General features: G+C 40.6%; 3 protein-coding genes and 3 long non-coding RNA genes across 10 annotated transcripts; 5 read left to right on the top strand and 1 right to left on the bottom strand.

Annotated features, from left to right (window-relative positions):
* Positions 1-24,318: 24,318 nt before the first annotated feature.
* On the top strand, positions 24,319-28,339 carry LOC149753148 (uncharacterized). Its single transcript, XR_016395925.1, has 3 exons — positions 24,319-24,620; positions 25,922-25,972; positions 27,297-28,339. It is a non-coding gene; the product is annotated as an uncharacterized LOC149753148 (long non-coding RNA).
* Positions 28,340-29,374: 1,035 nt separating this feature from the next.
* On the top strand, positions 29,375-33,613 carry LOC148702917 (uncharacterized). The gene is made up of 3 exons (XR_015967308.2): positions 29,375-30,753; positions 32,069-32,119; positions 33,443-33,613. It is a non-coding gene; the product is annotated as an uncharacterized LOC148702917 (long non-coding RNA).
* A 6,831-nt stretch (positions 33,614-40,444) lies between these two features.
* On the top strand, positions 40,445-79,707 carry LOC103696526 (uncharacterized). Of its 4 annotated transcripts, XR_015967310.2 has the most exons (22): positions 40,445-42,022; positions 46,041-46,126; positions 46,228-46,611; positions 46,727-46,810; positions 46,884-47,354; positions 52,378-52,444; positions 67,469-67,673; positions 67,823-67,911; positions 68,039-68,257; positions 68,500-68,753; positions 68,841-69,065; positions 69,143-69,364; positions 69,464-69,517; positions 69,741-69,806; positions 69,910-70,047; positions 70,312-70,365; positions 76,090-76,149; positions 77,700-78,089; positions 78,168-78,711; positions 78,829-79,029; positions 79,136-79,192; positions 79,256-79,707. XR_015967310.2 is itself a non-coding variant. In XM_088701226.2 (19 exons), exons 1-19 carry the CDS (start codon positions 40,777-40,779, stop codon positions 78,333-78,335), a joined length of 4,482 nt encoding a protein of 1,493 aa, XP_088557352.2. In that variant the 5' UTR covers positions 40,445-40,776; the 3' UTR covers positions 78,336-78,792. The 4 variants fall into 4 exon arrangements, 2 of the variants coding, with proteins under 2 accessions (XP_088557352.2, XP_088557353.2); XR_015967312.2 differs by lacking the exons at positions 78,829-79,029; positions 79,136-79,192; positions 79,256-79,707 and having other exon boundaries at positions 69,915-70,047; positions 78,168-78,792; XM_088701226.2 differs by lacking the exons at positions 78,829-79,029; positions 79,136-79,192; positions 79,256-79,707 and having other exon boundaries at positions 78,168-78,792.
* A 4,532-nt stretch (positions 79,708-84,239) lies between these two features.
* LOC148702916 (uncharacterized) lies at positions 84,240-84,630 on the bottom strand. The gene is made up of 2 exons (XR_015967313.2): positions 84,506-84,630; positions 84,240-84,424 (listed from the first exon to the last, which is right to left on the bottom strand). It is a non-coding gene; the product is annotated as an uncharacterized LOC148702916 (long non-coding RNA).
* Positions 84,631-88,929: 4,299 nt separating this feature from the next.
* LOC103697906 (beta-1,3-galactosyltransferase 7-like) lies at positions 88,930-131,738 on the top strand. 2 transcript variants are annotated; one of them, XM_039127375.3, is made up of 11 exons: positions 88,930-89,467; positions 89,614-89,713; positions 89,806-89,864; positions 89,967-90,169; positions 109,163-109,226; positions 130,109-130,181; positions 130,287-130,407; positions 130,496-130,583; positions 130,671-130,796; positions 130,878-130,987; positions 131,068-131,738. In XM_039127375.3, exons 1-11 carry the CDS (start codon positions 89,367-89,369, stop codon positions 131,214-131,216), a joined length of 1,194 nt encoding a protein of 397 aa, XP_038983303.2. In that variant the 5' UTR covers positions 88,930-89,366; the 3' UTR covers positions 131,217-131,738. The 2 variants fall into 2 exon arrangements, with proteins under 2 accessions (XP_038983303.2, XP_038983304.2); XM_039127376.3 differs by having other exon boundaries at positions 89,001-89,467; positions 89,809-89,864.
* Positions 98,616-100,930, top strand: LOC149753147 (uncharacterized). Its single transcript, XM_089924293.1, has 2 exons — positions 98,616-99,837; positions 100,547-100,930. The coding sequence occupies exons 1-2, from the start codon at positions 98,761-98,763 to the stop codon at positions 100,778-100,780; spliced, it is 1,311 nt and encodes a 436-aa protein (XP_089780419.1). The 5' UTR covers positions 98,616-98,760; the 3' UTR covers positions 100,781-100,930.
* Positions 131,739-144,179: the final 12,441 nt, after the last annotated feature.

The following is a 144,179-nucleotide window of genomic DNA, read 5'->3' as shown; positions in this document are numbered from 1 at the left end:
AAATTAAAATTTGAAAAGAACAAAATATGTGAAGCATGTCAATTTGGCAAACAATCTAGGAACTCATTTAAATCCATAAAATGTGTCTCTACTTCTAGACCTCTAGAATTATTACACATGGATCTATTCGGTCCAACTAGAACAACAAGCCTAGGTGGAAATAAATATGGTCTAGTCATTGTAGATGATTATTCTAGGTACACATGGGTCATGTTCCTAGCACATAAGGATCAAGCATTTTCTGTCTTTAAGAAATTCCATAAAGAAGTAACCAATGCTAGAGATAACTCAGTAATAGCTATTAGAAGTGATCATGGTACCGAATTCGAAAATCAGTCATTTGAGGAGTTTTGTAGTAAAAAGGGGATAACCCATTATTTTTCAGCACCTAGGACACCACAACAAAATGGAGTTGTGGAAAGGAAAAATAGAACACTAGAAGAAATGGCTAGAACTATGTTATGTGAAAGTAACCTCCCTAAGTACTTTTGGGGAGAAGCCATTAATACTTCTTGCCATATATTAAATACAGTTTTGTTAAGACCCATTATAAAGAAAACACCTTATGAACTTTGGAAAAACAGAAAACCAAAAGTTAATTACTTTCATGTTTTTGGATGTAGGTGTTTTGTTCATAATAATGGGAAAGATAATCTAGGTAAATTTGACTCTAAATCGGATGAAGGAATATTCTTAGGTTATTCTACAACTAGTAAAGCCTATAGAGTATTTAATAAAAGAACCTTAGTCATAGAAGAATCTATACATGTAGTATTTGATGACTCTAGTGACATCTCCTCTAGTAAGAAAGTTAATTTTGATGATGATGTTGAAATACTTGAGGAAAAGATAGATGAGATGGGATTACAAGATGATAATCAAAAGTTGATTGAAGGAGAATCATCAAGCCAAGAGGCTATTGTGGATCATGGGCTAACAAAAGCTTGGAGGTATGCTCACGGGCATCCTAAGGAACTCATTCTAGATGATCCATCTCAACCGGTTAGGACTAGAGCTTCACTTAGAAATCTAAATAACCATCTAGCTTTTGTTTCACACTTTGAGCCCAAACATATAGAAGAAGCCGAAAATGATGTAAATTGGATAAATGCAATGCAAGAAGAACTAAACCAATTTACTAGAAACAAAGTGTGGGATCTAGTAGAGAGACCTTCTAAATATCCAATTATAGGTACAAAATGGATATATAAAAATAAGCTAGATGAAAATGGAATTGTTATAAGGAATAAGGCTAGACTAGTGGCAAAGGGTTATAATCAAGAAGAAGGCACAGATTTTGATGAAACCTTTGCTCCCGTAGCTAGACTTGAGGCTATTAGACTATTATTAGCATATGCATGCTCTAAGGATTTCAAACTATTTTAAATGGATGTAAAAAGTGCATTTTTAAATGGGTATATTAATGAGGAAGTGTATGTAGAACAACCTCCTGGTTTTGAAAATCATCAATACCCTAATCATGTGTATAAACTGAACAAAGCACTTTATGGATTAAAACAAGCACCTAGAGCATGGTATGAGAGACTTAGTAAATTCCTATTAGAACATGAATTCTCTAGGGGAAATGTAGACACAACATTATTTCTGAAAAGGCAAAATAAGGAGATGCTATTAGTACAGATTTATGTTGATGATATCATTTTCGGTGCTACTAACAATCGCCTCTGCGAAGAGTTTGCTGATTTGATGCAGAGTGAGTTTGAGATGAGCATGATGGGAGAGCTGAACTACTTCCTCGGGCTTCAAATCAAACAATCTGAAGGAGGCATCTTTATCAATCAAGCAAAATATGTCAAGGAGATGCTCAAGAAGTTTGATATGGAAGGAAACAAATCAATCAGCACCCCCATGAGCTCATCATGCAAATTAGATCAAGATGAATCAGGTAAATCTGTAGATCAAAAACTTTATAGAGGTATGATAGGATCTTTACTATATCTTACTGCAAGTAGACCTGATATTATGTTTAGTGTTTGCATGTGTGCTAGATATCAGGCTAATCCTAAAGAATCACACCTAGCTGCAGTTAAGAGAATTTTTAAATACTTAATAGGAACTAAGAACATAGGGCTATGGTACTCTAAAGAATCTAGCCTAAACTTAATAGGGTACACAGATTCAGACTTCGCTGGATGTAAGCTTGATAGAAAAAGTACCAGCGGGTCGTGTCAGTTTCTAGGAGAAAACCTAATCTCATGGTTTAGCAAGAAACAAAACTCGGTTGCATTATCCACTACAGAAGCTGAATATGTGGCAGCCGGGAGTTGTTGTGCTCAAATCTTGTGGATTAAACAACAATTAGAAGATTATGGCATTAAACAAGATAAAATTTCCATTAATTGTGATAATACAAGTGCCATAAATCTAACTAAAAATCCAATTCAACATTCAAGAACTAAACACATTGAGATAAGACATCACTTCATAAGAGATCATGTATTGAATGGTGATGTGTCACTCCAATTTGTTTGCACTGATAATCAATTAGCAGATATTTTTACAAAACCCCTAAGTGAAGAGAGGTTTAGCGTGCTTAGGAGGGGATTAGGAGTGATTGATCCATCCTAGTGGGAGTTTCCACTAGATTAATTGATTTTGATGATTAGAATACGGTTAAAATAGAGTTTACATTCAATGATCATCAAATCAGATCCCAATTAGGTGATTTTCCCTCATTTGGCACGGTTATAGCATGACTTTTAGGTGCGTGCCAAGGTTAGAGACGACTCGAGTAAGTTTCAGAGCCGGCTCCTAAGGGGGAGTCGACTCGCGCATTTGCAGGAGTCGACTCGCAAAGATGGCAGCTGAGGGGGAGTCGACTCGCACATTGTCGGGAGTCGACTCGAAGTCTACAGGCGCATAAGGAGAGTCGACTCGCGCATATTCTGGAGTCGACTCGAGGTCGAGTCGACTCGCGACTCAGGGGAGTCGACTCGCAGTCGGGATCCGACTTTTTAACCCTAGATTTGTCGTTTCGAAAACACTTTTCTCTCAAGCCGCCACTGTTCAAAAAGCCCTAGAGCCGACTCCTAGGTCGTCCCCGATCGTCTCCAACCCTTTTTCCGTCGATTTTTCACCGGTTCTTAGGGTTTTCGTCCGTTCCTAGGTCGTCTCCGGTCCGTCCCAAGCTTCCTCCGTCGACCCTTCACCGTCCTCTAGGTATTTTTCTTCCCGTTTAGGTCAAGATGCTTCGTAAGACCGTCGTTAGGAAGAGGTCCCGTCCCGAGGCCGGTCCCGAGCGGCGCTCCAAGGCGCGGCACGATCCCGCGAGGCAACCACCTCCGGATCGTTCCCCGCCTAGGGTGGTTCTCGTTAGGCCGTTGGCCGGGAAGGCCGTCACCTCCGGGAGGTTTGTCGATTTCGACTATCTCTCCCGGGAGGGGTTCACCATAGGCGATAGGCTTAGAGCCCAGGGCCTAGAGTACTTCCTCACCTTGGACCTTCCCACCTATCCTGGCCTAGTTCAAGAGTTTTACAGTACCGTCCATCGGGGAGATGGAGGTATCGAGGGCACGGTAGTAGGTGTCCCGTTGCGTGTCACAGAGGACCTCATTGCCCATATCCTTCACCTTCCATTAGTAGGGGTGGCTTCCGCACACCCTGAGGATAGAGTTGCGGCCCTTACGGTCGTCTTAGGGCATCCACCTCAGTCCCCCCTAGATGAGGTATCTGCTAGCTCACTTCCTATTGAAGTGAGAATCCTTTTGAGCATTCTGTCCAGGTCCATCTTCCCTAAGACAGGGAGATTTGATTTTGTGAATGAGAGGGACTTAGCTATTATGTCTTATATCCTTCAGGACACCCCGATCAACTTCCCAAAGCTCATTTATAGGTATATGTGTGAGCCCCTAGATAGACCTAGGCTCTCACTCCCATACGGAATGTTATTCACTCTTCTTTTTAGGCAGTACGAGATTCCCATTCCTGAGAGGGAACCCTCTCGTGTCTTGCGATGGACTGATCGCTTATGTACGGAGACTATGCACAGGATGGGGTTTCGGAAGAGAGAAGGGATCTGGGTTAGGAAGTCCACTCTCACTGCTCAGACCACCAGACCATCACCCAGTCCTGAGCCAGATTAAGACTACCCAGACCTTCCAGACCATCCAGACCTCCCATCCACTCCTCCTGCTCCTACCACCTCTGCCGGACCTTCCTCCTCAGTTCCACCATCTATGGAGGTCCGTATTGATACAGAGCAGCTCCGGGAGCTGCGGCAGGAGATCGTCCGAGATCTGAAGGACGAGCTGCTTCGGGAGATCCGCGGCTCGGTGCCTGCTCCCTCTTCTGCGCCCACTTCCTCTGCCCTGGTCCCTTCCTTGACAGCCGTGACTGACATGACGGCTCATGTACGGGAAGAGATCTACAATATCCGGAGTTTGGTCCAGGCCCAGTTCCATAGCATGAGTGAGGTCACGAGCTCCACTCGACAGATGCGAGAGGAGATAGGTCGTGACATGCACACCACCACCGAGGGGGCCGAGCGCTTGTCGAATGTACTCATCGACAAGCTGGACGCACTACAGACATCGGTGACTGGACTTCAGGCGTCGGTGATAGAGCTCTCCACTACACATAGCAGAGCCACCACGTCTATTATCACGCAGCTCGGACATGTGACAGATGCAGTCACCCTCCTCATGGAGCAGAGCCGATTGAGAGGAGGAGCACCATCCTCCAGAGGAGGTGCCACATCCTCGAGAGGAGGAGCCACACCCTCCAGAGGAGGAGATGCATCCTCGAGAGGGGGAGCTTCATCCTCGAGGAGGACATAGATGTGTTTGAGTTGTGTTTTGTCTTGCTTTGCTTTACTTATTGTATTCTCACATGTATTCACATTCATATCAATACAATGAGTAGACATTTTATCTTCAATTATGTGCCATTTGATGATTGGTTGTGCCATTGATTGTGTGTGATTACCTCCTTTTTGGTATGATGACAAAAAGGGGGAGAAATATGTATAAAATATGTAAAAAGGGGAGAAATATGAAAAAATATGTAAAAGAAATCAATGAAAATAAATAAATAGATAAACTCTTAATAACACACACAAATTTGTTCTAAGTGGATTCGGTACCTCGAGGCTCATTATCTCTCTTTTGGGGCTCCTAATGGAGTAATCTCCAGAATCTATTCAAGGGATATTCGGAGATTAGCTGAATCCTACTCAAGAACAAATTGACAGATTTTCCCTCTAAAAAGATAAAATTCAGTTCAAAAACTTCAAAGCATTAAAAGAAAATTCAGAGAATCAAAACATAGTTGAATGCATATGTTGAGGGGGAGAATCTGAATTTTAATCAAGCTAAATCATTAATGACATATAAGCCGAACAATTGATTGCATAATATGAAGGCTTATATAATTCCAAATGAAAGGGGGAGCTTTAACTCCGAAATTTAATGTTTCACTCCTTTCAAACTTGGATAAATTAAATTATCAGACATTTGAATTCATTTATGGATTTTACTTCATTGTTTTATGAGCAATTCACTTTACATATACTCAAAGTTTTGTCATCATCAAAAAGGGGGAGATTGTGGAGTGATTGATTAAAACCCCATTTGATTTTGATGAGCTCAAAGCATTTAAGTATATCTTGTGATTACTAATGAATTCAATTGAGTGTTTCAGTGAAAATCCTGTCCAAGTGTTTCTAGACTTGGTTCATAGTATTTTGGATAAGTTAAGAAGTCTGCATGAACCAATGTCTGAGACTCGAGTCGACTTCCGAGTATCACGAGTCGACTCCAAGCGTATCAAGTTCACTGGCACGAGCTCGAGTCGACTCCAGATCAGTACGAGTCGACTCCGACTGAGAACAGACAGAAGGATAGAAAGCTTCAACTCAGAAACTGTCAACGAGTCGACTCCCGAAGTGCGCGAGTCGACTCCAATGTTCAACGAGTCGACTCCAGGGTAGTAAGAGTCGACTCCAAGAGAAACACAAAGAAAAAGTCAGAGAACGATCTTCGGACTCTGAGATTCGAGTCGACTCCCGCAGTACGCGAGTCGACTCCGAGACTGAGCGACCATCAACAGACAGAAGACCATGTTACTGCCTCTGAGATTCGAGTCGACTCACAGACAGCTCGAGTCGACTCCGAGACAAGCTTCACGTCAAAAGGCAGAAGACCAACTTTCGGAAACTGAGAGCCGAGTCGACTCCAAGGAAGTTCGAGTCGACTCCAAGACTGGATGAGCCAAAAGACAGAGAATCGGGAGTTCGGGCTCTGAGATTCGAGTCGACTCCCAGGACAGTCGAGTCGACTCGAGTGGACAAAATTCAAATTTGGATCCACGGACTTCAGTGGATGAGCCGACTCCAAAATTGCCACGTCAGCTCCAGAAGTTGGCGAGTCGACTCCAGGTCAAGACGAGTCGACCCCCAGTCAAGACTGCAACTTTAATTCAAATTTGGAACAGTTGCCGAGTCGACTCCGGAAAAGCGTGAGTCGACTCCTGCTACAGCCGAGTCGACTCCTGATCGCGCGAGTCGACTCCAACCCACCAACGGTCATATTGTCAGGCTGCGCAGAGTGTGCAGAACGGCCAGAAAAAGCAGAGTAACGGCTAGTTTCCGTGGGGGTTGGCTTAAATAGCCACAGAGGACTGTAGCAAGGTAGAGAACAGATATTCCACTCCAAGCATTCAAGTTTTCAAGCTCTCCAAGTGCTCTTAAACGAAAAAGGGAAGATCTGCATTTACTGCTCCAACAACTTCTTCCCAACAATCAAAGCTTCCTCCTCCTGCATTCAAGTCGACCACTCTTTCAAGAGGAGACCGGAGTTCCAGAAGCCATACCTCTTCACCAGCTTAAAAGCGTTTGAGGGCTTCTAACTCCTTTACGATTATATTGTTTTAAATCTGCTTTTTGAGAAGCTATTTTCTATTTTCTTCTATCTCTTGTATTTACTTGATTCAATCGGGGGATTGAATCAAGGGGTTTAAGGTTGGTTGGTGAGCCAAGTTAAAAACCAACGTGTGTAAGGGTTTGATTGTGAGCCCGGGAAAACAATCGGGGTTGGTTCTAGTCGGTGAGCCTGGGAAAACCGACCGAGTTCGTTGTGAGCTCGTAAAACAACAAGTTTGGTTGTGAGCTTGCAAAACAACCGGCTGTAATCCAAGGGGGTTATAGTGAATTCCCAAGAGAGACTTGGGGAGTGGACGTAGGAGCAAGGGGTAGCTCCAAACCACTATAAAACTCTGTGTTTGCATTGGATTGTCTCTTCTCTTCTTCCTCTCACATCACTCACAGCACTTAGCATTAATTAAATAACTTGCAATAGTTTTTAATTAATCATCCATAACGTTTTAATTATCCAAATTAATTTAAAACCCAATTCACCCCCCCTCTTGGGTTGTCTATCTGGGCAACAAGCCTGGGAGGAGAAAACAGAGCTTTCTTACTCCCGGCTTCGTCTCCACATCGTGCCACCGTCTGGCCTCCGGCCGCTCTGCCGTCTGGACCGGAATGTCTGGTTTTGAACCAGCTACATTCCGGTTAAATTTGATTTTTGAAATCCGGCTGTTATCGGATGGATTTACTATTTTTTCCCCACGTTTGTTTCTGAAACGAATGTTATGAATTCATAACGTATGGATTCGTAAAGACAGTCATTACTCCTCTTAAATCCTCTCTGCGTTGGCCTACAGATAGACCAACGTTTTCCTCTTGAATACAGAACGAATCAGAGAAAAAAAGAAGTGAATCTGTCTGTGAAATTTTGGAAGAAACTTCACAGACAGAGGTAGCTTCAGTGGGATTTTTTCTAAAGGAGAAGAGGAAGAGAGAAGAAGTGGTCCTTCTCTCTCAATCTTCTCCCAGTGGCAAGCATTCAAATCCGGCTTTCTAGTCTCCTCTCTTCTTCTCTGCGATCAGTCCAAAATTGAAGCTCTCGGGTTGGAAACGGGAGAGAAGGAAGAAGAAAAAGGAGAAGAAAAGAAAAGTATTTCTTCTAGGGTCCTTTTTGCAAAAAGTGGTTTTGCAAAATACAGATATCGTCCAACCTTCCTACGAAGCTCGACGTGCGTGCGAAGTAGAGGGCTTGCAGATCCAGGCCTCGCAGAGCTACCTTCAGGGATCCAGATCCAGATCCAGATCCAGATTACCTCGACCAACTTCCGCTGCGGGCTTGAGGTAATTTTACATAAAAGTTAAATTAAATATTTATAATTGTTATTGTGGAGTGATTGATCATAACCCTATTTGATTTTGATGAGCTCAAAGCATCTGAGTATATCTCTTGTTTACTAATGAATTCAATTGAGTGTTTCAGTGAAAATCTTGTCTAAAGTGTTTCTAGACTTGGTTCATAATATTTTGGATAAGTTAAGAAGTCAGTTTGAACCAAAGTCTGAGACTCGAGTCGACTCCAGAGTATTACGAGTCGACTCCAAGCGTATCAGAATCACTGGCACGGGCTCGAGTCGACTCCGGATCATTACGAGTCGACTCCAACTGAGAACAGACAGACGAGCAGAAAGCATCAACTCAAAACCTGTCAGCGAGTCGACTCCTGATGTGCGCGAGTCGACTCCGATGTTTACCGAGTCGACTCCGGAGTAGTATGAGTCGACTCCAAGGAGTTACAGACAGAAAAGTCAGAGAGCAAATTTCGACCCTGAGATTCGAGTCGACTCCTGTGGAACGCGAGTCGACTCCGATGGTTGGCAGGTCGACTCCAAAGAAAGCGAGAGTCGACTCTCAGTGGTACACAAGGCAAAAAGTCAGAGAGGAGTTTTCGGACTCTGAGATTCGAGTCGACTCCCGCAATACGCGAGTCGACTCCGAGACAGCGCGACCCCAAAAAGACAGAAGACCGATTTACTGTCTCTGAGAGCCGAGTCGACTCCCAGACAGCTCGAGTCGACTCCAAGGCAGCGCTACACCAAAAAGGCAGAAGCCTATGTTTCGGAAACTGAGAGCCGAGTCGACTCCGGGGAAGTTCGAGTCGACTCCAAGACTGGACGAGCCAAAAGACAGAAGATCGGGAGTTCGGGCTCTGAGCGCCGAGTCGACTCGAGTGGGCCAAGTTGAAAATTAGCTCCATGGATTTCATGAGATGAGCCGACTCCGAAAATGCCAAGTCAGCTCCAGAAGTTGGCGAGTCGACTCCGGATCAAGACGAGTCGACTCCCAGTCGAAGAGGCCATTTTAATTCAAATCCGGAACAGTTGCCGAGTCGACTCCAGAAAAGCATGAGTCGACTCCCGCTACAGCCGAGTCGACTCCTGATCGCGCGAGTCGACTCCGACCCCCAACGGACATATTGTCAGGTTGTGCAGAGTGTGCAGAACGGGCAGAAAAAGGTGTCTAACGGCTAGTTTCCGTGGGGGATGGCTTAAATAGCCACAGAGGACTGTAGCAAGGAAGAGAAGCACCATTCCATTCAAAGTAATCAAGCATTCATTCTCTGCAAGTGGTTTTTCAATGAAAAGAGGGAAGAGCGCCATAACTCCATCCAACTACCTCTTCCCAAACATTGAAAAAGATCTCCTCCTGCATTCAAGTCGACCAGACATTCAAGAGGAGACCCGAAGTTCAAGAAGCCCTACTCTACTCCAACTCAAACGTGTTTGAGGGCTCTTGACTTCTCTCTAGTTTATATTGTTATTTATCTGCTTTTGAGAAGCTCTGTTTTTCTGTTTGTTGTCATTATTTCCATCTTGTCTTTGCTTGGTTCAATCGGGAGATTGAATCAAGGGTGTAGAGGTTGGTTGGTGAGCCGAGTGTAAAACCAACGTGTAAGGGTTCGATTGTGATCCCGTAAAAACAATCGGGGTGGTTCTAGTCGGTGAGCCAGGAAAAACCGACCGAGTTCGTTGTGAGCTCGTAAAACAACAAGTTTGGTTGTGAGCTTGTAAAACAACCGGCTGTAATCCAAGGGGTTATAGTGAATTCCCAAGTGAGACTTGGGAAGTGGACGTAGGAGCAAGGGTTAGCTCCTAACCACTATAAAAGCCTTGTGTTTGTGATTGTTTGTCTCTTTCTTTTACTCTCATTTCATTCACAGCACATAGCAATTAATTAATCATCTTGGTAAAGCATTAATTAGTCATCCACAACGTTTTAATTGCAAAATTATTTTAAAACCCAATTCACCCCCCTCTTGGGTTGTCTATCTGGGCAACAAGTGGTATCAGAGCCTAAACTCTTCTATCCTAAGAGTAAAAGATCAAAATGACAACCCCATTTGGATCTTCCCACATTGAGGGTCAGTCCACCCAAAGACCCCCATTCTTTAATGGATCCGACTACTCATATTGGAAGGCTAGGATGAGAATATTCATCCAAGCCCAAGACTATGAGATGTGGACCATTGTAGTAAATGGACCATACATCCCATCCATCTATGTAGAGGGTGTCACTGTACCTAAACTAGAAAAGGATTGGGATGAACATGAGATGAGAAAGGCACAACTCAATTCTAAAGCAATGAATGTGCTTTACTGTGCATTAGATAGGAATGAACTCAATAGAGTCTTTACTTGCAATTCTGCAAAAGAGATTTAGGACAGACTTGAAGTGACCCATGAGGGCACGAATCAAGTCAAAGAATCCAAAATAAATATATTAGTTCATAAGTATGAACTATTTAAGATGGATTCTAATGAGACAATCACTAGCATGTTCACTAGGTTTACTGACATTGTCAATGGCCTAAAAAGCCTTGGCAAAAACTATACTAACAGTGATCTTGTCAGAAAAATTCTTCGCTGTCTACCAAGGTCATGGGAAGCCAAGGTGACGGCAATCCAAGAAGCTAAGGACTTGAACAAGCTTCCACTTGAAGAGCTCCTTGGATCCCTAATGACTCACGAGCTAACAATGAAGCAGCACAGCGAAGAAGAGTCCTCCCATAAGAAAAAGGTAATAGCTCTCAAATCTACATCATCTAACAAAGATTTGTCTTGCAGTAGCAGCAGTGAAGAAGAAGATCATGAGGGAGATGATGATGAGGTTCTTCTTGTGCGCAAGTTCAGAAAATTCATCAACCACAAGAAGTCCTATCATCAAAGGAGAGGCCCCTCAAATTCCTATCGCAAGGATAAAGGTAAGGAAAGGAAAAATGAGGGGATTGGGTGTTATGAGTGCAAGAAGCCGGGGCACATCAGAGCTGAGTGTCCCTTACTAAAGAAGGGCAGCAAGTACAAGAAGAAGAAAGCCCTTGTCACCACCTTATCGGACTCCGACGCATCATCTTCATCATCGGATGAGGAACAAGAAGAAAAGGCCAATTTCTGTTTCATGGCCAATGAAAATGAGGTAACATCCAACACGCATCTCGATTTTACCTTTGATGAATTGTATGATGCATTTAATGAATTAATGATTGAATATAAGGCCATAAATCTTAAGAATAAAGAACTAAAAATAGCTAATCAATCTTACCTACATAAATACGATAAGTTAGTTAAGGATAAGGATTGTATCACCAAAGAAAATGCAGAACTTAAAACAAGCAACCAAATCTTGATACAAAAGAATAATACCTTAACTAAAGAAAATGAAAGGCTGAACAAAGAAACATTAGAACCCAAAAACTATAAACATATAAATGAGAGTATCACAAAAGAACTAAATGATCTAAAAGCAGAAAAACAGACACTAACTAAAGAACTTGAGAAATATAAACCCTTGGTTGAAAAATTTACATATAGTTCTGAAAAATTAAATATGATACTTAATAGTCAACGAGCTGTATTCAATAGAGCAGGTCTAGGATACAAACCTAAAAACAAGCAAAAACTTCTTAGTAACTTCTTTGTTAAAGCAGGAGAAAGTAAAATTAAGAAAATAACCTGTTTTTGTTGTGGAACTGTAGGACATAAAGCAAATGTATGTGACTATAGGAAAGAAAAAACTAAAAGAAAAATCAAAAGGGTATGGGTTCCAAAAGGAACCAACATGACTAACCATGAAGGACCCAAGAAAACTTGGGTACCTAAAATTATATGATCTGCTTGTGTAGGAGTGTCTTGCAGCCGAGGTCAACAAAAATTGCTGGTACTTGGATAGTGGCTGTTCAAGACACATGACGGGTGACAAGGATTAATTCTTCACCCTTGAAGCTAAGAAGGGAGGTGCTGTGACTTTTGGAGACAACAACCAAGGTCACATCATTGGTATAGGTAAAGTACAAATTATCCCTTCTACTTTTATTGATAATGTTAGATATGTTGACGGTCTTAAGCATAATTTATTAAGCATTAGTCAATTATGTGATAAAGGTTATGATGTTATGTTTAAACCATCACTATGCATCGTAACAAACCCAAATGACAATAGTTTAGTTTTTAAAGGAATAAGACGTGGAAATGTGTATGTTGTAGACCTTGAGGATCTTGCCAAACACAACCCATGCTTAGTTGTTAATGAAACTAAGGACAATGATGCTAGTTGGTTATGGCACCGTAAGTTAGGTCATGCAAGCATGGACACAATATCTAAACTAGTTAAAAGAGACTCGGTGATAGGTTTGCCAAAATTAAAGTTTGAAAAGAATAAAATATGTGAAGCATGTCAATTTGGCAAACAATCAAAGAACTCCTTTAAATCTATAAATTGTGTCTCAACCTCTAGACCTCTAGAACTACTACACATGGACCTATTCGGACCAACTAGAACCACAAGCCTAGGTGGAAATAAATATGGTCTAGTTATTGTAGATGATTATTCTAGATACACTTGGGTCATGTTCTTAGCTCATAAGGATCAAGCTTTTTCAGTTTTCAAGAAATTTCATAAAGAAGTAACCAATGCTAGAGATACTTCAGTCATAGCTATTAGAAGTGACCATGGTACCGAATTCGAAAATCATTTATTTGATGAGTTTTGTAGTAAAAAGGGGATAACACATAATTTTTCTGCACCGAGGACACCACGACAAAATGGAGTTGTGGAGAGGAAAAACAGAACTCTAGAGGAAATGGCTAGAACTATGTTATGTGAAAGTAACCTCCCTAAGTACTTTTGGGGAGAAGCCATTAATACTTCTTGTCATATATTAAATAGAGTTTTATTAAGACCTATTATAAAGAAAACACCTTATGAACTTTGGAAAAACAGAAAACCAAAGGTAAACTATTTTCATATCTTTGGATGTAGGTGTTTTGTTCATAATAATGGGAAAGATAATCTAGGAAAATTTGATTCTAAATCTGATGAGGGCATATTCTTAGGGTACTCTACAACTAGTAAAGCATATAGAGTCTTTAATAAAAGAACCCTAGTTATAGAAGAATCCATACATGTTGTCTTCGATGATTCTAGCGATATCTCTTCTAGTAAGAGAGTTAATTTTGATGATGATACGGAAATTCTTGAAGAAAAGATTGACGAGATGACATTACAAGATAACAGTCAAAAATTAATTGAAGATGCATCATCAAGCCAAGAGACTATAGTAGATCATGGGCTAACTAAAGCTTGGAGGTATGCTCACGGGCATCCTAAGGAATTAATTCTAGATGATCCGTCTCAACCTATTAGGACTAGAGCATCCCTTAGGAACTTAAACAATCATCTAGCTTTCGTTTCACATTTTGAGCCTAAACGCATAGAAGAAGCTGAAAAAGATGTAAATTGGATAAATGCAATGCAAGAAGAATTAAACCAATTTACTAGAAACAAAGTATGGAATCTAGTTGAAAGACCTTCTGAATATCCAATTATAGGTACCAAATGGATTTATAAAAATAAACTTGATGAAAATGGAATTGTCATAAGGAATAAGGCTAGACTAGTAGCAAAGGGCTATAATCAAGAAGAAGGTATAGATTTTGATGAAACCTTTGCTCCTGTAGCTAGACTTGAGGCTATTAGATTATTATTAGCATATGCATGCTCTAAGGACTTCAAACTATTTCAAATGGATGTAAAAAGTGCATTTTTAAATGGGTATATTAATGAGGACGTATATGTAGAACAACCCCCTGGTTTTGAAAATCATCAATACCCTAATCATGTTTATAAATTGAACAAAGCACTTTATGGTTTGAAACAAGCACCTAGAGCATGGTATGAAAGACTTAGCAAATTCCTATTAGAACATGAGTTCTCTAGGGGTAATGTAGATACAACACTATTTCTGAAAAAGCAAAACAAAGATATGTTATTAGTGCAGATTTACGTTGATGATATTATTTTCGGTGCTACTAACAATCGCCTCTGCGAAGAATTTGTTGATTTGATGCAGAGTGAATTTGAGATGAGCATGATGGGAGAGCTGAACTACTTCCTCGGGCTTCAAATCAAACAGTCTGAAGGAGGCATCTTCATCAATCAAGCCAAATATATCAAGGAGATGCTTAAAAAGTTTGATATGGAGGGGAACAAGTCAATCAGCACCCCCATGAGCTCATCATGCAAATTAGACCAAGATGAATCAGGTAAATCTGTAGATCAGAAACTATATAGAGGTATGATAGGATCTTTATTGTATCTTACTGTAAGTAGACCTGATATCATGTTTAGTGTTTGCATGTGTGGTAGATATCAGTCTAATCCTAAGGAATCACATCTAATTGCAGTTAAGAGAATCTTTAAATACCTAATAGGAACTAAGAATATAGGTTTATGGTATTCTAAAGAATCTAGCCTAAAATTAATAGGATACACAGATTCAGACTTTGCTGGATGTAAACCTGATAGAAAAAGTACCAGCGGGTCTTGTCAATTTCTAGGAGAAAACTTAATCTCATGGTTTAGCAAGAAACAAAACTCGGTTGCATTATCTACTGCTGAAGCTGAATATGTTGCAGCCGGGAGTTGTTGTGCTCAAATCTTATGGATCAAACAACAATTAGAAGATTATGGCATTAAACAAGATAAAATACCCATTAATTGTGATAATACAAGTACCATTAATCTAACTAAGAATCCAATTCAGCATTCAAGAACTAAACATATTGAGATAAGACATCACTTCATAAGAGATCATGTACTGAATGGTGATGTGACACTACAATTTGTTTGTACTGATGATCAATTAGCTGACATTTTTACAAAACCCCTAAGTGAAGAGAGATTTAGTGTGCTTAGGAGGGGATTAGGAGTGATTGATCCATCCTAGTGGTATTTTCCACTAGATTCATTTGATTTTGATGATTAGATTGTGATTAATATAGAGTTTCGTTTCAATGATCATCAAATCAGATCATAATTTAGTGATTTTCCCTCATTCGGCACGAACATAGCATGATTTTTAGGTGCGTGCCAGAGTTCGAGACGACTCGAGCAAGTTTCAGAGTCGGCTCGTAAGGGGGAGTCGACTCGCGCATCTGCGGGAGTCGACTCGAGATCGATGGCAGCAGAGGGGGAGTCGACTCGCATACAGACGGGAGTCGACTCGAGGTTAACAGGCACATAAGGAGAGTCGACTCGCGCCTATTTTGGAGTCGACTCGAGGTCGAGTCGACTCGCGACTCAGAGGAGTCGACTCGCAGTCGGGATCCGACTTTTTAACCCTAACTCCATCGTTTAGAAAACACTTATTTTCACCGCCGCCACTGTTCAAAACCCTAGAGCCGACTCCTAGATCGTCTCCGGCCGTCCCTAAGCTTTTTCCCGTCGACCTTTCACCATCCATTAGCGCTTTACTCCATTCTAGGTCGACCATGCCTCGTAAAACCGTTGTCCCAAGCCGAAAGAGGCCCCAATCCGCAACCGGCACCGAGCGACGTTCCAAGGCTCAGAACGATCCCACGAGGCCACAACCTCCGGCTCGTTCCCCGCCGAGGGCGGTTCCCTCGAGGCCGTGCGCCGGGAAGGCGGTCTCCACCGGGAGATACGTCGATTTCGACTATCTCTTCCGGAAGGGCTTTACGATAGGAGAGAGACTTAGGGCCCAAGGCTTAGAGTATTTCCTCACCTTAGATCTCCCCACATACCCTGGACTAGTTAGGGAGTTCTACGGTACCGTCCACAGGGGCGATGGGGGTATAGAGGGCACGGTAGCCGGTGTCCCATTATTCATTTCGGAGGATATCATTGCTCAGGTCCTCCATCTTCCCCAAGTTGGGGTGGCACCCGCACACCCTGAGGATAGGACTGAGGCCCTTACGGCCATTCTAGGGCATCCACCCCAGTCCCCCTTGGATGAGGTATCCGCTAGCTCACTTCCAGTTGAGGTGCGGATCCTCCTGAGCATCCTGTCTAGGTCCCTCTTCCCGAAGACTGGGCGCTTCGACTTTGTTTCTGAGAGGGACCTCGCCCTTATGTTCTATATTCTCCAGGACACCCCAGTCAACTTCCCAAAACTTATTTATAGATATCTATGTGAGCCACTAGATAGACCTAGGCTCACCCTCCCCTACGGCATGATGTTCACCCTTTTGTTTAGGGAGGCCGAGATTCCCATTCCTGAGGGGGAACCCTCTCGCGCATTGCGATGGACAGATCGCATGCGTCCGGGGACCCTACACAGGATGGGGTTTCGGAAGGTAGAGGGGACCTGGGTTAGGAAGTCTTCCACCTCCACACATACCACCAGACATTCTCCTAGTCCTAAGCCAGACTCAGATTATCCTGACTTTCCCTCCACTTCTGCTCCTACCACCTCAGCCGGACCCTCCTCCTCAGCTCCTCAGGTCATGGAGGTCCGGATCGCTCCTGAGCAGCTCCGGGAGTTGCTGCAGGAGATTGTCCGAGATCTGCAAGATGATCTACTTCGGGAGCTCCGGGGTTCAGTGCCTGCTCCCACTCCTGCACCTTCGTCAGCGTTGGTCCCTTCCTTGACAGCTGTGACTGAGATGACGGCCCATGTGCGGGAAGAGATTTACAACGTCCGGAGCCTGATCCAGGCTCAATTCTCCAGTATGAGTGAGGTCACGGGCATCACTCGGAAGATGCGCGATGACATCCGGAAGGACATGAGCACCACTACTCAGGGGACCGAGCGCTTGTCGAACGTGCTCATCGACAAGCTGGACGCACTTCAGAAGTCGGTGACCGAGCTCTCCACTACACATAGCAGGGCCACTTCGTCCATTATCTCTCAGCTCGGGCATGTTACAGATGCGGTCACCCTCCTCATGGAGCAGAACAGATTGAGAGGAGGAGCCACATCCTCGAGAGGAGGAGCCGCATCCTCCTCGAGGAAGCCTTAGATCATTTTGTGTTATTTTGACATGTACTTTTTTGCTTTACTTATTGTATTCTAAAATGTATTTACATACACATCAATACAATGAGTAGACATATTCTCTTCAATTATGTGCAATTTGATCTCTAAGTGATTGTTTGTTCTGCTTACCTCCTTTTTGATATGATGACAAAAAGGGGGAGAAATACTTAATAGATATGTAAATGGAATCAACATAAAAGGAATAATGAGAATTCAAACATAATTTGTTCTTAGTGGATTTGGTACCTCGAGGCTCATTATCTCTCTGTTGGGGCTCCTAATGGAGTAATCTCCAGAATCTATTCAAGGGATATTCGGAGATTAGTTGAATCCAACTCAAGAACAAATTGTCAGATTTTTCCTCTAAAAACCAAAAAATTTCAGTTCAAAAACTTCAATGCATTAAAAGGAAATTCAGAGAATCAAAACAAAGTTGAATGCATATGTTGAGGGGGAGAATCTGAATTTTTAAGAAAGCTAAATCATTAAATATATATAAGCCAAACAATTGATTGCATGATATGAAGGCTTATATAATTCCAAATGAAAGGGGGAGCTTTAATTCCAAAATTTATTGTTTCACACCTTTCAAGATTGGATAAATCAAATAACCAGACACTTGAATTCATTTATGGATTTTATTTCCTTGTTTATTGAGCAATTCACTTTACATATACTCAATGTTTTGTCATCATCAAAAAGGGGGAGATTGTGGAGTGATTGATCATAACCCTATTTGATTTTGATGAGCTCAAAGCATCTGAGTATATCTCTTGTTTACTAATGAATTCAATTGAGTGTTTCAGTGAAAATCTTGTCTAAAGTGTTTCTAGACTTGGTTCATAATATTTTGGATAAGTTAAGAAGTCAGTTTGAACCAAAGTCTGAGACTCGAGTCGACTCCAGAGTATTACGAGTCGACTCCAAGCGTATCAGAATCACTGGCACGGGCTCGAGTCGACTCCGGATCATTACGAGTCGACTTCGACTGAGAACAGACAGACGAGCAGAAAGCATCAACTCAAAACCTGTCAGCGAGTCGACTCCTGAAGTGCGCGAGTCGACTCCGATGTTTACCGAGTCGACTCCGGAGTAGTATGAGTCGACTCCAAGGAGTTACAGACAGAAAAGTCAGAGAGCGAATTTCGACCCTGAGATTCGAGTCGACTCCTGTGGAACGCGAGTCGACTCCGATGGTTGGCAGGTCGACTCCAAAGAAAGCGAGAGTGGACTCTCAGTGGTACACAAGGCAAAAAGTCAGAGAGGAGTTTTCGGACTCTGAGATTCGAATCGACTCCCGCAATACGCAAGTCGACTCCGAGACAGCGCGACCCCAAAAAGACAGAAGACCGATTTACTGTCTCTGAGAGCCGAGTCGACTCCCAGACAGCTCGAGTCGACTCCAAGGCAGCGCTACACCAAAAAGGCAGAAGCCTATGTTTCAGAAACTGAGAGCCGAGTCGACTCCGGGGAAGTTCGAGTCGACTCCAAGACTGGACGAGCCAAAAGACAGAAGATCGGGAGTTCGGGCTCTGAGCGCCGAGTCAACTCCCAGGATTGTTGAGTCGACTCGAGTGGGCCAAGTTGAAAATTAGCTCCATGGATTTCATGAGATGAGCCGACTCCGAAAATGCCAAGTCAGCTCCAGAAGTTGGCGAGTCGACTTCGGGTCAAGACGAGTCGACTTCGGGTCAAGAGGCCATTTTAATTCAAATCCGGAACAGTTGCCGAGTCGACTCCAGAAAAGCATGAGTCGACTCCCGCTACAGCCGAGTCGACTCCTGATCGCGCGAGTCGACTCCGACCCCCAACGGACATATTGTCAGGTTGTGCAGAGTGTGCAGAACGGGCAGAAAAAGGTGTCTAACGGCTAGTTTCCGTGGGGGATGGCTTAAATAGCCACAGAGGACTGTAGCAAGGAAGAGAAGCACCATTCCATTCAAAGTAATCAAGCATTCATTCTCTGCAAGTGGTTTTTCAACGAAAAGAGGGAAGAGCGCCATAACTCCATCCAACTACCTCTTCCCAAACATTGAAAGAGATTTCCTCCTGCATTCAAGTCGACCAGACATTCAAGAGGAGACCTGAAGTTCAAGAAGCCCTACTCTACTCCAACTCAAACATGTTTGAGGGCTCTTGACTTCTCTCTAGTTTATATTGTTATTTATCTGCTTTTGAGAAGCTCTGTTTTTCTGTTTGTTGTCATTATTTCCATCTTGTCTTTGCTTGGTTCAATCGGGGGATTGAATCAAGGGTGTAGAGGTTGGTTGGTGAGCCGAGTGTAAAACCAACGTGTAAGGGTTCGATTGTGATCCCGGGAAAACAATCGGGGTGGTTCTAGTCGGTGAGCCAGGAAAAACCGACCGAGTTCGTTGTGAGCTCGTAAAACAATAAGTTTGGTTGTGAGCTTGTAAAACAACCGGCTGTAATCCAAGGGGTTATAGTGAATTCCCAAGTGAGACTTGGGGAGTGGACGTAGGAGCAAGGGTTAGCTCCGAACCACTATAAAAGCCTTATGTTTGTGATTGTTTGTCTTTTTCTTTTACTCTCATTTCATTCACAGCACATAGCAATTAATTAATCATCTTGGTAAAGCATTAATTAGTCATCCACAACGTTTTAATTGCAAAATTATTTTAAAACCCAATTCATCCCTCCCTCTTGGGTTGTCTATCTGGGCAACAGTTATAAATAAAAAAAAAATTAAAACTGATTTTTATGCCTGGCATTCGATTTTATCGGACAACTCGGGAGATATTCCCTTCACTAGCAGCATGTAGTGGCTACCCAGCAGAATGGAATGATGAACCTCTAGGTGTAGTTATCGTATGATACAGTCTTTCTACCGTGGATCTCTACAGGACGGAGGTCATGGATAACTCGTCAAACCCCATCGTCTGTCATATATCAAGATTTATTCGACTTAAGTTCAAGAATGGAAAACTCTTTCTCCACAGTACATACTACCCCGGCCGAGGTCTTACGAACTCAGTCTTATAAATCATATAGGATCTCTCCTTATTTACCAAGGTCGATAAATTTCTTGTAAGTGCATACCCTACTCCTCCAGTGAACCTACTGCAGCCAATCTACACTACAAGGACCCATATGACTAAAGACCATGTATACGTGCAATCAAACTACAGTAACCTCACTGTGAGCAGCCGAAGTACCGTAGATCAAAGGACTAGTCACACTACTGCAACATCAAGCAAGTCACTGACGAGTGGATAGACATCAAATGATTTCTTATCTTGATCACGCTCAGTACCATTGTTCTCTAACAAGCACTTGCACTATCACTTCAGTGTCGCCACACCATGGACTCAAGACTCGTCCATCCATGAGGAAAGCAATCTGCGCACTGATCTCATCGGATCGATCACCGTCCTCGTGATGATCCATGAATAAGGAGCATTTAAGAATTAATCACCAATGACACATAGCTCAAAATCTCAATACTTGAAAATATGCATCATCATCTTTTTAATTCCTTGGACGATTCATAGACACATACATAATATGAATGAAAAAGACGCCCATCTTTATTTAATAATAATAAAGTCAAGTACAAAATTATGTCCCAGAATTAATAATGTGTCAACTAGATTGGCTTCTAGGGCATACATCTAACATATCCTGGGTCGACACTTCAAGATATTGAGACGGCTCTTGCTGTGATAACTTCAAAGGGTCGACTCATCTTCTTCAGGAGTCGCCCCTTTAAACACAAGGGTCAACTCATGCACTAATTTTTCTGGCTGACGTTGAGACTGAACTGGGGTCGACTCTTCAATTTCGGGGGTCGACTCATTTGGAATAAGGGTTGACTCTTCAAACTTTGTCTTAGGCGGTAAAGGCTTTCTGTTAAGTTTTAACTACACAAGGGTCGATTCATATAATGCGAGGGTCGACTCGTTGACTGTGCCACTCGAAGAAAACATGTCAGAGTCAACTCAAACTTGTCCTTTTTGCTTAGGGGTTGACTCAAGTTTTTCAAACAGAAAACTTTAGACTTCATCTTTGATCTCCATGGATTGGATTAAGATCATTTTCCTTTAAGAACACATCAAATGAATTATTTGCGAAGAACTTATAATTTTGCAGTGCTTCATTTTTTCTAATTTTTCTTGACTTAGAAAACTTCACAATTAAGCCAACATCGTTAGTACACAACATCATCTCAAGTATTTTGTAATCATCAAAATTCATCCTTTAGGGTTAGCATCATTTAATTGAGTTACAATTCTAGATCTAGGTTTTCATATCACTTAATTCTTAATTAAGTGTAAGCTTATGAAAGTTTAGATCTTTGTATAATCCTTTTAATTACACCTTAATTATAAACTTTCAGTTCTTAAAACTTTTTTCAGATCTGAGTTTGATAATTAATCATGTGTAATTCACCTTTTAATTCATGTTTAAATCATTATGATTTATGTTCACACATCATATACATAAACTATCATGAATTAATTGAAACATCAAACAACTTTTGCATTTATTTTCAGATATGATAATTCTTTTAAAATCAGTGATTAAATGAATCATATATTTTATTTAAATCTAATCTAAACAATTTTATAATTTCAAATTTATTCATGTTACATATATTAACATAAACATTGTATCACATGCATTCAAATTTCAGATCTAGTTAATCATGCATCATCAGCAATTAAATTAATTATAAAAATACTTTGGATCTAATCTAAACATATTAATGATTCCAGATTTAATTGCAATAATTAAAACATAAAAGATTAAACAAAGAACCTGGCTCTGATACCACTGAAAGCAATCCTATGATGCTAGTAGTGATAGCATGCTGAAATTAAAACTTTTTCAAAATCAATGGCTGTACCTGTTCGGGTTGCCTACATACCCCTTCACAAGGGGGATCAAGCCATACGTAGTTCTTTTAATTTTAAAATTCACAGCGAAAAAATCGAATTAAACATTTTAATTCTAACATGCATAAGAAATCAAATTTCAATATGATCAATATGCCGGAATCGTTTAAACGATTATGCTAAAATCATTGCACGATTAATTTCAGATCTAAAATGAGATTATTAATTAAGTTCTAAACTCAATTAATTTAACACCCAACTAATCTTCGAATGCCCATCGAATAGGCTATGAAGATTACTCTGTGAAGAGCCCCAAAAGAGGTTTAACCCTTGGAGATTGGAACCTATAAGAAATATCTTTTGATCTAGATTCATACCTTTATAAAATCTGAAAGTAATGGATCTGATGCTCGAGCTTCGTAGCCACACACTCATTTGGCCTCTACGAGTAATCCACGCGAAGCTCTTGGAGTAATCCAATCCCGTGGAAGTGCTAGCTTGCGCGGGATCTTCTTTTGCTGAATTTTGATCTTTCCGACGCTATCAACTTTTGATTCGCCTTCTTGGAAGAACTTGGAGGAATGGTTTGTAGGGATTAAAGAGGACTTAGATCTGTTCTAAAGGCTCTTATTAGGGATCCCTATCAGCTATGGTGAGATGGACTTAGAGGAGAATGAAGTCGGCTAGATGGAAGGCTGATTTTCATTTTTTGCAACACAAGGAATTAATCCCTTTTTAAAGCACGCCATCTGATCATTTGAATTCGAAATTCAAATGGAAATCTGGTATCTTGTTGGCGCATGAAGGGGATGGTTGTAACAAGATAGATCCTATCTTGTTTGAATTAAAAATTCAAACAATAGATAGTTCATGCGGGTGAGATCATTTGAAATGGATGGTGTTGATTTGATTTCATTCAAATTTAATTCGAAATTCCATTGATAATCATCTAGCCAATCTTCCACATCTCCCACGATCTAAATCTCATCACTTTTCATTGAAAAACCACATCCGGATCGAATCCCTCAAGTTCAGCCCGTCTGTGAGTTCCAGAATTTTCAGAAGGAGTCGACCTTTCCGATCTCGAGTCGACTCCAAGTCGCCTCGAGTCAACTCCAAAGTCGACCCGAGTCGACCCTAGAGCTTCGCAGGTCGACCGTAGCTGAGACAACAGAGAGCTTCTTCCCCTGATACACCCAGCTAGTCGACCCCTTCAGAGCTTGAGTCGACCCCAACTTGCTCGAGTCGACCCCAAAAAAACTCGAGTCGACCCCACCTAGGAAAACAGAAGAGGTCATCCTCTAGGTTCTCTGAGAGAGTCGACCCCAGCCAAGCTTGAGTCGATCCCATCTTGAGTCGACCCCTCTTTACTTTGAGTCGACCCGAATCAGGTCAAAACCCTGATTGAACCCAAAATTGAATCCAATTCAATTTGGCTCATCCTTAGTCCATTTACTCAATCAAATTGAGTTTATTAGTAATCTAATTACTAATTAATCCTCCAATAATTATTTTAATTATTTTATAGGATAATTTGCCAATCGAATTGATCAAATTATCCCTGAATGATTCTCAATCATCCATCAGCCATCTTGATCAATCAGGAAACTTCTATGTGTGTGACCTCATAGGTTCGAACTTAAGTCGGTAGTACAGAAATGACTTTCTGCACTAATCGATGTGACCATCTAGCAATGGTACCCGACGTCCGAATATGCCGAATATATGCGAAGCAAATATTCTAAAATCCTGGACTATGGTTACTATATAATTCATCTCTTTGACTCCTAATGTTAGGATGACTTCAGAGTTCTGTTAACTCTCTAATCAGTACATTCACTATGTGATCAATTTTAGATATTCTGTAACTCATCACAACGATTACCCTGGCCAAGGTTTTGCTAAATTGAACATAAAGCATTATCTCCTATTTCTAGGAGGGGTCAATTCCATCTTGACTCACACACCGATTTTGCAAGTACTTGACTACACCCAGTAACCTTCCATTCCAGAATTAGAAATTCTGCTAGTTCGGTACCAAATACAGTGAGTTGCTTGCTAATCATTGTAGTGATCTCAGGTCTGAGGGATACTTATATCCATATCCACTCGGAACATCTCTTGACAGTATAGCGTTCCGAAATTAGTCACGTTTAGTGAAATATACTTCTACACTTCACCTGTGTGACATATCAGTGTCTCAACACTCCTTGGTTATGTAATGTCCGGGCCCACAACCTACTAGGCCCAATAAGGAATAGGCCCAGTTAAGGTTTGGGCCCAAATTTTACTGTGGCAGTATAATTATATGATTAGGAAAAAAAAAAAAAAAAACGAGGGGATAAGACCGACAGGGAAGGGTGACCCGCACCCCCTGCTGGCAGCCGATGCCGGCGCGCCGGAGACAAGGGGGGGCGGCGGCCAGTCCCGAGGTATGGAGGAAAGGAGAGGATGGGACCTCTCAGAGGGGGGTTTCATCCTCTAAATAATCATTTAAGCCTCTGCCGGCAACCCCAAGTGAGAGACCCCCTAGAGCACTGAACGAGAGAGAGAGGGTTTGCCAAACCTACTTCCGTCGCCGGAGAAGATGCTCGTGGCTTCTTCCAAAAGCTAGGTAAGCCCTCTACCTTCTCTCCTCCTGATTTATTTAGGATAACAAAGAAAGAATGAAAGCAAAGAAGATGAAGGGGGAGGGGGTTACCGTGCGCGGCCAGGGACGTCGCCAACAGCGTGAACGCTGCCGGCCTCGGCTCGGCCGCAGGTACAGGCCGCGGACCGGCTGCGAGCACGGACGAGCCCATTGGCCGCTGGAATCAGCCGCGGGCGCCGCCGGCCGTGGCGTGACCCCAAGCTCGGCCTCTCCCGAGCCCCCTCATCTTCTTCCTTGTGATGGGAAGGGGAGGAGATTAGAGTAGAAAAAGGGTTCGGGAGAGCCTTCGGGAGAGAGAAGAAAGGGAGGAGAAGAGAGAAGAAGAAAGAATGAGAGGGTTGAGAAGGAAGGTTGAAGAAGAAAAAAAAAAAGAAGAGAGGAAGAGGGGACTCATCCTCGTCGTCGTGTGCGGCGGCCGCTGGCTTCGGCCGCGAGCACCGTCGCCGCAGGCGCGCGATGCAGGCTCGGCCGGGGACGCCGCCGGTCGTGGCCCGGCCCCCTTCCGCTCGCCGCCCCCCTTCCACTCGACGTCCTCCCTTCGTCGGAGAAGAGAAGAGGAGACCGTCGCCCTCTCTTCGCCGGAGAGTAGAGGAGAAGAGGAAGGGGAGATCGGGATGAAAGAAGAAGGGAGGAGAGGAAGCTTCGGGAAGGAGAAGAAAAGAAAAAGGAGAAGAGAAGAAAAGGAAAGAAAAAGGAAAAGAAAAAGAAAAAGAAAAAGAAAGAAAAAGAGAAACAAAAAAAAAAGAAAAGAAAAAGAAAAGAAAAGAAAGAAAATGAGAAGAGAAAAGAAAAGAGTGGGTTAACGGGCCGGAATCGGGTTCGGATCCGAAACACGGTAAGCCCAATAATAAGAAATTGGTTTAGCCAATTGAACCTGAACCCGAGCCCAATAAGATTGGGCTAAGTCTGGACGAGCCCAAACTGCAAATTGGGTCCGAATCCAATTAAGCTGAGTTGGTCTCAGCATACCTAATTGATTGTAAATCAGGCCCAATTCAAGCCCAATTTAACTGACAGAAGGTCGAATTGACCTTGGGCTAATCCTGACTCAGACCCAAATGAGCCACGTTGACCAAATCAGAGGACCCAATTGGCTAGAAAAGGTTGGACCCAATCTGGTTTTAAATCGAACCCCAAAGGCTTCAAATTGGACTTGGGCTAAATCCTTGGATAGGATCCAAGCAAGTAAGTTCATAGTATGATGAACTAAGAAATTTTATAATAAATGAATGGGGAATAATGTAATCCCTATGATGTTGTTTTAGGTGATTGAGGATTAGTCACCTGGACTTGAGCAATTTGGAAAGCGAATTGAAGTAAGTAATCTATCTTAATCTTATCGTAGATCCTGTATTATGTTTTATAAGATGAACCAGTGCTTTTCATACAACTTAAATTGTATACATGATTGGTGAGAAAAGTAAGTAATCTGCCTTAATCTTTATGGATCATACATGAAATTTAACATGTTATGCATGTACTGTAGGCTAAGAACGATATGTGTATCTGACATGCTCTAGTTACACAAGATATGATGATATATGCTTTATATTCCGTTATGCCTACAAAATACTGGGATTACGTTACATGCTAAGATATGAGTTATGAAATATGAACATGAGTGGTACATGTCAGTCACATAATTCATAGTTGTGCACATATTATGTTTTCATAGCTCTTGTGATACATGCAAAATGAATGGAGTTCCATGTTATGATTTTTCTTAGCATGAGTGTAAAGAATGATAATGATTTGCCCTAGCTGCATATTGCTTGTAAGGGGGTACCTAAGAACTACTAATGCTACGGGCCGAATGCAACTGAGCCGGCCTTGCCAGTGGCCGATAATGACTGAGCCAGCCCTGCCAGTGGCCGACTAATAACTGAGCAGGCCCCGCCAGTGACCATTAATGAATTCGCCGTAGCATCTATGAGGTACTACCTATACTGAGCATTATTTATGAACTCTTAAGAGCTACTGACCCAATGTAACTGAGCCGGCCTTGCCAGTGGCCGAGAATGACTGAGCCAGCCCCGCCAGTGGCCGCCTAATAACTGAGCCGGTCCCGCCAGTGGCCAAGAATGACTTCGCAGTAGCATTTAAGAGCATGACCACGGTATGCCGGGGGCACGGTTTCATATGCATATTTATGAAAATGATATTTGAAGCATGGTCATGAGGCTCGTTTCAGAGATTGGGTATATGAGGCGGGTGCTTCCAAATCCTGCAGATGTGTTTTTGGGGAGAAGCAAAATCGGTGAGGGGTGAAGGACGCTTGCGTGAAGCCCCGGAACCGGCCAACATCTGGCAGGGGAGCCCCGTGTTTCCTCCTCATGTGGGCCCGATAGTCACGTGCCCTGCGCAGGCGGGCCGTGACATTTATGAACGTGCCTGACCAAAGCATACATTGTTTTACAACGGGTTTTGAATATATCGTTATGAAATGTTGTATTTTGCTATAACCGATATCTCCTTTAAATTGCATACATATTATGCCGTGAAGATGATTAGATAAATATGCATGTCAGCTTCTCAAACCCTGCATAAACATGGTTACCGTTATGTTCGATCCGGTAAGATTATGTATGATTACTTACTGAGCCGTGTAGCTCATATCCGTTCATTTACTTTTTCTTTCAGATCCTCACCACTGATAGCTGCCAGAGACACGTTAATTTGGTATCAGGGCTTCTGGGTAAATCAAGTATACTTTTGTGTACATAAACTATGTAGAAGCTCTGTATTTGGGTACTGACCAGCATGTTGTACTAAGAATGCTTTCATATGAAAAGATTCGGTTGGTTTGACTACCCTATTACCCAGGTATGAGGCTGCGTGCTATTGCGGGTAGTAGTCGGCAATAGCACGGCCGTGTCACGGATCCGGATCCGGGGCGTGACATTCTAGTGGTATCAGAGCAATAGGTTAATCATGAGTAAAAAAAAATTCCAAATTTTAATAAGGGCAGGGGTAGTTAAATCTCATTTAGTGAAATTCCGTATAATTGGAAAGAAAGAAAAGATTTTATTGGTTGCATCATCGGTCAGTCACGAAAATTGCTTGACACAAATATTTTGATAGGTGATAATGAGCAACAAAAAGAAAGAAGCTAGGGCTAATACAAAGCCATTCTAGGGGCATGATTGTGACAGGTATGGTATTAGAGCTTAAGATTTAAGACTACTAAGGATTTTGGTGTTTTGAATCAGAATGCTAACGAGCCATGCCAAAATAAGAAAAAGCTATTTTGGAGATTTCTCGACGGAGTAAATTGTATTTTGGATTATGATTAAATTAGATTTTGACTGATGTTAAGTGGAATACTAGCCATGGAATATTAAAGTACATTGTGATTATTTATGTATCAGTATATAGGTGATATTGGAAGTTTAACTTGGTACTGGGTACTGTGGATGATACTTCTAGTTTGAAGTTAATTATTTTGATGGCAGGATAGGGTTTATTCATAAGTTGTTTCAGGCTTGGACAAGGAAAGATATTTTTAATATTCTTCGAGGATAAAATCTGTATGACAAATTATGCAGGCAACTATTATATAGAAAGAAAGTATATTTGAGAAATGAGATCTAAGAGTTTCCCCTTTGTTTACTTGGAATGTGAAATATTAGATCTTTGCAAATTATAATGCAAGATTAATATTTCGATTGGAAGTCATTTAGTAAATTCTGAGAATAATTTTTAATGTTGAAGAATATTTTAGGCTCAAATGTTCTACATTGGATAAAGTGCAGTAGTTTGTGATCCTGTGATAAATCAATTAAACAAATATTAGTTGATGTTTTGATAAAAAAAAAAGAGAGAGAATGATGATGACATGGGGTCATTAGGAAATGCGAGTGGAATCAGCAATAGAATTGATACGGGAACATGCCCAATAGCACATGATGTTGCAGGAGTTTGTATTAGTGATCATGCTTGTAAGATTTGAAATAAATTATTTTATCTCTAATAGAGGGGCAATTATTAAATGCTTTCATTTATCACTAAGAAGCAAGTCTAAATTATTTTATGAGGAAGGTGAAAAAAAAAAAAAAATTATGAATGATAATTCCACATATCATCGTCTAGTGGAAAGAGTACAATAGAAGAAGATTTTTAAATAGAGATCTTACAACAAAAGTATACATCCTTTTCTTTTAACGGGGATGTGAGATCCAGAACCACCTTCTAGCAATGCTAAAGTAGGGCAGATTATTGTTCATGCAATTTAAAGATACCTAATATAAGATTGGGATATTGAGAAATAATTTTCAGAAGTTTACACAATTTCGAGCTTAAAATGTCCTAAGATGACTTGAGAGCTTATCTCGTATTAGGAAAGAAGGCTTATTTTCAATGAATGAAGTTGTTGAAAATGTAAAATTCTTTTTAAAGCGTTGTCGCTTATTTAAGAGGATCTTATGTTGGGATACCCTTTCTTTGCTCGCTCATGGAAAAGTAAAAAAGAAGTTTTGGCTAAGTAACATACGATCTAGATGGAGGAAAGATTTGAAGTGCAAATACAGATGAGGAATTAAATAGTTCTGTTTGTAGGCAAATAGTATGTTGATCAAAAGTTATTTGTGAATTCAAAGGAATTTGATCAGAATGCGCAGCGAAAACATAGTGATTGGAATTATTTATCTAAGTTGGCCAGAAGTATTATTCTTTTGATTCGGAAAGTTTTGATCTATTTTCTTGTATAGTAAGATTTTTTTTTTTGGATAAATAAAAGGAGAATGTTCTGATTTCTGGATAGCACTGTGCTATCCTAGATTCTCCAGTTTTATGTCATGCTAAGAAACTTCTTAGCATCTTTTGACATGAATTAATAGATCATCGATTTTGATCTTGGATCTAGAATATGTTGGTATGAACCTTCTCCCTCCTAAATTTGAAGCTTGAATTTTTTTAATTAATATCCATCCTTTATTCGATTGAAAGAAATTAAGGTTGTCAATTGACTTTGATGAATAACTATCAAGGGTGGATTGAAGTTGTTTATGATCTAATCTTGTGATAGATCGGGTAATCGAGAGCAGTTGATACTTTGACAAAGAAACTTGATCTTCTTATTCAGAATTAAGATGTTGATTTTATGAATAATCTGGAGAGAGAGCTGTATAATCTTCACCCGTGAGTTTTTCTATTATTGGTAACTCCCGGGAGAATCTTGGCATCTTAAATTTAGTATTAACGGATTGATGGTGCCTTGGTTGGGCTTAGACCTGAAATGTTCCCTACTCCTAGCTATGACATCTTCGATCTACCTATCTAAAAGGGGTTTGAAGTTTTGCTAGGATAAAAGTTGATCATAAAATTGTAGGCAAGGTTAAGAGAAGAAAGAAGATTATAGATTATGAAAAGTATTTGATGCTAATGCTCTCACCTATTTTTGTTAAGCCGATTACGATCTTTGTGTGGACTTAATCAAAAGCAATTAATTTCTCGGGCCAAGGATTATAGCATCTAAGGTGGGAAGATTAGTCTTCTTTTGGAAGAGATCAAAAGAACTCCTATATCATAAATAGAAGGGATCAAGTTTTGAGGTGCCATGATTTTGCCAAAATCTTATCAGCAAGCATTTTAAGAGGGAGACTAACCGAGAACTAGAGGGTGACTCGATGGTTGAATACTTTTAAAGCCTGAACCTTAAGGTATGACTAATTTCGAGGACGAAATTATTTTAAGGGGGGTAGGATGTAATGTCCGGGCCCACAACCTACTAGGCCCAATAAGGAATAGGCCCAGTTAAGGTTTGGGCCCAAATTTTACTGTGGCAGTATAATTACGTGATTAGGAAAAAAAAAAAAAAAACGAGGGGATAAGACCGACAGGGAAGGGTGACCCGCACCCCCTGCTGGCAGCCGATGCCGGCGCGCCGGAGACAAGGGGGGGCGGCGGCCAGTCCCGAGGTATGGAGGAAAGGAGAGGATGGGACCTCTCAGAGGGGGGTTTCATCCTCTAAATAATCATTTAAGCCTCTGCCGGCAACCCCAAGTGAGAGACCCCCTAGAGCACTGAACGAGAGAGAGAGGGTTTGCCAAACCTACTTCCGTCGCCGGAGAAGATGCTCGTGGCTTCTTCCAAAAGCTAGGTAAGCCCTCTACCTTCTCTCCTCCTGATTTATTTAGGATAACAAAGAAAGAATGAAAGCAAAGAAGATGAAGGGGGAGGGGGTTACCGTGCGCGGCCAGGGACATCGCCAACAGCGTGAACGCTGCCGGCCTCGGCTCGGCCGCAGGTACAGGCCGCGGACCGGCTGCGAGCACGGACGAGCCCATTGGCCGCTGGAATCAGCCGCGGGCGCCGCCGGCCGTGGCGTGACCCCAAGCTCGGCCTCTCCCGAGCCTCCTCATCTTCTTCCTTGTGATGGGAAGGGGAGGAGATTAGAGTAGAAAAAGGGTTCGGGAGAGCCTTCGGGAGAGAGAAGAAAGGGAGGAGAAGAGAGAAGAAGAAAGAATGAGAGGGTTGAGAAGGAAGGTTGAAGAAGAAAAAAAAAAAAAAAAAGAAAGAAGAGAGGAAGAGGGGACTCATCCTCGTCGTCGTGTGCGGCGGCCGCTGGCTTCGGCCGCGAGCACCGTCGCCGGCGCGCGATGCAGGCTCGGCCGGGGACGCCGCCGGTCATGGCCCGGCCCCTTTCCGCTCGCCGCCCCCCTTCCACTCGACGTCCTCCCTTCGTCGGAGAAGAGAAGAGGAGACCGTCGCCCTCTCTTCGCCGGAGAGTAGAGGAGAAGAGGAAGGGGAGATCGGGATGAAAGAAGAAGGGAGGAGAGGAAGCTTCGGGAAGGAGAAGAAAAGAAAAAGGAGAAGAGAAGAAAAGGAAAGAAAAAGGAAAAGAAAAAGAAAAAGAAAAAGAAAGAAAAAGAGAAACAAAAAAAAAAAAGAAAAGAAAAGAAAAAGAAAAGAAAAGAAAGAAAATGAGAAGAGAAAAGAAAAGAGTGGGTTAACGGGTCGGAATCGGGTTCGGATCCGAAACACGGTAAGCCCAATAATAAGAAATTGGTTTAGCCAATTGAACCTGAACCCGAGCCCAATAAGATTGGGCTAAGTCTGGACGAGCCCAAACTGCAAATTGGGTCCGAATCCAATTAAGCTGAGTTGGTCTCAGCATACCTAATTGATTGTAAATCAGGCCCAATTCAAGCCCAATTTAACTGACAGAAGGTCGAATTGACCTTGGGCTAATCCTGACTCAGACCCAAATGAGCCACATTGACCAAATCAGAGGACCCAATTGGCTAGAAAAGGTTGGACCCAATCTGGTTTTAAATCGAACCCCAAAGGCTTCAAATTGGACTTGGGCTAAATCCTTGGATAGGATCCAAGCAAGTAAGTTCATAGTATGATGAACTAAGAAATTTTATAATAAATGAATGGGGAATAATGTAATCCCTATGATGTTGTTTTAGGTGATTGAGGATTAGTCACCTGGACTTGAGCAATTTGGAAAGCGAATTGAAGTAAGTAATCTATCTTAATCTTATCGTAGATCCTGTATTATGTTTTATAAGATGAACCAGTGCTTTTCATACAACTTGAATTGTATACATGATTGGTGAGAAAAGTAAGTAATCTGCCCTAATCTTTATGGATCATACATGAAATTTAACATGTTATGCATGTACTGTAGGCTAAGAACGATATGTGTATCTGACATGCTCTAGTTACACAAGATATGATGATATATGCTTTATATTCCGTTATGCCTACAAAATACTGGGATTACGTTACATGCTAAGATATGAGTTATGAAATATGAACATGAGTGGTACATGTCAGTCACATAATTCATAGTTGTGCACATATTATGTTTTCATAGCTCTTGTGATACATGCAAAATGAATGGAGTTCCATGTTATGATTTTTCTTAGCATGAGTGTAAAGAATGATAATGATTTGCCCTAGCTGCATATTGCTTGTAAGGGGGTACCTAAGAACTACTAATGCTACGGGCCGAATGCAACTGAGCCGGCCTTGCCAGTGGCCGATAATGACTGAGCCAGCCCCGCCAGTGGCCGACTAATAACTGAGCAGGCCCCGCCAGTGACCATTAATGAATTCGCCGTAGCATCTATGAGGTACTACCTATACTGAGCATTATTTATGAACTCTTAAGAGCTACTGACCCAATGTAACTGAGCCGGCCTTGCCAGTGGCCGAGAATGACTGAGCCAGCCCCGCCAGTGGCCGCCTAATAACTGAGCCGATCCCGCCAGTGGCCAAGAATGACTTCGCAGTAGCATTTAAGAGCATGACCACGGTATGCCGGGGCACGGTTTCATATGCATATTTATGAAAATGATATTTGAAGCATGGTCATGAGGCTCGTTTCAGAGATTGGGTATATGAGGCGGGTGCTTCCAAATCCTGCATATGTGTTTTTGGGGAGAAGCAAAATCGGTGAGGGGTGAAGGACGCTTGCGTGAAGCCCCGGAACCGGCCAACATCTGGCAGGGGAGCCCCGTGTTTCCTCCTCATGTGGGCCCGATAGTCACGTGCCCTGCGCAGGCGGGCCGTGACATTTATGAACGTGCCTGACCAAAGCATACATTGTTTTACAACGGGTTTTGAATATATCGTTATGAAATGTTGTATTTTGCTATAACCGATATCTCCTTTAAATTGCATACATATTATGCCATGAAGATGATTAGATAAATATGCATGTCAGCTTCTCAAACCCTGCATAAACATGGTTACCGTTATGTTCGATCCGGTAAGATTATGTATGATTACTTACTGAGCCGTGTAGCTCATATCCGTTCATTTACTTTTTCTTTCAGATCCTCACCACTGATAGCTGCCAGAGACACGTTAATTTGGTATCAGGGCTTCTGGGGTAAAGCAAGTATACTTTTGTGTACATAAACTATGTAGAAGCTCTGTATTTGGGTACTGACCAGCATGTTGTACTAAGAATGCTTTCATATGAAAAGATTCGGTTGGTTTGACTACCCTATTACCCAGGTATGAGGCTGCGTGCTATTGCGGGTAGTAGTCGGCAATAGCACGGCCGTGTCACGGATCCGGATCCGGGGCGTGACAGGTTAAGAGGACAACCAACGTATATGTCACACAACGACCTAATCTCGATAATGCTGTCGTTCTAGTAACAGCATATCATTTGATCGCGAATAGATTTAAGGACTTAAAGATAAATCCTCCTTTATCATAAAATAAGTCCTAAGAACTTCATCATATAAGAGTTCATTTGAAGATGTACAATGAAATGATGAATAATGCCAAATAATACTTTATTAATTTGTCAATTTATTTACAAAATTTAATCATCAACATACTGACGATTGAAACTTAGGATACAATTTCCAACACTCGCATCTGTATGGGGTCGACTCGTGATCTTCTCGAGTCGGCTCGGTCTCAGTCGGACAAATACCATTCTTCTGTCTTTTTTGTCGGAATCGACTTGTTCATAGCTGGAGTCGATTCGATATCAGTTAGCTTAAAAATGAGGCTTCTGTCTTTTTGCAGGAGTCGACTCGTCCACAGTTGGAGTCAACTCGATATTAGTTGGAGACGACTCAATATCAGTTGGAGACGTCTCGTATCAGTTGGCTTGAAAACTGGTCTTTCGTCTTTTCACAAGAGTCGACTCATCCACAGTTGAAGTCGACTCGATATTAGTTGGAGATGACTCGATATCAGTTGGAGACGACTCGATATCAGTTGACTTAAAAACTGATCTTCTATCTTTTCTCAGGAGTCGACTCGCCTACAGTTGGAGTCGACTCAGGCACTGTACCTTAAAAAATACTTCTCTGTCTTTGCTCTTAGAGTCGGCTCGGTCTAAGTCGGAGTCGACTCGCGCTCTACACTTAGAAATCATGCTTTCTGTCAAACCATCATGAGTCGACTTGCCCGAACTGGGAGTCGGCTCGAGTGTGTGTCATTTAACAGCCTTTGTGCCAGAGTCGATTCGAGAATCTTCGGAATCGGCTCGAGTGCAGGGTGAAAATTGAGATTGGTTCCAAACATAGTAAAGGTGGAATTTAAAAAGTCCTTGAACCAATTTTTAAGTCATTTTAGCACATTCAACAATATTTCCCTGAAACACTCATTTGAATTCATTAGTATAATATGAAATATACTCAAGTATTTTAGGCTCATCAAAATCAAATAGGAGAACAACAATCACTCAATAGTTGAATTTGGTTCGCTGGAAGTCGCACAAGTGTCAGGCCTCTACAGGTATCTACACGAGGTAGATCGTTCCACGCTCCTTGATCTCATTGGGGTGCTAGCTCCCTTGCAGAGATCGCTTTGATGGCTGATTTTCTCTCCCTTTAATCAACTCCTTGATTACTTTGAGAGGAAGAAGAAGGAGGACGAAGAAGGACAAGGAGGAGGAAGAAGAAGAACTTTTTCTTTTGCTCACGCCAAGGAGGAAGAAGGAGGAAGGGTGGGCCGGCTGCAAGAGGACTTTTTTTTTATGCTCTATGCCCCACGCCTGGTCCCATTTTATAGGCATCTCATGCCCCATACAAATCAGGAATAATCTCAATGATGAATCACTTCTTGATTCATCCCTCCAAATTCTACCACATCCCTTACTTAATTTTATCAGACCCCTTACTTAAAAGAGATTGGAGAGAATCCAAGGGACAAGCTTGCACCATGTGGCAATCCCCGTGAACGAGGAGGAGGAGGAGGGGCATCCACCCCTCCTCTTGGCGTGTGGAGCAAAAAGGAAAGGAGGGGCGGACGCCCCTCCTTCCTTTAGGAGTGTGAGAAGGAGGAGGGGCATCACAAGCTTGCACCGTGTGGCAATCACCGTGAACGATGAGGAGGAGGAGGGGCATCTACCCCTCCTCTTGGCGTGTGGACCAAAAAGGAAAGGAGGGGCGGATGCCCCTCCTTCCTTTAGGCATGTGAGAAGGAGGAGGGGCGGACACCCCTCCCTCTTTCTTTCTTTGCCTCACACGCATGAAGAAAGGGATCTTTTCCTTCCTTTCATGCATGGGTCTCCTAATCCAATTAGAAATTACATGGTCCCACTCAATCAATTGAATTCTAATCCAATTAGAACCCAATGTATCCTCCAAATTGATTTATGTAAATCCTAATCCAATTAGGATTCAAATTGGATAACCCACTAAGAGTTAGTGAGTTAAAGAAGAAGAATTTGCAATTGGATTGCAATTTAATTGATTCAATTGGATCTAATTAAATTAGACTTAATCTTATTGGATAAGGATGGGAATGTCTAATTAATTAGAACTGCTTATTAGATAAGAAACTTAATTATCAATCAAGATTAATTACGATTCTAAATCGCAATCCAACCATTGGAACGATCAAAACATCTAATGTGTGTAACCCTGTAAGTTTTATTCTATCTAGTAGTAAGATATATTATGATCTCTATCATAATATTGTTAAAACTCCTTTCAATGGGTTGAAATAATTTTAACTCTTCTCTTAGGGTTCACTGATCATCAAGTGAATGCTTTCGAGTCTCACAATCCACTAGTGATACCTAGCAGCATATAGTGGCAACCCAGCAGAACGGAATATCTGAATCTCTAGGTGCAGTTAACGTATGATACAGTACTTCTATCGTGGATCCCGACAAGACGGAGGTTATGGATAACTCGTCAAATCTCATCGTCTGTTTTATATCAAATTTATTTGACTCAAGTTCGAGATTGGAAATTTTTTTTTCATAACTGCCCTGGTCAAGGTTTTTCGAACTTAGTCTCATAAATTATGTAGAATCACTCCTAATCTATCAAGATCGATAGATTCCATCTAGATGCAATCCTAATCCGATAATAAACTTACTGCAGCCAATCTGCACCACAAGGACCCTTAGGGCCCATGTTTATGTGTCGTCAAACTACAGCAACCTCACCATGATTAGCTGAGGCATCGCAGATCTAAGTACTAGTCATACAACTACAGCATCAAGTAAGTCACTGACAAGTGGATAGACATCCAAGTGATTTCTTGCTTTGGTCACGCTCAGTACTCTTGTTCTCTAACAAGCACTTACACAATCACTCCAGTGTCCCCACACTGTAGACTTAAGACTCGTCCATCAAGAAAAGTGATCTGTGCACTAATCTCGTCGGATCGATCACCGTCCTTCGTGATGATCCATCGATTAGGAGCAATTCAGAAATTAACTATCTAATGACACATGTCTTAAATTCTCAACTCTTGAGAATATGTGTTATTATCTTATTAATTCTTAGGATGATTTATGGACACATAATAACATGAATGAACAAAATGCCTACTTTTATTAATTATTAAAAATGTCAAGTACAAATTTCATGTCCCAGAACAATTACAATGCGTTTGCCAAATTGGCTTATAGGGCATACTTCTAACATGTTATTGGGGCTGATGGTATACATGTGGATGAAGAAAAGGTGAGAGCAATACGGGAGTGGCCAACTCCCACAAATGTCAGTCAAGTCCGCAGCTTTCATGGGTTAGCAACATTTTATTGGCGCTTCATTCGAAATTTCGGCACCATTGTGTCTCCTATCACTGAGTGTATGAAGAAAGGTTAGTATCAGTGGGGAGAGCAGCAACAAGCAAGCTTTAAATTGACAAAAGAAAAGTTGTCTTCGACCCCAGTACTAGCCTTACCAAGCTTTGAGAAGCTATTTGAGGTAGAGTGTGATGCTTCAAAGGTTGGCATAGGGGCTGTTCTGACTCAAGAGGGGTAGCCCGTGGAGTACTACAGTGAGAAGCTCAGTGAAGCACGGCAGAAGTAGACCACATATGAACTTGAGTTTTATGCCATCATCCAGGCATTGAAGCATTGGGAGCACTATTTGGTTCAGAGAGAGTTTGTTCTATACAGTGATCACCAGGCCTTGAAGTATATCAATAGCCAGAGTCACCTAAACCGCATGCATATCAGATGGGGGAGCTATTTGCAAAAAAAAAATTTTGTGTTGAAACACCGATCTGGGCAGTAGAACCAGGTGGCGGATGCACTGAGTCAATGCAGCACCTTGTTAGTAACCTTGCACATGGAGGTTGTAGGATTTGAATGCATGAAGGAGTTGTATGCTGAAGATGATGACTTCAAGGATGTGTGGGCAAAGTGTTCCAGCAATCATGCAATAGAAGATTTTCATATCCTGGAAGGTTATTTGTTCCGAGGTAATTCATTGTGCATTCCCAGGTTGTCGCTGCGTGAGAAGCTAATTAGAGACCTTCATAGTGGTAGTCTTAGTGGGCATCCAGGCCGGGATAAAACTATTGCTAGTTTGATGGAGAGGTATTATTGGCCACAGTTGTAAAGAGATATTGGGAAGTTCATCCGGAGGTGTTATACTTGCCAAACAGCGAAGGGACAGCCTCAACATACCGGTCTTTACATGCCTCTATCTGTGCCAAATGATATTTGGGAGGATTTGTCGATAGACTTTGTGTTGGGTCTTCCCCGAACGTAGCAAGGTGTGTATTTAGTTTTTATGGTGGTAGATAGATTTTTCAAGATGGCACATTTCATCCCGTGCAGAAAGACATCAAATGTATCTTATATTGCAAGATTGTTCTTCAGGGAGATTATTCATTTGCATGGAGTCCTGCAATCCATCACATCTGATCGGGATTCCAAATTTTTGAGTTACTTCTAACTTACTCTATAAAGGATGTTTGACACTTCATTAAAATTCAGCAGCACTGCGCATCCCCAGATGATGGACAGACTAAAGTGATGATGATTCGTTGTATTTGTGGTAGCAGCCCAAAACATTGGGATCATGCATTGCCCCAAGCCGAATTTGCTTATAATAGTGCAGTTTATAGGAGCACCAGAAGATCACCCTTTTCCATCATTTATTCAAAGGCTCCAAAGCAAGTTGTGGATTTAGCTCGCCTACCAAAGTTTCTTGGAAAAAGTGTGACAACAGAAAATTTAGCAGAGGAGGTTAAAACTACTTAGTTGGATGTGAAGAAGCGCCTCGAGGATATGAATGCTCGGTACAAGGCCAAAGCGGATGAACATAGGAGACATAAGGAGTTCAGAGAAGGAATTGTGGTAATGGTTTACTTGCGGAAGGAGAGATTTCCAGTGGAAACATACGATAAGTGGAAGCCATGGAAGTATGGGCTATTCAAGGTCTTAAGGAAGATAAATAGTAATGCATATGTGATTGATCTGCTGGAAGACATGGGGATCTCAAAAACTTTCAATGTTGTTGATCTTTATGAGTACCATAATCCAGGAGAGAAGTTGTATCCAGAGAGGAACTCAAGGTCGAGCTCTTTTCAAGTAGAGGGGACTGATGTAGGACATGCTGCTGAACCTGTTGCTGTTCACGAAATTGCTGATGTGTCTGTTGAACCAAAGAAACCAGCTGTTGAAATTCTACTGGTGCGGGAGTGAAACAACCTGGATGCGGCGAGCCAAAGCAAAGGGGATGCAGCTATGGGGAACATAGGATTGATCTCATGTTGCTAGAGATAAATTCCACGATTTACAAGTTTCTGAATGTTGGTTTAATCGAGTCCCAGTCTGTTTATAATTTATGAATTGAGTCTGTTTGGGAGTCTAAACTTGTTCTGAAATTCAGGTCTGAGTTAAGTCAGATTAGGGGTCCATTTTGATTGGAGTTTAGTTGATTATTGAGTCCTTTTGTTAGGGATTTAGAGTGAGTTTGTGGCTCTATAAAAGGTGGGATGTACAGGGCCGCCGTCTTCTTTCTTTTGGCTTGGTTTTACCGTGATTGAAAAATCTGATGAAGCTCTGTTTTTTGGAGCCCAAAATTCCCTTGTTTTCCTCTGTTGTGTGCTTCTGATTTTTGCAGCGGAACAATAGGAGAAACTTTCCTACGTCTCCCTCATCAATAAATGAAGTAAAAAAAATCTTATTTGCATCCATAACCAAGCGATGATGCTTTGTACTTTTTAATAAGTTAAAAAGAACAAAATCAATATTCACCATAGTTGTCCAATGGACAACGAAATTGATCGGTCCAATACATAAATAGAAAGCTTTAGATTATTTATTGTATAATTTATTTATTTTTTTTATATCTAGAGGTATCTTGAAAGCCGGTGATAAGTAGTAAATAATTTGCTGGACCACTCAAGATGAAAGCTTTTATTCCATCCTTATGGTTTATTATAAAGTGATGGCTAAGGTCATTGCAAAAGTATAATACAAATAGGTGGCAGTTGGTATAAGTAAAAAAAAATAAAATCTTTTGCATATAAGGATTTTGCACATGAAAGTGTTTATAATGGATTTTTGTTGAACTGAATGCAATTTAAGAGTGAACTTAGTAAGCTAATTCAAATATAATATTCAAAAAGAGTAATGGGCAACTACACATTTTGAACGATAATAAATTTTATAAGCACTCGCAGCGGAGAAAACTCCCTTGGCAAAGTAGGCCGCCACAGTCCTGCCCTCGACTAGGAACATGGCACGCCCGAGGTGATCCCGTCTTCTCTTGGTCCCTCTCTTCCCGCGCGCCACGTTATCTTGCCTCGATCAGGATGCCCACATCAACAATTACACGATATCTCGCCACAACACCCCGCTCTCCTTATTTTATCTTACCAAATAAATAGCAATAATAAAAGTAATGTAATATAAAGAAACGAAAGTACTTCGGAGCCCAACAATGTGACCAAAAGCATTTATTACCACCTTGCTTATGAAGATTGGCGCTAGAAATGCGTGAACCAATCATATCGTGCCAGCATGAGCTGGAATGAGCTGTGAGCTTGCTTGCATAGCTTGTTACCATAGTTGGGTCGACGAAAATTGCTCGTGACATCTCTTTTTCCGCCTTGCCTACTAATTAATAATGCGAGCACGAACCCCGATTGAACTCTCGTACGAAACCAACACAAGTCGATAGAGTGAGAGAGGAAAAAAAGAAAAACGAAAAAAAGGAACCCGATCGCTGCTCTCTTCTCTTTGGATCCGAAACGGAAGCGAGAAAATAGAAAGAAAAATCAAAAAAAAGGAAAGAAAGAAAGGGGCGACCGAAACCCTAACCCTACCGTCCCCACCGCCGTCGTCGCACGCGAAGGAATCCTCCGCCCAGGGGGCTAGGGTTAGGGTTACCGCTAGGGCTAGGGTATCTGCGGTGGTAATGGGCTGCTGTCGCGGGTCGCGTCCATGAGCGGCGGCCGATGCCAGGGGCGGAAGATGACGGGCAGGGGCGCCGCTGGGGTTTGCCGCCCCGAGGAGAAGCCCTGCCCGGTCTCCCGGCCGTCGCCGTCGGGGGAGGCGGCGGCCGGGATGGATCTTTTTGCCCAGGCCCGTAAGGCCCTCTCCGACCGCTCCCCGTTCGACACCGAGGAGGCTGGCCCTAGGGTTCCGATGCTTCCCTCCGGGTTAGCCGCCTTTCTCTCGAAGCCGACGGACGGCCGCTGGAAGCACAAGAAGTCTCATGGGGAGTCCGGGGACAAGCCCTCAGGGCACGGGCAACCTCCTGCGGCCGCCGACGTGTGGGACCAGACTGAGGAGTACTTCCGGCCGGTCACTCTGGCGGACATCGACGCGTTGGTTCCTAAGCTCTCGTTTGGCTCTGTTACACTTGATTCTTGCCTCACCATTCCCGTCTCTGGAAATGTCGCCGAAGCAGTGAAGAAAGATGATGTCTTGGACGCAGCCACGGTTGAAGCGAGTCCGAGCTTCCGGATTGAGAAGAAAGAGGTAGTGGTGGAGAAACAGATGGCCGAGCAGGTGGCAGAGGAGCAAGCATTGGAAGTTGACGAAGTTGGAGCAGGCGGTGATCCATCTCTGGAGAAAGAAGAAGATGACCGTGCATCTTTGAATTGGCTTTTGAGTTCAAAGGAGAGGTTTGTTCTCACATCTGAGCGGCCTAACAAGAAACGAAAGCTCTTGGGTGGAGATGCTGGCTTGGAACGACTGTTGATACTTCCTCATTCGCAGGCAGAAGGTGCTTCTGTCTGTGATTTCTGCTGTTCAGTAGACAGTAGCGTGAAGTCAAATAAGCTGCTTTGTTGTGATTCTTGCAAGGTTTCGGTGCACCCGAAATGTTATGGTGTGCATAAGGTTCCGGAGGGAGTGTGGTTGTGCTCTTGGTGTAAGCATTTGGAGGCAGTGGAAAAGGTATCGAAGAAAGATGGTGACACCCCCTGTTCGAGGCCTTGTTTGCTTTGCCCAAAAGAAGGTGGAGCTCTGAAACCTGAAGGAAGGGATTCTAGTAGGAGCGCAAGCGGCAGTGGGTTGAAGTTTGCACATTTGTTTTGCAGTCTATGGATACCTGAGGTGTATGTGGAGGACATTGGGGCAATGGAACCGGTTATGAATATTGAAGGAATACAAGAGACACGGAAGAAGTTGGTCTGTAACGTGTGTAAGGTCAAGCATGGGGCATGCATCCGATGTAGCCATGGTATGCTTCCTACCTTGCAGTTTATATGTTTGTATGCCATTTGAAGATATCTGATTTTGTTTTAGCATTTTTAGTGTCTTTATTTGTACTATTTATATTATTCATGGCATGAATCAAATAGAATCTAAGTTAAACACTATTACCATGGCGCTTACTTTATCTCAAGTTTATGTAAAAAACTAGCCTCACCCTGCATGAGTCCTTGAATATTGTTTACTCTATATTCAGTTTCTAATGTCTATTCCAGAGGCCATTGATTCCTTTTTCTTCTTTCATTTTCTCTTACATGAAGCCTGTAAGCGTACATTCTCTTTGAGCAGCGCTATCTGTTATTGACAATGAAAATACAACTAACGACTGAACAGTTGAGGTGGTAGCTTTACATATGACTACTAGAGATTCAAGACAGAGGTGTGGTAGTTTTTAACTCATAGTTGTGAAACACCTTAGGCAACTCCAAGCAATGAACCCAGCCTATTGCCCAAGAGATTAGCTACTCACTTTTAGCGATTTCTTATGTTGCTGACTTAATTCAAAATCAATCACTTTCTATGGAGCTTCTTAATTTATAATACTGTTTTGATACTTTAGTACTTCCTCTCCCTTGCTGTTGACGACTTAATTTCTTAAAATGCCTTGAAGCCTTAAAATTATGTGCCGAATGTAAGCAACTAGGAACACTTTCAAGAAAGATATATATATATATATATATATATATATATATATATTTAATTCTAAAGTTTATACTAAATTCATAACTTAAAATAGTATTAGAAATGGTTAGGTAAACCTTGTTTCCTTAGCTTTGGTCATAGCAATTTGCCAAGTTTTCTGAATTGTTCATATTGCTGGAGGTTGGAGCGTTGTTCTAGGATTATGAATTTGAGCCTTTTTGTGGGTACTTGTCTAGCCCTTAACCTATTCCCTTTATGACAGTTCTTTGGATCCAATTTGATGTATTTTGTGTTTTGTTTAAGCATCCAAATGTCATTTGCAGAAGGAAATTGCAAAAGAATTATTTAAGTACAAATAACAAAATTATATCTACATATGCATACACACATATGTGTATGCATTCGTCCATAAATACCTATATTTGTTTATGTCTATAGGTGATGGTCCATGTGAGGATCACCTAGATATCTCAAGGCATGCCAAATGCTCAGAAGATTGCCTAGGCCACTAGGCGACCACCTGTAACAACAATGGCTTAACTGTAATGGTAGTATCTTGCTTCTTAATTGTCAAAATAACCCGTGAAAAGAGGAAGTACCTTGTTTTTGTTGTGGAAAAAGCTTCTGATAAATAATATGGATGTGACCCTTGGATGGCTTGATGCTGGGTTTGACAGTTAATTGGAAAAACTTTGCTCCATTCTTTTGTGGATATTTCTTGTGTTGAATGCTTCTCTCTATAGTCAAGTTCTACTTGATAGTACATGGTTTGGAGAAAGCTTATGGTAGAATAATGATGGACCTCATTTTGACAGGCAAGGAGGAGGAAGGTTATTGAACTTGTGTACTAAGGCAATATATTGATGCAATTACATTCATGCATTAAGCTTGTGGATAGATTAGGAAGTTCATCTTCAGAAGGTTTTCACTAGCAACCAACTTGAGGCCCCATCCACTTTACATTCTTTAAAGATGCATTAGTTGCTTATCCCCAAAAAGAGGCATTGTGGTGGCTGCTACTGACATGTGAAATAGTTTTAGTTGTTGAAAGGCAGTAGAAGTTGAGCAGTCAGAAGTACAAAGGTTTACAAATTACTTGGACAAAATTGAGTGCCGGCTTTGAAATCTTCATGGCATTTTGTAGAAGATTGAGGTATTAGTGAGACAGAAGATTTCCAAATAAGTCACTTTTGCTAACTTCGCTTTGCAGTTCTATACTATGAAAAAATTGAAAGATGAAAGGATGATGCTTATAAGAGTATTTTGATTATTTTTAAAGTAGTATGTTTGTGCTTTAAGAATTAACTATTCGACTCTGTAGGTGAGTTATGTTCTTTGTTGTTCTTGTGGTGCTGAAAACCATCAGCATGCCAATGGATTTATTTCTTTTCTCCATGCCTAAGCTGAAGTTGTTAATGAAAAGTACACACAGCATAAAATGAGATTACCAGCATTGTAGTAAGCAACATCTGCATTCTCAAAGTTCTTAAAATTATACATTCAGATAGAATTACTAACAGTAAAGCGGATTAAATGAAACTGATATGTTCCTTTGGTGGTTGAGACACGACAGGAACTGAAAAAGTTCAGCTTCTTTTTCATGCATATATTAGTGAAGAAAGTTCTGGAGAAGGAAGAAAGTTGGATAAAGTTGAAAGAGCCCTTGTCATATTATGTAGTGCTATCACAATTTCACTGACTAATGACTAACTTTACTGAATTAGAATGTTAGTCAAGAAGGCTCATTGGCATAATATTGCTATTGCAAAGTTAATGATGCCCAGGTGTTTAGTGAAAATAGGGCAAGTATGCACATGGTTGTCACGACACTTACAAAATTGAGATGAAGGGATTATTGATTGAGTCATCGTGCGTATGTGTATTCTAACCTAGACATTAATTGATGAGGGTGTCTTGCATACATGCTAAAAGGCTAGAAAGAGGAGATAGAGACCAAATAAGTTGAGAATTATAGTGAATCCGCATGAGGAAGTCTTATAGAAGGACTTGACAGTAATCCATCGTGAGGTATGTAAACTTCAAATTGATTGGATAACTGTTTATGTTTCTATAATCTCAGAGCTGTTGGCAGCCTTCTTCGCTGTTTTCGAAAAGTGTCCATGCTACCTTCAGTCACCAATAGGGAAAGTTTGTCAAACGGTTTTATCTCAATATGAACTTGTCACAATATTTAATTCAAGTACAAACAATTTCAACTTCGAGGTTTGGTATATTTCTATCTTAAATAGCTCTTTGACGAAGAATTCTATGCTGAAGAACCGTTGTACATGGAATCATTTATTTATGCACTGTGCTGAACAATCCTCCTTTTTCATCGTATTATGTCTGTGGTGTTATGTCGGATGTTTATGTGCATTATCCTCTTTAGAGTTTCATTTTGAGATCATACTTTGTTTGGAAGTCATGTCGGATGCCTGTTCTATCTTGTTATACCTTTATTTTCCATCGTTAGAATTTCAGGAGGTCTAGTTTCACCTGTTTGCATAATGTAATTTCCATAACCACTTTCTATCTTGTTGAGTATCGTCCAATAGTTTAGGATGATGCTAGGTAAAAAACACTGATCTTTATGGCTTCCATCTTCTGTGCTTGGGAGCTTTGCGATAACTCTGTTAAAATGGCTCTGTGCATTAGAGGTTAAAGGTGCTCAATGCATTAAGGCTTTATACGAAATTATCTCTGATGAGCTTCCATCTTTTATTTCTTAATTTGTGGAAGAACTGACTGCTTTCCTTTATAAAAATGTGTCTTGATTTCAAGAATTAAGTAGTGCAGACAGCTAATTATGGGCTACTTAATCCATCTGATTACAGCAATGAATTGTCTCTGGATTTGAAACATTTATTGGGCAGCATTACTTGTCATTTTAGAGGTCTCATGATGCTTCAAATATTATTATATAGCTGCGGCCTCCATATTTTTTTCATTAACCTATGAGACAGAGGAGCTTGAGTGACAAGCCACCTCTGAATTGAATTCGATAAAATACATTATCTCATATTACAAAGTAATTATCTTAAAGGAACTTCATTGTGGTTTATATTGATTAATTTTAAACCTTTATTGATTATAGGCTGATTATCATGTGATTTTTATCTGTCAGTTGCCTCATATCAGATACATAATGCCACCTTTAGCTGACTATTTTTATTCTGCTTTTAAACTAGTATCATGCTATTGCTGCTGCTATTGTGAAAGCTACTTGGTCTTGGCAAAGCCTTAGCTGGTTGAGTGATAAGGGCCTTATTTCCTAAAGAGGGGACTCAGTCTATTTTTTTTTCCTGGCTCGGCTGATGTTTAATCTGGTTGTTATGATGTTTCAGGAACATGCAGAACATCTTTTCATCCTCGATGTGCAAGGGACTCCAAGCATCAAATGGAGATCTGGGGAAAGTTTGGATGTGATAATGTGATGCTTTTTATTTTTCCATCCGTCATCTTAAATCTGTTATTTTTTATCTTATTCTGTGGTAAGACAAGCTGATGTTGTTGCCTTCAATACATACGTAGGTCGAGTTGCGAGCTTTTTGCTCAAAGCACACCACTTCTCAAGGTATGAGCAGTGCCCAACATGCAAAAAACCTTGCAGTGCTCGTCAATGATGACTCTTCATTAACCAAGGCTCCGCCTGCAATCCCACCCGCAAAATGGATACCAAAGTTAAGACTTACTCGCAAGAATAGAGCTAAAAGCTTGATGCAAGATGAAATAAAAAACTCTACTTCTAATCAAATGGTTAAAATGGAACCTAGCATGGAGCTAGATGCCTTGACTGGTAGATTAAAATATGAAGATGATCAGTCAGAGCCAGATAATGACATGGATACTGATGGAATTATTGAGAGTGGAAACATCACTAGAAATTCCCCTAATATTGCTGTAATTCTTAAGAAGGTACTACCTGTGGAACTTATCTTTTAACTCGGAAGTTTTTATTTTGAATGCACTTGTTTCACATCAATATGACCATGGCTCCAGATCTAAGCTTTTCTTTGTAATCTTGTTACAGTTAATTGATCGAGGGAAAATTAATATCGGTGATCTTGCATCGGAGATGGGCATTTCAATAAATTCCTTACAAGCAGCTCTTGTGGTACAAATTGGAAGTATTTTGTTTCTTCATATTTGGAAGTTTATGAATTTTGACAATCTAGTTTTCTTGGCAGGGTGAGACCACATCCTTCTCCCCTGGATTGAGGTTGAAAATAATCAAATGGCTTCAAACTTCTGTACATATGCCTGCTGTGCAACCATTGAAAGCTAAAAGTGGCTCTGCGATACTATCAGATAATAAACTTGCAAGGAACAATGATCCAAATGCTGCTAAACCAGCAGGTTCTTATGTTCAAGGTGAGCACAAAGTTGCTAGCCTTGAATTGCCAGATGCTGCTTTTGTTAAATCCTTACCACCACGGAGAAGAATGAAAAGCAACATCAGAATCTTGAAAGATAACAAAATGTTATACTCATCTGGGGAGTTACCTTTTATGCCACAAAATGTTAATGCAAAAACAGTTGATATGATGGGTGAAATTCTGGTTGCTCTCGCTGAAGATATGAAAGGAGATATTAATGGCAAGAATTCTTCTATTCTTGATCAGAATTGCTGCTTGAAGGAGCAAGAGATTTCAGACATGGTAATAACATTACCTTATATGGTCTTAACTTTTTTTCTTAATGGATTGATTTGTCATTGATTGGTGAATGTTGTCTACTATCATGTCAAATGTTCCGATCTTCCTCCATGCATAAGGTATTTGAATCCGCTCATGGTCCCACATATACACCGTTCTGTTTTTTTCGATTAGCATTTGTGAAATTTAGATCTGGTGCTAGCTGTATTGCTGCAACTTTTGTCATCGAGGGTTTCAACCAACCTGATAAGTGAGCATCCTTTGAATGATTTTAGTGCTTGAAGGAAATAGCGATGGATAATTATGCATATGCTTATAGTATTAATGTACCATGCCACATCCTTTGGAACTTAATACATCCATCCTTTGCATTTTTAAAATCCATTTTATTTTTGAAATGAGGATATTTTTTCCAAGCTATAATCCGAAACTTTGTCGCTAAATATGATTAAAAGAAAAGGCATTTTCCCTGTTCATGGACCATGTCATATGATTTTGTTCCACCAATGGAGCCATCATTTCTTTCCTCCCTTTCATCATTTGGGTTCTAAAATTATCTTCTTCCTGCAATGGCAATAGATTGATGTGCATTGAATCTCTTGCATCCTACAAGGATCCAAATTAGAGTCAAATAGGCACTTGAATTGTTTGATTTTGGATATTAACCTGACAAGAACATTTTGATTCAGATCGTTATTTGAAAGTAATGATTTGATAATTTAAACCAGCTTGTGCTCTATTATTCTAGTATGAAATGAATGTGCTTCTTTTTCTATGTTAATCCTACAGACTTAAAAGCATGATACACCGTATCGGCCCGAATAGAGCGGTAGGGGGCATACCGTACCATAACAGTTCGGTATATCCCGACACTCGGTACGCCAAAAAATTTTCATACTATACCAACACTATGCTAGTGTGGCACCGAGATGGTGAATCTTGTTTAAAAATGTTCCTTTTTGTAGTATATTATGTAGACTGCATCATGCATGGGTTAACCAGCTTCAGAGCCAAAAAGATTTAAAAAATTATTTGACAAGAATTATTGGCTATGTATTTTCTGGTTTTGAAATTAAAAAGTTACTCAATTTTAATATTTAAAGGAGTTTAAAGTGAAGATAAATTATTGGCCTTCTAAGGCTTTTTGACAAGGTTTCAATTACCAGTGGGACATCCCTCGGGATGCTTGGATGAGGTATCATCCGAAGACCATCCTGCCATCATCCTAGCATCCTGATTGACTAGTCATGGGGCATCCCCCATCCCAAGTGTTGGGACGGGGAGGGACAGCGGCATTTCCTATTTCACAGAAAAATCGGGATGGTCCCATTCTATGGGATTTAAAATCTTGCTTTTTGAAATATGAAATTGCATGGTATTGGTGGTGCTTAATTGAAAGGTTATTTCAGGTTCAAATTCTGGTAGGCATAATCATCAAAAACCAGTACTTTGCTATCTCATTAAGAAATTAGGCCTTTTAAGAGGTGAACTTAAAAAATTGTTTTTATAAGAGATGACATTGCAATGGTATGTTATTGGCTCTTCATGAGAAGCTCTAAGTGTAATTTACTTAATTTTTGGAAGTTAGTCATTAGCCAAACAAATCACTGTTGTTTGAAAGAGTGGTTCACTTAGGTTCTTGGTTTTATTGAGTTGTGGATTGCTAATACAAGTTTAAGTCATTTCTACTATTATATAGTTCAGCGCTTTTACATATGCGTGTAAAATTTTGTAAAGAGAAAATTGCGAGATATAGCATGCTTCTTGGAGAAGTTTTGCATGGTTGAAGTCTGATATACGATGATCAAATATTCTTCTCTTCATTTTGAAGAAAGTGTTGGTGAGAAGTCTTCAGCCCATGGTGCACTATGTGCATGCTTTTGACTTGAAATCATGGAATGCAGAACTGTCCCGAATCGGATGGTTCCGCTTGTTTCGAGCCATACCGATGGCTCACCGATACGGTTTCGGCTTTAAAAACGGTTTATTGCCGGAGTCGGAGAAGAAGAAGAGCGAGAAAGAGCGAGCGGGGGAGGGAGGGAGAAGGAGCGGCGACGGATGCTTGCAGAGGGCCGCGGGGGGCCGACAGTGGTCGGGGAGGGAGGGGCGGTGGAGGCCGAGGTTGCGGCCGCATCTCTTGTTTCTTTTTTTCGAAACAGAAGAACGGGCTGTAGCTAAAAAAATTGAAAATTTTTAAGTAAAGTTGGTAAATCGATTATGGACTTCAATTAAAAATTTTGAAATTTTTAAGTGAAGTTGGCAAGCAGTTTGCCGATTTTACCTAAAAATTTTCAAATTTTTTAGCTGCGGCCTCGGCCTCGACCTTCGCTGGCCCTCAACCAGCGTCTGTCACCGCTTCCCTCCCTCCCTCCCTCCCTCCCTTGCTCTCTTCTCCTTTTCCGGCTCCGGCATGTTTCCTCTCTCGGTACGGGCTCGGCACGGTCCGTACCGACTTGTTCCGCCGGAAAATCGGTACGGTGTCTGGTACCGGTTCCTCCGACCCTGCTTGAAACTAAATGAGACTAGTTTAGCTTAATCAAGGAGTTTAGGGTTAAATTGGGATAAGGCCCCCTTACTCCACCTAGTCAACTTAAACCCTCCAAATGCTCGATGAGTAGGTTATTTTTTCTAAAAGCAGAGCAGGTATTCTTGAAAGTATGTTGAGTGACTTTTTCCACTTTAACCGAGAATAATAGGCACCATGTAGGGTGGAATATTTTATTTTGGAGTCAAATGGGTTAGGAGTAAGTTAACAGATTTGTTTGCATAGTTTCTTTTGCAGTCAAATGGGCTAGGAGCAAGTTAACCCATTCGCTTCAGGGGAACATGTTCCACAACCAAATGCACCCTAAAGGGTTAAAAAGTAATGAGTAGCGAATGGGGCAAAGGATTTGAACCATTGTCGGCAGAGCCCTCCCGAACCGTCCGGTGTGGGTCGAAGCGAGCCATACTGACGGCAAACCAGGACGGTTCTGGCTTTCAAATCAAGAAATTGGCAAAGGAGGGGGACAAAGAGAAGGAAAGAGAGGAAAGAGAGAGAGAGAGAGAGGGGGAGAGAGGGAGGGAGAGGGAGAGTGGATGGTTGATAGAGGGCCGAGGAGGGATGCGGAGGGGCGGAGGAGAGGCTCCCCCATCCTCTTCTCCTCTCTCCCATTCTCCCTCTGCCCCACCCTCTCGTTGTGTCGGGTAGCGCTCCGCCGGCCTTCTCCCTCTCTCTCCCTCCCTTCCTCCGTCTCCATCCTCCTCCCTTCCCCCCTCTCTGTTTTCCTCTCTCCCATTTTCCCTCTCTCCTGCCCTCTCTGCTGTATTGGTACAAGCTCGGCATGGAATGACACGAGGGCGTATCGAACAATGCTGTCGGGCAACCGGTATGGACCTCGGTACCAGCATAGCAATCCTTGATTTGAACAACTGTGCAAGCATCATTTGTGCATGCATATTGCTCCAGTCTTCTTGTCTATCGAAGAAGATGAATCCAATCGATCACTGATGTTCTACTTATCATGTTTCCTTTTGCAGGAGTAAAAAAGGAAAAAAATTCTATAATGTTTCTATTGCTTATTTTTATATTTATTATCTGCAATTTAGCAATGCCAAAGTTTTTGATATGATCAAGATAAAAAAAATATATATTTTAAATTTTATTTGAGTCTCATACCATTCCTTTTATAAGAGGGTGGGCCTTGGTACAAAGGTATTGTAGCTCCATTGTGATTTAGGTGTCACAGGTTGGATGGACGGAAACAGCCTATCCGCATGTGAGTGTAAGGATGCATACATCTAACTTCCTTGGTCTTTGTAGTGGCGGGAGCCTCTTGCATTGGGGCGCTTTTTTTTTCTAGTTTCTTTCATAGCATTGACATCAGATACTTTTAGTGTGAAGAATAATGGTTTCTGATGCTGAAATTTGCCCAAAGTCCCAAATGGAGATCAAATTGGAAATGACCTTTGCCTATACTACTATCTCAGTAAATACAATTCTTATGAAAAAGCAGCAACAGTTTGCTCATGTGGAGCTAGAAATGCCATGCTATTGTTACTTAATGGTTAATATCCTATTCAATATGGCAAAGGCACAATATATTTGTCAAATTTAACTCCTCATTGGCTCAAGAAAACCCTGCATCATTGGCACAAGAAAACCCTGTCAGAATTAACACGTCGAATATGCTTATTCTGTTCATCTTGTATGCTCATTGAGTGTCTAAAATTGCATTGATATAAGATGGATTTAGAGCGTGCTTCTGTAATCCTATCTTCTTCGCATTTTGTTGATTTTCTTGTGGTCAATTTTTTTGGTCTGAGACCCAAAGTAAGCAAGGAAATTTACTGCAGAACAGCAAAGGTATTTCCTTTTTCATAAATTCATCATCCTATCTTAGTTCCTTCTCAGGTTTATATCTTTTTTTTTTTTTTACAAGAACATCCACAGAGTCTATGATTTTTTTGACTAGTGCCTGCTCTGATTTGTTGGAAATGCTCATAGTGTTGGTTTATCCTTTTTGTGGTGCAACTCCAAAGCTTTTCTTCTCTATCTATTTTTAAAATTTTCTTTTCTAGTTATGGTGTCACTTCATCTTTACCATGCCTTAATGCAGTTAAGTTCAGACTTTGTAACAATTTGTGTCAATTGACATTTTGACAAATAAGATGCTTATTATGATTATGAACCTGTCTGCTGAATGGAGAGTATAGAATGCCTACAGATATCATGCTAGTGCAATCTTATTTTGTCAAAGCATTTTTGGGTGCTGGAAATGTGAATGAGTAAAAGTAGCTGCTGACTATAGCACAGGAACTTCAGCGAGGTAAGAATGGTGGCAAATGATTGGAAAATGGTGTACCGTCTCCTTTGGTTTATTGCTTTGGTGTTAGAAATTATATCCCCAACTTCATGATTATCTTATTGGTGTATTTGGACAGCGATCTGATAAGTTTTGCTATAACCTAGTAATTCGGCATTATCGAACTTGATGTTATTCAGCATTAACAAAACAGTCATTTATAAGATGACTTCTTCTGACAGATGGTTGAAGATACTCTTAAGCCTGCAGATTCTTGCCCTCCCTTGGACCTACTTCGTGGACATGAAGGTAAGCTCTACTAACACAGGATTGGTGCTAAAATTTATGAGTAATGCTATGAGGCTCCTGTTATGTGCACACAAACAATCCACTTGCCATGTGCAATTCATGATGATAGTTTCTAAACAAGGGCGGTTGATTAGTTATAGAGTTGCCAAATCAGCAGTGATGGCTCGATGAACATTTCTTGTGCCCATAACAGATACCTTGAAGGATTTTCCAATATTTATTTCTTTTAAGAATTTCAGTATGTCTTACATCAGATTTGTTACTTATTTGAATCATTAGTGGAATGACATGATGCTTTATGTATGTTATGTATAGTCTGGTTTTAGAAATTGTAGTCATGGGGTTGTTGAAACTGCATGACTTTGTTAAAGGAATAGAAGGGTATGGAAGAAATTAAATTATGTATTTTCCAAGTCTCTTTAGTTATGATTGGATGCAGAAGAGGATACGGGTGGAGGAGCAAGAAAGTAATTTCTTTAAAAAATGATTATTTGGTAAGTTAGTTCACTAAATTATTAACGAATTTTACTCATGTGTACGGTGAAAAATGTAATGAATGGAACTAAGCTTAATCTCGGAATTTACTAATTGCAATATTAGGTTTTTGATTAAGATTGTTTTGGAGTATTTTGATGTGAGAATGTGATGCAGTCTGGGTAGGGGACTGAGCTTGTAGAATTAAAAGGGATGTTTTGTGGGTCGCGTAGGTCTTAATTTTAGACCACATTTGATGTTTTTTGAGTTACGTGAGTAGCTGATGTTACTTTCTACCAAGGTCTGCTGAACCTGCCCATACCAGCCGGTTCAGTCCGTGTTGTACCAGTACCGCCCGTGACCGATATGGTACAGCCTTTGAAGATGGTTCGCACCGGTAGGAAAGAAGAAGAGGAAGAGGAAAGAAGAGGAATAAAGAGGAAGAAAGAAGAGGAAGAAGAAGAGGAAGAAGAGAAATAGGAGAAGAAGAAGAGAAGAGTACCAGTTCACAGTTCGCACCTAGCCTCGGGCCGACCACCTCCCGAGCACCCCGAAGACGGCGACGGGGATCACTCCCCTCCTGGTCAGTTCCTTCCTTCCTTGTTCACGGGAGAAGGGGGAAAAGAGAGGATAAGAGAGGAGAGCGGAGAAGAAAGGCGAGAAGGAGAGAAGGTTCGGGAAGGAGGAAGGAAAGGAAGAGAAAAAGAGAAAAAGAAAAGAAAAAAAAGTCCGCGCGCAGTACCCCGCGCTCGCCCGCGGTTCCCTGTGCTGGGAATTGCGTTCGCGCGAGGCAGCGCACACGGTTGCCTGCGCGGTTCCCCGCGCGGGGCAGCATGCCCACGCGGGGGGCATTAAATGCTACAGAGTGGCATTTAACGCGGACCTCCGCGCGTGCGTCTGCGCGTTGGTTTTTTTTCCCTCGGCTGCACGTTCGCTTCATGGAGTTTTCTTGGCCGGTTCGGCACCGGTACCGAATCGGTACCGAGCTGGTATCGGTGCCCACCGATATGTGGGTAAGGTCGATATGACAGACCTTGCTTTCTACTATTCTCAATGTCGGCGGAACCGGTATCGGGCACCGTATCGGTTTTTCGGTAGGACGAGTCGGTACGGGCCCGCGTCGTGCCGTGTCAGGCCCATACTGACGTAGTAGAAGAGACGGAAGAGGAAGAATGAGAGAGAAAAAGAGAGCAGGGGAGGGAGGGAGAGGAAGAGGAAGGAAGAGAGGCCGGCCGAGGAGTCTATGTGCAAAGGATGCGGAGGCCGGGGAGACGTAGAGGTAGGGCTCCGCCTTCAGTCCCTTGTTTTGTGCGAAAAAGGGGCCCGAAGGGGGCTCTTTTATTTTTGCATTTTTTAAGTTGAAGTCGCTCCCTGGCCTTCGCCTTCTCCGTGCGGAGGCTCCTCGGCTTTAGCCAACCGGCCCCGGCTGGCCTCTCTTCCTTCCTCTCCCTTTTCTTTCCTCCCCCCCCCCGCTCTTTTTTCTTCTTGTCTCCCTCCGGCGACGACGTCTTGTTTTCAATGCCGGAACTGCCTCGGTCTGCTGCCGGTACGGCTCGGAACTCCCCAAACTGGGCAGTTTGGGATTGTTCCGCAGACCTTGACTATTCTCCTTTTTTTTATGGTGGGGATGGGGACCTTGATAGAGTCCAATCAGCAAGTGATATAGTAGACTACTTAAATTTGTTTCCTTTAAGGTGGTCAAAAAGTAAGAATGGAAGAAAACAAGTGAGGAAACTTAGGAAAAAAAGGAAGGAAAAATATAAAAATAAAGAAGAGAAGAAAAGAAAGAAGGAAAGAACAGAAAGGTAGGAAAGAAGAGAAGGAATTAGGAGCTGCCAGTCCCACAGTCCATCTGTTTCTTTCTTATCCTATTAAAGGTTATTTTTTTAATTTCCTTTATTTTCAGTGTAGGATTTATGATTAGTCCAATTGTCCGAAAAATTAATTTAGGGCTTTTTTATGATATGGAGAAGAGATGTATGTGGAGGAGAGGAGTGAAGAGAAAAAGAGCAAATGACCCTCTCTCTCACTCTCTATCATCTTGTTAGTATTTACATGAAGAGAAGAAAAAAAGGAAAAAGACTATTTTGGCAAAAGAGGAAATTGAGAAACATGCATGTATGGTATGTCCTCTCCGAATCTCCCCATTTTTGAATAGATATAAAAGTTGCTTGCAGTGAAACCTTTTCTCTCCATATCTCTTCTACTCTCTATGATTTTATCATCCAAACAAGATATTTCAGCTCTTTACTCTCTTTCTCTTGTCTTTGAATTTCTCAATCCAAAGATAGGGTTAAAAGGAGGAATAAGGCTGGATGTATGTAGTATTACAATGAATTGAATAAAATTTCTAGATTTTCTTGTTTTTCTTCCTTCTAAATTTATTCTCTTCTGTGACTTTCATCTGGTTATTGATTGTTTGAGACTTAAAGGCTTCTCTGGAGCACTACACATTCTCTTTCTTGCATCTAGATTTCTGCATGTCATGCTGAAATTTCAGATGAATTTGTTCTCAAATTCAAATCTTTCAAATATTATAGATTGGCCATTGATGGATTGTTCTATACCAGAGTAGCGGCAAAATTTTGGATCAGGTGTATGGTCCTGAGTAGAAGATTTCAAGGTTGTGTTATCTTAGTTTGATCAATGGGCCTTGCTTTTATGGTTGGTCTTGGATGAGTAATTGGGCTCTCCAGTTAATTCAAGGATGGAGAGGATTGGATTCCCTAAAATTAGAGTGTTGTATAATCAACAAAAAGTATCTATCCTCGACACAGCTTTGGAGTTATTTGTTAAGGATTCTTTTTTGCTAGTTATGTTTCTTTGTTAATTGTACCAGGTGCTAAACAATATCAGCCTAAAATGTCTAGAGAATCCAAAAAAATGTTGCATCTTTTTTTTATTCAGGAAAGTATAGGGCTTGAATTTTAGCTTTTGATTAGTCTCTATAAAGTTCTGCCAAGTAGTTGACTTCAATTTGTAGTCAACTTAATTTTACACATTTATATTTTGTTGTGATATCTTTTTGAGGCGGTGTTTGGCAATTTTGTATTATTGGATATTTGTGGTGTATGTCCACACGAACATCGAGAACTTTTTCTTTTCAGTTGGGCTGCACTTGCATTTGTTTTTCCTTCTTAATAGCTACATAATGGATAGGAGCCCATATTCTAAAACACTAAATACACCCCTCCCTAATCAAAGGTGACATGGGATTTAGGTTAATTTGACATGGATAAGTAGCTGAGAAACTTCTCAACCTATCCCATTCCTCCAACTATAAGCAAACAAATTCCTTAAGAACATGATATTAAATGGCAGTGATAAGCCTAATTATCATTCAAAAAATAATAATTGAATCTTGAATCATGTGAAGTTTTGCTCGATTTCTAGAAGTAATCAACATTTTCATTTTCTGGACTTAAAAAGATTCACATCTCTTAAAATGAAGATTTTGATTCAGGAAAGTTTTTTCTTCATCAAGTGCTTAATAGGAAAAGGAAAAATAGAAGGAATAGAACCAATAAAATAGAAGGCCATGGAAAGAGTTGCAAGAGTGTGAAGAAATTTAGGCAAATGTGCTGGACAATGGCTTACTCTTTATGAATATGTAGGACTTGACCTTGGTTTTATGAAACTATAGCAATTGTAATAGATTGCATCTACATGACAGATCTATACATATACTATAAGAAACCATAACAATTATCCTAAACCACCTGCGTCAACTTAGCAAAAGATGTTGTGCACAAGACCTGAAATTAAAGTCTTTTTATGGGATGATGTGAACAATTTCATGCTTCCTAGATCATAATTGATTTGGATAAATTAAACTTTGTCAATGGATAATAACCATAAGATGTTTATTTTTCCCACTCTCATAAGACTTTTGACCAAGATATACTGAATCGGTACCGTGCCCTGTAGTGGTTAGTTACCGGATCGGTACCGTACTGACACATGGTATGGTGTGGTGTGTTGGTTCCAAACCGGTGCTCCATTTTTTTATTTGTTATTTTTTTGAATTTTTAGCATTTAATGAAGAACAATGAAAATTAAGTCTAATTTGATGTTTTTAACAATTATTTTGTTTTTTGAATGATTTAAGTCTAATTTGATGTTTCTTGATGTTTCTTAATGTTTTTATTAGGTTTAAAATCCTAATTTGATGTTTTTATGAGGGTTAAAATTCTAATGTGATGTTTTAGGCAAGTCTAGCTTCGCACGTTAGGAGAAGCAATATGAAATATCCTAAAATCAATTAGTAAACTAAAAAATATATAATAATTTAATTAGTTATCTATATTTAAAGTACAACATGCATACCATCTAAAATCTCGTTGAGTGGCTATGTATCTCATAGATGTTGGAGTGGCCTCTCGCTCCTATAAGCTTGTAGGGCTGCCATAAGGTATGTAATCCAAATAGTCCATGTACATGTTGTGGGTGATGGTTACTCTGGGAGGAGTCATTTGCCTGATACTACGGCTATGGAGCGATCCATCTGAATATGGCAACAACAAATTCCAACCCATAAGGTGCTTTACGTTGTGTAGGATAGTAGCTACTAGAGGGTGACGTGTCTGAAGCACCATATCCATAAGGAAAGTAGCCGACATCATATCCATAGGATCCCCTATAGGATTTTGAACCTGATACATTAAGGGATCCTACCCCACATGCTGTCATCTGCAGTAGCTTTGTATCTACCACGACCTCAAGGATCTCGTCTTCTATATGCGATTGTATTTTTGCGATTTCTTGGTCGTGCATCGTGGTCCCTATCCTGCATGGTGCAAGTGAAATGTGACTCTTCGGTGAATCAAATCCCACCCTAGGGTTATGACGGTCTGACCTCCTTTTTGGCTACCGGTTGCATCATCACTACTACTCCTATGTGATCGTGAGCATGAGGGCTCCCTGGTATGTGAATTTGACAACTCCACTCTCTCCAATGGGGTCTTGCCTTTGCCTTTGCCTTTTTCTTAGTTGCTTTTTTCTTGTCCCATCCCGCTCTGGTTGGCTCCGTTGCGATCGTCGACCATACCTTCTTGTCTGGCTAGATCGGGTAGCGTGGCTGCTTCGTCCGAGTATCTCTTGATCAAATCGTTGGGAGGATGTCTCGGACATGGAATCATATGACGATTTGATCCTCACTGACCCCTTGCTTGATCTGCTGGATGTGAGAGCAGGATGTTACATTCTGCCCATTGCTTTGAATTCATCTTAGCATCGTTGCTTACAATGCAAGCTGGTCATGGAGGCGGTCTTGGCTTATCGAGCTCTGGAAGCCCTCTCTTTTGCTTCTTTGAAATCAATGAAGTGTTTCTTCATCAGCTGCTGTCATCAGCTGCTGGACCTCTTGGGGTATTTTTGGTACATCGACACATCAGGGTAAGCGCTAGCAAGAGGCTGCTTTAGCCTGGTTACCCCGCCCTCTTTGAACTTTGGGTGGATCAACTCAGAATGTATGGCTACTTCTAGCTCGTGGTGAGCCAACTTCGAGGGGATTATGAAGCCAAAGAAGAAATGATGGTTCACTATTTAGACAACGTGTGGTAGCTCATCTCCGTCTTGAACCATTTCGAGATCCATCATATACTAAGGTTCGAGAACAGCAAGGCAGACTCGTTGTCAAAGTTAGCCAGCTCGACAATGAGTCGAGCTGAAGCATTGAAGAAGGGAATAAATCCATGATGCAGATGGACAATGAGTCGAGTTAGATGGATCCCCTGATTAGCTACCTTTAGGACGAAAGCCTTCTTCGAACAAAAGAGAAACCAGAAGGATCAAACTTTAAACTGCTTGGGACACCCTCAATGGGAGCCTCAACAAGAGATCCGTACTTTACCATAATCGAGGTATCTCAAGTCAAATGAAGCAGACTACGTCTTGCGAGGGATACATGTAAGAATTTGTGGCAATCATGTGGGAGACGGAGCACTAGTTTACAAAGTGATAAGGCACAATTATTTTTGGCCCATCTTAAGGAAAGTTGCTGTTGAGTTCACCAAAAAATGTGACAGATGTCAAAGATTCTCAAGTATCCCATATTGGCCTGCCACCGAGTTGACCCCTATCAGCATCCCATGGCCTTGTGCTCAATAGGGCATGGACATCCTGGGTCCTTTTTTGGCCGCTAGACTTCTAATTCTTGATTGTGGCGATCGACTACTTTACTAAGTGGATTGAAGTGGAGCCCTTGGCTTGGATCACAGAGAAGAATGCAGGGGACTTTGTCTGAAGGTCCATCACCTGCAAATTTGGCATTCTGCAAATGTTGGTGTCCAGTAATGGGAAACAGTTTGACAACACCCACTTCAGAGACTTGCAAGAAACTTGATATCGAGCATAGGTTTACCTCGATCGCCTACCCACAGACCAACAACCAAGCCGAGGTGACGAACAGAACAATTTTGTAGAGCTTGAAGATTCAGCTTGATGAGGCTAAGGGGCTTTAGGTGAATAAGCACTCAAGCATTCTGTGGGCGTATTGCACTACTAGCCGAACTCCAACTAGAGAACACCCTTTAACCTTGCATTCGAGGTAGAAGTTGTGGTACCGATAGAAATCGGGTTGCTGACTCATATGGTGGAGCATTATGATGAATAGCAAAACCAGGAAGAACTAAGAGCTAAACTGGACCTCGTCGAAGAAGTCTAAGAATGTGCTTGGATCTACATGGTTGCGTACTAGCTGAGGGTGGCTAGATACTACAACTCCAGGGTGAAGGAGCGACGCTTCTGACTTAGGCATCTCGTGTTGAGAAAACACAACAAGGGAAGGATCAGGAAAGCTTACACCGAACTGGAAAGATCTTATAGAGTTGCAAAGGAAGTGTATCTTGGAATGTACCGGTTGGAGCATCTCGATGGAATACCGCTACCTCAAATGTTGAACTCTAGAAATCTAAGGATTTACTATGACTAAAAACTTGTTGCTCATTTCATAGTTGTAAATTCTCCACTTCATCTCATTAATGAAAGAAAAAGAACAATTCTTTTCATTTCTCGTAGTTTGAAAATTTTGTGAAGTGGAGAAGATTGGGCAAACTTTGCCACTCTAAGGAGCATGGGGAATGAGGAATGTCTGACTCTCGCAACCACTGATCGCCAAGGCAGCACGATTGCCCCGAAGAACAAAGCTCTAGTTGGGCCAACTTTGCCGCTTGAGGGTTTGGGGTCCAAAGAGATTTGTTTCAATCTCAGCATAAACTAGAGTGGTGATCCAGCTACGCATGGCCGAAAACTATGGTTGAGCCAACTTTGCCACTATTAAGAGTTTGTAGTTTGAGGAGATATGTCTCTTTCGCAACCGTCAACTATAGTGGTACTCTGGTTGGGCCAACTTGCCCACTCTCAGGGCTTGGGGTTCGAGGAGATCCATCTCCATTGTAGCCATCAACGACGAGCTATGCCTTCTAAGGCAAAAAACTATGGTTAAACCAACTTCATCGCCCAAGGATTTGAGGTCCAAGGAGATTCATCTCTATTGTAGCCATCAACCAAAGTGGTAGCCCATCTAACCACGGATGAAAATTTTGGTCGGGCCAACTTTACCATTTGACAAGGTTTGGGGTTTGAGGATGTACGTCTCCATCGTAGCCATCGACCATAGTGGCACTCTTGTTTGGTCAACTTTGCCCCCTCAGGATTTGGTGTTTGAGGAGATCCATCTCCAACGTAGCCATCAACCATAGTGCAGCAAGACTACCTATCTCGGCCCTTCTTGGCCTGATTACCTAGCGAGCAAAACCAAAGACCTACCTAAAGGCATAAGGCGGCATAATGACCATCATGGTGGTAATAAAAGTGCAACGATCAAAGCAAGTCTCAAACCATGACCAAGCTTAAAGCTTCATCAAGGACGATGAGTTAAAAAACTTAGTTAGTGCAAGCTCGTGCTAAGGAACTAACCCGAACAAAGATGTGCCTAAATATAAGTATTCTTGCTTGGTTACATAGACCTGCTACTCAGCAATTATTTTCAATTGTTCATCAACAAAAGAAAAAAAACGAAGCACATGCATGCATAAAAAAATGCTAACTCCATTAATAATTAAAAAGATCTCTATTGCAAAAAGCAGGAGGTTGGTCCAAGGGCTAGAGATTACATCAACAAAAAATAAGTGAAAGTGCAGGAGGCAAATGGCTTGTCTTCGATGGCTCCATCGCCAGGGACTTCCACCACTTTAGTAGCTGGCATTGATGCTGGCTCCTTAGTCACCACTAGTGTAGTGGACTCCTTGAGTAGCTGACTCCCCAACGACCGGTCCTTTAGTAGTTGGGTCCTCGGCAATAGGCTTCTCGGTGGCAAACTCCACCACAGCCTGCCCTTCCGTGGTGGCAGTCGGCTCCTCCAGAGGCCACTCCTTGGGTGTGTGTGGGCTGCTAGAGCCCTTGCCTTAGCGCCTCAAGATCGTGACAGGGGTCCAAGAGGTTGAGAGCCGACCCTTGGGGGAAAGACTTTAACCTACTCGCGGCAGAACATGAAACCCACCATGTAGGAGTCACTCCTAGTCCGTGTTAGTTTGTCTTCAAACTCTCCCAAGCCCTTATACTTGAGGACTGCCTACTTAGCCTTGTTCGCCCATCTTGGCCTCAAGGGCCTTCATTTTCTCTTTGGCAGCCTTTAGGCTTCTCTTCAGGCAAAAGGCCACTCTCTCAAGGCGTCCAATGTGCTGGTTCTCCATCACCTGCTTCGCCTCTTCGATGCGGGTTTGATGCTGCTTCCCCTCATTCCTTTGTCTCTTGTACTACTGTAGTGGCCTCGGCCTTCTTCATGGAATCTTTGGCCCTCCATTGGCCTCCTTGGCCTCTTTCTTCACCGTCTTCGTCTTGACGTAGGCCTCATTGCTGAGGGCTCACACTCTATAGGCGATCTTGGAGAGCCTTGATGTTGTCAGATTATTCCGACCTCAGTCACTCAGGCAATAGAAAAACAAAGGGGATCAGCACTTACCACCATAGACGCATGAGTTGTGAAGATCCTTGGCTGAGGTATCTTCATCTCCCATAGCTTGGCTTGGTCCCAGACACAAAGCTGATCTGACAGATGGTGCCAACCATCTTAGCATCAGATAAGATAGACCCTTCGGCCGCCAAGTTGATCCACTTGGCCTTCAAGGCCCTCGAGCTTGGCTTTGGCACCTTGGAGCTTAGACCTCGGACCTTGGCTAGACTCTTGAGATCCCGAGGCCCTTTTGTAGCAAGCCTCTTCACGGCGAGCCTTGGACCTAGAAGCCTCACCTGCCGACACCCCCAGACTTTGAGCTCGGGGGTCAACCCTTAGTCGGTATACAAGGTTGGCATCAAAAGAATTTGACATGCTCTCCTTGCGGGCGGTGGACCACCTGAACTTGGACATCTTGTAGTTGAGCATGATGTGGTTCAGGTCGTCGCTCCTCTTGAGGTGCAGGAGGAAGCAGCTGTAGTCCTTAAAAGAAGGCTTGGCCAAGGTGCCTTCCGCCGCTCTCTTCCTGGCCTCATGGGCAACCTTCATCAAAGTCTCCCTTTGTGGGGTCATCTTGATCTTTGCAACAAAATTCAGCTTGGTAAGATATCACAATCCGAGGTAAGAAGCTAAATAAAGTGAAAAATTAGACTGATGGTGGTTTACCTGAAGACCAAGGTTAGCGAAGCCAGCTTTGTTGAAAAGAGTTGCTCGGGCCTTAACACCCTCAGTTGGTCCACAGTCTTGATAGTTTTCTCCTCCCAGCACTCCAATACGCACATCTTGTCGGGCTTGCCGATCATGGATCTTTAACTAGTTGAAACAGACCATAGGCTAAAAGGAGAAATGGCCATAAAAAATCGGTCCTCCCATCCATGGATGGATGAAGGATTATCAGGTAAAAATTTGACACCTTTCCTTCAAGTCTGGTACCATCACCCAGCCTCAGCGGGGTGCTTTTTCAAACTAAAAAGAGATCTAAAAATATCTACACTAAGCCTACAACTATGGAAAGAAAAGGAACAATTGAAACCCACAATCGTCCCCCAACAGTTAGGGACGAGCTATGTGGGGGCTAGACCTTAAGAACCTAGCAACTCCACAATAAATGGCCGTATAGGGATTCTAAACCCTTCCTTAAGGGTGTCCTCATACGGCAGCAGATGGTATGCCCTCTGCTCGAAGACCCCCTTGTCAAGGGAAGGCAATCTAAGTCTCACTAAGGTAGGGATGTTGTAAGTCCTCCAAATCTTGTTGAGGTCGGCCTTGGAGAGACTAACTCTCCCCAACTCATCCTCCCTACTTCTTATGGGTGCAGGCTGTAGAGGGGATGACCTAACGAAAAGGGAAGACAAAGAAGACAATATTCTTAGCTATAAATAGATCCAAAGACCCTCCATGAAATGGTTTTAGCTGAGTTGGAATGCGGTCTCTAAGGATCTCGTATCCCTTAGCTATAAATAGATCCAGAGACTCTCTATGAAAGGTAATCGGCTAAAACCCTAGCTGAACGATATTCTGTCTCTCTGATTTCTCCTTTGTTCCCACTCCAAAACACTCATCCTCACTTAAGCATTGGAGAGCCCAGCGGGAGAAAAGCTCCAACGAGTTCTTTGACCTTTTCGTTCTCTTGCAGATCGATGGGCACCACCCACATTAGCGATTCGGAGATCGTTAGCGACAATACTTGGCCATCACTTGAAGATCTCCCTCCATTAGCATCAACCTTGTGCTTCTATGCCTCAAACAAGCAACATAATACATTTAAGGAAAAAAGTAGAAAATACTTTGATTAACAACTAAATAAGAATTGAAATAACTAATATTTGTAGTGAAGGATCAAAAAATCTCTCAAATATTCGTCTGATCATCTGAATACCTCTTTGATCACCAAGTGCTGGGTCAAAGCTAGAGAAGCACCCACGAGGAGGATGGGAGATGCAAGACTTAGGAGTTCGAGGAGAGAGTGCGAAGTTGAGGGGGATGCAATGATCTCACTCAATAATTATGAGTATTTTTGAGTCTCATTGTTTTGGTGTTTCAAGCATGATGGAGAGGGGATCTGGTTCTGCTTGCCTGTGGCTTTGTGGGACACACATGGTCAATAAAATATAAGAGGGAATATATAAAAGTTCCTTGGAGGCATCACAATGAACAAAGAAGTTCAAAAGTTGCAAACTATTGAGATACAATTATCAGAATTAAATGCATTTGAAAGTTTGATGTGCAAAAGTTAAATGTAAAAAAGGATAAGAGGTGCGAGAGTGCATCCATGTAGCTAGAAAATTTTTTGTTGTTTTTATTTAATGTTGCAGTCTAGTGGTTAATGTTGTATGCAAGAGTGCTCTTTCTCCCTCCCTCCCCTGCTCGCTCTCTCTTTTTCTTCTCCTTCTCCGGCTCTGGTTGGTTTTCTATCTCGGTACGGGCCCGACACGGCCCATACCGACTCGTGCCGCCGGCTAACCGGTACAGTGCCCGGTACCGGCACAGTAGACCTTGATCTATATAGATATATGCATGTGTGTGCGTATGTTTATATTATAAACATCGTATTTTTATTAGCATTGATATCTATTTACAATAAATTAAGTATTTGTAATGGTATAATGAATATGAATAAATGGCAGAAAGAGTTAGTGCATCAATTGCTTTTATTATTTATGCTAGTTAAGTGTGTCTATTTGCAAGGGAGGAGTGGGCATTTCAGACATTACACCATAGATGACCAAACAGTTCCACTACTTGCTTTTAGGAGTACTATGTATTTGGTTTGGCACTTATGCCAAATTTTTGGGTAACTTGTGACCATGTAGGTTTGAAAGTAGTAGCTAGAAACTTTAACCTTGATTAGGATTATCTGGAAACATGGAATAACTGCCAAGTGTCTTTAAGTGTCCTCAGGTGTTGGACATGACATCCTCCAAAAATCTAGGCATGGGGGCCACAGCATGCATATGCATACACATGCACACTTGTGTATTTTGATGCTTATTTAAAGATAGAGAAACTTCAATGGGGAAGGAGATTTAAAGATGCTACTAACAAACAAATTAATGGAATAACCATGAGTTTGCAAGTTGTTTAATTTATTCATTAGGTTCATTTGAAGTTACTTAAGATGTATCACGATGCTCAGTTGATAATTAATTATGATACATTCACATTTAGAACACAATGTCATCTCACTTAAAATGTTCTTAAAATTGGGATAATTTCATTCTAAAAGCATAATAACCCTTTGCTTAAAATTTCCATAAAATCTTGATAACTTTATCTAAAAACATTTTGCTTAAAATGTCCATATAATCTTGATAAATTTATTTAAAAACATAAGGACACTTCACTTAAAGTCTCCCGCAATTAGAACTAAAAGTTCCTTACATGACACCTCAAAAAGAGTGCCGAATGTTGGACATGCTTTGTTGACTTAGCAGGACGCCCCAAAGCAGGGTCTATGGTGACATGTCCAAGGGACCAAAAGGGTCAACACATATAGAGATATTAAAAATAGCATGTCAAATCCATGAGTTACTCACATGCTTTAGAAACTCCTAAGAAATTCAAATTTTCACTTTCTTGCTTAGGGCTTTATTACATCAGATATTTCTACAAAAATTGCTTCACACCTGCACCTGCTTCAAATTCTGATTTTGTTAACTAAGTCTTGTCGATGCAACTTTGTTTTTTATTTAATCAATGGGGCAATGATAGAAACTTCAGTGTAGACCATTTCTGATAGGTGGACATGCATTATGCAAGGATAAAAAAATTCCAAGTGTGCACTAGTTTGATTTTATAATGGTTTTGATCATAGTCAGAATTGATAGAAAGAATAGTAAATTGATATTGCATTGCTAGTACAATTGGTTTATTGTTGGTACAGCAATGTTATATGATTTTGTCATATGAATGACCATTTGCTTTGGTGGTCATGCATTTGAGTTTACATCCATTTCACTTAGTCTCCTGCATATTTTTTTCATCCATTTATTTGCATACTGCATAATTGACAGAAAGAACAGTAAATTGATACTGCATTGGCAGTGAAGTTGATGTGTTTTTGGTACGGCAACAGTACATGATTTTGTTATATGAATGACCATATGCATTTAGCATTTGAGTTTGGATCCCATTTAGCTTAGCCTCCTGCTTCATCTATTTATACATATACTATGTTAGAAAGCCATTTATATATCTCTTAATAAAAAAATAAAGTAGCTGGCATTTAGTTAGTACAATTTCTGGTTCCTTGGGCCCTTTTTGGTGTGGAGTGAGTTAGCCTGGAGTAAATGGCTTAACTTACTTCCGAGCTACCATAGTCAGAAGTAAGCAAATCCATCCTATAAGGTGAAATAGTTTACTCCAAGTTAAATGGAAAAAGTAGCTCTGCTTGCTTTTTAAACTGCCCATTTGTCTTTAAGATAAAAGGAGTTGCTAAGAGGTGGTCTGAAGTGGAATACACGGGTTAAAGGGGCCTTATTCACACTTTAACACCGAAGAGCATGCAGCTTTGAAGATGTATAATTTGTATTATAAGGTGTAGTTTCGTAGAGCAAATAAAATTCTATCATAATACAATATGGTCCAGAATCTTTAGATCATGCATTGTATACATGCCAAAATCTGTTAGCTTATATTTATGGCATGGCATTAAACTGGTAGCTTTTTAAGTAAGGTTTCATGGTGTCTGCTTCTGGTATATGACACTTAGTACTGCTTCCTTTACAATAGAGCAAGCCTTGGTGTAACAGTTGTTCCATTATGACCTGAGTTTCATGGTTTCAAAACACTTACATAGCTTCTCCACACACAGGGTAAGGCTGCCTAAATTTGACCCTCCTCAGATCCTATAGTGGCAGGACCCTCGTGCATTAGGCCCTCCTTTTTTAATACTTCCTTTCCAAATCAACATTGGTTTAAGCAGCTTTCTGTAGGGAAGATTGGAACATAATGTTGCCTAGAGATGGATTATGCATTAATGAATCTTGTAATTGGGAGCTTATATGTAAGGATGTGCTGTACATGGCTAGCCATGTCTACAGAGGTTACAGTGGTCATTATATAAATGACTTTAGATAAATCATGGCATAAATGATTTATAGCATCATCTGGCTAAACGGTTTCCAAGTGTGTAAATATTGAACTTTAGTAAACAATTACCTCGTTCCTCTTGGTCTGGACTATATTTCCAATTCTAGTTTAGTCTTTGATGGTGCTCCCCTCTTTGCATGAGCTTAAAATGTATAAGCAGTGAGGTTTGTTTCACTTTCTGCTACTTGTCTTCAAGGTTTCTATGGCTCAGCTCTCTTTTGCCCAAGGTTTACTTAAGAACAAATCACCAATTCAAATGAGTTCTTGATAGGTTGAAAGCTACTGTTTTAAATCCTTAACTTCAATTGGTTTTTGTAAAGCTGACCCTATGTAGGGTGAAGCTACTCTATGTAGGGTAAAGTTTGCATTTAAAATTAGATGCTGTTTTCTTAAGTTCAATTTTATGTTGGGTGAATCATCTAGGCTTATACCTTTTGTGTGGTTTCAATCAAGCATTTGTCAATTCTATTTGGGGACTTTTGATTCTAACAGTATGCTATGGACAGGAAATCCAGTCAAAATGGAAAGCAATTGCCTGTCTGAGGCACCGCATGAGAATCAGACTACAGTGGATGGGGTGTCCTCTTTTCATTCTGGTATCCATCAAGTTGACGAGGCTAATGATGTTTTGCCCAATGCATTGGAGAAAAGTTGCTGGGAGCATCCTGACTGTAATGTTGATGTGATGGATTTTGCTAAACCTGATAACAAGTGAGATTTGCAAATAACTGTTGGAATGCTTTTCTGCTATGGTGCTAGTGATGCTTGTGATATATTTACAATTTTACGTGGTTGGCATTTAAGCACTAAGATATTTGATATTTTATTTTTAAAATCTGTATATTCTTGTTGTGATGCAGATTTGATGAATCATGTTCCACGTCCCATGTTCATCCATTCATCAAAAAGTTGTTACAAGCGCAGAACCATGTTATTCAAAAAGTTCCTGGTAAATCCTCATTACTATGAAGGACATGATTGTTATTTTACTATCTTCTTTAATGCCTCATTATTCTAAGCATCATTGTTGTTTAGCAGACCATAATGAGAAACAAAAAATTTCTGTATTTCTACAGAAGCAAATATCGTTGCTCATCCTTGCTGTAATCAGCAACCTTTATCTTCATCCCTCACTAATACGAGTCATACATCGGATGTGGCAAAAATGGATCAGCTTTCAAAAGCCAAAATGATGGGGATCTTAGAACTGACCCCTGAAGATGAAGTGGAGGGCGAACTGTTATACTTACAGGCTAGGCTACTTGATAGTGCTGTTGCGGTCAAGCATAGATTTGGTCAAGCTCCTTGCTTTTATCTTTTTATAGAAATTTCTCTCATCTAAGCATGTATCAAGCAGTGTAGATGGCACTAGAGTGAAAGAAAATTCATTAACTCAAAAGAGGAAGTCTGGCTTTTAGATATTGGTTGTTTCGAAGTATATATTGATAGTAATATTGTATCTTTTCTCTGCACTGAATTTTATCTTTATATGTTATAAGCCCTCATGATGAATATTGGTTAATATTTCATGTTACAGATGATCTAATTTTTAAGGTAGTCCAAAATCTGCCTCAAGAGCTGGATGCTGTGTATAGACGTAAATGGAACCTAATTCTTGTCAACCAGTTCCTTCGCGAAGTTAGGGAAGCAAAGAAACGTGGAAGGAAAGAGAGAAGGCATAAAGAAGCTCAGGCTGTACTGGAGGCTGCTGCTGCTGCGGTTGCAGCTTCTTCAAGGAATTCATCACTAAGGAAAGATGCAAATGAGGGGATCATCTCTACTAATCAAGAGGTTCAAGCTTTCATTGTCTTGTTGGTTGGTGCCGTGTAAGTACATCTAAGATAATACATTAGCAATTGTTAATTTCCTTGTCAACAGAGTCCTCTAAGAGTCAGTGGTGTCTCTGGGAGAGCTGGACTACACTTACCATTGGTGCCACGGACAAAGGAATCCTCGAGATCAGCTGTTGCGAAAGTGTCACCAGATAAGCATTCTGGGATTTTCCAGATGCCAGATTTTGCTAAAGAAAATGCACTTTCCTGTGACATCTGCATGAGAACTGAGACAGTGTTGAACAGGATTTTTGTCTGTTCCAGCTGCAAGGTATTGGCCATGATTGTGCATGCCTCTTTCTTGTTCTTATTTTGCTCATCTAGTTTTAATTCTGATGTGCGTGGCAGGTTGCTGTTCATTTGGATTGTTATCATAGGCTTAAAAATCCGATTGGCTCCTGGAAATGTGAGCTTTGTGAGGAGATGTCCTTGCATCCTAGGAGCCCTAGAAATCAAACAGATGGTTGGGATAGATTCTGCATTATCACTTGTTGTGGTCTGTGTGGTGGTGCCACTGGTGCTTTCAGAAAATCATCAGATGGGCAATGGGTTCATGCCTTTTGTGCTGAGGTAAATTATTTTTTCTTTCACGCCCATTCTCATTACACCGTATCTTCCTGTGTCCTTTAGTCCAATAAATTCCTTTTCTTATAATCTTTGTTGTTATAGTGGCTGTTGGAGTCACGGTTCAGACGGGCTCAAGATAATCTGGTAGAAGGAATGGTAATATATGTCTGTCACTGTCTATTCATTTTTTAAATATTCCCTGTTTACTTTGAAGAGCTTTGTTTGTCTATGTTAAGAATTTTACAATGAAACCCTTGAGTTATCATGATGGTTTTTACATCTTTACTGCTTTGTATTAGATTTTTTGTATCTTTACTGCTTTGTATTAGATTTTGAATATCTTCATGTGGCAGTAATTACCATATGCATTGTATGTCAGGATACCATTTCAAAAGGAGCTGACTCATGCTGTATCTGCCATCAGAATGTTGGTGCATGCTTAAAGGTTTATTGCTATTTTTCTCTATTTCTGCTATTCTGATGGAGGGTGCAAGTAAACTGCTTAGAAACTTTTAGGCTGAATTAACCGTTCCTTTTGTTCCATGCAGTGCAGCTATGGACACTGCCAAACCACTTTTCACCCTTCCTGTGCCCGGGATGCTGGTTTTTACATGAATGTGAGCACAATTGGTGGCAGGTCACAGCACAAAGCTTATTGTGAGAAGCACAGCATGGAGCAAAAGGAGGTTAGTTCTTAACTTCTCATGTTAGATTTAACCATCGGCTATTATGTAACCTAATGGAGATGGGTTTTTTTCATCACCTTGCCAATTAAAGTTTGCACATTTATCTTGAAGAGAAAAATTCCTTTCATGTTATAATTTAAAGTTCTTGGATCTTGATCATTTTACTACTTTTCCCATCAATGAAAAATATTTCCACATCTTAATTATATATTAACAGTATTTTTCATGAAATCTCTTTTTTTCTTTTTTTGACGATATCTACAGGAGGATATCCAGCAATATGGTGCAGAGGAGCTTAAGAACATAAAACAAATACGGGTTAGTTACAGCATACTATATTTTAATCTGTTACTAGTGTAGGTTCATCAGCCTCTCTTGTTCGAAAAATTAGTCTTTTTCCCTTTTTATGCATGTATCAATATCCAAATGGGTTTCTGATGTTTGGCTATTGTGATTAATTAAAAAAAAAATCTTTTCTTCTGTTTTACGTTTCAATGTACCTTTCTTAAATTTATTCACCTCTAGAAGAAGCATTATCTTTGCTATATTATTAGTTTACGAGGAAAGTTCTTGTTAGATATCTGATCTAATACCATAAAGTTGATAAGTGAATTTGAAAGAAAATTGATTTGTGGATAGTTACCTTTGGAATACGTGTATGTTCTGTCCCATTTCAACTAATTGCTGCTGAGTTTTAGCAAAAAATCTAACTGGTACTGTCAAAAAAGGGAAGACGCTACAGGAATGACACTGATGAAATTTGCTGGGCTGAAACCTCAAGGTTATGAACTTGTTTCATGTAACTAAATAGATTATTAAGGAAAGCAGCATGAAACTGGGAAAATGTGCTAATTATGGTTGTGGTTTTGGATGGTGATACTGGTGGTCTCTGTGTTTGGGCGATGAAAATCACAATAGATGAGGTGTTCTCTGGCTGGTGGTGGTAGATTGGCAGTGGTAATGATAGGGCTGAGCGACAATGGTGGTGTTGCTGATTTGTGGTGGATTAATATTTGTGGTGGCAGCAGCTTAAGCAGTGCTAGCTTTGCAAACAGAAAACATAAAATACTAGGAAACGAAAATTTTCTATTATTGAAATTTTGCAAATGTTTTAACAAGTTTGCAGAATGTTGCCTCGTGACCTGATATTTCTAAAAATAGAAAATGTCAAGTAAAGGTATTGTTGAACAAGCTCTTATTTTTTTTAATATTTTAGCTATGGTTCCCGGATCTCTTCCCTTTCTTATTTTAATTTATCATTTCTGTGTCTAAGCTGTGTTTTACACACCTACTAATCAACATAAGGAGTACCTATATTTTGCCCTTTCTAGCTGTTTCCTTTCATTGTTTACTAGTCCTTGGTCGCATGCAATGCACATGATAGGTCTAGTATTTGTGGGGACTTGGAGAATCTCAAGTCTCTCTCTCTCTCATATAGTGCAGATTCTGTCAGTGACTTTGCTTATTAAAAAAAATCGATGCTATGCTGGGGAAGCATAATTATGAGGCGGAGGCTTGGCCTTTGGGGTTTCTGGCTTTGTCTATTCCACTTTTTGAGTTTTCTTTATATATGGTAGATATGGTTGATGTTGTAAAACTGAAAAATAAAAGCATTTATATTAACATTGATCAAGATGACAGTACTGCTGATATTGCATCAAGTAAAATGCTTGGAGAAATAAAACCTATTCACGATATGATCTTTTCTCTCTTAATGCGAAATGCTTTCCTTTTTTAGTTTCACAAAGTAAGCTGAGGGAGCATTTGATGTTGCTTGAGAATAAGTCTTTTATAGATAGTAGACTTTTAAACAAGGTTTGCAGTACCAGTTTTGTTACCCATACCAGCAACTAATTAGAGATGTGTTGACATGATCTGATTCTTGGTGTCGAAACTTGGAACTCTAGTTCATGGAGTATCATTTCACTATCTGCATGGGTCAGTACACCCGATACAAGCTACTACGTTCTGGTAATGCAAACTATGCTTTTAAAATAGCAAAAGGTAATAGGTCGTTGGTAACAGCATTCAGGAAGTTCTTCTACAAGAATCATTTGTCAAAAAGTGGGTTTTAGAAGAAGCTAGAAAAAACTAGCCTTTGGATTCTGCTCTTGTAAGCTTGCTCCTTGCCTTTCAAATATGGCAAGTTTGCATGCACAAGTTATATAATTTATGACTACCAAATCCCAAATATATAAAAATGCCTTCCATCTTCATCATAATGTTTTCCCTAAAGAAACTATACCATAAAAGAAGATGGTCTGATCAAGGTCCATAATCATGATTTCGGGTATTATACTAGTATGTTACCAATTCGGTATAGGTCGGTATGGTATAGTATGCACCCTATACTGAAACAGATCCCAAACTATTTTTCTCACTTTTTGTCTTAGTACGTTCTGGTACAAGTCGGTATGCCATGATATGGGTTGGTACGTAGCTCGGTATGCCTCAGTACGGGGCTTGTACCAAACCAAATATGAGTTTTTTTACTGATTCTGACTTAGTATGATACGGTATGTGATTCGAGGCAGTACGACAGTCGATGGGTCTGAGTCCCTATGCGCTGAATGTTTTCACCTTACAGTCATCTCTTATAAGATATATCATCATTGGTGTTCCCATCCATGATTTGTTGTGATCATCCATTAATATTTATCAGACTTTTGCTTGGTGAGTACAACTACCAGATATAACAACATTAAAAAACTGTCATGATTGCATGCGATTTATGTCTAGTCCAATATGATAATGACAGTATTATGTTCCTCGGAAAAGATAATGGCAATTTTACTGGGACATAGGACATTGTGTCTAGTGTCCATGTGCCCTCAAAGTATCCAACATGAAAAATCGCCCAAAAACCTTGTATATATATATGTTTATATGTATGTATATACATATACGTATATGTACGCATACATATACATATATGTACACATACATATACATAGATACATACATATATATATAGATACATGCATATATATGTATTGTAATTTGTATGTGTGTGTGTGTGTATATATATATATATGCTTGTACACACACACACACATAATATATATGCTTGTATATATATACATACAGACATTCATATTAGCTAGGAAGCCACGGATGTGGGTCCACTATTTTATTCAGTTCGATAGATAAGCTTGTGAGATTAGTAGTAGAGATTTCACCAGGCTTGCCCCACCCTAGTCTCAGCTCCTTTTCATCCTGATCCTAATTCAAGGCTTACACACATACATAAACATACATACATACAACATACATACGTATGTACGTACATACATACACATGTACATACATACACATACATACATACATACATACATACATACATACACATACATACATACATACATATACATATACATATACATACATACATACATACATATACATACATACATACATACATATACATACACATATACATACATACATATACATACATATACATACACACACACACACACATATATACACACACATATATATGTGTATCTATATACATATGTATCTATTTACTAACTTTTAGAGAAATAAGATTAGAGATGTGCACAAGAAGTGGAGCGTGGAGAGTTAAATGAATTTGAAATTTTGTACTATGTACAGATTTGGTAAGTTGTGAGGGCAAATTTGACATTTGGGTAAAATTGGAGAAAACCGGCCATAATAATAATATGCCAGCTCAGTCCCATGCTGGGTAGAAGAAAGCTAGCCATAATACCAACTCTATGTACTATAAAATAGTAATTTACAAAAAAATTAGGATTTCTGTTGGAGTGAGGTTTGGCTCAGCATAATATCTCATTTAAGATGGGATTTGGTCAAGTCTCTAGGGTTTAGGCCCTTTTCTGACCAGAAGCACTCAATGCCTCAAACTAGGCCCTGCCACTCCTTATGTTCAGATTAACACTGTTGGGATGCAATGGAGAGAAGTGAGAAGAAGAGAATAAGGAGGAGAGATAATAAAACAATTTGACACTCTCTAGTTCCAATGCACGAGAGAGAAGAAAATTTATTTGGACTGCTCGGTCTTGGGGCAAGAAAAACTCAACTCAACTAAGCCTTGATCCCAAACTAGTTGGGGTTGGCTACATGAGTCCTTTTCCACCATTCTGCTCGGTTTTGGGGCAAGTTTTCTTTTCTCTCCAAATCTGTCCACTTTTGGAGAGAAAAATTGTGGATTTGCAGAGAACTGATTTCTCTATGTTCCTTTTTTCCAAAACAAATGAGAGCAATTCGATTTCTCTCCTTTCTCTTTGCCCATTTGTTTTAACTGAAACAGGGTGCCAGGAAAAAAGAAACAAAAAATTTGAGAGAGTGATGGTAGAAATGAACAGCAAGTTATCCTTTTTCTTACCACTTCTCTCTCATTTCTTGGATTTAGCTTTTTCCCCCTTTCTTCCTTCCATCTTCATTGGCTAAAAAATTTAGGCTAGGAATTATTTTTTTTCTGTTTACGTTTTCTCTTTCCTTTGTGGGCAATGCTTGAGATATGAGCTTTCCTTTTTTGGGGGCAAGATGTTTGATCTGCTAGGCCAGCCATGTCGATGGCTTGTCATAGGCATTCGAGCTGTGATGTCATATCCCCATGGGACATGACTAAAAACCTTGTTTTGCTGTGTCTGGTTAATATTGGTAATGGTTTTAAACATGAGATTATATGCTTAATGTTTCAGATTCTATCGATAATAATCATGACAGTCAATTTATTTATTAGTTATAAGTCCGCATCGCTTTATTGGTTTGATGACCTCATTTTCCTGGATCAGTGCTTTTTTATGAGATTGTACCAAGTTTCTTGCTTAAACCAACTGATTTAGGCAGCCTATCTAACAATTTCGAAGTATTACCAATTTTCTCATCGACTTATACAGATTAGGAAGCTTTAAGGAATGTTGGTGTCTTGGGTTTGGATGGTAGCAACGCTGTTAATTGGGCCCAAATGGAAAATTCTGCATGTGCTCAACTAGTGTAGTACTTATTATTTGAGAAGAAATGAGTTCAGACATATTTGAGCTGCAATAATTGAAAATTCTTTTTTTATGCCTTGAGTACCAAAGTGTTGTAAAGAGAGCATCATATTGAGAAACCTAAAATCAAATTTTTCAAGTAGCAGTGGTGGCGATTAGTATGTCTATTTTGTATATATTGGTTTATTGTTGTGGTTGAAATGCAAAATTGAAAGTTGAAAACAAAAGAATGACTTAATTGGAGGTTAACATGGAGAATAAGGTATTACTAAACATAGACATGCATGTTGAAACACACAAATAGAGACAGAAACACAAGGAATCATACACACAGAGAGAGAGAGAGAGAGAGAGAGAGAGAGAGCGAGCAAACAGTTCTATCAATGGGATTTGAGCTTAAATCATATTCATACTAATGGAGGTGGGCCATCTGAATTTGGAATTTGTAACTGTAATCAATAATCTAGTTAATCTAAAAATAGTCAATTATTGGGAGATTCTTTGCATGCATCTAGTTGTTATATAATGGATCGATATTGATGTCGGGATATGTTTTATGGTTTATAAGAACCAGACTTACTGTACTGTTGGTGCATTTATTTAGGATATGTTAATTATGGTCCCCATTTGAATTTTTGACTTATATGTTGTGTCCTGCCACCTTAAATTTACTTAATACTGCTCATTTTGTATCCAATAGTGTTTTACTTGTCAGGATTTTGAGCTTAACTCCAATTTTGTTTGACGACTTATTAGATCATTTGAGTTAACCATTCTAGTCTACATTTCATTTGTTTATTTCTAGTCCCCATGGTTTACCTTTTACTTGTCATCCAAGCCCTTGCTAATTATGTAAATAAAAACCAGCAGGTGTCATTGCATCTGAACTTGTTCAATTATTGAGGTCCCCTTAGAAACAACAAAGTAGTGATTGAGACTGAAATAATATATGTTCTGAAGTTTTATCTGATATAATGTTTACTGTTTTTTATTGAGAGCCTTTCATGCTTGCTGATAACAAAAGCGCAATTGATTCCACTAATCAAGGTCCTTACGGCAGGTTGAATTAGAGAAACTGCGTCTTCTTTGTGAGCGAATTATCAAAAGGGAAAAGCTAAAGGTAATTAATTCCTTTAGTGATATTCATGTATATTATTGAACAATACTGTATATTGATTCCTTTGATTATTAATGAATATCAAATATTCATGTCATTTTTTGGGCTGCTTGAGTTCTATTTGAAATGTATGCAGTTTAATGTAACATCTGCACAACACACGTTGCCTTCTACTTTCTCATAAGCTTTGCACAAACTGCAGCTTTAAACCACTGTAATGTAATATCTGTATGATGATATACATGTCTCGTTATCTTTTGTTAGAATGATGTCTTGAATGTTCATCAATTGCACATCTATTTTTATTTCATAATCTAAACTTATGGTTATTGCTGAACAGTTAGATCCACTTGAAATTTAAATTCAAACTCTATAAAATGTTTGAGTTGAGATTCAATTTTGGATATGTTAACATATCCAGTTTCAGTTTGGGTCCTAGTTTTCTTTTTGAATTTGTTCTCTACTTTCAGATATTTAGTCCAGATCCAATTAGTAATTCATGCTGCATATCTGTAAGACCATGCCTATTTTCTTTTAAAATGTTCATCCCTAAATTTTTGAATTTCTAGCACAAACATTGCTCTCAGTATCTTGTTGGAACTATCAAGTTTTTAGTGGAACAGTTTACACTATTAGTTGCTGATTCCTGTTGTTTTTTATAGAATTTCAGATACTATAGAATTAAGTACCCAACAAAATCAGATAATAAGTTGTTGTAAAGATACCATTTGAAGCAATTTTTCAGCATAGAAGATTATCAAACAAAAATATTACATTTTTCTGTTAAAATCTGGATATGCGGCAGGCATATTACATGATTCTCCAAGATTGATAGACAACCAACCGTTTCATGCATGCTATACTCTCAGGCGAGTCAGATAAATGCATCATACTAGGCAGATCTAGGCAGACATGTCCAATGATTTGGTCATGTTGGTTGAGCATTAACTCCAAAGTAGACTTCCATTTGCAATGAGTTGGCAAATTCAGATATTGGTGCATGCTAGATCGGAAACGGGCTTCTATGTCTGGTCTAGCTGCTTACTGGCCTTAGACTGAATTTGCCAACGAGTCAACATGGAACCACTATATAGGAATGATGGACAAGGATCTGATCCTTTTTGGCCAAACTGTAAAGAAATTGACCTATCGACTTGAACTTCTCGCAAATAGGAAATAGTGGCTCCCTTTCTCCACTCTCTTTTGGCCAACCCCTCTTTGTTTTTACCCTCAGACTTGTTTATGCCAGTTCCTAACATTGTTAGGTGGCATTCGAGATATGGTGCTGTATTTTAACTCTGTGACCCATGTTTTGATATATGATATTAATTTGTAAATACATATTTGAGTTCATTTTACTAAAACTATTTGTATGATCCGAACTAATATTCATCATGATGGATTTTCATTTCTAACATTACTGTTCGAAAAGTGGAAAGCATACGTCAGCATGATGTTTTATTCTCTCTTCCATATATACCAGCTATTTCATGGACATAAACCTATAGCAGTTTGTGATGCATATTCCTTGTTAACTTTTAAAATATGGGCAGAGAGACTTGGTTCTTTGTTCGCATGACATACTTGCTTCAAGAAGGGATTATGTTGCTTTCTCGGTCCTTGTACGGAGTTCTTTCTTCCCTCCTGGGGCCAGTTCAGAATCTGCCACCACTTCTATAAATAATAAATCTTACAGTGGAACAATCCAAAGGTCTGATGATGTCACAGTGGATAGTACTGTTTCTGGCAAGCGTTCAATTAGGCGCTCCTTGCATAGTAGGGCTACTGATCGAAGCACTGAAGACAGCTCCACTTCTCAACCATCAACAAAGCGGAAATTAGCTGATAGGGCATCTTATGCTGGCAAGAAACTACCAAATAGGTCTGTATCCATTGCCTTCTGCAATTCAGAAGATGGAGAAAAAAACTCTAAGACTAGAAAGGTATTTGAATCTCTTCAAGGATGCAAATTATACATCTTGAGTGTGATGCTGACTCATGTGGCCATACTTCTTTTGCAGCACAAGGAAACCTTCCAGAAGGAGATTATGATGACTTCTGACCAAGCATCAATGCAAAATCAACGGCTTCCTAAAGGTTTTGCTTATGTTCCCGTCGGTTGTCTTTCCAAAGAGAAGCCGCTTGCCCATGATTCGGAGTCTCGTGAACCACGAGAACCTGGTGGGTAGGACCTAAGAAGAGCCTGTTGGTGTTTGTTCTAACTGTTAAGGCCATCACTATCCCTGATGTATAATTACAAAAGGGAATTGACCCTTGGTTGACGATGTACTGCTGCCAGTGGAAAAGAGATAGTAGTCAGTCAAAGGGATAGAGGCTGGCCAATGTACCTATACAAGAGATGGTGCCGTGATTCGGAAAGTTCTGATTACCAACTTTGTATATCAATCTGAGAGCAACTGTACAAAGGGTTAGAGTGAGTTTCCATTAATGTATCATGTGGCTTCCATCACTTGACTGGTTGCCATCCTTTGGCTGCACAGTTGAAGGGATGGAAGATTGGCTCTTTCCTTGCAGCTGTATATGAGGAATATAGGAATCAATCAGGTTGCAGATTTTGTAAAAATATTTTGTATATTCTTACCATGGCATCTATCCATACTTAGGTCTGAGCTAATTTTAGGACAACTAGGCTGATTTTTTTTGACATGGTTTCTGTTACAGTATCTCAGATATTGCAATGAAATGATTGGAATTCAGATATTGCACAGTTGATATCAAATTCAGCAATTGTTAATGGTCATGGCCGCCAAAGTTCACAATCCTCGGCTGTTGCCACAAAAGTTTGTTGTTTGTGTTGCACAATATTTCTTAACTAAGGGGTTACTAGGTTGTGATACTTGGTTCCCTCAACACTACTGAAAGGTAAATTCTTGGTTTTATTTTTTAAATTCTCATATGCTTTTGTTATGATGCTTCCTGGAAAACTGTTCTGATTGTGTCATTTGCATGTGGGTTGGCTTTCTGGCAGGTAGCTGTCTAGGGCTTGGCTCAAGAGTATATTTGTGATGAATTGCTTCAGATCTATGTATGTTCTTGATCAAGTACTGGTGCACATTTGCAGTTGATAATACCTTTGCTGTAATTGCAGGAATGGTCTAGCCGGATACTAATTGAAGAGATTAGGTCATGGGAAATTTAAACAAGCAAAGGTGTGGACAGCTTACAATTCTATCCTACTTTGCTTTCACAGTGCATCTCTTCTTGAAAATCTCGTCTTCAGATGATTTAAAATTCAGTGGGCTTTCTTAGCTATAAAAGGCGATGTGATGGGAAAATGCATCAACCCTGATTGAACTAGTCTTGCAGCGGTTCATGGTATCTGCTTTGTAAATTGAACGGCTATGATTGGCATTAGTCTATTATTTAGTCCTGCTTAGTTCCTCGCATTGTAATATTTGTCATCTTTGTTAACGTACAGTGTTAAATGTGGGCTGGCTTAGCTGGCAGCATGGGAATGGTAACGCTCTGATATTTGGGAGGTTTTAGCAGAATACTCTTTCACCCCTCCCACCATTGAGTTTAATGGAATTTTATGAGTCATTTGAAGGTTTTGTAGTTATAGCTTTGTTCCGTTATTTCTTGATGGCATCTTTAACATTCTTTATAGAGGAACTACATGATGTTTGATGCGTAGTGTTTCCTACTACATATCTTCTTTTCTTCTGCTGTAATCTTGTGCTGACCTTCTGTCAACAAATATCTTGCATAGTATATTTTTGTTTGCAGAGGTGATGCTCACCTCTTTCAGGATTATTGCTGATATGTATGGCTTAGATTTTTGCATTAGGAGGAAAGTCTTTTCCTGAAAATATAAAATTTTGATTATTTGAAGCTAGGATGGCACCAAAATGAAGTGCTGGTTGGCATCTGAAAATATTATATTTTCTAGTTTTACACCAAAATTTTGTTTTCCACAGGCTTAGAATTACTTAGTTGATTTTTTTAAGCTATCAACGAAAATCTGCACCGATTGTTTTACTCGAACTCACAATCGATTCAGTTGATTTTTCCGAAAATTAATCAAAATCTACACAATCTAATTCAAATTTTGGATGGATTTTTTTTTTCAAGTATCAATTTTTGAAACTTGTTACAATAAAGTATAAAAAGAATAAGCTGTAAGCACACTAAAGAACAGCTCCTGAATAATGAATACAAAACAATAAATGGATCATTTAGTTTTCAAGGCACTTCATCAACTCTTAGTTTTCATCAACTCTCAGAAGATGTGATCGTTTAGTTCACCTTAAATACCCTTGAATGATTTTTTTTCTTGAAGCTCTCATTTCTTGTTTGCACTTGATATTTATTTTGCTCTCTTCTAGTGCTTCTTTATGCTCTTGGTGTTTTCATGTATTTATACCCTTTGAAAAAGGTTGGAACACAATTATAGCTATTAGATAGTTTAACAGAGCTGTTGAGAGATGAAAACAACCATTATGATTCCCAAAAAAATAGTTGTTATTGTTGTTAGACGCAGAGGGGTCGACTCAACATTTTCAAAAGTCGACTCGAGATTTTTAGGAGTTGATTGTGATCTTTAGAAGTCGTCTCGAACATGCAGCTGCTTTGGCTGTGCTTTGTCTTTCATTTGTGATACTTGTGGAGTCGACTCTTAATTCAGTGGGCAACTTGTTTGATGATAGGGGTCAACTCATTATTTTCAAGGGTCGACTCTAAAAAACTAAGTTTTACTGCTTTCTGCTTTTTTATTGTGGCTATTTAGGGGTTGACTCGTTTGTCTTTGGGGTCGACTTTTGTTTGAATAGAGCGGCTTATGTTTTCCATAGGTTGACTTGATGTTGTGATGAATTTTTCAGCTCTCTATTTTTCTATATGGCCATTTAGGGATCGGTCCATTTTTCTCTAGGGTCGACTATCATTAGACTAGAGTCGACTTGAGCTCTTCATGTGTCGACTCGTCAAAGCCATGAATTCCATGATTTTCTATTTGTCTTCTAAGACTGCTTTGGGGTTGACTCGTGATTTGCTGAGTCAGCTTGTGAAGACGTATCAGATAGTAACATTGTGTCGAGGTCGACTTGTTGCAAACTTGGAATCAACTTTTAAGGTAGCTTAGAATGAAATTCTTTATCTGAGCTTCCAAGGAATGTTTTCATGGCCTTTTTGGACTAGTTCTTGTTGACATGGAGCTTCAAATAGATGATTTTCATTTGAGAGTAACTGAATGCTTTCTTTTTTGCTTTTTGAAATCACTCAATTAAACTTAAGGCAATAGATTAGTTATCTTTTTGCTCAATTAGTTTGTATCATCAAAATAAATTCTTTAGGGTTAATAGTCCTCATCGATCGTGGAGTCCACCATGATAGTTTGAGAGGTTCTTATCTATCAATACCCCTCTAATGTAGATCTTGATGGAGATCAAAAACTGGGGCTACGTGAAATTGTCTTGGAAGATGAAGAAAGTTACCAGAAAGGATAAAAACAAATTCTACAAATCCCATTGAGACTTCGACCATGACACCGAAGACTGCCAATAACTCAAGAACGAGATCAAGGTCCTTATCCAGTAAAGGTATCTTGAGTGTTTCATCAACCACCCATAAAATTAGAAAAACACTAGGCAACGGCTACTTGCTCCCGAGCAACAAATCAACAATCGGCCTACTATGGGCATCATCAACACTATCTCAGGCAGTCCAGCGACTGGTGGAATGAGCTCGTCTGCACGAATGAACTTAATGCGCTTTGCCTAAGCAGGAAGCTCTAATCTGAAGTCAGAGACCGGGTGAGATGATTTCATTCTCGGAGGCTGATATAGAGTGCGTACAGACTTTGAATGATGATGCCATTGTAGTTTCCTTAATCGATACTAATCATGATGTAAAATGTATTTTGGTATATAATGGAAGCTCAGCGGATGAGTTATTTTATGAGATTTTTTGCAAGATGAATATGCTTATTGACCTATTAAAGAGGATAAACTCTTCTTTGATTGAATTCTCATGAAACCCCATCTCTGTAAAAGAGGTTGTCTTCATCCCAATTATACTAGTCGGGCCTCAAAGAAAGAAACTATAATGCTCGATTTCCTGGCCGTAGAATTCTCCTTGGCGTACAATGCCATCCTAGCCAATCTAGGTTGAACACCCTTCGCATTGAAGCATCTACCTACTACCTACTTATGAGGTTCCCAACTAGACATGGCATAAGAGAAGTCTGCGATGACCAAACACTGGTTCGGTAGTACTATGTGGCAACTCTCCAAGGAAAGAAGCCTATGGAAGCACTCCAAAGAGAAGGCTTCAATGGTCATGATGAGCAAAAGCAGAAAAGGAGGGAACTATCTAAGGAACTCCTTCAAGTTCCTCTCAGTGAAGTGAACCTAAGCTAGACAGTACAAATTGAAGTCAATTCTGATGAGGCTACTAAAGCATAGGTGATGGATTTCCTCCGGACCAATGCCAAAATTTCGCTTAGCCTCTGATATGCAAGGTAAAAGCTCTAATGTGGTCATTCTAGTTGAGCATGGGCCTGGCATTTAGACTAGTTTGCAAAAGAAAAGGAGCTTTGCCCTTGAGGGGCAACATGCCATTGACAAGGAGGTGGACAAGCTCCTTGCAGCCAGAATCATCTGAGAAATCTCCAACCTCGACTGGTTAGCAAACATCGTCCTCATGAATAAGGCCACTGGGAAGTGACGGGAGTGCATTGATTTCACCGACCTCAACGAAGCTTGTCCCAAGAATAGCTTCCCAACTTCAAGGATCGACTAGCTCATCAATGAGATGTTGGGGCATCGAATGCTGTGCTTTATGGATGTGTTATCGAGCTACAATCAAATGATGATGAAACCCAAGGATGAAGAAAAAACCTCTGTCATCATTGATAAAGGGCTATACTACGGCTATACTACTACAAGGTCATGTCGTTTGGACTAAATAACACTAAAGCTACTTACTAGCGCTTGTTCAACAAGATCTTCAAGGACCAGATTGGTCGTAATATGGAGATCTATTTTGATGACATATTGGTAAAGAGCAAAGAGACCAAGCAGTACACGATCGACCTATAGGAAGTATTCACTGCATTAAGAAAGTACAATATGAAGTTTAATCCAAGCAAGTGCATCTTTGGAGGCACTATAGGAATTTTTTTGGATTCATAGTCACTTGGCATGGGATTGAAGCCAATCAGAAAAGATCCATGCCTTAGTAGAAATGATGCGGCTAAAGATGAAAAAGGAGGTCTAGCACTAAGTAGGCTAGATGGTGGCATCGAGTAGGTTTGTGGCGAGATCAGTTGAAAAATGCATACCTTTCTTCAAAATGCTGAGGCTGATCGAAGACTTTCCATGGTCCAAGGAGTGCTAGACCGCCATTGACCAACTCAAGCAAAACTTCAGCGCGTCACTCCTTCTCACCAAACCGAGCCTAGAAAGTATGCTTTATGTCTATCTTGCGGTATCTCCTTTCATCACAAGCTCAGTTCTTATTCATGAAGAAGATGGAGTACAACGATTGATCTATTATATGAGCTGAGTCCTCCGAGGTGTTGAGATAAAGTACCATAAGCTTGAAATGGTAGCCTATGCTCTCATTATCTCAACTAAAAGACTTTAGCCCATTGAGGTATTCATTATATGAATTGTCTAGTTAAGGTATTCATTACTTACTAGGCTGTCTAGCTCATTATACAATTTATTCGATGCAAAAATAATATTATATAAATGAAGAATCTAGAAAAGACAGTTTATTACTTACTTCGAACGCGATCCACAACAAATCCAATTAATCTCGCAAATCCCTCGCAGAACCTAATATCCAAAAATTATATTTTTCTTTTAAAATTAATCACAATATATATATAAAACTTAAATTTTAATATTTTTCCATGGCTGACCCTGCAAAAGTGCCTAGCACCTCGGGTTCGGGTTTGGGTTTATACCCATAAACCACCCCCCTCCCTTCACTTTTTTTTTCTTTTTTTTTTCTTTCTTTCTTTTCTTTTCCTTTCTTTTCTTTTCTTTTTTCTTTTCTTTTTTTTCTTCCCTTTCCCTCTTCTCCCGACTCCTCTCCTCTTTGGCGGAAAAGGGGACCCGAGACCCCTCTTTCTTCTTCTTCTTCCCTCCTCGGTCGAGTCCAAGGGCGGCCGCGGTGGCCAACCCCGTCGGCGGCAAGAGGTGGCGACGTAGGCTCGGCCAACCTCGGCTGCCGACGGCAGTGAACGCGAGCCGATGACGGTGAACACGAGCCGACGGAGAAGAAACAGAGCGCCCTATCCCGGATCCAAACTCTGGCGATTGGCCGACTCAAACATATGAAGAATCACATCCAAGTGCCAAGAGATGAAGAGAAGAGGAGTATGAACTCTTACTTTAGTTCCGGTGAGGATCCGACGCCTTTCTTTCTCTCTGGCAGCAATAGAAGGAGAGGACCACCCGGATCAAAGAAGACCGGCTTCAACGGCTCCCTCCCTCCCTCTCTCTCTCTCTCTCTCTCTCCGGCGGCTGCACTTCTTCGGATGGCCTCACAAGAGGAGGAAGACACCCTAGAAAAACTAGGGGATCCTTCTTCTACGGGATGGCTCCCTTCATCCCGCTCACGTGCGTCCCGAAAACTTGGGGTTAGGCCGGTCAAGTGGACCAGCCCAGTTCCAAGGTCTCACATCCTTCCTCCCTTAAAAGAAATTTCGTCTACGAAATTTTTGTACATGCAGTTCAACACTAAAGAATACTTCTTCTAAATTAAGTCATAACACTCTTCAAATCAAAGTCATCTTGTCTGACCAATGTCAAATAATTCCATTCACCACACTAACGTCCCAATGTCCCTAGTATCTACCCACCTACACTCATGTCATGTCAACACTCATGTCATGTCAAATAATTCCATTCACCACACTAACACTCTTAGAATTTATCCATTCATGCTCTGATACCACTTATAACAACCTAGGACCTCACCCAAAATGGCTAGCCGGAAGGTATTATTTGAGTTTCTTAATCCTGTATAAGTACCCAAGATCTATCCAGCAAATAACTGTGTGGGACCCGTATATGCATATTTAGATCGGACTATGTATTGGAAAAATATTAAAATTTAAATTATATATATATATATATATATTGTGATGAATGTTAAAAGAAAAATATGATTTTTGGATATTAGGTTATGTGAGGGATTTGTGAGATCAATTCGATTTGTTGTGGATCGCGTTCGAAGTAAGTAATGAACTGCCTTTTCTAAATTCTTCATTTATATAATATTATTTTTGCATCGAATAAATTGTTAATGAATTTATATGTGATTTTTGAATTTTACGAGATGATGATTTGATTAAAAAATAGATATATGAGTTGGAATAATATTTTTCGGACTATTGTTATATTTACTGTTCTTGCATCGTATATGATCGGATTATGATATGTCTATTATGTTACCAAAAGAATTTTGATGTGCATCAGATTTGGAACTCTCAGCCTGACTATGTTCTGGCCCCTGCCAATTGGGGGTTATGTCTATTATGTTCTTTCTTTTCTTTTCTTTTCTTTTTCTTTTCTTTTTCTTCTTCCCTCTCCCTCTTCTCCCGACTCCTCTCTTCTTTGGCGGAACAGGGGACCTGAGACCCCCCTTTCTTCTTCTTCTTCCCTCCTCGGTCGAGTCCAAGGGCGGTCGCGGTGGCCAACCCTGTCGGCAGCAAGAGGTGGCGAGGTAGGCTCGGCCAACCTCGACTGCCGACGGCGGTGAACGCGAGCCAACGGCGGTGAACACGAGCCGACGACGAAGAAACATGGCAACCTATCCCGAATCCAAACTCCGGCGATTGGCCGGCTCAAACATATGAAGAATCACATCCAAGTGCCAAGAGATGAAGAGAAGAGGAGTATGAACTCTTACCTCAGTTCCGGTGAGGATCCGACGATTTTCTTTCTCTTCGGAGGCAATGGAAGGAGAGGAGCACCCGGATTAAAGAAGATCGGCTTCAACGGCTCCCTCTCTCTTTCTCTCTCTCTCTCTCTCCGGCGGCTGCACTTCTTCGGATGGCCTCAGAAGAGGAGGAAGATATCCTAGAAAAACTAGGGGATCCTTCTTCTACGGGATGGCTCCCTTCATCCCGTGCCCTCACGTGCGACGCAAGTGAGGCCGAAGACTTGGGGTTGGGCCGGTCAAGTGGACCGGCCCAGTTCCAATGTCTCACATCCTTCCTCCCTTAAAAGAAATTTCGTCCATGAAATTTTCGTACATGCAGCTCAACACTAGAGAATACTTCTTCCAAATCAAGTCATAACACTCTTCAAATCAAAGTCATCTTATCTGACCAATGTCAAATAATTCCATTCACCACACTAACGTCCCAATGTCCCTAGTGTCTCCCCATCTATACTCATGTTATGTCAGATTTTCTTATCTTAGAATTTATCCATTCGTTTTCTGATACCACTTAAGTTATCAAGCCTCCGACCCGAGATCGCGAGTCGGGGATCCGCACCAACCCCCGCACACCCGTAGGAAACTATCCGATCAGATCACAATAACCGATGTTAGATCAGATTTGGTATAAACCCAAACCCGAACCCGAACCCGAATCCGGGATGCTAGGCACTTCTGCAGGGTTAGCAATGGAAAAATATTAAAATTTAAGTTTTATATATATATTGTGGTGAATTTTAAAAGAAAAATATGATTTTTGGATATTAGGTTCTGCAAGGAATTTGTGAGATTAATTGGATTTGTTGTAGATCGCGTTCGAAGTAAGTAATGAACTGCTTTTTCTAGATTTTTTATTTATATAATATTATTTTTGCATCGAATAAATTTTTAATGAATTTATATGTGATTTATGAATTTTATGAGATGATGATTTGAATGAAAAATAGATATATAAATTGGAATAATATTTTTCGAACTATTGTTATATTTACTGTTCTTGCATCGTATATGCATATTTAAATCGGATTATAATATGTCTATTATGTTACCAAAAGATTTTTGATGTGCATCAGATTTGGAACTCTCAGCCTGCTATGTTCTGGACGTTGCCAATTGGAGGTTATGTATTGGCAATTTTGGCTCCACCACAGGGTATAAGTGTGGTATTCTGGCCAACTCCACAGGGTATAAATGTGGTATTCTGGCCCACTTCACAAGGTATAAGTACGGTATTCTGCCCACTCCGCAGGGTATAAGTGCGGTTCTATTTCTAGCCTAGCCACAGGGTATTAGTGTGGTCGTAGTTAAAGGCTGTTGAGTTAAATGTGATTTGTTTTGAATCAAATTTATGATTATGTATATGGATATTCGAAAGATACGGATTTCAATGGATTTGTGTTTGAAAAGAAATTGATTGTCATTATACTGATTCGTCGTAATTTGTATTTATATTTTATGTTATTATATGAATTGTCTAGTTAAGGTATTAATTACTTACTGGGCTGTCTATTTCATTATACAATTTTTTGTTATTTTATAGATTCCGAGAACTAACCTATCGGGGTTTCAAAATGGGAGAGCGACTAGAAGAATAGTAGCACAAGCTATTTTTGAATTAGAATTTATTTAAGTTGAACTGTCATCTTGGATAATTTTTATGATTGTTAGACATTGTAATGTTTTGTTATTTAAAGAACTAAGTTTTGCATATTGATAAATTATTGTTTCGCTGCGTATTTAAAACTGTGAGACTTTATGACTTGAGTTAGTCAAGATTGCATTTATTTAGTTAAATTATTATATATATTTGAGATATTTGGTTAAGATCCCTTGTATGCTCGTGGGGAGAGTTTCTTACGGGTGTGCGGCGGTTAGCGCGGACCCCCGGCTCGCGATCTCGGGTCGGAGGCATGACAACTTAAGTTGTATCAGAGCAGACCCATCTCATAACCTATGTGGACTAGGTGACACTGCAGCACGGATCCATTGGGGCTGACCATGGGCCGATCGTGGTGTTTGTGATTAGATTTGAATAAATTTGAACCCTTAGCTTGATAAGGACGTCAGGGCTTAAACGGGGGAGTATGTGAGGATCCGTGCGGGCGTGTGTTTAGTTTCACATCGGTTATTTGCTGGATAGATCTTGGGTACTTATACAGGATCAATGAACTCCAATAATACCTTCCGGCTAGCTATTTTGGGCGAGGTCCTGGGTTGTTACAAAAACTGTGCAAGCCACATTTTCACTCATTTTTCTAGGAACAATGTTTTGGAGGGAAATATGCAACTTTGTATTGATTCTCTCACACTTTCACGGAAAATAGAAATTTTAGTAGGAGTGGAAAATTACTGTTACTTTCTTTGCCTTTGGACCATCTCCATAGTCTTCCTCATCCATCTTGTTGGCCCCTACTTGCACGTTTTCATCACCACATGACTTCTTCCTTCAGTTAATCAAAACTTTGAAATTCTTCAAGCAAAATACTGTTTCCGAGTCGAACATTGCCATTCAGAATTAGTTGGCCAATTAGAGCCAAGCATGCAGTCCATGCCAACTAAATGCTGAAGTAATTCTAAACTGAGGAAATTGTACGAAAAAGGATTACATGAATAATTGGATCACCCACTGAAATAGCTCCGAACTCTATAATTTATCCATCTCCACAATTTCACAATTTTTATAGTGATCAGCCGATGATCCAATGGCTGCAAAGAAAAGTGAATCCTGTTTCCAAGAAAGATAAAATCCGGATCCATTCTAACCAACAAACGCTTATGCAAGATAGACGTTGGTCTCTTTCTTGCGCGCACAATGTTAACTTTGCCATCATCAATCATGCCTAATTTAGCGTATTTCCAGCCAGTCCCAGACAACGAGATCAAGACTCGGAGAGGGAGATGTCTGCTCCTATCCTGTCCTTCCTTTCGTTGCGCCACATGTCCGCATGCGAAGCGGGGGTTCCGCTTCCCTCGGTTATTCCTCAGACGCAGGGGACGGTAAGTTGACCGCTTGAAGCCGCCGGGTCGTCCCCTTCCTGGCCGTCTCTTTTGACGCTCTCCGCGGCTGCCTTCGTCTCTTCCTCGTCTTCGTGTTCGCCTTCCCCACTGCCTTGGAATTTCCAACCAACGCGCCTTTTCTCCTCCTCCCCTCCCCTCCCTCTATCTTTTCTCTTCCCCTCTTCTCGGTTCTGTCTTCGCTCCATCATTCTTTTTCTTCTCTGTTTGCCCACCAAACGAAGGGAGAGAAGCGGTGGAAGGAGAGGGACAAGAGAGAAGAGAGAAGGGAAGCGAAAATAAAAAGTAAAATGAAGACCAGGAGCATTGGCAGCGAGAGGAAAGTGGGTTTGAGATGGATTCTTATTCTCTGCATCATGAGCTTCGGCTTTGGAATGCTGTTCACAGACAGGTTCGGCTTTGTACTGATCTTGGTTACTTATGGTTCTAGGAAGGATTACATTTTTCATTTTTTTTCCTTTTGAAATTGTTTGGTTTGATTTGATTTGATTTTTAATTTTGATTTCATTCATCATTTAATGGTTTTGGTCTGCGCAGGTTTTGGGCTAATCCAGATTTAAACAATCAGATCATTTCGAGGCAGCGACGGCAGGAACAAGAGCTTCAAATCATTTCTGAGAATTGTGCGACCAAGCGGGTAAATTTTAGCTTTCCAAAGTTAGCTGTCGTTTGCAAATTCTGCTTCAATGCATAATGAGGTGTTCATTCTTTATTTCTTATTGATGTTAGAAGCCTGGGCAAGACAAGGATATTATGGGGGAGGTCACCAGGACCCATGAGGCTATACAGTACGTAGACTTATCCCATGCAATGTTGTGGGAAAATGTACTAATATGTCTGTTAGTTTTTTGAGAACTGGTAGGACTGTGGTGGTATTTGAATGTTATCAGATCTTTGGACAAGACGATCTCTACGCTGCAGATGGAGCTGGCCGCCAAGCGGAGTTTGCAAGAGTTGCTTGGCATGGATCATTCACCGTCAATCTCAGCATCCAGCCAGGTGAAGAAGAAGGCCTTTGTTGTGATTGGGATCAATACTGCATTTAGCAGCAGGAAGAGACGGGACTCAATCAGAGAGACATGGATGCCTCAAGGTTGGCTCTGCTGCTACTGTACTTTATATTTCTTTTTAAGTTGCAATTTTGCTTGCACAATATCTGGAGGTTGCCATCTCTCTTCTAGTTGGAATGATTTATATCGGCACTTCTAGATATGCCATGTGTTTACTCTGTGAGTTTTGCGTCATGGGTGAAGTTATTTCGCAGTACTTCCTTTTTCTTTCCTAGTGGAATAAGTTTACTGGCCATGAGTTTTTGATGGAGAATTTTTGCTCCATTTTTTCTATAGTATGTACTTTCAAATATCTGAAGCCAAATTATCATATTATTGTTTGCTTATTTGTTCATTCAGGGAAATAACTGGATGAACATTCAAAGTGCCAAGGGGACCATGATCATGTGGCATCAAATGCTGCTTCTGTTTTAGCTTTTAGTTTAGGATTTAATAAATAAACAAAAGCCAATATCACTTGTTATTGTCTTGTTGTTATCAACCATGCTCCAATTTTATTTACTATTTAATATAATTTTGACTCGAGCACTTACTTTCACTAATTAGGTTCTCATCATAATGGAAAAATGATCTTGATCTGGTATCATTCTATTGGATGCGTTCATTTTTCTGCTCCTCAACTTTCTTCACAAAATTAAGCTCCGGCTATTGTAGCTTACTATAGTTATCCTCTTATTAATCTACCTCATTTCATGATTACTATTGGTTTATCTAGTGTCATGTCTAAACTAACTTGTGGATATTTCACTACATTCTCATAATGATATACTAGAAGTTGCATTTTTGTTGTTTGTTCTTGTGTGAAATGTGGATTTTGTATAGAGAACTCTTATGTTGTGTTGTAAATGCAATGTTAAATTTCCTTCAACATTTTTTTGATATGACAGAATTTCCTTAGAACTTGAGACTGATGTATATTTGCATCGCACCACTTGTTCAGACACATAATCTTATACATAATTCAATGGCTGTGTGGATCTGCTTGTTATACTAGCTGTCTGAAAAACAATTGTTACCCTTACTGAATCATAGTTGAACCCCCAAGATATGGAAATAGTTTTTTCCAACTAAAAATTGAAAAGAAAAAAAATCATAGGTGCTTTGGCATATAGAAATTTTAAAAAGCTTTATGCTTATATATATTTCCAGTCTTTGACTTGTTCAAGCTCAAACTCAAAGACATGTGATATGATTAGTCTGACATATAATATGATTGGTCTGTGCAGATCTGCTTGTTGTACTAGCTTTCTGAAAATTAATGATCAACCATATGAATTAGAGTTGAACCCCAAGACTGGAATGATTTTGGAAAATTAACTCAAACTTGAAAAGAAAAGAACAGTTAACAGACAATCTTTTATCATGATTGAAAAAGTCATCACATTTTTCTGCAGGTTAATTAATGTTATAGCCTTTGATTCAAATTAATGCTGTTATTGTCAGAAAAAAAGGTGATGTGAGAAGGAGAGTTTGGAGAGCTTGGAGAATGATGGATTTTTAAAAGGATATAGGGCCTACATGTACCTTCCATTATAGATCTTGAATGAGCAATTTTTTAAAGGATTTGAAGCCTGATAGATAAGTGAAATAGAAGCCTGTAACAGGGTGTTGGAGCTAGAAATCTGCAGGCTTCATATTTCTTTGAGTCATGTGGAAGGTGAATTAAATTTTGATTATCATTGAATTAGAAGTTTTAAGAAAGAATTGAGTATGCCCTTACCGCTTATGCTTTGCTAGGTATCAGTGCCATAAGAACAAGCATCAGTTGTTGCACCATGGCATGCTGTAGAAGGCAAAAGGTTTGGGCATGGAAGATTTCGTGGTATCCTTACAAAATTTAGATAGACATGCTTAAAAAACATTTATATGAGGTGGTATTTACTTATTCTTGATATCTAGGTTTATTTTTAGCTCATTGGAATATAATTTCAAAATAAAAGTTGATATTAAAATAACAGCTGATCTATGAATGTTGGTATTAGAAAGGGCTCTCATGTATTGAGAAGTGGGGGCAATAATAAATTAGGTTATAGAAGTAAAAACTGTTCTAAACTAGTAGTTTCCTCCTTTTAATATTTTGAGTTAGTAGTGGTGTCATGTACTCGTGTTATCCCTTGTACAACACATAAAAGGGCAGAAATACTTTAATCCCTGAAGAAGCAATAATGTAAGATATTTGAAGGGTTTAATGTCCCTAAGTCTAAATCCTTATAATATTTTATATTGTAAAACATGACCTGTTTCAGTGCCAGTATAAATGATTCAAGATTTATTTGTTCTATGCTACAACCATAAGAGAAAAGCCTTATTCGAACAGTTTGGGGCGATGTTAATCATTATGTGCTTAGCTAATCATGTTGAATTCCATGATTAGCCTCTCTTTTATGTTCCTACTCAAGCTTTGTCATAGGCTTCTACATCTTTCTGCTTACATATCTAACCTTTTGAAACAAATTCTAGCCTCCCACTAGAGCCTCCTTATCACAAATTCATACCATATTAGTTAGTCCTTAGTAGATGAAATCCTTGCAGTTTTTTCATTACACTCATTTTTTAGATCTATTTTTTCTGGTTTTGGTGTGCATCCAAGTCAACACTGTTATATTGTGTGATCAAATATGTACTTGCTCCTGATCATTTCCAAATATATAACCAACCAGGAGCTTAATATTTCGCTATCAGGAATTTCCTGAGCTTGAAGGCACCTGAAAATTAGACACCACCTCAGAAGCATCAATCCACTTCACTCATCGTCCTTTATGGATGAGTATAATGAAAAAGAATATGGTAAAGAACTGCCTAATAAAAATATAGAAAATGGAAGAACTGAAAAAATAAGGTACAATGGAAAAATGAACCCAAAAAATGGTATAACTATCTACTTCACGTTATATCAAAGAAAGCTGAATCGAGCCGAATCGGCCGGTTCAGCCCGAACTGAGCCGACCCGGCCTCCTGATTGGCTCTGGCCAGAACTGGCCGATTTAGCGAACCTTGCTTTATATATAAAATATATAAAAATATGAGTATAATGAAAGAACTGCATGGCTTGTAACCACTATGGATGAAGTGGTGAAGGACTACTTATTATGTATTAACTTGTGAATTGAAAATATGGTATATGTCCATTCATTGGTTTCAACCCTGTCTTAGTGGTGTGTGCTTGGACTAGTGAGGCCCATGCGAAGAGAAAGACTGATATTCTCCATATTAATGCGCCCATTCTTGGGTACAACCAATAGTAGTCAATGATCATGCTAAAAGAAATGTTTTGACTATCAACCTTGTTGAGATTCTTTTTGTATTTATGTTTTGAGTAATATTACATTCACATACTTTATTCTAACTTCAGAAATTTTTTAACTTGTATTCTGTGGAGTATCTTATCTAAATTTAGCTAGCACTTTACTCAATTTTTATCCATGGTTTAAATTTGTTATGCTAGCTTGTGCTGTATGGCATGTAGGGTTTCAACAATATATGAATGCTATAGAGTTATGTACTCATGTATCACTGTATCCAAGGTACGCCTTTTTGGTACCGGGTCTCGTACCAGTGCCACCCTATTATTATTTCAGTACGGTATAGTACGAGGCTGGTTGGGCATACCGAGTATCTGTATGCCTTCCGTACCGTATATTGGTACCGAACTAGTATGGTACAGGGCATACCGGCGTAGCATGATTGTATTAGTCATTTGCATTGATTTGTGCAAATACAGGACTATGTGCCTTTGTCTTGTGCATAACAGACTGACTCTGGTGTTGGTTTGTGTTGTTCTTTGCCAGAATGTATCGGTTTAGTGCACATTGGCACAATTCCAAGATGTCTGCAATGAGCCCTAGCACATTGCTAGCTGTGTGACCAACATGGCTTAGCACACTGTATGGCATTGCACAATGTCAGTGTGCAATAGGCACAGGCTTTTGTGTAGTACTTTGGTCCCTGTTATTATCGAACAATTGGCATTGTGTTTGACATACACTGTGCCATGTTCTCTCAATATCGCTGCTTGATGCTTTTTTACACCTGACTCTTATTTATCATGTGATCATCATAATCCATAAAAGTTTCCTGGTAAGTTTTCTTGCCTACTTAACTTTGATATTTTATAAATTTTTTTTTACTTGTTATTGTCACTACATTTAAGTACAATGATTCCTTATGTTCATGTTGCTGACCTTTAGATTTTCTTGGAGCTTTTTTTGCAATCCAATATTATGCTGTACCACCAGATTTCATTCCTGCTTTGGTTAAAATTTCAATTTTGCATCTTTAATATTTTATTTGTAAACTAAAAGAAGTATATTTTCTTCTTTTAATTCTAACTGCTATACTCATGGACTCACTTCCGTTCTGGCTCTTAGCATCCTTCAATTACTTTCTTGTATTGTGTGGTTAACATTCCTCAGTTGTAACTTTTTTTTTTCCTCAGCAGAAAATATCTACATTTAACATTTCTGATTAATTCTTCTACATGATTAGAAAAATATTTAAATAGTAAATCTATGCTAAAAAACTTGGTGAACATACGCCTTGTTTTTGAAAATCCTACATCATGAAGATTTTCATTTTTTTCTCTTATTAGAAATTGCACCAATTCATCCATCTCCTCCTAAAAGTGCATCCAATTTTGTCCATTAATCCTATTTTTGTCCATTCTACTCAAGTTGCTAAAATAATGGCTATTTGCCAATTAGTCATCATATTCGCATCCAATATTTCTTCCATATTTATATCACTATTATTGTGATTCTACTTCCCTGCATGCATAAACATATTTATCACAAATCTCCTTTGATTTTCCTCCTTTTTATTTTATATCTTTTAATAATGCAATATTGTCATGCTTTCTTATCATTCCCTCAATTAGTTTACATCTTTTCTGTTGCAAAAATCATGTAGCAGATCAGAATTTATTTTTCTAATAAACTAGCTCTTTTAAATGCGTCTGCATCATTTCTGCAGCATTTATTTCTTAAACAAATATCACCATGTTCAAGTTCTGTTGTTGCATGTTGGCTATGAGCAATTTGCCAGCCAATCAATGTTCTTTTCTCTGAATGACCAATGTTAGCTGTACCAAATTGCTTACATTGGAAACCCCTAGCCTGTTCTTGCCTTTTTCCTAAGGTGCACTGCATCCCTTACAAGGATCATTGTAATATCTAAAAATATAGTTAATATATTTTTCATAATTTTTGTTAATTTTACCGGAACTAGGCATTGGTTTTCCACGTTTTCTGCATCAACATGGTACCATTTGACTTCTTGTTCCATCTTGGCTGAGCAAAGTTAATGAAAATTTTGCTAATAAGAAAAAAGAAGAGCAAGTTAGATGCTTAGTACTAGTCTGAAGCCTACTCTGTTGGGATATCACTTTACCAGTTCCTGGGATTGCAAACCAACATCGCACGCATAACTTTGTACCTGATGCTTGGTATATTATGTTCCTTTTATATTTTTAACGAAAGTGAAGAATATTTAAATCTTTTATCAAATTAATAGATACTTTCATAATCTACCTACCTATGTATATATATGTGTGTGTGTGTGTGTGTATTGTTGTTTCATAAGTTAATGGAACAATTTGTTTGGATCAGGATGATGTCTTAATTCATAGTCAGGATCAGACTGGATTTCATGGATCAATGTTTGTCTTCTTCTTCTTCTTCTTCTTCTTCTTTTATCTTCTCAAAATTTGAATAGATATTTAGAAAGTAAGAAAGATAGAAATAGTGGCAGACTGTAAATTAGAGAGGTATAATATTCCATCATATAGAAGTCTAGTTTAAACCTGCATATGCTTATACATAGCATGGCCAAAGACTGACATCATGTCTTATTAATTAATGTGGTCATATGCTGCCATAGAGATCCATTGCGTACTAAACTTTGGGCAAAATGTTTCTATTCAGAGATAGGATCATGAAATGAGTAACTAGATATACAGTATGTTATCATAATTATTAGATTTACTATTCAAAATTTCCTCACTTACTAAGAAAATTTGACTGCACAAGGTAATTCTTCTGCCTCATCCACAAGTTAGCCTGATAACTTATTCTGATTGTGAGTTTGCCCTCTTCTGTAAAAATTATTCTACTTGTGTGTGAAATTTGGTTGGACCAGCGACTTATGTTCTGAAGCATATTAAATTCTCATAAAATTTATGTGTGTTATATCCGAGTCAGCATTAAGAGCAATTAACCTGCATCCCCAAATTCAGCAATAAGATAATTAAACTAATATGTGCAGTCTTTTTGTGATCATGCGTCTATGTCAGTATGTGCTGAGTGTTCATGTTATGATATTGTATGTATGCAGCCCTGGCAAATGATTCAGGCATGATGAGTTTATCTTTGGTTCTTGCATCATTAACTACTCCATTTAGATAGTAACAATAATATAAATTCAAGTCGTTTACATAATTGCATTTATTTTGGACATGGTAAAATTTCATGTAACACCTAACTATGTTTATAGCAATATTGGGTGGTAATAAAAGTAATCCGGATATAATATTGGACTTGTATCCAATTGATTTATCTCCCTGCACATTTGGGCTCCTCTAAGTGTATACAATTTCATATTCTAAAGGGAGATAATAATTCATACTATATATATTATCATGAGTAAATTATCTATAAAAATTATTTTCATCATGGGTTCTTTATAATTGTGGAGTGATCGATTAAAACCCCGTTTGATTTTGATGAGCTCAAAGCATTGGAGTATATCTTGTGATTACTAATGAATTCAATTGAGTGTTTCAGTGAAAATCCTGTCCAAGTGTCTCTAGACTTGGTTCATAGCATTTTGGATAAGTTAAGAAGTCTGCATGAACCAATGTCTGAGATACGAGTCGACTTCCGAGTTTCACGAGTCGACTCCAAGCGTATCAAGGTCACTGGCACGAGCTCGAGTCGACTCCTGATCAGTACGAGTCGACTCCGACTGAAAACAGACAAAAAGTCAGAGAGCGTTTTATGGACTCTGAGATTCGAGTCGACTCCAGTGGAACGCGAGTCGACTCCCAGCGGTACACAAAGAAAAAGTCAGAGAGCGTTTTATGGACTCTGAGATTCGAGTCGACTCCAGTGGAACGCGAGTCGACTCCCAGCGGTACACAAAAAAAAAGTCAGAGAGCGTTTTATGGACTCTGAGATTCGAGTCGACTCCCGCAGTACGCGAGTCGACTCCGAGACTGTGCGACCATCGACAGACAGAAGACCATGTTACTGCCTCTGAGATTCGAGTCGACTCCCAGACAGCTCGAGTCGACTCCAAGACAAGCTTCACGTCAAAAGGCAGAAGACCAACTTTCGGAAACTGAGAGCCGAGTCGACTCCAAGGAAGTTCGAGTCGACTCCAAGACTGGATGAGCCAAAAGACAGAGAATCGGGAGTTCGGGCTCTGAGATTCGAGTCGACTCCCAGGACAGTCGAGTCGACTCGAGTGGACAAAATTCAAATTTGGATCCACGGACTACAGAGGATGAGCCGACTCCAAAATTGCCAGATCAGCGCCAGAAGTTGGCGAGTCGACTCCGGGTCAAGACGAGTCGACTCCCAGTCAAGACGGCAACTTTAATTCAAACTGGGAACAGTTGCCGAGTCGACTCCGGAAAAGCTCGAGTCGACTCCTGCTACAGCCGAGTCGACTCCTGATCGCGCGAGTCGACTCCAACCCACCAACGGTCACATTGTCAGGCTGCGCAGAGTGTGCAGAACGGCCAGAAAAAGCAGAGTAACGGCTAGTTTCCGTGGGGGTTGGCTTAAATAGCCACAGAAGACTGTAGCAAGGCAGAGAACACACATTCCACTCCTAGCATTCAAGTCTTCAAGCTCTCTAAGTGCTCTTCAACGAGAAAAAGGGAAGATCTGCATTTACTGCTCCACCAACATCTTCCCAGCATTCAAAGCTTCCTCCTCCTGCTTTCAAGTCGATCACTCTTTCAAGAGGAGACCGGAGTTCCAGAAGCCACACCTCTTCACCATCTTAAAAGCGTTTGAGGGCTTCTAACTCCTTTACGATTATATTATTTTAAATCTGCTTTTTGAGAAGCTATTTTCTGTTTTCTTCTATCTCGTGTATTTACTTGATTCAATCGGGGGATTGAATCAAGGGGATTAAGGTTGGTTGGTGAGCCGGTTTAAAACCAACGAGTGTAAGGGTTTGATTGTGAGCCCGGGAAAACAATCGGGGTTGGTTCTAGTCGGTGAGCCTGGAAAAACCGACCGAGTTCGTTGTGAGCTCGTAAAACAACAAGTTCGGTTGTGAGCTTGCAAAACAACCGGCTGTAATCCAAGGGGGTTATAGTGAAATTCCCAAGTGAGACTTGGGGAGTGGACGTAGGAGCAAGGGTTAGCTCCGAACCACTATAAAACTTTGTGTTTGTAGTGCATTGTCTCTCATCTTCTTCCCCACACATTACTCACAGCACTTAGCTTTAATTAAATAACTGGCTATAGTATTTAGTTAATCATCCACAAAGTTTTAATTAGCTAAGTTAATTTAAAAACCCAATTCACCCCCCCTCTTGGGTTGTCTATCTGGGCAACAAGTGGTATCAGAGCCAAAAACTCTTCCACTCAAGAGTTAAAAGATCAAAATGACAACCCCATTTGGATCTTCTCACATTGAGGGTCAGTCCACCCAAAGACCTCCTTTCTTCAATGGATCCGACTACTCATACTGGAAGGCTAGGATGAGAATATTCATCCAAGCCCAAGACTATGAGATGTGGACCATTGTAGTGAATGGCCCATACATCCCATCCACATATGTAGAGGGTGTTAAGGTACCCAAACTAGAAACGGATTGGGATGAACATGACATGAGGAAGGCACAACTAAACTCTAAAGCAATGAATGTGTTTTATTGTGCCTTAGACCGTAATGAATTCAATAGAGTTTCAACTTGTAATTCTGCAAAAGAAATTTGGGACAGACTTGAAGTGACCCATGAGGGCACGAATCAAGTCAAGGAATCCAAAATAAACATCTTGGTTCATAAATATGAACTATTTAAAATGGATTCAAATGAAACAATCACAAGCATGTTCACTAGGTTTACTGATAGCCTAAAAAGCCTTGGCAAGAACTATACTAACAGTGAACTTGTCAGGAAAATCCTTCGGTGTCTACCAAGGTCGTGGGAAGCCAAGGTGACGGCGATCCAAGAAGCTAAAGACTTGAACAAGCTTCAACTTGAAGAGCTCCTTGGATCCCTGATGACGCATGAGCTTACCATGAAACAACACAACGAGGAAGAGTCCTCCCATAAGAAAAAGGTAATAGCTTTAAAATCTACTTCTTCTAACAAGGACCTGTCTTGCAGCAGTAGCAGTGAAGAGGAAGAAGATGAGGAAGATGGTGGTGAGGCACTTCTTGTGCGCAAGTTCAAGAAGTTTATCAACCACAAGAAGACGTATCATCAAAGGAGAGGTCCCTCAAATTCCTACCGCAGAGACAAAGGTAAGGAAAGGGAAAATGAGGGGATTGGGTGTTACGAGTGCAAGAAGCCGGGACACATAAGAGCAGAGTGCCCCTTACTGAAGAAGGGGAGTAAGTACAAGAAGAAGAAGGCACTTGTCACCACCCTATCGGACTCCGACGCATCATCTTCATCATCGGATGAAGAACAAGAAGAGAAGGCCAATTTCTGTTTCATGGCCAACGAAAATGAGGTAATTTCCGATACGCATTTTGATTTTACATTTGATGAACTTTATGATGCGTTCAATGAATTAATGATTGAGTATAAGAATATAAATGTTAAAAACAGAGAACTAAAAGTAACTAACCAAAGTTATATTCATAAGCATGATTCATTAATTAAGGATAAAGATAATCTCACCAAAGAAAATCTAGAACTTAAGACAAGCAACCAACTCCTAATTAAGAAGACTAACACCTTAACGAAAGATATTGAGAAACTAACAAAGGAATTTTCAGATCTCAAAAACCATAAACAAGTCTTAAACAAGGATCTAACTAAAGAGCTAAATGATCTAAAAACCGAAAATCAGACATTAACTAAAGAACTAAACAAATACAAACCCTTAGTTGAAAAATTCACATATAGTTCTGAAAAGTTAAACATGATACTTAATAATCAACGAGCCGTATTTAATAAAGCGGGTTTAGGGTATAAACCAAGGAATAAGCAAAAACTTCTTAGTAACTTCTTTGTTAAAGCTGGGGAAACTAAAATTAAGAAAATAACTTGCTTTTGTTGTGGAATAGTAGGACATAAAGCAAATGCATGTAATTTTAGAAAAAGTAAAACTAAAAGAAAAAATAAAAGGGTATGGGTTCCAAAAGGAACCAACTTGACTAACCATGAAGGACCCAAGAAAACTTGGGTACCTAAGATGACATGATTTGCTTGTGTAGGCGTGTCTTGCAGCCAAGGTCAACAAAAACTGCTGGTATTTGGATAGTGGCTGTTCAAGGCACATGACGGGTGATAAAGATCAATTTTTCACCCTTGAAGCTAAGAAGGGAGGTGCTGTGACTTTTGGAGACAACAACCAAGGTCACATCATTGGTATTGGTAAAGTTCAAATCACCCCTTCTACCTTTATAGATAATGTTAGATATGTTGATGGCTTAAGCATAACTTGTTAAGCATTAGTCAATTATGTGATAAAGGATATGATGTTATGTTTAAACCATCACTATGTATTATAACAAATCCTAATGATAATAGTTTAGTTTTTAAAGGGATGAGACGTGGAAATGTATATGTGGTAGATCTAGAAGACCTTACAAAACATAACCAATGTTTAGTTGTTAATGAAACTAAAGAAAATGATGCTAGTTGGTTATGGCACCGTAAGTTAGGTCATGCAAGCATGGACACAATAACTAAACTAGTTAAAAGAGACTCCGTGATAGGTTTGCCAAAATTAAAATTTGAAAAGAACAAAATATGTGAAGCATGTCAATTTGGCAAACAATCTAGAAACTCTTTTAAATCCATAAAATGTGTCTCTACTTCTAGGCCTCTAGAATTACTACACATGGACCTATTTGGTCCAACTAGAACAACAAGCCTAGGTGGAAATAAATATGGTCTAGTTATTAGTAGATGATTACTCTAGGTACACATGGGTCATGTTTCTAGCGCATAAGGATCAAGCATTTTCTATGTTTAAGAAGTTCCATAAGGAAGTAACAAATGCTAGAGAGTCCTCAGTTATAGCTATTAGAAGTGACCATGGTACCGAATTCGAAAATCAATTATTTGATGAATTTTGTAGTAAAAAGGGGATAACCCATAATTTCTCAGCACCTAGGACACCACAACAAAATGGAGTTGTGGAAAGGAAAAATAGAACCCTAGAGGAAATGGCTAGAACGATGTTATGTGAAAGTAACCTCCCTAAGTACTTTTGGGGAGAAGCCATTAATACTTCTTGCCATGTATTAAATAGAGTTCTATTAAGACCCATCATAAAGAAAACACCATATGAACTGTGGAAAAACAGAAAACCAAAGGTTAACTATTTTCATGTTTTCGGATGTAGGTGTTTTGTACATAATAATGGGAAAGATAATCTAGAGAAATTTGATCCAAAATCTGATGAAGGAATATTCCTAGGTTATTCTACAACTAGTAAAGCCTATAGAATCTTTAATAAAAGAACCCTAGTTATAGAAGAATCTATACATGTTGTTTTTGATGACTCTAGTGACATCTCATCTAGTAAGAAGGTTAATTTTGATGATGATATTGAAATACTTGAAGAAAAGATAGATGAGATGGGATTACAAGATGATAATCAAAAGTTGATTGAAGGAGAATCATCAAACCAAGAGCCTATAGTGGATCATGGGCTAACTAAAGCTTGGAGGTATGCTCATGGGCATCCTAAGGAACTAATTCTAGATGATCCATCCCAACCCGTTAGGACCAGAGCATCCCTTAGAAATTTGAATAACCATCTAGCTTTTGTTTCACACTTTGAGCCCAAACATATAGAAGAAGCCGAAAATGATGTAAATTGGATAAATGCAATGCAAGAAGAACTAAACCAATTTACTAGAAACAAAGTGTGGGATCTAGTAGAGAGACCTTCTGAATATCCAATTATAGGTACAAAATGGATATATAAAAATAAGCTAGATGAAAATGGAATTGTTATAAGGAATAAGGCTAGACTAGTAGCAAAGGGTTATAATCAAGAAGAAGGTATAGACTTTGATGAAACCTTTGCTCCCGTAGCTAGACTTGAGGCTATTAGACTATTATTAGCATATGCATGCTCTAAGGACTTCAAGCTATATCAAATGGATGTAAAAAGTGCTTTTCTAAATGGGTTTATTAATGAGGAGGTATATGTGGAACAACCTCCTGGTTTTGAAAATCATCAATACCCCAATCATGTGTATAAACTGAACAAAGCACTTTATGGACTAAAACAAGCACCTAGAGCATGGTATGAGAGACTTAGTAAATTTCTATTAGAACATGAATTCTCTAGGGAAAATGTAGATACAACATTATTTCTGAAAAAGAAAAATAAGGATATGTTATTAGTACAGATTTATGTTGATGATATCATTTTCGGTGCTACTAACAATCGCCTCTGCGAGGAATTTGCTGATTTGATGCAGAGTGAGTTTGAGATGAGCATGATGGGAGAGCTGAACTACTTCCTCGGGCTTCAAATCAAACAATCTGAAGGAGGCATCTTCATCAATCAAGCCAGATATATCAAGGAGATGCTCAAGAAGTTTGATATGGAGGGAAACAAGTCAATCAGCACCCCCATGAGCTCATCATGTAAGTTAGACCAAGATGAATCAGGTAAATCTGTAGATCAAAAACTTTATAGAGGTATGATAGGTTCTTTACTGTATCTTACTGCAAGTAGGCCTGATATTATGTTTAGTGTGTGCATGTGTGCTAGATATCAGGCTAATCCTAAAGAATCACACCTAGCTGCAGTTAAGAGAATCTTTAAATACTTAATAGGAACTAAGAACATGGGGCTGTGGTACTCTAAAGAATCTAGCCTAAACTTAATAGGGTACACAGATTCAGACTTCGCTGGATGTAAGCTTGATAGAAAAAGTACCAGCGGGTCTTGTCAATTTCTAGGAGAAAACCTAATCTCATGGTTTAGCAAGAAACAAAACTCGGTTGCATTATCCACTGCAGAAGCTGAATATGTTGCAGCCGGGAGTTGTTGTGCTCAAATCTTGTGGATTAAACAACAATTAGAAGATTATGGCATTAAACAAGATAAAATCCCCATTAATTGTGATAATACAAGTGCCATAAACCTAACTAAAAATCCAATTCAACACTCAAGAACTAAACACATTGAGATAAGACATCACTTCATAAGAGATCATGTATTGAATGGTGATGTGACTCTCCAATTTGTTTGTACTGATAATCAATTAGCAGATATTTTCACAAAACCCCTAAGTGAAGAGAGGTTCAGTGTACTTAGGAGGGGATTAGGAGTGATTGACCCATCCTAGTGGGAGTTTCCACTAGATTAATTGATTTTGATGGTTAAAATGAGGTTAAAATAGAGTTTCTATTCAATGATCATCAAATCAGATCCCAACTAGGTGATTTTCCCTCATTTGGCACGGTTATAGCATGATTTTTAAGTGCGTGCCAAGGTTAGAAACGACTCGAGTAAGTTTCAGAGCCGGCTCTTAAGGGGGAGTCGACTCGCGCATTTGGGGGAGTCGACTCGCAAAGTTGGCAGCTGAGGGGGAGTCGACTCGCACATTGTCGGGAGTCGACTCGAAGTCTACAGGCGCATAAGGAGAGTCGACTCGCGCATTTTCTGGAGTCGACTCGAGGTCGAGTCGACTCGCGACTCAGGGGAGTCGACTCGCAGTCGGGATCCGACTTTTTAACCCTAGGTTTGTCGTTTCGCAAACACTTTTTCTCAAGCCGCCACTGTTCACAAAGCCCTAGAGCCGACTCCTAGGTCATCCTCGATCGTCTCCAAGCCCTTTTTCCGTCGATTCTTCGCCGGACATTGAGTTTCCGTCCGTTCCTAGGTCTTTTCAGGTCAGTCCCGAGCTTCCTCTATCGATCCTTCTTCGTTCTCTAGGTTTTCATCTCGTTTAGGTCAAGATGCCTCGCAAGGGAGTTGTTAGAAAGAGGTCCCGTCCCGTGGCCGGTCCCGAGCGGCGCTCCAAGGCGCGGCACGATCCCGCGAGGCAACCTCCTCCGGATCGTTCCCCGCCTAGGGTGGTTCATGTTAGGCCGTTGGCCGGGAAGGCCGTCACCTCCGGGAGGTATGTCACTTTCGACTATCTCTCCCGGGAAGGATTCACCATAGGCGATAGGCTTAGAGCCCAGGGTCTAGAGTACTTCCTCACCTTGGACCTTCCCACCTATCCTGGCCTAGTTCAAGAGTTCTACAGTACCGTCCATCGGGGAGATGGAGGTATTGAGGGCACGGTATTAGGTGTCCCATTGCGTGTCACAGAGGACCTCATTGCCCATATCCTCCACCTTCTATTAGTAGGGGTGGCTCCTGCACATCCTGAGGATAGATTTGAGGCCCTTACGATCGTCTTAGGGCATCCACCTCAGTCTCCCCTAGATGAGGTATCTGCTAGCTCACTTCCTATTGAAGTGAGAATCCTTTTGAGCATTTTGTCCAGGTCCATCTTCCCTAAGACAGGGAGATTTGATTTTGTGAATGAGAGGGACCTAGCTATTATGTCTTACATTCTTCAGGACACCCCGGTCAACTTCCCCAAGCTCATTTATAGGTATATGTGTGAGCCCCTGGATAGACCTAGGCTCTCCCTCCCATACGGAATGTTATTCACTCTTCTCTTTAGGCAGTACGAAATTTCCATTCCTGAGAAGGAACCCTCTCGTGCCTTGCGATGGACTGATCGCTTGGGTACGGGGACCATGCACAGGATGGGATTTCGGAAGAGAGAAGGGATCTGGGTTAGGAAGTCCACTCTCACCGCTCAGACCACCAGACCATCACCCAGTCCTGAGCCAGATTCTGACTACCCAGAGTCCCCAGACCATCCAGACCTTCCATCCACTCCTCCTGCTCCTACCACCTCTGCCGGACCTTCCTCCTCAGCTCCACCATCTATGGAGGTCCGTATTGATCCAGAGCAGCTCCGGGAGCTGCGGCAGGAGATCGTCCGAGATTTGAGGGACGAGCTGCTCCGGGAGCTCCGAGGTTCCGTGCCAGCTCCCACTCCTGCACCCACTCCATCCTCAGCATTGGTCCCATCCTTGACAGCCGTGACAGACATGACGGCTGAGGTGCGGCAGGAGATCTACAACATTAGGACCCTGGTGCAGGCCCAGTTCCACAGCATGAGCGAGGTCACGAGCACCACGAGGAGGATGCGGGATGACATCCGCCGTGACATGCACACCACCACCGAGGGGGCCGAGCGCTTGTCGAATGTGCTCATCGACAAGCTGGACGCACTTCAGACCTCGGTAACTGGGCTTCAGACGTCGGTGACTGAGCTCTCCACTACACATAGCAGAGCCACCACGTCTATTATCACGCAGCTGGGCCATGTTACAGAGGCAGTCGCCCTCCTCATGGAGCAGAGCCGATTGAGAGGAGTCACATCCTCGAGAGGAGGAGCTACATCCTCCAGAGGAGGAGATGTATCCTCGAGAGGGGGAGCCACATCCTCCAGAGGAGGAGATGTATCCTCGAGAGGGGGAGCCACATCCTCGAGGAGGTCATAGATGATTTTGAGTTGTGTTTTGTCTTCTTTTGTATTGTTCTTGCTTTACCTATTGTATGCTCAAATGTATTCACCTTCATATCAATACAATGAGTAGACATCTTATCTTCATTTCTGTGCCATTTGATGATTGACTGTGCCATGTGTGCCATTGATTGTGTGTGATTACCTCCTTTTTGGTATGATGACAAAAAGGGGGAGAAATGTGTAAGTATAAAATATGTAAAAGGGGAGAAATATTAAAAAAATATGTAAAAGAAATCAATGGAAATAAATAAAACGATAAACTCTTAAAAACACACATAAATTTGTTCTAAGTGGATTCGGTACTTCGAGGCTCATTATCTCTCTTTTGGGGCTCCTAATGGAGTAATCTCCAGAATCTATTTAAGGGATATTCGGAGATTAGCTGAATCCTACTCAAGAACAAATTGACAGATTTTTCCTCTAAAAACAAAAATTTTAGTTCAAAAATTTCAAAGCATTAAAAGGAAATTCAGAAAATCAAAACATAGTTGAATGCATATGTTGAGGGGGAGAATCTGAATTTTAATCAAGCTAAATCATTAATGTCATATAAGCCAAACAATTGATTGCAGAATATGAAGGCTTATATAATTCCAAATGAAAGGGGGAACTTTAACTCCGAAATTTAATATTTCACTCCTTTCAAACTTGGATAAATTAAATTATCAGACATTTGAATTCATTTATGGAGTTTATTTCATTATTTACTGAGCAACTCATTTTACATATACTCAAAGTTTTGTCATCATCAAAAAGGGGGAGATTGTGGAGTGATCGATTAAAACCCCGTTTGATTTTGATGAGCTCAAAGCATTGGAGTATATCTTGTGATTACTAATGAATTCAATTGAGTGTTTCAGTGAAAATCCTGTCCAAGTGTCTCTAGACTTGGTTCATAGCATTTTGGATAAGTTAAGAAGTCTGCATGAACCAATGTCTGAGATACGAGTCGACTCCCGAGTTTCACGAGTCGACTCCAAGCGTATCAAGGTCACTGGCACGAGCTCGAGTCGACTCCTGATCAGTACGAGTCGACTCCGACTGAAAACAGACAAAAAGTCAGAGAGCGTTTTATGGACTCTGAGATTCGAGTCGACTCCAGTGGAACGCGAGTCGACTCCCAGCGGTACACAAAGAAAAAGTCAGAGAGCGTTTTATGGACTCTGAGATTCGAGTCGACTCCAGTGGAACGCGAGTCGACTCCCAGCGGTACACAAAGAAAAAGTCAGAGAGCGTTTTATGGACTCTGAGATTCGAGTCGACTCCCGCAGTACGCGAGTCGACTCCGAGACTGTGCGACCATCGACAGACAGAAGACCATGTTACTGCCTCTGAGATTCGAGTCGACTCCCAGACAGCTCGAGTCGACTCCAAGACAAGCTTCACGTCAAAAGGCAGAAGACCAACTTTCGGAAACTGAGAGCCGAGTCGACTCCAAGGAAGTTCGAGTCGACTCCAAGACTGGATGAGCCAAAAGACAGAGAATCGGGAGTTCGGGCTCTGAGATTCGAGTCGACTCCCAGGACAGTCGAGTCGACTCGAGTGGACAAAATTCAAATTTGGATCCACGGACTACAGAGGATGAGCCGACTCCAAAATTGCCAGGTCAGCGCCAGAAGTTGGCGAGTCGACTCCGGGTCAAGACGAGTCGACTCCCAGTCAAGACGGCAACTTTAATTCAAACTGGGAACAGTTGCCGAGTCGACTCCGGAAAAGCTCGAGTCGACTCCTGCTACAGCCGAGTCGACTCCTGATCGCGCGAGTCGACTCCAACCCACCAACGGTCACATTGTCAGGCTGCGCAGAGTGTGCAGAACGGCCAGAAAAAGCAGAGTAACGGCTAGTTTCCGTGGGGGTTGGCTTAAATAGCCACAGAAGACTGTAGCAAGGCAGAGAACACACATTCCACTCCTAGCATTCAAGTCTTCAAGCTCTCTAAGTGCTCTTCAACGAGAAAAAGGGAAGATCTGCATTTACTGCTCCACCAACATCTTCCCAGCATTCAAAGCTTCCTCCTCCTGCTTTCAAGTCGATCACTCTTTCAAGAGGAGACCGGAGTTCCAGAAGCCACACCTCTTCACCATCTTAAAAGCGTTTGAGGGCTTCTAACTCCTTTACGATTATATTGTTTTAAATCTGCTTTTTGAGAAGCTATTTTCTGTTTTCTTCTATCTCGTGTATTTACTTGATTCAATCGGGGGATTGAATCAAGGGGATTAAGGTTGGTTGGTGAGCCGGTTTAAAACCAACGAGTGTAAGGGTTTGATTGTGAGCCCGGAAAAACAATCGGGGTTGGTTCTAGTCGGTGAGCCTGGAAAAACCGACCGAGTTCGTTGTGAGCTCGTAAAACAACAAGTTCGGTTGTGAGCTTGCAAAACAACCGGCTGTAATCCAAGGGGGTTATAGTGAAATTCCCAAGTGAGACTTGGGGAGTGGACGTAGGAGCAAGGGTTAGCTCCGAACCACTATAAAACTTTGTGTTTGTAGTGCATTGTCTCTCATCTTCTTCCCCACACATTACTCACAGCACTTAGCTTTAATTAAATAACTGGCTATAGTATTTAGTTAATCATCCACAAAGTTTTAATTAGCTAAGTTAATTTAAAAACCCAATTCACCCCCCCCTCTTGGGTTGTCTATCTGGGCAACAATAATGGATAAGATGCTGCCAATATGGTATCTTTATACCAAATTCCATTCTTACTGTTGTAATGGAAGCTATGAATGCAAGAACTGTTTGAAGGGTGGTCCTGTTCGGTGGACCCTCATTTTGCGCATTTTTAGTGCTACAGACAGTCTTCATGTTTTCATAAATGGCCTGGAAGGTAAGTGTAATCATACCTAACAAGTCTTACCCATCTTCTCTCAGGAAACAAGTGTTACCCATCTAATCAAGCGGGTTCAGCATTATCAATCATGGTAAATCCATTGAAGTTTGAGAACCTCGTTCAACTTTAAACAAAAGAGGAGTCTTGAGATGAAATCTAGAATGCTGGTTGTGGTTTAAGGAATTTAAGGTTATGTAACTGGAGAGTAACCCTCCCAAATTCCATAAACTTGAAAAGAGTAATTAATAAAAACAGAAAGGAGGCAAAAAGGAAGCATAGCGGACTGCATGTTTTTTGTTGTTATTATTTTTCTACATTGACTATCTCTTTTCTTTTCCTTTTTATCTCTTTCATCATTTTTGTTTAAGGGAATAACCTATCTTGTTTTTTAAATGTGACATACAACAAATAATGCATTACTTTTCTATTCAATTAGGTGAGAAGCTTCAACAGCTAGAACGTGAGAAGGGAATTGTTATCCGATTCATGATTGGTCACAGGTATTCCATAGAGTAGGACTTGAGGTTTAAAGTTTCTGCATCATTAAACAAACAAATAAAGTTGATATTGAACTGTATATTCTAATTTTGAAGCATGTTTAGGTTCACAATGCTGTCAATATAATTGATGAAACTCTGAAAAAAGTACTGATGTCATTTCCGTAATGTTTAGCTAGTCATAAGATGTATATGTGGCATATGGGAGAACAACGTTTGTGAGGGCAGCAACTTCCTCATGAGCGCATAGGAAGGAGTCGAATATGTATTGCCCTTTAATGAAGCAGTCGGTGCACAAATCAACATGCTCATCAATGACTACTGCCAGGTGGTTTAAAAGGAACTTTGTGAAAATTTTGAGGATGCCATGGATGAGTATGACAGGTATGAACTCGTGGGGGCAGCAACTTTCTCATGTTTGGGGATAAGAACAAAGTAGGCATTGTTGGTGTATCCAAGTTCAAGGATCACTGAGGATGATAGTGGTATTTTGATGATTAACACAATCATTAAGGAAATATCTAATTAAAAATTACAAGGAAATATGATACATCATTACTAAGTTCGTCACCCACGGTACATTAGAAGAATGAGATCAAGATGTACTTCAATGATAACCAATGAGATAAAATTTGCGATAAAAAAAAGGGATAGTGAATTCTAAATTCTAATTCGGCAAAGTTTCAAGTGAAACGTACTCCTAAGGGGACAATAGTAATTTTCATTGTTTAGAGTATGTAGCACCACCATGACATATATTCAAAATTGCTTGAAGTATATTTCATTGATTATATGAATGAATCTAATCTTAAGTTGCAGCAAAGTGTGGAATGAGTCGACCCCGACACATCAAGAAACCATCGGGCACATTTCTGCAAAGATGGCATGGATGAACAGTACTTGGGTCGACCCAAGTGAAAGTTGAGTCGACCCTATCTTCAAGCCTCAAGAAAACAAGTCTCTGAAATCCCTGAGAGGGTCGACGCCAATATAACTTGAGTCGACCCCACCTTGAGTCGACCCCAACTGAACATGAGTCGATCCCAAGGCTGTATCATTCAAAACTGGATCTCTAGAATCCCTGAGAGGGTCGACCCCAATGGAACTTGAGTCGACCCCACTGTACCTTGAGTCGACCCAAAAAGAGTTGAGTCGACCCTAGTGAAAAACGGCTGAAATATAAGGTTCTGTGTTTTCTGAGAGGGCCGACCCCAATGTAGCATGAGTCGACCCCAGTAAAAGTTGGGTCGACCCCAGTGAAAGTTGAGTCGACCCCAAGTCTGATGAACAGTGGTTTGAGTCAACCCCAGAAAAGTTTGGGTCGACCCCAGCACGGGCAGAAGCATAACGGCTAGTTCTGCAGAAGTACTTTTTGTCCTCCCAACAGTAAGTAACGGCTAGTTTTTGAGATCTAACCAATGGGGGGTGTCCAATGGGTGAGGAAAACTATTTAAAGTGACACTATTAATCAGAAAACAGATACTTTTGCAAAATATCAAGGCTTACACAAGAAAGATAAGAGCCCTAATTTTCTTCATCCAAGTGCTTCATTCAAAGAGTCAAAAGAAAGTGGGTGAGCAGATTCCAAGAGACATTAAGAGCTCCATCCACCCTTGAAGAGTGAAGCATTCTTGACAAAGAAGAGAGAAGTCTCATCAAGCGATAACTATATTCTAAACTCTTCTTTGTAGCTTATAATTGTTATATTTGCTCATCTAGGAGTTTCAACTTTCTTCTCTTTAATCACCTTGTAAAGGTTTGTTGGTGAGCCCGTAAAACCAACGGTGTAGTTTATTGGTGAACCCGTAAAACCAATTGTGAAGGTTCGTTGGTGAGCCCGTAAAACCAACATAGGTTTTTGGTGATCCCGGAAAACCAAAATGTAAATGTTTTTGGATTGTGAGCCCGGAAAACAATCCAACTGTAATTCGCGAAATTATAGTGAATTCCCAAGGGGTCGCTTGGAGAGTGGACGTAGGTGCTTAGAAGAGCACCGAACCATTATACTTCTTGTGTGTTTGCATTGTGTATTGTTTTAACTTCACTAACTCATCAATTGACTCAATTAAGATCGTAAAAAATTTAGAGAAACCAATTCACCCCCCCTCTTGGCTTGTCACCTTGGGCAACAAGTGGTATCAGAGCCAGGTGCTCACATAGTATTTGTTGATTTCACAATCAAGAGACAAAGATCATGACAACGCAAGTAGGATGTTCTATGAGTGAGGGGCAATCCACAAATAGACCTCCTCTGTTTAATGGCTCAAATTACACATACTGGAAAGCTAGGATGAGGATATTCATTCAAGCTCTAGACTATGAATTGTGGAATATCATAACTAGAGGACCACACACATCCACAATTAGTATAGAGGGGACAATCATTCCCAAACCAGAAATGGATTGGAATGAGAGTGATAGAAGACTAGCACAACTAAATGCAAAAGCAATAAATGTACTTTACTGTTCACTAGATGTAAGTGAATTCAATAGAATATTTACATGCATCTCCGCAAAAGAAATTTGGGATAAACTGGAGGTCACACATGAAGGAACTAATCAAGTCAAGGAGTCAAAAATAAATATATTAACTCATAAGTATGAGTTGTTTAAAATGGAGTCCACTGAGTCCATAATTGAAATGTTTACTCGATTCATAGAAATCATAAATGGGCTAAAAAGTTTAGGAAAGTCTTATACTAACTCTGATTTAGTGCGAAAAATTCTCAGGTCTCTACCAAGAGTTTGGGAGGCCAAAGTAACAGCAATTCAAGAAGCAAAGGACCTCAATACATTGCAAGTGGAAGAACTTCTAGGATCACTCATGATCCATGAGTTGATCATGAGGTAAAATTCAGAAGATGAGGTCAAGAAAAGAAAAACCATTGCCTTGAAGTCTACTACTCCAAAACAGGAAACTGAATCAGAAGAATCTGATGATGAGGAGGAATATGATGAAGAAGAAATGGCTATGCTTGGAAGAAAATTCAGAAAGTTCATGAGAGGAAAGAAGAAATTTCATAAAAGGAAGCCCTTCTTCAAAGGTAGCTCAAGCAAAGAAAAGGATAAGGACAAAGAAAAGGAAAAGGAAACGCCAATTTGCTATGAGTGTAACAAGCTCGGGCATTTCAAGATAGATTGTCCGGAATTGAAGTGGATGGCAAGAAAACTTAAGAAGAAGAACTTCATGGCTGAATGAAGTGAAAGTGAGGAGTCAAGTTCGGAAGAGAAAGATCAACAAGAGACGGCCCAAATCTGTCATATGGCCAATGACGATGAGGAGTGTCTTGCAGCTAATAAGGTGGATAAACGATGGTATCTAGATAGCGGCTGTTCAAGACACATGACAGGTGACGTAGAACAATTTGTCATCTTGGAATCTAAGAAGGGTGGAGTAGTAACCTATGGAGACAATGGAAAAGGATTTATCATTGGAAAGAGTAAAATTTTTATTACTCCATCTACCTTTATAGAAAATGTCTTATTAGTTAATGGTTTGAAACATAACCTACTTAGCATAAGTCAATTTTGTGATAAAGATTTTAAGGTCACATTTGAAGCCTCAGTATGCATAATCACAAATCCTAAAGATAATAGCATTGTACTTGTAGGACAAAGGCAAAGAAATATTTACATGGTAGATCTTCATGAATTAGGCAAGAAAAATGCATTATGTTTAATTACTAATGAAGAAAGAAAAAGTGAAACAAGTTGGCTTTGGCATCGTAGACTAGGACATGCTAGTATGGACTTAATATCAAAACTAGTCAAGAAGGATTTGATAAAAGATGTGCCAAAATTGATCTTTGAAAAGGACAAAATCTGTGGTCCATGCTCATTAGGAAAGCAAACAAAATCATCCTTCAAATCAAAGAATATAGTATCAACCACTAGGCCTTTTGAACTCATACACATGAATCTATTTGGACCCACTAGAACCGCAAGTTTAGGAGGAAAGAAGTATGGACTAGTTATAGTAGATGATTTTTCAAGATATACATGGGTTTCATTTCTTGCACATAAGAATGAAGCATTTTCAGCATTCGTGAAATATTATAAAAATATAATAACTGAAAAGAAGCTTACCTTAATAGCAATTCGAAGTGATCATGGAACTGAATTTGAAAAACAACACTTTGAAGAATTTTGTAATGAAAATGGTATCTCACATCAATTTTCAGCACCTAGAACGCCTCAACAAAATGGGGTTGTTGAAAGAAAAAATAGGACCTTGGCAGAAATGGCACGCACAATATTGTGCGAGTCAAATCTTCCAAAGTACTTTTGGGCTGAAGCTATAAGTACTGCTTGCCATATTCTAAATCGTGTTCTAATACGACCTATAATATGAACTTTGGAAGAATAAGAAACCAACTGCTAAATATCTTAAAGTATTTGGATGTAGATGTTTCATTTTAAATAATGGCAAGGAGGATTTAAGTAAATTTGATGCCAAGTCAGATGAAGATATCTTCTTAGGATACTCTACATCTAGCAGGGCATACAGAGTATTCAACAAAAGAACTCTTGTAGTTGAAGAGTCAATTAATATCATTTTTGATGAGTCTGATAGTGAGTCTCCTAGGAGAGAAAATATTCTTGATGATGATGTAGGAATTATTGACTTTAAAAAATTAAATCTTGATGACGTGCCAAATCAAGAAATGGAAAATGATCGCGTGCCACCACAATCTCAAGACTTGCCAAAGGAATGGAGGTATGCACATGGACATCCTAAAGACTTAATCATTGGTGATCCATCTCAAGGGGTAAGAACTCGATCCTCTCTTAGAAATTTAAATGATTATCTTGCTTTTGTCTCACAACTAGAACCTAAGAATTATGAAGAAGCTGAAAAAGACATAAATTGGATAAATGTTATGCAAGAATTAAATCAATTCAAAAGAAGTAATGTATGGACATTAACTGAGACACCAAAGCATAACTCTGTAATTGGAACAAAATGGATCTTTAGAAATAAATTAGATAAAAATGGGGTAGTCATAAGAAATAAAGCTAGACTTGTAGCTAAGGGATACAATCAAGAAGAAGGGATAGATTTTGAGGAAACATTTGCTCCCGTGGCCAGATTAGAAGCTATTAGATTACTTCTAGCTTTTGCATGCTTCATGGATTTCAAACTGTATCAAATTGATGTAAAAAGTGCCTTCTTAAACGGTTTTATAAAGAAAGAAGTATATGTAGAGCAACCTTCTGGTTTTGAGAATCATGAATTGCCAAATCATGTGTTTAGATTACATAAGGCATTATATGGATTGAAACAAGCACCTAGGGCTTGGTATTATCGACTAAGCAAATTTCTACTGAATAATTAATTCAGTAGGGAAAATGTAGATAAAACACTTTTTTTCAAAAGAAAAGACAAAAATTTGCTAGTAGTTCAAATATATGTAGATGACATAATTTTTGGTGCCACTAATGATAATCTTTGCAAAGAGTTTGCTAAATTAATGCAAGGAGAATTCGAGATGAGTATGATGGGAGAACTAAATTTCTTTCTTGGATTACAAATCAAGCAAACTAAGGAAGGTATCTTCATTCATCAAACTAAATACACAAAGGAAATATTAAAGAAGTTTGGGAATGAAAATCACAAGGGATTAGGCACCCCAATGAATCCCACTAGTAAGCTAGACAAAGATGAAAAAGAAAAAAGTATAGATATAAAGCTTTATAGAGGCTTAATTGGATCTTTGCTTTACCTTACTGCTAGTAGGCCAGACATAGTGTTTAGTGTGGGAATATATGCTAGATACCAATCAGATCCAAAGGAGTCACATCTAAGTGCTGTCAAAAAAATTCTTAGATATTTGAGAGCAACCACAAACATAGGTTTATGGCACTCTAGAGATTCCTATTTAGATTTACTTGCATATTCTGATGCAGATTTTGCTGGTTGCAAATTAGATAGGAAGAGTACTAGTGGAACATGTCAATTTTTAGGGAATAACTTAATATCATGGTTTAGCAAAAAGCAGAATTCAGTAGCATTGTCAACGGCTGAGGCCGAATATATAGCTGCCGGAAGTTGCTGTGCTCAAGTACTATGACTCAAGCAACAACTAGAGGACTATGGAATTAAACTAGATAACATTCCTATAAAGTGTGATAACACTAGTGCCATTAACCTTACCAAGAATCCAGTTCAGCACTCTAAAGCCAAACATATTGAAATAAGGTATCATTTCATTAGAGATCATGTTCAAAATGGAAATATATGTATTGAGCATGTGTGTACCGAGAAACAATTGGCTAACATATTCACAAAACCTTTAAGTGAAGATAGATTTTGCATGCTAAGGAGGGAATTAGGTATATGTGACCCTTTTGATTGAGTAGATATAAGAAGGAACAAGTTGTCTCATGATATACTCTCCTCCCATTTTGAAAAACCCATGAAACATTAGTCGAACTAGTCATCTATAGATTCCTTACCCATGTATCATTGTTCCATAAAGAATTTGTAAGGATTGGAGGAAAGGAAGAAATTTTTTTTTTTAAAAAAAAGGAAAGGAAGAGAAAGAAAATTTTCTGAACTGGGGCCGACCCAAGCCAGAATGGGGTCGACCCCACGTTGAGTCGACCCAAGAAAAATCTGGGGTCGACCCAACGGCGGGATCCTGTTTTTAAAAGAGGGACCCGTGAGCTATGTTAGGGCACTGTTTCATCTTGTCCTCTTCTTAAAATTCTATTTTCCACTCTCCAATCACTTCCAATCATCTCCAAACAGTAAAAGGGAGCTTCCCCAAGCCGTTAGATCAAGATCTTGGAAGGAATGGGACCCAAGCGAGCCGTTGCTAAGAGATCCGGGAGAGTTTCACAGACAACCCGTGTTGATAGACATGCTAGAGAGTCTTCTACAGTGCCTCCACAAGGTGAGACACGTGTAGAGCCTCCTCCTCCTCCCTTCCCCTCCGTACAACTTGCAAAATATGCGGAAAGACCTGTGACCACGGGGAGAAGGATCCACTCCGAATTTTTGGATCAAGAAGGGTTCCGGTTGGGTGATTGGATCCGAAGGCAGGGATGGAAGTATCTTTGCTCCCTAGATGTGGTGATCTACCCAGGGTTGGTTCGTGAGTTCTATGCCTTTCTAAAAGTTGGAATGGGAAGGCTTATATCTGAAATCCGAGGAGTAAGGGTTCGGATTTCAGAAGAAAGTTTGAGTGAGTTGCTGCATCTTCCCTGTGAAGGAGCTACACCAGAAAGACCAGAAAGTAAGTTGAGAGCTCTACAGCTGATTTTTGAGAGAGAGGATTTTGATTATTCAGAAAATTTAGTAGCTAGCTCTCTATCAGCTGAGATGAGGTTGTTGCATAACTTCATAGGTCGGATACTGGTTCCGAAGAGTGGGAGATTCGATCTCATATCTGAGCGAGATTTGGTTATTATGGAGCACGTTATTCAGGGCATTCTCCTGAACCTCCCAGCTATGATGATCAGACAGATGAGAAAGGCTATATGCAATTCGAGAGTCTCCTTGCCCTATGGTATGATACTTACCCTGGTCTTCCGACAGCATGACATATCAGTAGAGGGAGAGATCTCCAGGCATCTATTATTTACTGACACTTATACTACACGATCCCTAATTCGCATGGGTTATGAGAAGGTGAACGGGTAGTGGGTGCGTGCAGGAGCAGGGATACATGCACCAGAGGGTGATGCACCAGAGATTGGAGACCCCATCCCTGAGGCTGAGGAACCTGCGGATCATCCTACAGCACCTTCAGAGGCTGGACCTTCGTCATCCACACCTACGGGATGTACAGAGGAGTTTTGGAGTAGGATGACTGAGCTTGTATCAGCTCAGGTGAGGACTCTCTCTGATGGGATGTGGAGCAGGATGGATAGCATGACTGCTGAGATTAGCGATCTCAGAGAGCAGGTAGGAGCATTACGGAGAGAGAGAGAGGCTCATGGTCCATCTATGCCCCGAGCAGCTGAGTCAGAGGTATCGGCACAGAGTCATCCAGCTCAACGATGTCCACGCCAGACTCAGTCCCATCAGGCTCGACCTCCCCTCGCTACTTATGCTAGGAGGATGAGGACTAGATCACAGCCATTAGATACCCCCTAGGCTGATGTTAGCACTATGATTAGTGCCTAAAATTAATCTAGTTCTCATATGTATTTTGTGTTGATCATGTACTTTGCACTTTGATTGAAGAACATTGTATTTTTGGCATTAATGTACTATAATATTCTATTTTGATCAATGAAACTTGACTGTTTATTATTTACTGTGTCTACTTATCTATTGCCTTGCACCTATTTGATGATAACAAAAAAGGGGAGAAGCAAGGAAAGAAAAAAGTTGCAATAAGTTGACAAACAAGGTTGAAAATTATAATAGAGATAATATACACTTAAGGGGAAGCGATATGTAACAATGAAAATGTTAAAGTCCTAACTCTCAATCAAATTTCAGAATTTGGCACATACTTTTCATACCTCGATACATAATCTGAAACTCTTGCTTTATCTCAAATTTTTGAAGTTTCATCTTTAACCAAATATAAAAGAAAGGGGGAGTAAATTAAAAAGTTCAAATGGCAATATTTGGATGAAAAAGGGGGAGAATTCACTCTCAAATTTGAAAAGCTGAAATTCAACAACTTGAGCTCTTCTAAAACTGATTTTAAGTTAAGTAACAATCGGCTCATACTTAATATTTTGTAATCATCAAAAAGGGGGAGATTGAGGATGATAGTGGTATTTTGATGATTAACACAATCATTAAGGGAATATCTAATTAAAAATTACAAGGAAATATGATACATCATTACTAAGTTCGTCACCCACGGTACATTAGAAGAATGAGATCAAGATGTACTTCAATGATAACCAATGAGATAAAATTTGCGATAAAAAAAGGGATAGTGAATTCTAAATTCCAATTCGGCAAAGTTTCAAGTGAAACGTACTCCTAAGGGGACAATAGTAATTTTCATTGTTTAGAGTATGTAGCACCACCATGACATATATTCAAAATTGCTTGAAGTATATTTCATTGATTATATGGATGAATCTAACCTTAAGTTGCAGCAAAGTGTGGAATGAGTCGATCCCAAGATTGGTGGAGTCGACCCCGGCTCATCAAGGAACCATCGGGCACATTTCTGCAAAGATGGCACGGATGAACAATACTTGGGTCGACCCAAGTGAAAGTTGAGTCGACCCCATCTTCAAGCCTCAAGAAAATAAGTCTCTGGAATTCCTGAGAGGGTCGACCCCAATATAACTTGAGTCGACCCCATCTTGAGTCGACCCCAACTGAACATGAGTCGACCTCAAGGCTGTGTCATTCAAAACTGGGTCTTTGGAATCCCTGAGAGGGTCGACCCCAATGGAACTTGAGTCGACCCCACTGTACCTTGAGTCTACCCAAAAAGAGTTGAGTCGACCCCAGTGAAAAACGGCTGAAATATAAGGTTCTGTGTTTTCTGAGAGGGCCGACCCCAATGTAGCATGAGTCGACCCCAGTAAAAGTTGGGTCGACCCCAGTGAAAGTTGAGTCGACCCCAAGTCTGATGAACAGTGGTTTGAGTCGACCCCAGAAAAGTTTGGGTCGACCCCAACACGGGCAAAAGCATAACGGCTAGTTCTGCAGAAGTACTTTTTGTCCTCCCAACAGTAAGTAACGGCTACTTTTTGAAATCTAACCAATGGGGAGTGTCCAATGGGTGAGGAAAACTATTTAAAGTGACACTATTTATCAGAAAACAGATACTTTTGCAAAATATCAAGGCTTACACAAGAAAGATAAGAGCCCTAACTTTCTTCATCCAAGTGCTTCATTCAAAGAGTCAAAAGGAAGTGGGTGAGCAGATTCCAAGAGACATTAAGAGCTCCATCCACCCTTGAAGAGTGAAGCATTCTTGACAAAGAAGAGAGAAGTCTCATCAAGCGATAACTATATTCTAAACTCTTCTTTGTAGCTTATAATTGTTATATTTGCTCATCTAGGAGTTTCAACTTTCTTCTTCTCTTTAATCACCTTGTAAAAGTTTGTTGGTGAGCCCGTAAAACCAACGGTGTAGGTTTATTGGTGAACCCGTAAAACCAATTGTGAGGTTCGTTGGTGAGCCCGTAAAACCAACATAGGTTTTTGGTGATCCCGGAAAACCAAAGTGTAAAGATTTTTGGATTGTGAGCCCGGAAAACAATCCAACTGTAATCCGCGGGATTATAGTGAATTCCCAAGGGGTCGCTTGGGGAGTGGACGTAGGTGCTTAGGAGAGCACCGAACCACTATACTTCTTGTGTGTTTGCATTGTGTATTATCTTAACTTCACTAACTCATCAATTGACTCAATTAAGATAGTAAAAAAATTAGAGAAACCAATTCACCCCCCCCCCTCTTGGCTTGTCACCTTGGGCAACAATCACTGCCATATTTCACGAAACAAGAGTTGGATCCAATTTGATGGTTTCCGAAAAAGTTTTGGTAAAACATTAGTGGGAATTGGGGAACCATTAGGGACTAGTGCTTGATCCCCACCGAGGCCAAATACAACATCATGGATTTCTCTCTAGAGTGATGATTTTTTTTTTTTTTGGGCGGCGGAGAAAGAAGCGTGCACTCGTTAATATCCAAGGACTTAGGGTAGGGAGGCTTAAAGATCTTAGAGAAGAAGGAATACAATGTAGGGGCAATATCATCATACAATAAGGATCTAGTCATTCCAAAGGATACAAGAAATGAAATTGATGCAATGCTTGTTATTGGCAAGGTGATGGAAGGAGGTGTTACAATGTCCCTTAATCCATCAAAACTAGGAAACTTGGTTCCCGAGAATCTTTGCTTTGAGGAGGATAGAGTCAAGGTTATTATACAAGGTATCACAAAGGCATCATTCTTCAAAAAAGAGGCCAGTTTTTTCTTCTTGTAACTTCTTTGATAGTTAATGAGGTCAAAGAGCTGCTTCTTTTCTTCTTCAAGGTTATCAATGTTTGAATGGCCCAGCATGTAATGGTCCAATGGATCTTATTTTGTGGACCTATGTTGCATATTTTGACTCTCTTCTTGGTGTTTCCTCTTAAGCAATGTTTGACAACTACAAGAGATGGTTCCTCAAATAGGAATGGCTTAAATTGAAAAACCTCTTTCTAGGGGTAGTAGACATGGAGTAGAAGCCAATTGGGGTGGGGTGGGAGAGAGGGTAAGGAATGGCCATTTAGAGAGCCTCTAGGTTGATCAAGTCCCATTCAGGAGAGATTAGGAACTGATCTAGCCTTGCTAGTGTTGCAAACTTTCTACCTAGAAAACATATAAAGGATACAAAGTGTTAGTGTTTCTCATTAATAGTGCCCTTCACGCTCGAGAGGGCTTCGAGTGGCATTGAAGTCCCTCCCTAGAGTCCAAGGTCCATAAAAATACCCTTTAACCCCATTGAGTTCACTCTATAATACTTGTTTGAGGAGCCAATAAGGCAGTTTGTACATTGCGGTAAAGCACTGGCATACATTGGAGCGAATACCTAGGAAGTTCATAGAGATAGAGGAAGTGCAAATCCAAGCATTAGAAGCTCTGAGGAATGTGCTATTCCGATTGAAAAGAAGGCCCTTAGCCATGCCAGTAGCGTTGATGGATAACCACACATCAAGAACACCTCCTCCTCAAGCTTAGGAGTTGGTTCAAAGGATCACCTAGTTTTGATTCTTGGAGTTAGGTCAAATCACACTTACACTCACGGATAACTTCTCGAACTTCATGTCTCTTACAAAGCTAATAAAGCTTGCAAGTATTCCAGTTTAGGAGGAACACTAGGAGAGGAGTGGAAGTGGGAGGGAGAAGGAATGGCAAGAAATGTATAAGGTGGAGAGAGAGAAAGAGACAGGGAGGAGAAAGTAGTGGAACATGGAAAGGAGGGGAAGAGAGAGAGAGGAGGGAGCAGGGGGAGAGAGGTGAGACATAATGATAGGAATAGGTTAGGACTGAGCTAGCTTCCATGGTGATTGGGAAGAGGTACACTCTGGTCAAGATATTCCTCTAAACAAAGTAGAGAGACCACTACAGAGGACTTTATGAAATGCAGAAGCGAAATACCATGTTTTTGAGTAAACTCCTACATTCTGCTAGAAGAGGAAGAAGCACTAGAGGAGGGGCAAGTAGGGACATTGACTAGGTATGAGTGTCCCAACTAGTTCATCTAGAGATTGGAATGAGTAGGTGATCTCATTTGATCTCGGATCTAGTGTTGACCCATTGAATTGATTTTGATGAGTACAAAACATTTGAGTATAATACTAATAATATTGTGTTCTTGGAGTACTTAATTAATTTTATAGAGAACTCAATGAGATTGAAAGGTTAGTGAAGCATGGAGAAGCCTAAAAGAACAAATCTTAAAATTGGAGAAATATTTGAAGTGTTTTGGAAGCTTTTGTAGTGGAGTTAGGCCCAGGTGAACAAGAGTCGACCCTAGACTTGTAGGAGTCGGCCTTAGAAAGCCACAGGTCAAAAACAGAAGATAGCTATTTTCATACACTTTAGGAGTCGACCCCAGGACCTCAAGAGTCGACCTCAAGACTTTAGGAGTCGACCTTAAGATTTTAAGAGTCGACCCTAGCACTTTAGGAGTTGACCGCTCTGCATGTGACAGCTTTAACGACTAATTTTTTTGCGAGTACAAAACGTATAAAACAGCTTCCAGCAGCTAGTTTCTCCTCTCCAATGGCTAGAAACGGCTCTCTAACAACTTTTCAAGTTATAAAAGCTTCCAAATTGAATTGGAGAAGTGGAGGATTAAGGAGATTAAGTGGATGAGGTAAACAAAAAAGAATGCAAGTCAACCACTAATTCTTGAGCTTCAACTTGAGGATCAATTTGAAAAGTGACCATTTAAAGTCTCCGTCCACTTCAGCATGAGCTTCCAAAGATCTATAGAAAGAGAGCTTCAGATTGCAAATATTGTGTTTCCCACAAGATCAAGAGCAAGCAAAAAAGAGAAATGGAAAAGTGCTGAATTTCGTTCACTTCAAGATTCCAACATTAAGAGCAATCAAACTCGAGCTACAACGGCATTAGTCCAACCTTTGTAGTGCTTATTTTGTATTGAATGTTATATCTTTCTTTTGTACACGAGATTAGGGAATCTCTTGTAGGATTTTTGGTGTGGCTGACACCGTGGAAAATCAGCTACTTTGTAAGGTTTCATTATATCTGTAAAATATCTAGGTTGCGGTCGATTGTCTTGGAAAATCGACTAAGTTTTGTTGAGCTTGAAAATCAGCAAGGAGTTCCTAATTGTTGGAACTTGGTGTTGGTGTCGCTGTACCAGCAAAACAGCTTGATTTTGGTTGATTGCCAGAAAAATCAACTAAGTTTAGTTGTGAGCCTTGAAAACAACTGTACTGCAATCTTGTTCATAGTTTATAGTGAAATTTCCAAGGAGAAAACCTTAGGGAGTAGATGTAGGAGCTGAATGTAGCTCCAAACCACTATAAAATCTTTGTGTTTGAGTTGTTTGTGATTGTTCTTATCTTATGCATTTATTTATCACTCATTTAGCAGTCATACTTTTGATTAGTTTTATTTAAACATTGTTTAAGTTTGTAAAAAGTTTTGAAAACCCAATTCATCTTCCCTCTTGGATTGTCATCTTGGGCAACATCTAGCTTTTTAGATGCATAAGAGAGCTAGTGCTGGTAGATTTCTGCAGTCAGGGATTTTGGGGGTAGGAGATGGGTGGGGATAGGGGTGGTGGAGAGACGGGGTGAGCTTGGGTGTGCAGTTTGAAATTTGAATGCAAGAGGGAGAAAAGTTGGTGAAAGAAGTGGAGGTCAACATGGGAAAAGCGGTGATAACACAGGGGTTATGGGTTAGGGAGGGGAATGAGTGTGTGCTGAAGTGGAAGGACCAAAGCAAACACTGAGTCAGGTGGAGACATGTGATGAAGGATGCAGGCAAAGGGAGAGGTTAAGCTTCGCTAACTCAATGAGGAAAGGGCCTGCAGATGGATTCATTTTTAGGGAGATGGAGACACCGACAACATGGCTGCACAATGGAGGGCAGCTCAAAATGCGACAATCGTGGATTCAAGGTAGTTCGAGTGTTGCACTAGATGGAGGGGGTCATCCCACGGTCAAGCAGAAGATACTCTTGGTAGGGGAGAGGGGGAGGTAGAAGGCTCTCAAGTTCTAAATGGTGGAGAGCATGAGCATGAGGTCTGATCTAAGTATTTCCCCCTTTATATTTCTATCACATCCTATAAATAGGCAGACATTGAAAAATATCGGAAAGTCATGCCAAAATTTTATACTTTGGCTTATGTAATATGCCATAGATCTTAGTTAGATCTATGCAATGATATAACATTTTTGATTTTTTGATATTTATTTTATTTTATTAGAGAATATATTTTTGCATAAAAGTTACTAGAAGAATAAAAAGATGTTAAATTCCAAAAATTATTATATTGCTTGAGGTACATACAATTTGCTATCTTTTTAACAATAACTTGATTAATTTTAGGCATATTAATTGCCCCTCAAGTGAAATAGAAGGTAATTCCTAGACTAATCAGGCTATTGATGTTTATCATGGGAAAAAAAATATATGTGGTACATCCTATTAGAGGCTACATTAGCCATATATTTTTAATATTTTATATAAAGTAAATGTTATTTCAATAAAATTAATAAAAGGTAGTTATTATTTCAAAAATTCATGTTTGGAGATAGTAATTGGGCATCATCATTGGAGGTCCACTTGGTATTCTTTAGAGTGGAGGGATGTGGGGTCAGTACTTCAACATTATGACCTATAAGAAATGCCCCCAAGAGGTCCATTAGCTTTTTAGATAGGCTCGTCGAGACTTCAAGGAGGGGAACAAGAGATTATAAGAAAAATAGCTCGAGTTGGATGAGAAGGCAGTAGGGCCACTATCCTATCACTTTAGGAATGCCCACCTTGTGGATACGATCTCTCAGGTAGGTCTCTAAGGAGAGAGGGATAGTGTCTTTGAGGAAATAGAGCATAAGTTAACCTTAATGAACTTTGAATCGTCGACATGAGAGGCAGTATCTACCTCAAGAAGCCAAAACCCCGAACAAATGGGAAACTGACTACCTTTTCTAGCTGTATAGTGGAAAGTACAACAAGCTATTGATGAATCTTGGCCAATTAGAGAATGCGAAGGCTGCTACTTCCACAAAAAGCAATCAATGAGCTTGAAGATGTCTTCTTTAAAAGGGAAAGTGCAAGGAACCTTCTATCATGCAGCATTTTGACATCCGAGATGTTGAGGGAAGTTGGTGACCTTGGGGAGGGTGTGACCAATCTCTAGGCAGGAGACCATAGAGCTGAGAGCATTATAACAATTCAAGACCTCACCCAAAATGACTCGCCAAGAGGTACTTTTTGGGTTTCTTAGTCCTGTATAAGTACCCAAGATCTCACCGGTGAATAACTGATGTACGACTAAACACACGCCCACACGGGTCCTCACATACTCTTTTCGTTTAAGCCCTGATGTTCTTGTCAGGCTAAGAATCCAAATCCATTCAAATCTAATTACAAACAACATGATTGGCCTGTGGTCAGCCTCAATGAGCCTGTGCTGCAGTGTTTTCTCATCCACATGGGCTATGGGTCAGGTCCGCTGTGATACCATTTGTGACAACTTAGGACCTCCCTCAAAAAGTCTAGCCAGAAGATATTTTTTTGAGTTTCTTAGTCCTGTATGAGTACCCAAGGTCTTCTCGATGAATAACCAATATGGGACTAAACACACGTTTGCACGAGTTCTTACATATCTTAATTTTGTGACAACTCACGACTTCACCTCAAAAGGCTAGTCGGAAGGTATTTTTGTTGAGTTTCTTAGTCCGATATAAGTATCCAATGTCTCCCAAGCGAATAACCAATGTGAAACTAAATACATGCCCACACGAGTCCTTACATACTTCTTGTGTTTAAGTCCTGACGTCCTCGTCAGGCTAAGGGTTCACATCCATTCAAATCTAATCATAAGGACCACGATCGGGCCGTGGTCAGTCTCCATGAACTCATGCTGCAATATTCTTTAGTCTCTAACTCTCTATAGCCTATGGGCCGAGTTTGCTCTGATACCATTTGTAACAACCCAAGACCTTACCTAAAATGACTATCGGAAGGTATTTTTTTGGATTCCTTAGTCCTGTATAAGTACCCAAGATTTTTCCGGCAAATAACCGATGTGAGACTAAACACATGCGCACACGGGTCCTCACAGGCATAATTCTTGATATGAATGACTGCCGAGTGGTGTAGGTGCTTTCACTCGAGGACCATGTTGAAAAAGAAGGGAAGAAGCGGGGGAGATGGGGTGGTCGACCACCAATAGGGGAAAATGAAGTGGGTGGTGGTGGGAGTGGAGGGAGCAGAAGAAGTGGGTGCGGAGGCGGCTGAGGAGGCAGCAAGGGCCAAGGATTGCAAGCTGAGAAGGTGTGGATATGGATGGGAAAAAAATGAAAAGGCCTGGAGGGGCGACGGGAGATGGGGTAAGGGTGCTAGAGGGGAAATATTGGTGTAGAAGTGGCAGGGGAGAGGGAGGAGCCCGTGAGAATGATAACAACAAGAGAATACATGCCCAAGGCCCTAGCTAGCTTAGGGCATTGCAGTAGAAGAGGTGAGAGTGCCTCGGTTCCCCATATCACAGTATCAATGTGAAAGGTATTGCTGAGCAGCAGTATGGCAGCAGCCGGTGGGAGATTGAAATATTGGAAAGTGGCATGGAAGGGGGGGAGGTCAATAGGGTCAAGGTGCTAGGAAGCTGCAAAATGAGAGAACCAGGTAGCAGGGGAAATTGCAAGGGGAGTGGGAAGGAGAGGGGGATAGGGATGGCTGTGGAGGTGGGCATAGAAGCAGGAGAGGATGGAGCATAGAAGTTCATGGCAAGCCAAGGGTGTCAATTTGTTAGTTTCATCATTGGCAAGAGGGGATAAGAGCACATGCTTACTGCTGAAGTATTATGATTGGAAATTAGAAGAAAGATATCAAGAAGAATGGAAAAAGAAAGAATTGAAACCAGATGATCAAATAACTCTTATTATGATAAAGATAAATTGGGAGGATTTGATAAGGAGATTTTGAGATTAAAGAAATTGCAGTTTATAAGAAGTGAGTGAGAAAGTTGGCTTGGCAATGGATGTGCTTTCATATGAGAGTATCAATGATCAATCTGATGATAAAACAAATGGAAGAGATCTGAACGATCATCACTTCTAGGACTTTTTCTTTTTTATTTTCAATCACTAGACTCCTATTGATGGATCTTCATCTGCAATACTTGTGTGATTTTTTTAGATAGCTGGATTTGTGGTTGCACCAGAGCATTTTTTTTTGAAGCTTGCTCATGATGGCCGAAGGTCAGAGATGATGAAACTAAACAAATGCATTGTCGAAGGCCTTGGGCTACTAAACAAAGCTTTTAGTGATGCTGAATCATTTTTCATCTCATTATGCATTTGCCAAAAGCCCTTTCCATCAAGGTCGGCAGAACTGTCTTGAACCACCCAGTTCGGGGCGTTCTGAGCCATACCGGTCGTGGATCGGGGATGGTTCTAGCGACGAAAACAAGACCGACGCCAGAGAGGGAGAAGACGAAGGAAAAAGAGGAAAAGAGAGAGAGAGAGAGAGAGAGAGAGGAAGGAAGAGGGAGAGGGAGAGGGAGAGGAAGGTCGAGGCTGGCCGGAGAGCCGCCGCACGGAGGAGAGAGCCGCAGGAGAGGGGCTCGCTCCGGTCCCCTGTTTCGTTCGAAATAAGGGCCAAAGGGGCCCTTTTTATTTTTGGAGTTTTTAAGTGAAAGTCGGCAAACCCATTGTTGACTTTCACATAAAAACCTCAAAAATAAAAAGGCTCTCTCCGGCCTCTGTTTCGAATGAAATAGGGGACCAAAGTGGAGCCCTTCTTCTGCGGCTTTCCAGCGGCTCTCCGACCTCTGCCTCCTCCGTGCTATGGCTCTTTGGCCTCCGCTTCCTCCGCACAGCAGCTCCCTAGCTCTCCGCCGGCCTCCCTCAGCCTCTCCCTTTCTCTCTTTCTCTCTCATTCTCCCTCTCTTCCCCTCTTCTAATGTATCGGTATAGGCCCGGCACGGCACGATGCAGGCCTGTACCGACTCGTGCTGCCGGGCAACCGGTATGGTGCCTGGTATCGGTTCCGCCGACCCTGCTTCCCATATTTGACATGCTGATGGGGAGCAGTGGTCTTGAAATCTAATTCTTTGTTGGATAACATAATGAAAAAGAAAGGAGAGGATAGAAAAAGATCGAGGAAAAGAATGAAAGGATAAGGTAATATCCTTTAGCTCCAATATCATATTGATGTAGGATCTAATGAGCAAGGTTCACCACACCATCTCGAAACATTTGATTTGGGGTGTACCGAGCCAACACAGTTCTCCCGTTGATTCGAGAAACTAGCGAGGAAAGAGGGGAGGGAGAAGGAAATAGAGAAAAAGACAAAAAGGGAGGGAGGAGGCGAGAGGGAGAGGGAAGTTGGGAGAGAGAGATGCTGAGAGTGGGCAAGAGAGGGGGCTTGGAATCCCTCGTCGCCTTTGCTCGTTCATAGGCCCCACTGGATGAAACAGGAGCTTGGCCTCAAATTTTTTTTCTCCCTATGTTAAGTGAAATCGGCACTCTTAAAGAATGGCAAAAAAAACTTGGGGCCCGAGCCTCTGTTTTGTTCGAAACAGAGGCTTCGCCTAGTGGAATTTGCAGATGATCAAAGTAGAAGGCTTTCGAGCCCCCTCTCTCTCCCTCTCCCGGTATCTCTCTCTCTTCCCCTCCCTCTCTCTCCCTCTCTTTTCCTCTCTTTCCTTCTCCCTTTCCACTTCTCTCTCCAGCTCCCCTTTCTTGATATGTGGTGAATCAGCATAACACAATATCATACCGTATCATACCATCGGGTAGGTATGAGGGTGTACGTAGGCCTAGGAAAGGGATTTAGTTTGGGTTAGGGCTGATTAGATTATTTAATATCAACCTCTATGTGTGACAAACTGATAAAATTTTGAGATTAGAGACAAATATAAGGTCACAAAAGACCTATACTAGGGTTTCGTGATGGGGAAGGATAAGAGAAATAAGGTTCTAAAAGGATTTAAGCTAAATGAGAGGGTCTCGAGTGGATCTATAACGAAAACTTGGAAAATAATTCATGCAGAAAAGACAATAAAAGTGATATTAGTGTAGATAAAAAATATTTTTTCTTTTGAATTTTGGGGGGTGGGGGGTGGGAGTGAGAGATTGGAGGAGATAAGAAAGGGGGACCTAGCTTATATAAATCCTTTTTTTCTTTCCTTAAAAAGAAATCATGCAGAATGATTTTTGATCAGCTAAATAAGTCCTATAGACTTTTCATGAGTTCCTACGGCCTCTTGAGTACAGAATAACCATCTTTGAAAGCCTTCCAAAAAAGAAAGGTGAAAAATTTGAAATTCTATATAACCTTATATTGAGAGACATCTAACACAACCAAATCTCGAATTCTAACAACTTTATGACTTATGTAATATTTTTCACACCGGTCCTACTTAAATAGGACTCAAAACCAACTTGAAAAATTACCCAGACAAAACTTCTGAGAATATAAATAAATTAGTTGATTAATTTTTACCAGTCATCATCACTTATGATCCGAGAAATGGATCCAGCAACCAAAGTTTATATTTTCTTAGTGGAGCATGTGATGGCTTGGACATAGCCAGTACTTCATTTGCATAGTTCTAGCTGAGACAGGCATAAAATAGAATATAGTATTTTAGATTTGTAAAGTAATGATGAAACTCACTATTATGAAATTTAGAAATATTTAAATATTATTAAAATGATTAGGAAGATGTAAGCATCTTTAAGTATTAAATCTATTTCTAAATATCTGATGATGGTTCGGTATAAGATGTTTTCATGAAATAATAAAGATAAAATTCTACTCAAATTCACACCTTTTTAAATGAAAATACTTAATAGTTAACCGTATAGAAATTATATAATGCCTGATATAACTTTTGAAGTCATTCCTGTACACTTCGCACATAATCCATCTGCATTGCAGCAACCTTGCAATGCAAGAACTTGAATGGAAATAACATTAAGAGCTATTTCAAATATTAGAACTGATATTCATGCATAACATACAATGATCTGAATTTGAGGAACTTGAATAGAAATGCCACTTGAACTCTTCACATCCTCTTAATCTATACTGATTGTTCTTAGAAGTAGTTAAGTTACGTCCATTTTAATGTGTATTTTCTGATTTTTTCAGAGCAAAATCTGTGGCAAGTCTAAGTTTCTTTATTTTTGTTAAGTTAGTTTTCCAAACATGGAATAGATAAAGTTGTTGTGATGGAAACATACCATGCTGATGGGCTCTTATGTCCAAACAGGCCTAAAGGGGAATTCAAAGTTCTAGTTTCCTAGAATGATGAATTTATTGGTTGACTATTTTGTTATTTGTATGTTTACTACTAATTTAAACATGTCAGGGTGAAAACTTTGCTTGTTTAATTGTAATTTAAATTGTTTGACGGAAAACATAACCTTAATTTAGTTATCTTTTTTCTTTTTATGAAATCTTCATTTTCCTTTTCTTTTTTGAAATAAAATTATTTTTTGTGAAATTCATTTTTATATCACATTTTTTCTGTCCGAGGTTACCGTCCCGGTACTGGACCTTATATTAGTGCCACACTAGCACTTTGTCGGTACGATACAGTATAAGATCTTTTCAGCGTACCAAGTGTCGGTATGCCTTCCATACCATATGCCAGTATTGAATCGATACGGTACGATATGCTTCGTACCGCCCAAGCAAATCATGCTTCTGTCCTTGCCCCCATTTTATTGAAAGACTAACTGTAACTATTCTTGAGCAGTGCTACATCCAACAGTATTTTAGATAAAGCTATACACTCAGAGGCTGCTCAGCATAATGATATTCTGCGGCTGGTAAGGTGTATTCTTTTCAATATACTAATTTGTTATGTTCTGAAACTCTTCCCAACTAAATAGCTATGGTCTAGATCTGCCCTGACTCTGTTGGCTGTCACACAGGAGCATGTCGAAGGGTACCATGAACTATCTACGAAAACAAAAATATTCTTTTCCACTGCAGTTGCAATATGGGATGCTGACTTTTATGTCAAGGTGGATGATGATGTTCATGTAAATCTAGGTGCATACCTGGAACTGATTTTTTAATTTGTTAACTAATAAGCGTACACGTGAATAACATATACTGGTACATTTTATATATAATACAGGTATGTTAGCCACAACTCTTGCTCGACACAGATCAAAACCGAGAACCTACATTGGGTGTATGAAGTCTGGGCCGGTTCTCTCTAATAAGTAATACTTGTATCTTTTTCTACAGAATGGTCATTACAAAAGTGGCAATCTATAGAATGCATGTGAATCATTTCATCTGTACTGTAGGAATGTGAAATATCATGAACCTGAATTCTGGAAATTTGGAGAGGAAGGGAACAAGTACTTCCGCCATGCTACAGGGCAGATTTATGCTATATCGAAGGATTTGGCTACATACATCACAATCAACCAGTAAGACAGCACAACTAGCTCAGATAGCCATGCTTGATTAAAACATGGAATGATCTTGATGTGTTCCTTTAATGCTTGCAGGCCTATATTGCACAAATATGCCAATGAGGATGTATCATTAGGAGCTTGGTTTATTGGACTGGATGTGGAGCACATTGATGAGAGGAACATGTGCTGTAAAACTCCACCAGGTTTTGTTTCCTTCCTAGTTACTAGAATCAAGGAATTTTGAAAATTCCATCCTTTTTACTTGTCTCTTGCCTTTCTCCAGACTGTGAGGGGAAAGCGCGGGCTGGAAATGTATGCATTGCATCATTTGACTGGAGTTGCAGTGGGATATGCAAATCAGTGGAGAGGATAAAGGATGTCCATGCTAAGTGTGGTGAAGGAGATGGTGCTGTTTGGAATGCTTTTTTCTGAAGGGGTATTGAGGTTGCTCAATTATAGGCAAAAAGATTTTATATTCCTAATCTTTTAGAAGAGCACAAATTAGAAGCATCTCATTAGAAAATGTGCCAGAATGCAGTTTCAGGTTTAAGGTTAAGATCATGATGTGCCTCTTGAAAAGATCCTGTGGAATTTTCCTGCTCTTAGGAAAAGGAATCTTCATATTTGCATGATGATTGGGAAGTGCAAGGATACCCTTGAGCCCCATGGTCGATGACGGTCAAAAAAGGCTTGGATTGCTCTAAAGTTTCAGGACTTTGTTAGATTGGCTAAACTATCTGTTCAGAAATTAGGTGCGCGCTTGGAGTGTAGGATAAAAAAATGAGATTTACCACTAATGTCCATATAGGTTGTGGGTTCCCATTTCCTGGAAATTAGAGTGGTCTATATCCAGTTGATTTTTTTCACGACTCATCTAAAAGTTGTGTAACTGTATTCTGTAAACTGTACATGAAATCTCTTAGTCAAGATCTTTAGGTGCAATTTTCCCTTTTATATTTCTTTCTTTTTTTCCAAATCTTCTTCTGATTTGCTGTTAGTAAAGTTTCTGGGTTTGGGCAAGGCATGTACTACTTGCCACTTCTTTCCTTTGATCAGTTGCTCTGGCAGACTTCAGCAAGTATAAAGTGGGACATGTTAGCTGGACTTCAACAGGTGTCTACAAGATTTCAGACCTGGAGCCCATTTAACACCACGGACAAGATCAAATAAAGTTGGTTCGTTGAATGAGTATCTTACCCCATAGGAAAGGATGTGAACGGTATTTTTTCTAAAGGAATTAAAACTGGATAATATTCCCATTATGCAAGGAGTAATTCTTGCCAAGCACAAGGATAACGAAAAAGGTTTGCTGATTCCTAAATATAATATGAAAATGGTACACCAATGTGCTTTATTAGAAAACAGTTTTAAGATGTAAAGCATACTCTAGAACCGCATACATCGTCTATCATTGTAGTGAGTCGACTCCGATCATAGTGTGGAGTCTCTCTTCAAAAACGAACAAAAAAAGTGGCCCCAAGTAAAATGGTTATGGTGAAAACTTGTTAGGACGTAGTGAAAATTTGAAAGGATAAAAAGTGAAAGAACACTAGAAATAATAAATTGGGATGGATGAAAACCTACAAGGGCTTCATGACTAAGTAGGGAATCTAAGCATGGCGGAAACCCTAATGAGTAATATACTTGCCACATTCCTGAACCAAGGAGGCCTCGTAAGGGTCACACAAGCGATGGAAATAAAAGAATTGAGTGGCTACATCAAAATCTGCGTTTAAATAAGCTTGAGAGCCCGTTTCTTGCAATTCATGCTAAAATCTACTCTGGAATGGAATATACTCTGGATAAACACCATGCTTCTAGCATGATTCTATGAAAGGATATAAGGTGACACTTGACTCATAAGTACCTATTAGACTTAAATGTTGAAGATTATATTAAGATGAATTGAAAAGAACAGTCTCATATATATTAGTTCGAAAGATAACGTTATTACTTACTAGCATTGACGTAGTCAGAATTTTCTGTTAAGACCACCTCTATGACGTCCTCCATAAAGCAATCATTCCAATCCAATGCATCTTGAATCCTCCAAAATATGAGATTGAAATAGAGAGATATGGATAATTTATTGAAGGCGTGTCAATGTTGACAAAGTTTCAAATATGTAAGAAAATACATTCCAAAACATATTAATTTAAGGATGACATTCTTTTATTTTTAGTCAATTTTTCTTGTTTTCAGTAAATTGTATCCTTTGAGGATTAGGAAAACTTATTGGTTTAGAAAATCTCTTTTATATCCCGTCTCATTATACTTAGTAATCAATTAATCAGAGAATGAGACTGTTTAAGAGCTCATAGTGCAAGACAGCGGCTCAGTAGAGGCAATCGATAAGCGGCCGGTCTTATCAAGGTCCTACAAAAATTGAAGATACGAGGTTGAAATAGGAAGGAAAAGTGCAAGAAGTTCTTGTTACTCCAATTGTCTAGTGTAGCTTATAAAATTCTTTTCCAGTTCTAGTTTCTACTTGTTTCTACTTGTTTTCTTATAATTTTGCTTTTAGTTTGATATAATTGCTTCTGATTAAAACTTATCTTTTAGTTTATGTTTTGTGATGTGTTACTTTGATCTCGCATGGACTAAGGATTACCTAACCTTCATCATAATGGTATATGTGCTCAAGCAAGACTTACATGTTTGGTGGCTTAGTGTTGCTTAAAATAATTTTTTTACAATGTTTCAGTAGTACTTTCTAAAATAATAAACATTTGGCAGCAAGATCTAAGAAGTGCTTCTACAAGAAGCAGCAGGAAAAAAAAAAACACTTTCAAGAGAATCTAGATTTTGGTTTCTTTTTTAAAGTTCTTTAGAAAGTGCTATTAAGTGGTAAAGGAGGTCAATATTTTATAGAATGTCTAAGATATAGTCTTATATTTGATGGATCGGAAAAAAGGTGCGCTAAATCATTTTGTTCTGCCTTAAGTTTGATAATGCACCATAACAAAGCTTGGCTTAGAATTTTTAACTAATTATTATCGCATCAAACCAGATGCATTTGAATTTTGTTGAGCCGAGCCCCATAGATAAGACCTGTATCTGTCTCAATTTGAGGCTGTTTTAAATTGGATCTCTACTTTTTTGGGTAAAAGATTTCGATCACTATTTAATCTATCAGTTTTACTCTAAAAGTCAAGTTGGAGTTAGATTAGGGAAGTTTAGATTTGAAACTTTTTTGTTATTTTGCTGTTTGATATTTTCCTTTTCTTTCTTTTGATTTCATCAAATATACTATATGAATTTGTTGATTTGGTCAATCATTTAAGTAGCATTTTAGAATTCTTATAATTATTTTATACTAATTACCATTTCTTTTATCTCTCAACTTATTGTCTAATATTGCTTTTTTGGAAAAATATAATATTGGCTTATTTATTTGAAACCTTCACATGCTTTTCAAACATCGATTATAATAGTAATTATTTTTTGTTCTTATCACATTTTCTTTATTTTTAAATGATATATTTATATATCAATAACTGAATCATTATTTGTATTTTAAGTTCTATTTTTAAAACTTAATTCTAATTTTTCCATTTTATTTCCTAGCATCGTGGGCTGATTTACTATGTCTACTAATTCTAGGATCCTTTCTTCACAAAAATTAACAATAAACCAAACTGATTCACATCTATATCCATTCTAATATAGCCATCATTTCCTACTCCAAATCAAATTCCTACCTCGGACTCCAAGGAGACAGTTATAAGTAACAGATTAATCCTAGCAAGTTTCTTCTAGGACATGTTTAGTTTATGACCAGAATTGAAATCAAAATTGAAATTAAAATGGATTGGAAGGAGAATTAGAATGGCCACATCCTTCGATGTGTTTGGTTTTGACCTGAATTAAAATCGAAATCAGAATGAAATTTAAATATTAGGAGAGAGTAGGAATTGGGTCCGGAGGATTGGAGATTTTCATTTCCTTTAGAATCGAAATCGGAATAAAACTCCCCTCAACCAAAAGAATGGGAATTACTCATTCTCATTCCGATTTCAGACTCCAACTCCCTTCACCAAACATGCCCCTAATGTCAGCGCCACGATCCAATGATGTCACCTGAGATGTTTGTTACAAAAGTGTGTTGGCCTTCTATTCGTAGCGAACATGCGGTCTCCTGCAACCTTTATATCAAATGGTAACCACAATGCAAGATACGCACATCAAATACACCCTTCTCTGTTTTTCTTCTTTTTTAAAGAAAATCCTTTTCCATTATTTTTTCATGATATTTAGGTTCACTACATCATAAATAAAGGGTTACCTGCAACTTGTAGCAACTTGAGATAAGATCCTTTTGAGTTATCAGAGCGAACCTTTCTTTACGACTGAGCTCGCTGTTTCTTCGGAGATTCACAGCTTACCACAGTTTCATGAATAAATGACAGCATTTCATTCTCCAGATCATGGAAGATGTGCATATTTTGCTGCCTGAAGCCGCGCAACGCTAACAAACCATCAAAAGACTCCAAGATAGCTAAGCACATCAATCCGGTTCCTGGATCAAATCGCATGTAGTTCTCTGGTGGTAATGCCATTCGTACTCCAACTTGTCCACCTTCAAAGTAGAGTATGAGCCTTGGCACCCAATGTTTCCTCATTGATGATAAACCTGACAGCATAAAGAAGGAACGGGACCAAAGATTGTGCTATGCGCTACATGCAGTCTCTGCTGGACTTGGTCCAAGTTAAGCCCATCTAGGTAGAGCCCAGACTAACAAGATGCCGAATTTGTTTTATTTATTTATTTTAAATTTGGATATTTAAGATTCGATGGGATATGTTTTTATAGTGGTTATGGGATAACATCCATCTAAAGGGATTTCTAACTTATCCAAGATTACAAAAACAGGGATTTCTAACTCATCCAAGAGTGATTATGAGATTTTTCTTACTGGAATTACTCAGAGTTGGAGTCTTATGTGATCCTTCCTATTGGAATTACTTGGGGCTGGAGACTTCTCTTCTCATCTTCCAGCAGGGTTGGAATCAAGCAGGGTTCATTGGCTTCAAGCAGGGTTCATTGGCTTCCCCTTCATGGAAGTGATTCTATTGCATCTATGGTAGCAGATTAGTTACTGGCTTGGCTGGACTTCCCTCCTTGCCGTCAACATCAATGGAGCCGAACTTGTGACTCCATGGAGAGGGCATGAAAGGGCCTTAAATAATCAAATAACAATAAAAAAAAGAAATAATAGGGGAAGAGAGGAGGAATGACGACGGTGCCACTCAGATCTCCTGAAGTCGTGCTCACCTTTGATGGGAATGGTTGAGAGGCACACTGGCCAATGGCGTCAGCTTTTAGGGAGACACCGTAGTGGCACAGCAGGGGCGTGATGGGGGAGAAGATCTTGGGAAAGGCGATGACTCCTTTTTCTTTTCTTCTTTCTTTGGCGGATAGGCTAGGTTATGGTTGAGGATAGATGGCCAATTGGGGTGAGGAAGCGGCTCAATTGGATGTGAATCGTGCTTGAGGGACTGTGGATGCGATGAGATTGGGTTGGGCTCGATGTGGAATTTGGTTTGTAGTGTGATGAATTGGGTGGTGTGGCTAGAGGTTAAGAGTCCTAATGAAACTCAAACTCTAAGATGGTGGCGTGGGAAGGAAGAGATAATTAAGAGGTTGAGTGAAAGAGTCTCATTCTCACACAAACTCTCAAAGACTTGGCATGAAGATGGGCGAATGAGTCTCACCTTCACTCAACTTCTTCCAAAAGCTTGGTGTCGCACCAAAGAGGGAGAAGAAGCGTCTCGCTTCAAGAGAATAGCTCTTATTTTTTTTTTCAATTCTAAAACTTCATATGCTTTATTCATCATCTCTGCTTTATATAGAGTAGGATGTTGGGAAATCAGGAAACTCTTAACAACTAGAATTTGAGAAGAAATCAGACTCCTACTTTAATAAGGACTCTCTCAAAATAACTCAATCCTTTGACGAAATCAACTAAACAAAATCAACTAAGACTCCCAAACCAACTAGGACTCTCAAATCAACTAGGACTTTAATGCAGAAGCATTGAGCCCAATACCTTTGGGCGTGTGAGGATTAAGTCCATTTGTTGGGGCGTGCCAAGTCCTCTTTGAGTTCTAGTGTCGAACGCCCAAAATCTCATTGAGTCTATGGCGTTGAGGAGTTCTAGATTGGATGGAGTCTATTTCATTTTTGTTTCATAGCGTGTGGGAGGAATCTTAGCCAACTTGGACTCTAGTCCATGCACCATGGGGAGTCCAAAGTTGAGTGGGAGTCCAATCATGTTATTTAATTTAGTCAATAGTTTGTGTTAATCCTAAAGGATGGATTTTGATGATCACAAAAACAATTGAGTTAAATGTGTACTCTAATGATGTTAACTTAAATGTGAAGGGGTAGATCTCTAGACGAAAGTTGCACCTATAAACTCCAAAGAATTAAGAAAAACAAAATCAAAAAACTTGGTAATTCTGTCTGTAAACTGAGTGAGTCGACCCTTGTAATTAAGGAGTTGACCTTTGTGTAGTTCAAGAGAAACAGAGAAGAATAACTGCCTGAGACCAAGTACATGAGCCGACTCTCATGCTTGCGGAGGCGACTCGATTTATACATAAGCCGACCCCCGACATTATAGAGTCGACCCTTGGGGGAGCGCAGGTAACCGATGAGCACTAAAGGAATGATATGACTCTTGTGCTTGATGAGCCGACCCAATATCTATATGAGTCGGCTCCCGACATTAACGAGTCAACCCTAGAAGCAAATGCAGGAACATTGTATGGATTGAAGGAAAGAGTCGACTCCTATACTTAGTGAATCGTCTCCCTTTGTACACACGACAATCCTCGAACCTGGTGAGTCGACCCATGGCTTCCTGACAGCTCCAACAGTTATTTTCGACATTACTTCTTCTGGGTGAACAACAGATAGTTTCTTGGTATGACTGGTATCCAGTACTTCCTGAAAAGCTTACAGTCTATAAATTCAAAGGAACACCAAAGGAGAAAAGAGAGAAACAAGAGAAAGATTCCATAAACTCCAAATCCGAGCTTCCAAAGTTTAAATCCTCACAAAAAAGCTTTCAAAGGAAAAAACCATTTTGTGAGGAAATAAGTTGGGATATTTAACAGAAAAGTGGTGCTGTGCAATCAAGCTTCTTATCTACAGCCAACGACCATCTTCAAAGCTTCTGATCCATTTTTATTGATTTCATTTATATTCAAGCTTTAATTACTTTGTTACAACATTTATCTTTTTGCTGATAAACTCTGCTGTATCAGTGTCTATTAAATATGAAACTGATAAGAGTTCTTCCAAACCCAATTGGAAGTTGTTGAATTAGGAGATTCAATAAGGTTAAGGTTTTGGTTGGTGAGCCTGTGAAAATCGACGGGATTGTTTGTGAACCTAGAAAACAATCGTGTAAGTTTTGGTTGGTGAGCCTATGAAAACTGACTAGGTTATTTGTGAACCCGAAAAATAAACAGGTTAAGGATGTGGTTGGTGATCCTGTGAAAACCGACTGGATTCGTTGTGATCCCAAAAAAACAGCAAGTTGGGTTGTGAGCTCGAAAAATAGCCATACTGTAATATGGGTGGTTATAGTAAAATTTCCAAGAGTTTTGGAGAGTGGATGTAGGTGTGGGTTACACCGAATCACTATAAATTTCTTGTGTTTGTGTGTGCTTTTCTCTTTATACTATTGCACTTTAACTTCTGCTTTTATTCATTCATTGCTTAAAAGCGCATTATATCCTTCGAGTTGAAATCATACCTTATCCGTTGCTGATGCGATCCGATAGAATTTGATCCGTATCTCAAGATTCTTGACTCTTCTTGATTTCTGGAAGGGTGGTTCTGACCTGATTGCAGACATAATTTCCGAAGATCCGTCCGTCAGATTGATGTCAATTTTGGATATGTTGTAGATCTCCGCGTTAGCTTTCCAGCGGTAGGTCGTGGGTCTAGAGATGATGTCGGAATCTTGAGATATCAGCCTCCGACTGATGACTGCGTAGGAAAGGACGGGCTGAAAATTCGATGGGATGGAGTTGTTTGTAGAGGCTGGAAGGGATCAAGGAGGAGAGGAAGAAGAGGGAGAAGGTGGCTGGCCTCTCGGGACAGAGGTGGTGCAGCCGGATGAAGGAGGGGGCGGCGGCCTTGGACGGCGGCCTAGGGAGAGGAGGAAGGCGTCGCAAGAAGAGAAGAGAGAAGGGAAGAGAGCTAGGGCAAAAGTCTTTCAATTAATTTTTGCATACTGAAATAGGTGCTCACCACATCTATTTATAGGTGGCTACCGGATCCCTTAACTTGACTTGATCTAATTGAATTCAAGAAACAACTAAACCCAAAGCGACTCTAATAAAGGCCAAGTCGGCTAACCCGAGCAAGGCTATGCTGAAATAAAATTAACATCAAGGACTCAAAAGCAAAAATAACCAAATGATTAAGTCCGAGGCGGTCTAGTGGATCCAACCGCATCACTCCACCACGCTTCCCTTAACCTTGTCCTCAAGGTCGGAAGTCAGGGAAACGATCAAGTATCTCAGTCTCAAACTCCCATGTGGCCTGGTCTGCTGCTCTCCCCAACCACTCCACTAGTATCTGGATTTCCAGTCGTCCTTCTACTCGTATTCTACGCTTCGCCAGCACTCGAACTGGCTCCACTACCTCGTCCTTCGGTGGCTCATGTATGATTGGGCCGACAGATGTCTTGGGTCCAAGCCGGGCCCTCAGAAGCGACACGTGGAATACCGGGTGAACTCTCGATGTAGTCGGCAAGTCCAAGCGATACGCCACGGGTCCAATGCGCTCCATTATCTAAAAGGGCCCATAGAAGCGATGAGAGAGCTTCTGGTTCGCCATGGGCCGCAGTGTCAACTGTCGATAAGGCTGCACCTTGACGTATACCCAGTCGCCCACCTCGTATACTGGATCTCTGTGCTTCCGATCATGCAGCTGCTTCATCCTGTTCTGCGCAGTCGTTATGTGGAACTTTAACCGCCGTAAGGTAGCATCGCGGTCTAAGAGCTCAAAATCTGCCTCTGTCCGGTCCGCATGTGACAGTGGATCATAAACTCGCAGCGTCGGTGGTACTCTTCCATACACCGCCTCAAAGGGTGTCATCCCTATGGCTGAGTGGAAAGCGGTGTTGTACGAATACTCGGCCCAAGGTAAATAAGAAAGCCACTCTCGGGGCCGATCACCAATCATACAGCGCAAGTACTGCTCGATGCAGCGGTTTACCACCTCCGTTTGCCCATCGGTCTGAGGGTGGTAAGCCGAGCTCATGGCAAGCTTCGTCCCTTGCTGTTTGAAGTAAGCCTGCCAGAATGCGCTAACAAAAATGCGGTCACGATCAGAAACAATAATCCGAGGCATACCATGTAATCGAGCAATGTCCCGTATGTAGACCTCTGCCACCCGTCGAGCAGAAAATGGATGTGCGAGCGCCGAAAAGTGGGCATACTTGCTGAGGCGGTCCACAACGACCATGATCACTGAGTACCCTCGAACTAATGGCAGCCCCTCAAGGAAGTCCATCGACACATCCTCCCAAACCTGATCAGGAATCGGTAAAGGCTGAAGTAGACCCGCAGGTCGCAGTGAATCCGCCTTCGCCCTTTGGCACACATCGCATTGCTGTACATAAGCTCTGACCGCTGCCTTCATGCCTACCCACGTACAGCTCTGACTCAGCCTCTTGTAAGTCCTGAAAAATCCCTCGTGTCCAGCAAAAGGAGTATCATGGAAGTGCTGGATCAATACCTGCCGCATGGCTGAATCGGTGGGCACGCGGATCAACCCATGGTCCAGAATCAACCCATCTCGGTCCTCCATCTCGGGATGACTGCTCGGATCTGCTGCCAACTCCCTCTGGATCTGTACTAGGTCCGGATCCCGGCATGTGGCGGTCCTCAAGTCTGAAATAAAAGGAAAAAACGGCGTAGTCAAAGCCGCCAACTCGCCGGACTCGGGATGGCGCGATAGTGCATCCGCTACTCGATTTTCTGCGCCCTTTTTGTACACCATCTCATAGTCGTAGCCGAGAAGCTTCGACACCCACCTCTGCTGGGCTGGAGTATGTATGCGCTGCTCAAGAAAAAATGGAAGGCTCTGCTGATCAGTCCGAACGATGAATCGGCGGCCGATAAGGTACGGCCTCCACTTTGTGACTGCATGGATGACCGCCATCATCTCCCTCTCATATGTGGACAGCAAGCGGGTCCTAGGGGACAACGCCTTGCTCATGAAAGCAATTGGCCGTCCCTCCTGCATCAAAACAGCACCAATGCCGGCACCGGAAGCATCGCACTCGACTACAAACAGTTTGGCGAAATCGGGTAGTGCCAAAACCGGGGCCGTCGTCATGGCTTCCTTGAGCTTCTCGAATGCTTCCGTCGCTGCCTCGGTCCATCTAAACTCGCCCTTTCGCAGCAACAGGGTCAGTGGCGCGGCGATCTTTCCATATCCCTCCACAAACCGGCGGTAATAGCCGGTTAGGCCCAAAAATCCTCGCAGCTCCTTTTGGTTCTTGGGTAGCGGCCACTCGGTCATGCAATGTATCTTTGCTTGGTCCGGCTCCACACCTGCAGCAGAGATGACATGGCCTAGGTACTCGACCTTCGGCTCGGCCCATAGGCACTTGGATCGCTTTACCTTCAATTGATTTCCGCGCAGAATTTTCAGCACTTCTTCTAAGTGCTCTAGGTGCTCCTGCCATGAACGACTATAAACCAGTATGTCATCGAAGAATACAAGGACATACCACCGTAGTAATGGTCTGAATATGTCATTCATGAGCCCCTGGAACATCGCTGGTGCATTGGTGAGGCTGAACGGCATCACCCTGAACTCATAATGGCCATCGTGTGTCCGAAACGCCGTCTTGTGCACATCTTCGGGCCTGACACGGATCTGGTGGTATCCGGCACGGAGATCAAGTTTGCTGAAGTATTCCGCACCAGCAAGCTCATCTAACAGCTCCTCGATGACTGGAATCGGATACCGGTCCTTAACGGTGATCGCGTTAAGTGCCCGGTAGTCGACGCAGAATCGCCACGTTCCGTCCTTCTTATGTACCAGCAGCACCGGCGATGAATATGAGCTTCTACTGGGCTGAATGATGCCGCTCTCCAACATCTCTCGTACCATATTTGAGATCTCCTCCTTCTGAACGTGCGGGTAGCGGTAAGGCCTCACATTCGCCGGTTCTGCTCCCGGTACAATCTCTATGTGATGATCGTGCTCCCTCTCGGGTGGAAGACCATGAGGCTCCTCAAATAAATCTGCGAACCCCTGTAAGAGAGCAGCCAAATCAGTAGGTATACCTGCCTCCGTCGTGGTCTCCGTCGACAGAGGTAAGAGCTGCATCAAGTAGCTGTGCGCGTCGGGTCCGGGCAAGCCGACTAGGGGCTGAAGTGCAGCCCTTGGGCTAGGCCGAATGCCATCCAATCTAACTCGCCGTCCGCTCCGTCTGAAAGTCACCCACATCTCGGCGAAGTCGAATGTAACCGGGCCAAGACTCTGCAGCCACTGCGTACCAAGGACCAAATCAGCTCCTCGTAATGCCAACGGATAGAGATCGAGCTTGAATTGGCTGCCCTGGATCGTCAAAGTGATGCCTCGGCATATGCCCTCCGCCCTCAACGTGGCTCCGTCACCCAATGCCACGTCGAAGCCCAATGTCGGCTCTGCTATGAGACCGATCTGTTTGACGAGCCTCTCATCCAAAAAATTGTGGGTGCTGCCCGTATCTATGAGGATACGCACCACACATCTTTTGATCATGCCGTCCACGCGTAGCATTTTCGGTGTCGCCGATCCAGAGTAGGCATGTAGTGAAATCTGAGGTGGCACGTCCTCTTCCTTGGCCTCTAAATCTTGGGGCTCATCCTCAGCAACCTCATCACCATCTTCAGCCACGGCCTCGTCCTCCAATCCGTCGATCAACATCACCGCTCCGACGGGCCGCGCACACCGGTGTCCCGGTGTAAATTTCTCGTCGCAGCGAAAACATAGGCCTTTTGCTCGACGTTCCTCCACTTGTGCTGGTGTCAAGGTCCTCCCGGGTGGACGCTCAACCCTCTTGACGTCACCTGACAAGCGAAGAGGGGTCCTCGGCCCTGTGTTGGCTGCTGCAACCGTCGGCGCTCTCGGCTGGCCGATGGAGCCCCCTGCGGTTTGGCCGGCCCGGGGGTTGGTCCAGCTGCCCCGTGCCGCTGATCGAGTGGTCTTGATCTTCTCTTCCACCATTAGGGCCAAGGCAAAGGCATCCTCCAGAGATTGTGGCCGCAAAGTCCTCACCTCGGCTTGAATGTCGACACGAAGTCCTCCGAGGTATACGCTTTTCAGCGCGGAGTCGCTCCACCCCACCACTCGGTTGCTGATCCTCTCAAACTCCTCTTGAAAGGCTTTAACAGTAGTCTTTTGGGTGACCCTTGATAGCATAGACTGGAAGTCATCGTACTCGGTAGGGCCGAAACGCCGACAAATTGCTGCAGAAAAATCCTCCCAACCGTTGAAAGGTCGGGCTCGGTCGGCGGTTTGAAACCATCGCAGGGCGGTCTCTTCTAGGTGAAAAGATGAGATCAATACCTTTTGGTCCTCCGCTGTGCCATGGTAGTGAAAGAACCGCTCAGCTCGATACACCCAATCGAGAGGATCGCCGTCTTTAAACTTGGGAAATTTCAGCCTAAGAGTCAGTCCGCGATTTCCTCCCTCTCGATCTCCATTACGGTCCCGATCTCGTTCATATCCTCGGCGTGGGTACTCCCCCACACGCTGGTTCCTCATCTGAAAATTCTGGATGGGATCATCCTCCATATCCGACCCGTCGTCGATGCCAATCGGGCTCATCCCCCGAGCCCTAGCGCGTGCGCCAATCGGTATGAGCTCGGGTCGAGGTCTAGGTCGATCTTCTCCTTGGTCCAGCCGCATCTCCTCTGGTGGGTTGGGAAGGAGAGGCTCACGAGGAGGGGGTCCCCTCCGTCCTGGTCGTCCACGGGTAGGGGCCGGAGATTCCACCCGGGTCCGACGCGGAGCTCCCCCCGGTGGAGTTTCTTGCCGCTGATTTAGCAATAGTTGCAACATCATCTCGATATGGCGTTGCGTGGTATCCATCTTCTCCATCAATTGTTGTTGGCTCTGCTGCATAGTTGTTTGATTCCCACGCAAGAACTCCAAGAGACGGTCGGTGGAATCAAGATCGGGTCTCAGGTCCGCCGAGGCCGCGGGTGATCGCGAGCCTTCTTGATGTGGGTCGATGCCCTTTGAAGATGCCGCTTCTTGCTGCTTCGAGGTTGTAGAGCGGGTGTTCACCATCTTCCAAGGCCAAGGATTGAACTGCTCTGATACCAAATTGATGCGATCCGATAGAATTTGATCCGTATCTCAAGATTTTT

The sequence above is a fragment of the Phoenix dactylifera genome, chromosome 7, assembly GCF_051530095.1.
Source record: "Phoenix dactylifera cultivar Ajwa chromosome 7, Ajwa_hap1_PhDact_Kaust_v1.1, whole genome shotgun sequence".
Lineage (NCBI taxonomy): Eukaryota > Viridiplantae > Streptophyta > Magnoliopsida > Arecales > Arecaceae > Phoenix > Phoenix dactylifera.
Note: the sequence above shows the minus strand (reverse complement) of the source record. Positions and strands in the feature narration are given on the sequence as shown.

Coding starts and splice junctions, on each gene's coding strand:
- LOC103696526 (XM_088701226.2), top strand. CDS start 40,777: ATGAGCGGCGGCCGATGCCAGGGGCGGAAGATGACGGGCAGGGGCGCC. Junction 42,023..46,040: donor ATGCATCCGATGTAGCCATG/GTATGCTTCCTA, acceptor ATGATGTTTCAG/GAACATGCAGAACATCTTTT. Junction 76,150..77,699: donor TCAAAAGGGAAAAGCTAAAG/GTAATTAATTCC, acceptor AAATATGGGCAG/AGAGACTTGGTTCTTTGTTC.
- LOC149753147 (XM_089924293.1), top strand. CDS start 98,761: ATGACAACCCCATTTGGATCTTCTCACATTGAGGGTCAGTCCACCCAA. Junction 99,838..100,546: donor TCATGGCCAACGAAAATGAG/GTAATTTCCGAT, acceptor TTGCTTGTGTAG/GCGTGTCTTGCAGCCAAGGT.
- LOC103697906 (XM_039127375.3), top strand. CDS start 89,367: ATGAAGACCAGGAGCATTGGCAGCGAGAGGAAAGTGGGTTTGAGATGG. Junction 90,170..109,162: donor AGAGACATGGATGCCTCAAG/GTTGGCTCTGCT, acceptor CTATTCAATTAG/GTGAGAAGCTTCAACAGCTA. Junction 130,797..130,877: donor ACATACATCACAATCAACCA/GTAAGACAGCAC, acceptor TAATGCTTGCAG/GCCTATATTGCACAAATATG.